Below are 140308 nucleotides of genomic sequence, written 5' to 3' on the forward strand. Positions count from 1 at the left end.
ATAAGCCCTTACGAGTCTAAGACGTTCAAAAACTCAACTTGACTGTTACACGTAAAGTGTGTAGTGCTAAAATAATGCCCAAAAAATCACTAATGGCAAGACCCTTTCTTGTCCATTATAAGTCATGGGTACTCAACTAAATAGAGTTGGTCGATCTAGAAAGCAATTACTGATGGATTACAAAGATGGCTCTTAGTCATTCTAGAATAGGTGGCAATAGATGGCTCTTAGCCCTTCCTATTACCGTATTGACATAGAAAGATTTAATTAAAATCGTGCCTAGATTCACCTTTCCCACAGAGAATTTGGAAAGAGAGAGAGAGAGAGAGAGAGAGAGAGAGAGAGAGAGAGAGAGAGAGAGAGAGAGAGAGAGAGATGGGTTGAGGAAGACCCCTTAATCTAATGTGATGTATGCCCCTTGCATATGCTCTTTGTGCGCAACGCTCTCGTAGAGAGAGATACCATAATGCACATTTGGACCCACCTATCGTATATGTGGTCATGACTATACCAGAGTGACATAGGTATGGCACTTTGCCCGTGAATACACATAAATAAAGATTGTTTTAAGATGTCAATTACTTAGCTCGTCCTTTTGACAAAGTAGCTAGTGTGATAGCGAAAGCGTATACTATGATGGGTGTTGTACGTCCATCGTACTAGTATGTCATCAAAAAAGGGAATGATAAGCCCTTGGCATCAATGCCAGTCTCAACCATTGTAATTCATTGGTATACGTGCCTTGCACAATTACATTGGCATGGATACATCACAGTGCAGCATTGCATAAACTGTGAGCTTATATCCATGTAGTGCTAAAGATGTGCGCCATTATCATTGATTGGAAGTCAATCGATAATACCTTGGCACATAAGAGAAGTTGTGCTGCACATGAAGATAGACAAAGCACTTTACTTTATACAGTGGCTTCTTATGGAGTCTTCCCAAGCATTTTGCTTTGCATAATAGAGAGAGCTTTTCAAAAATGAAAAGTAAAACATAGACAAAAACAAACATAATCTGAAATGTACTAACCGTGTCATCCACTTGTGACGAGGTTTTCGGTAATTTTCTCGCATCCGGAGCATAGCCATATGTACTCCTTAAGTGAGTTGGCGTATGTATCATATACACCCTCGTGTGGTGAAAAAATGTGCAGACATCTTCACAAGGTTCCCCAAGTTTGTATGCTAATAGCATATTCCAAACTATAGAAATTGCAATGTCAAATGCCAAAAGGGAAGCTTTGCTTCACTTAGAAACTCACGGGAATTCTGGTGCTCATAGCTAAAAAATACTCTTGCCAAATTGCAACAATGGCATAGCAAAATAAAGTCAACCGTGTCGAGAATTCATAGATAATCGACCATGTTGAATTGTATATTGTATTGAAAAACAGAAAAATACTTGCAAGAGATGTACCTCGTAGAGCTGCTGGGCATGATTACTATTATCCTGAAGAGTTGTAGAAAGAGACTTGCTCCCGTGATGTCTTAGCAATTGTCGCATCACGCTTGCCCACAATGGGTGGATTATGTCATTGTCGGATTGCATTAATGACAGAAAACCTACTTAGGAGTCACGCTCTAGCAGCTCCAAGCCTTGCGCCCCCCCTCTCCTTGAGAGTAGGGAAAGGATAAATCAAAGAGAGACTTGTTAATCAAAATCGATGACCAAGTAAGTGTATGGAGCCTTGCTCCTCTTGGGAACTTTGTGGTGCATCGACATTCATTGCCACCGCCACCTTGCACAAGAAGTAACTTGTGCAAATCTTTGAAAGATCCCTATAATGTAAAATTATCATAAAGCTAGAAAACCTGAAAAGCATGAAATATCAAACCTGTTGATCAGCCTCCATCATGGTGCTCTTCCTCAAACCATGATTATATCCCTTGGATTAAAGCTCCCTTGGAGAATCCCGATAACATGTTATTTGGTGATTTTCCCTTGTAAGCCGGTCTAACATTAGACCCTGTCAAAGCTACCCAATTTGCTAACCCTAGCCATTATAGAACTTTCCCTTCGACACGGCCATTGTATAGAGCCTTCAAAACTCTCCGATGATCCGTTGTGTTAGCCGAGTGCAGCGTCATTGCCATGGTCTAAATCTCGTAGTGCCCATCCTCTTGCATGTGTCGGCTCCTAGATTGCATGGTCCATATCGAGTTGAAATTCAACCTAAGGCCAGAATTTCCTGTATATTGTGCAGGTCTATGACACATGGTGCCATCATGTCCTTGTTTGCATCCTTGTTCCATCCCTGCAACCGATACGTGTCCTCTTGAGACTCATATTGGAGGCGAGAAGGGGCTGTTATGGTGACCCTTGGTCACTTTAGGGCGCCCAAAAGAGATCTCTCGTTTGAAAACCAGGGAGAGAAAAAATGGCGACAGCTTTTGTAGGGGCGAGAGAGAGAGAGAGAGAGAGAGAGAGAGAGAGAGAGAGAGAGGCAGCACCTCATGTGATGCTCAGTTGGCCCCGCTACTCAAACAAACCTTCGTTGTTCCCCCCTGCGCTCCAAACGGGCCTGACACGCCCGAATTTCACGGAGGTCACTACCTTCCTTCCTCCTCTAAGCAGCCTTGCCCGTGTTTCTTGTCGGCTTCCAAAAACTCCTCCTTAGGGCACCTACCCATGGTCTTCTCCGGTTTCATCTCCATGGCTTGCATGATCATGCAAGACCATGCACACCTTGCTCCTGAACACGAGGGAGAGATAGCAGACTCCCAGAGAGAGGGAGGTCATGCCTCATGCTGTGAGAGAGAGAGAGAGAGAGAGAGAGAGAGAGAGAGAGAGAGAGAGAGAGAGAGAGAGAGAGAGTCCTTCCCCCTCCTCCATAGCTCTCCCCTCCCCTAAGCTTTGATACAAGTGAAAGGCATAGGGAACTCGAACATGATAAATCTCCAGCTAGCCATGTTCTATATAGGCCCTTGGCCTGTTAAACATAGAGACCTCCTTGACTGCATGTCCGTCCTGGCCCTTGGCCCTGCCTATTCCTACCCTTGGCATGACAAGTGGGGAGTGATGGGAGGGTGAGCGTTGTGCAAGTGATAGGGAGAGAGATGGTGAGAGAAGTGGAGATGGGGTATGTAGGAGTGAGCAAAAATGTGATGCTCGAAGGGGGCAAGGTGCACTGCCAATCTAAAGGAGTTGATGGTGAGAATGGGACTCTGAGGGTGGATGGGTGAGTGATGACATAGCTAGGGAGGACAATGTCGGAGTCGAGTGCGGAATGGCCAAAGTGATCAAAGATGGTGGTGAAATATTTGGCTCCAAGATGGTCGTCAAAGCTAGCGCTGTGAAGGTAGCCAAGGCAAGTTCCGTCGTAGTATCCCTACAAAGTAAACTTCCATAGCGCTTGGCCAATCGATGAAGGTCCTTCTACAGTGAGTAATCTGAGCATCGTGTGCCAGGATAGTAGGAGCCTGGTGGTCCATGATGTGATGGAGGTCATGATTCTCTGCCCCAAGCCACTCTATCTCAAAAATTTGAGAGTAGTATATCTGTTGGAACTATGAGTGGAGGTCCATGATGCGATGGAGGTCATGATTCTCTACCCCAAGATGCTCTATCTCATAAATCTGAGAGTGGAACTATGAGTGGAGGTCCATGACGCGGTGCAGGTTGTGATTCTCTACCCCAAGCTGCTCTATCCCCAAAAATTTGAGAATCAGGAGTGTGCCTACTAAGCACGAAGCTGCATGGTAATCACATGCAATTCCAAGAGAACGTGGCCTTGGTCAAGCTGGACTATCAGGCTAGGGACAAAAGAAGGATTCCAAAGAGGATGAGGTGTTGAAAGTAATGGTGCATAAGCAATAAATACGTGGTGTTGGTGGCAGTGTGTCATGAGCAAGCTCTCGTGGTAAAGTCGGCTCTGCCCACCCCCTCGCCTTAGCCTACACTCTCAACCTCTACCCTCCCCCTCTTGCCCTCGCCTCTACCCTAACCCTTGCCCATGTATCGCCGACCCTCCCATCTCGCCCTCACGGCCGTCTTTGCCTACCCTCTCTCCCCCTCTTTCCTTCACCCTTCCCATACCCTCGTCTATATGTAACACGGGGTCCAACTCAAGGGATCAAAGGTGGGAGTGAAATCAACTGTTGATTTTTTTAAGGCCTACCAAATATTGGGTGTAGGCGAAAAGGGAAGGCTCTGCGCAGGTTAATTATTGACGCCGAAAAAGGCCTGTACTAGCGAAAGCGACGCGAGGCAGGGACTTACCTATGCAGGGAGAGAAAGTGGCACAGCTGCAAGAGACCTGTGTGTGCCAGAGCGCGCCTTGACTCCAACTGGCCCTTGGGCAGCACTAGCAAATTACACACAGTCTCGATAGGTGCTCGAGCTGTGTCAAGATTACTGCACAGAGACAGCACCTTCAGAGTCAATCACAAGGGGAGGCCACACAATTGCAATGGCGCCCAGGGGCTGGTTTTGCATGTTGAAGCAGGTTTAGGAAGTATGCTCAGCCTCCCATCAAGCTTTCAACATTGGCATGGTGAGCTTGTCTGCATTTTCCTGCTTCGATTACTTTTTGGCATGTCAGTTTTCAGCAAGGCATAGATCTTGCCTCAACTCACACACAGTCATGCAGGTTTAGGGTTTTTCTCTGGTTATCTGTGTCAAGATTACTGCACACGCGGGTTATTTGTGTTGAGATTACTGCGGAGACAGGTTATTTGTGTCGAGATTACTGCGCAGGCAAGTTATCTGTGCCGAGATTACTGCGCAAGGCAGGGCTTTTATAGCAGGTACAGAGCATCACGGGGAGGTGATCGAGCAGTTATTGATTCTCTGATGTGCTGAGTTTACTGCACAGACATGTCCGATTTCAACATTGCAGGGATGTTATAGCAGGTACAATGCGCAACATGCAGGTGTTTGAGCAGTTATGTGGTCTCTGATTTGCTGAGTTTACTACGCATATTGCCGAGATTACATTATTGACACAATCTCCAGTGAGCTGGTGTGTTAGGTCGAGAATGGGGTGCTCATCCTTTTGTGAGGGCATCGTGTGTGTTTTTGAGAGAGAATGGCATTGTGAAGGTTTCTGGACTGAATTGAGTTTTTGCGAAACAGAGAGAATCATTTTCAAGAAGGTGACAAGGTCCACGCCCAACTTGATGTGATGATTGCTTACAAACGAGCTCTCTGTACATGGGCTCAATGGGTCAATAGGCATGTATATCCACACGAAACACGTGTCTTTTTTCGGACATACTATCCGTAGCATTTCAGGTAAAGGACATGGATTGCTCTAGCTATTTTGCAGTGTGACTTCTAATAGGTTCAAAAACTTATCTTAATCATTTATATTTAAGATGGCTTATTCTTCTTCCTGCTTCCAGGGGAAAGAAGATTAAGGGGAGGCTTAATCTTCTTTTCTGCTTCCATCACCCTCCCCTTCCAGGGGAGGGCGATGGAATTCAGGCGGGCATTGTGAAGACAAGACAGAGCCAGCAAACGAGAAGTCTGATCTGCCCACATATCCAAATGAGATGCGAGCTCTAGAAGAAGTCATGGGAATGATAAAATTACATGTTCATGTGCTCGACTTTATGAAGCTCTCCGCATACAGAAAGGATGCACATCTGAGTGTCTATTGGTATCCTCAACAACTGAATGTGCGGTCGCAAGATTGCGGCCATTGGTGGTTATCGAGGGTTGCGGACATCTAGAATGAGCTCCTGTACTATTCAATCACCTCGGCTCCCTAGAATCTATATGTCACAGCACATGCCGTTTGCTAATCGCGCATTGTGCACCATTGCTTGGGAAGAAAAGGAAATAGCATCTCTATGATGCTACCCAAGCGATGTATGTATAGCATCCCTTCAGGAAGTGAGAAAAGTGGAAGCTTCATGACGCTATGGAATCAATATGTATAGCATTGCTTGAGCAACATGTCTCATGGAACGGCACCTCTTTCACGAAGCCAGGATAGCGCCGTAGGCTCTGGCTTTTGTGGTGGCCAGAGTTGGAGAAAATCAGCATTCCATACTGCAGCTGATATACAGAGGATTGCACCAAAGGCTGCATTCCTTAACCAAATTTTGGACAAGGCCTTGTTCTGAAAGCTGCAGAACTGGTCATCAATAAGGCTTATTTAGTAAACAAGTGATTTTCATCAGCATGCCATATGTGAGCAGTGGAAAGCACAAAATCAGATATGTATATATGTTTATCAACACCACACCTTGAACCATTGTTTGCTTTGTAACCCCTTTTTAATGCAATGGGTCTGAGGTGAGAGGTTTATCAACACCACACCTTGAACCATTTTTTGCTTTGTAACCCCTTTTTAATGCAATGGGTCTAAGGTGGGAGGTTGAACCCAACACCTTGCACAACACTTGTGCATTCCTTTTTGAGTAAGTTATGCCTCTACTATGCCGCCTTTGACGTTGTGTAGGTTGCATTGGAGTGCACTTAGATACCAAATACATCTCAAATCGCTCTCTAATTTGATTGAAGCAAACTCTTTGCCACGTACAGCGACTAAATAAATGAATCACATTAGTGGTGTTTGTATGGTTTCTTTCTAGGAATATACACATTATCATGCACATGATCAAGACTCCTATCTTGCAAATCTCTTTAACTTATGGCAATTATTGAATTAACAATCTCCCCACAATCAAAGAGATTTTGACCTTTCCACTTTAGTATTTATTAGCTAAGTATGGTGAAGTAAACCTTGGAGCAACGTGATGGACCACATTGCGACTAGATAAGAAGCAATGGCCTCCTTAAAAGGACATCTAACAAGAAAGGTACAATAACATTAGCCTTGCTAGCAAAAAGTCACTTGTATGCCTTTAAGGGACTTTGGTAAGATATTTTTTTCGTATTATTACGATGTCAAGAGCAAAAACCCTTTAAAGGAAACATGTCCACTCGACAACATAAGTACAACTAATAGCAACAAAAGAAATGAAGTATAAAATTGTTATTCCATGGCAATTACTTATCTAAATTCTTTCAAAGGTAGGCCAAATAATGCTTGAGCAGGCTCAACCTCCTTTGAAAACTCCTTATGTGAATATTTAACAGAGTTGCTAGACTTGTGCAATACCTACATAGGACTAATGACATTTGCAATTGCTTTAGTTGATTTATATTTGAGAGTATGAAGATAAAGGATGGTGCATTCAACAAAGGGGTATGTGCATTGATAAAGGCATTGTGTCGTGCTCATGATAATAAGTGACATCGTAAGGAAAATATCCTTGTAACTTTGTCGTAATTTCTCATGAAATAAGCACTCTCATCCATACTAGGGGAGCACAATAATACTAAGTTGGGAATAGAAACCTATTTAAGGTACCATCAAATCTTCTAACACTTTCAAGGGCTTAGGGTAAAAAGTGATTAAATATTAATATACAAGGATTTGCATGGTTTAGTCAGTGCATGATGTGAGTGTTCCTATCTTGATTACTGCATGCTTGACTCATTCTATCCATCTGTGCATCCTCGTGTATACATAAAACCAAGAAAGCGCTTGCCCCAAGCAATTATATCGGAGTCAATGACGTAGTTGGCTTGAAGATCCAAGGTAGATGAACAAATAAGCACGTGGGATGGATTGGTTCTCAACACTTGTAGGAGCAAAGCTACCATGAAGGCCAAAGGTGACAAGACACAACCGTATATGCTATGTAGAGATGCCAAGGATAGACATCGCACCATGAAAGCACAAATCAAGAAAGAAGACAGTCTAGTCAAGCTAGAAGAAAGCCACAACAATCAAAGTCCTATACCTCTAAAAAACAATCGAACATGAAGCAAAGATCGGTTTTGACATTTCAAAATTAATTTACTTATGAACGAGAATTATGCCATAGCTACCATTATTTGCGTGTTGCAAAGTTGAGATAGCCTTTCACCCTGAGAGTACTAAGTAGTTCACTACTTAGATTGATTTCAAGGGTTGCAAGGCTAGATTGACATCAAACCTACAAGAATATAACTATGGACAATGGTAGTGAAAGGGATGGTACAAGGTTGTAGCTGATGCGTTAAGTTGCATGCTAGAAATCCATGCTCTTTTTTATAGAGATTATGAGTCAATTTTGGCATATATTTGCGATACTTGTGAGCATGATTAGTCATATGATAAGGTGCATATTCGTGTAAGAATGTAAGATCTCTCTTACACTAGAGAGAGTGTTATAGATGACTCCACAGGTAGTTCCACTTTATTGAGTGATGAATTGCAGTTATGAGTTTTTTTCTATCAAAGATGGGTACTTGCTTCACAAGGGGAGAGTATGTGGACTCTCATATATAGACTAGGTGCTAGATTCTTTTTGAGTCACAATAGCCCAAGTGTAGGTCATTTGGTATTAGAAGACATGCACCAATAGAAGCCAATTCTATAGGCAAGTTTTTGCATTAGAATATGTGTTTTTGAAAGTGTCGAGCAACAAAGGCAAAGTTTCACAAGGTGGGTTAAACTCTTGCATTGCTTAGAGATCCCTAATATGGGAGAGCAATTCTATGGATTTTTATGGTTGGTCTACTTGCTTCAAATTGCAATCAAAATTCAAGGTAGACCACTTGACAAAGATGTGTCCTCTTAATCTTACTAAGATGATGCTCAAGGCTTCATAATTAGGAAGGTGTCAAAAGAAGGGTAGGACCAAGGGGGGCACCGTCCCTAGGCACGACTGGCTAAGGATGGCTTAGGAGTTCATAAAGATAGGTTAGGATGCTTATAAGAAGATACAAGGGGTGGAGAATATCATGCTTGGTCCCCTATCTTCTCAGTGGTATCAAAGCTATAAAGATTTTTGGAGAAAGGTGGTCGTGGAGAGACAACCACTTTTTACATGTGCATGGATTCTTTCTCTCTCTCTCTCTCTCTCTCTCTCTCTCTCTCTCTCTCTCTCTCTCTCTCTCTCCGTGATTGAGGGTGATTGGATGAAAAAGCACACTTCTTTGCGTCCGTGAGTGTGAATGTTACTGTGTGCATGTGCGCACGTGCGAGAGAGAGGGGTAGAGAGACAGAGAGAGAGTAGTTTTTTTTTCGTGTGTCGAGATTACACACAGTGTGCCGAGATTACATACAGTGTGGGTTTTTGCATTACTTTGATGTGGGTCGAAAGTTAGACTCTTTAAAGTAGGATGAGTGAATGCTGAGCATACTTGTAAGAGTCATAAATGAAAGAATATACTTTAAGCTTGACTTCAATGCACAAATAAAAGGCACCGTGCCATGCCGCCGAAAGTTATGACTGTGCCGAGATTACTTTTTGTGTCGAGATTACAATTGCACGGTGCCGAAAAAATCCGCGGTCCTCATTGAATCTTGATCCTACTTTTCACTCCCACCTTTGATCCCTTGAGTTGGACCCCGTGTTACATATAGACGAGGTTCCCCTACCTGCTTGCCCTCTCCCCTTTCCCTTCCATTACCTGACAAACCCCTCTAGCCCTCACCCACCCTATCTCGCCTTCTATCGAACCCGCCCCGCCCTAGCCTTCTCTCACCCTCGACTTGCCCCTCTACCCTCTCACCCTGCCCAAACACCTTATCGCCCTCTAACACCTCACCAAAACTTCCCCTCACCTTGATCCCTTCGTCCCAATTGAAACTTGCCTCTCTCTCTCTCGCGTTCTCACATCCTCTCAGCTCGCACTTTTGTCCTTCTTCTCACAAGATTTTGTGACATTCCTAGATGGAGTCAAAGTCAGATGTACACAGAGCGGATCCGTCTTTGGTTAATGTGTACTCTCCAGACAGCTCCCCTTTTGACAATTCCTTAAATGCGATTGAATATAGCAAGGATTTTGACCAGTTGACCATTGTATGTCTTCATAGCCCAAGGTTGGTAGATGATCCAAACACATTTCATGGTCTTCCTGAGCATGAAGACGGGGCAAAAATGACACCCACTAAGGAGCACATGCTAGAGCATACAACTAATGACACTGATGTGACGACCGCCCATTGGCGATGGCTTTGGAGTCCATTACGGACACACATTTCTCAGGGGGCACAACTCCAGACTCCATGGTCATCTTTGACATTACCTTACCATATCACCCCTTGGATACGGTCTTTAGTAGCACTAGTACGGCCGGCCGCCTTCGGCGGCCTCTCTCCCTCCCCCTCTCTCCCTCTTTATCGCGTGCAAAGGGGCTTGTTTTTATTTTGGACTTTAGCCTTCAGGTAGCAGATTGCGACACGTGTAAAGGGCTCCCCCTTCCGCCATATTATGTTATAGTAGATTGACCTCACCTTGTTGGGCCTCACTTCAAAGTCTTCTACAACATTTGGAGGTACTCACTAACCTCTCAAGAATTATACCAACTTTTTTACCTCTTTGGCTAGCATCACACTCACATTAGAAATTATTGGCACCATCATCGGCTTGCATTCTACATCTGCATCATTCTCTAATAATAATAGATCATATCATGGTCACAAGAAATATTCCTTAGTCGAGGATGTAGTGTCAACTACCAATGATTTTCTCTCTCCCTCCCATTCCACCTTTGCAAAATATGTCAAAATCTTCAATATTCTATACTATTTCTTATTTAGAGCACATCTAGAACAGGGTAGCATGCCCAAGCCTCAAGAGGCTCACACTATTTGTGACACGTATTGTTGCTTGATCACTCGCACTCCATTCCCATTCCACAAACTCATTTTAGGTCACTTGCGACAAAGAGCAAAATGTTATAGGCAGTAGAAGACAGATAACCAGCAGCGCTTCAGATGTCATACCACTCCACTACTGCTTTGATAAGTAGACAAGATTAGGTTTTCACATAGGGTTAGTGCAAGATGAGGGGCGAGGTGAGGGGGTGGGCACTGGAGAGGGTAGGGCAGTGGTGAGGGGTGGTCAGTGGAGAGGGTAGGGCGAGTGTGAGAGGGTGGGTGCTGGAGAGGGTAGGGCAGTGGTGAGGGGTGGCCAGTGGAGAGGGTCGGGCGAGTGTGAGAGGGTGGGCACTGGAGAGGGTAGGGTGAGAGTGAGGGTCGAGGAGGTTTTGTAGGGGGTAGGGCGAACAATGTGGCGAGTGAGGGGTAAGGCGAGAGAGTGTGAGGGGATAGGCCTTGGTAGTAGCTCTTACAATCAATAACCGGTGAGATAAAGAGCAAGAGCAATGGGAGAGGAAGAAACCCATGTGTGTGTAGGTCTTGAATGTTTCTTAGGAGAATCTGATAAGAAAGAAAGATTGCATCACATAGCATCACACTCACTCTTGCAAAGCAAAGATGACATCATTCTCACCGTCACAATGTGGGTTTGCAGATTGCAAGGCTCGTCTTAGAAACTTTAAAGGCCAAAAACCAAGTACTCTCCTCTGAAAAACACAGGGGTTCTTGATGACATGCCCTTTTAAAGATTATCACAATGCATGCCTTTACTTAAGATATACCAGAGTCACCCTCAAGGTGTTGATGCAAGAGCAGCAATGCGGCCTTGGCTGCTTCTTCATCATCTTCATTGAAGACACACCAACCAACACCTACACTGCAAGGCTAGGTGTTCACCGGGACAAAACTAGCATAGTCAGTACATGCATACCATTTACAGCTAGCACTACTACCAATGTGATTAAGGATGAGAGCAACTAATCAAGCTGCAACACATTTGCATGGGACTATTATAGTAGCCACAATGAGAGCAATGGTCCAATAGGAGGAGCTTGTACAAGTAGATGGTGATGGACTTGAGAGAAGATGATCAAAATGAGAAAGAAAAGAGAAAATTATAGAGCAAGAGGAAGCAATCTAGGCTGGGTGAATGAGAGAGAGAGAGAGAGAGAGAGAGAGAGAGAGAGAGAGAGAGAGAGAGAGAGAGGGAGATATAGATTCCATTATCATCCTTGGAGGTCAAATATGACCTATTCGACCAATAAAACGTGTACAATAGAGGCTCCTCTATCTAAGAGGGTACAATGGCTGCAATAACACATGTAGATGGGGGGGGCTAGGAGGGTGATACAACAAAATTGTTGCTTAAGAGGATAGGGGTGGCTAAGGGGGAGGAGGTGGATGTCGGGTGGGTTTCTGTGTGTGAAACTCCTTGATGATGGCTCTACCACCACGATAGACGACGTACTTACCTGTGGCCCGTTACCTGTGGCCCGTGCATCTTGTACCTTCTGTAGTTCTTGCTTCTTTATCTTGAGTTGGGCGGGGGTTAGAGCCTTGCTAATCCATATGGTTGTGCCCTTAAGAAGATGTGTTTGCTTCAAGAGTGCCATGCGGTCCTCTTTGGTCTTGAAAACAAGGCTCCCTTGGTTGGTGCGGGGATCTCGATAGAAGAATTCAATGGTGGGAATGTCAAATTTGATTGGTTGGATAGCATTGTTGAGCTTGGTTAAGGTAGTAGGAAAATCACAAATCTCCTCTCACCAATGGGAAAGTCACCAATGCGTAGGGTGGAGATAGAGATGGCGTAGAAGGAGATGGGGCATTAGGACAAGGTGTAGTGAAACCAACACAACAATTATGAGGAGAGAAGATACTTCAAATAAATAACCTACCCGGGAACCAAAACTTTTGTAGGGAGAGGTGGCCAAAGATTGAGCAATATAACAATAGAATTAAAACAATAGGTAGGAGGGATAGAAAAAGATAACCCATTGGAGACATTGATCTAGCACTAAACCAAAGATATTAACGAACAATTGACAACTCATACAATTGTGAGATGATAGAGAGTAACCCAACAAGGGTGAACAGTCCAAAAGGATAAAGGAATGCTAAGGATAACCAAAACCATCATGGAAGCTATGCAATTGTGAGGTAGTGACGGGAAACCACTAGAAGTATTTGAGGGGATGTAAAGCTAGGAATGAGAAGACGGTGCAATGGAGAGAGCATGTGTTGAGTGCGATATGATACTAACGGGAATCTATGGCCTATTAAAGGCAAGGCAAGCAGGTGATGCCTAGGGGCCAGTGAGATAGGGATTGAGGCAAGAACCATTAACTAATTACAGAGGCTCCCTTATTAAAGTATGCAATTGGACCGTCCCTTGGGGAAGAATGTTGGTCACCACAAACGGCTTTTGCTAGACTGGCATCAACTTCATTTCTTTCTGTAGATACTTTGCCTGATATAAAACAACCAGGGAGCACTTTTTTGAAACTTTCTTGTCTTCAGATGTCGATCCTGCCAAGATTTTCTTCTTTGTTGCTCAATCTCCAAGGCCTTTGCTACTAATAGCCGCTCGTGCTTTATTGATTTTGTACTTCAGAACGCTTGTGCTTGTAGTATTCGCGCGTTCAATCAGGTCTTCATTGAAGCGCTCATCCCAACTTGACACGAGAAACTCATCATGGAGCATGCTGATGACTCTGTCTTTTAATTCACTTGGCACTTCACTCTAGGTGTTTAGTGTGTAGTGTCTAAACACCCGAGAGCACACACCACGCATCCGCGAGATCACCTTCTTGCCTTCATCAAGTCGCCGCTAATGTTGACGGAGTACGGCAAGCCCTCTTGCCTGTGACGCGTGAACCTGGGTGTCTCAAAAGGGGTCTCTAGCAGTGTCTTGATGGGGGTACGGACGTCGAAGCAAGGAGTGTCGACTGGGGTGACTCTCGGAGGAGTAGGTAGTGGTGTGTAGCCAGGAACGGCCGATAGCCGTGCAAAACCTAGCGTAGATGGCGATGCCGTGGCTGGTGTGGGGGCGGGCAAATAAGAGGATAGTAAAGAGCCTCGTCGAACACGAGGTGGTGTCGAGGCATCAGTGGCGGCATCCCCACAACAACCACCGTCGCCACCACTAGAGCGTCGGTGCCTAGACGAGTGTGAAGATCGTCTCGTCGACACCAAACCTTCAGAGCGTGCTGAATGCTCCGAAACAGAGGGAGAAGCTGAAGGAGTAGAACGATGTGATGGTGCTCTAGAGCGATGAAGATCCTCGTACCACCTCCTCTACTGAGGTGACAAAGATGAAAGAAACTCATCGTCATCCATACCTGCATTAAACACATGAACATTTAATCTTAATATTGAATGGAGAAGAAAACATGGACAAGTAGAGAGAGAGAGAGAGAGAGAGAGAGAGAGAGAGAGAGAGAGAGAGAGAGAGAGAGAGAGAGGACTCATAAAGGGGGAGGAGTTCCTGTGTAGAGAGATTCCTGTGATGTTCTTGTGAATTTTGTTTCCCGTGTGCATTCTACGTATCTTGCATAAGCACTGCGTTCTGAGTGCGATGGAGACTGAGGCTGCAATCGCGAAGGAGGTGATCTGTCTCTGCTCATAGATGTTGCTCGCCCCTCCACTTGATCTAGTTGATCGGGTGAAAAGACGCTAAGAAGTAGTAGTAGTGCTTCTTAGCGTCTCTTTCATCCGATCAACTAAATCTAATGGAGGAGCGAGCAACATCTATGAGCAGAGACAAATCACCTCCTTCGCGTTTGCAGCCTCAGTCTCCATCGCACTCAGAGCACAATGCTCGTTGGTATATCATACTTTCATGACACACCGAGGAGTGTGGCTGCTTGTGAGAACATACCTGGAGCATACGCACTTGGAGTGGACGCAATGACGATTAAACACATTTTAAATTTCTCAAGTATAGCATATAGACAAGAATGGACAAAAAGCCACGTGAATACAAAATATATTATAAAACGGAGCAAAATTGTTCAAATACAATGATTATGGCTTTAAGAGGTCTCTCTCTCATCCTCACATAGCTCAACATAACTCCCTATATCTATAGAGCTCTCCATTTAGGCAGATGTACTCCGTTTGATTTTGTAGATCCTCTGCATGAACCCCATAGAGAGTAGCAGCTTGATGCTCGTCTAGCACCACCTCAGTGGCTTTTGAGTGAGCATGTTCTCCAATCTCCTCCATTGATGTCGCTGTGATTGGCACATGGTAGCCCTCATACATCCGTGCACTACGAGGGGCTACCTCTATGACGTACCACCAGTTTGATGCAGACTTTGTAGGATGAAATATCACTTGCCAAAGCCACATAACTTACATGAGAACTTCCAAGCACATAACTTCTAAAATGTTAACTATTTACATACTTACTTGTTCACAATGCTCGAGTAGTACAAAAGTATCTCTTAGGTCGGTCCATGTTTTAGTTGAATTCACCTCAAGGAAACCAGACTCTCCTCTGCGCACAATAGCATTGCAACCCTCCATGTTTATCTTAAACCATTGCATGTCGAACAAGTTGACAAAAAATCCTCTATAATTGATCCTCAAAATCTCTTGTAGCATGCCAAAGTAAGTGAGTTCAGCCACCACAGGATCTGCATCAGACGACCGTCGACGACTAGAGTGTTCAAATTTTTCCATGATTCCACAATCTTGAGTAAAGTGCTTTTTGTCAATCCGTTCCACCCTAAAATATTGACCTTTACACCATGCTGCTATGTATGACTTATACTACAACCAACAAAAATTTTTAGTGGCCGTTCAAACATCTAGAAATTCACTAGTCATACATTGCAAACTTATCTTGGTCGCGCAACCCCGAGAGTACTCCCACTCCTCTTCTATCACTTTTTCACCGCACTGTTGTGCGCTTTTCAATTTGTTGTGCAACCATCTTAAGATCATGAATGTTGGTAGGCTCTCCAGACCCGCCGGATAATGCATCGGTGGTCGTCTTCCCCATCTCCACTCGATCCGTGCCCTTTGTCGCTCTTGCTTTGCATCCTCGTATTGTGAAATCCACTTTTGCATCACTGGATTGTGAAGCATGCAAAAGCGATTTTGCACATGACAATCCTAGATATGCGCTCATCATCTATGGTTTTCCATAGCGTGTCCCAGGCTTTATCAAATCCGTCTAGCCACTCTCCAATGTAAACTAGGAACTCTGATACCAGCGAACCTTCTGCCATGCTACCCTCTGGACGTGCCTTCTGACGCACATATCCTTTGACTATTTTCATGAAACATTCTAAAAAGAACATCCATCTGGAATGTACTGTGCCAGCTATTTCCACCTCATCAACTATGTGAACAAGAAGATGCACCTGAATGGTTAGCATGGTAGTAGGAAAGTGTTTTTCAAACATGCACACAACCTCCACAACGTTTAGTTTGGTGAATGGTATGGAGTCTACATTGATCTCATTTTGTGAGATCCATTGCACCAACTTCGCAAGTCTGTAGATTGTGTTACGGACGTAAGGAGACAAACATCCCTCAATGGCCACTGGTAAAATAAACTGCAAAACATGTCTAGCAATGATATTAAAGTCCACACACAAATTTGTTACACAATTCCCACTATCATATATTCCACTTCAAACATACCTGACACATTTTATGCCAATCGTGTGACTTCAAACCGGTAAGCTTTCCTTCTTTAGTGAAACACGTTCAGAGCGAGTGCATTACAGTAGTGGGGGTCCGCACAGATCAAATGGTCTCTTTTACTTTGCATTATTGGGCTCCTGTCAAAATCCATGGCGCTTTAGGGAGTTTTATTGATCCATCAGATGCTGTCTACCGCCAATATTGCTCCATACGATCCACATTTCAAAGGTCAACCCTGGCTCCCAAAGTAACTTTCTTGCCGGTCAATTAATGGTCCCACAGCAGATTACCCACATTCTTGAATATGTGCATTGGATTGAGCAAATGATTGATCATGAGTCTGGGCCAATATGGTAACTCATACCATAAAGAGAGTCTCTTCATCCCTGGCAGCAAATCGTCATCACACATATCCTTTTGCTCTAACCATGCTTGTGCAGATATCCTTGGTGGCTCTCTTTTCAAAAAGACGGCATGTAACACATGATTCTCTGGAAGATACACTTGATGACCTTTGTAGATTTGCTTCTTCAATGAGGGCGCTCGACGTGCATTAAGTCTAGGTCCACATGTGACACATGCTCTGTATCCGCTTGTTTGAAGCCCTGCATGTATACACGTGACAATAGATAAGCTTGAAAAAAACCAAGATTTACAGTGTTTGAGTTTGAGTGTAAATCACCTGAGCATTCTGTTAGTCCGGGATAGTCATGCATGGTCCACATTAGAATGCCTCTAATCAAAGCATTCCGTCCACCTGTGTATCGGCTCATATCCACCACTTCTATGCCAATCCACAATTGTTGTAGCTCTTCCAATAGTGGACAAAGATACACATCGATTCTTTTCACTTTATACAACCCCGGCACAATCAAGCTTAGCCACAGGTGCTCCTTCTTGGTAGTCAACCATGGGGGAATGTTGTAGTTGACGATGGCAACGGGCCACACACTGTAAGATATTGATCTCTGACCAAATGGATTTACGCCATCCATAGCCAGGCCTAGGTGCAAATTTTGAGCTTCCCTGGAAAGATCCGGCCATGTTTCGTCTATATGTTTCCAGGCTGCACAATCTGCAAGAATCTGTAGCACACCATTCGAAGATTTATTCTCCTCATGCCATGATGCTAGGGCGGCCATGGACTTACATTCAAATAAATGCTTGATGCGAGGAAGCAGAGGAAAATGTCGCAAAACCTTTTGTGGAATTTTTTTCCCGTGGAGATCTACTCGATATCTCTCGGAATCACATTTCGAATACTTCTCCATGTCTATGTATTCCCCTCTGAAAGAATGCAGTCGTTAGGACAAGCGTGAATAAAATTGTAATCCATCCCCAAGTTTTGCAAGATATTTCTTGATTCCTCTCTGGAATCTGGCATCACATTATCAGCTGGCAGTATCTGCTCTTTGAGCAATCTACACAACGAAAAAAATGCGGTACACTTGTGTAAGTAATCTATCAAATCATTATACATCTAGAGTTTTTTATTAAAGTAAACACATTGTAACAGATCACCTGAAAAGCGCTGTGACACTAGTGTCACTCCATCCAAACTTTGCCTGCATGTTGAGAAGAATGAGGAGCACCTTCAATCTAGACACACATGCTCCATCATACAATGGCGTATCGGCTTCACTTTTCATATCATCATAGATAAGCCTTTCTAAATCCATGATCTTCTCGATCATTTCATCGATCTCGGGCTCAAACATTGCCTTGTTAGGAATGTGGTCTACATGATCATCCTCCGAGCTGTCAGAGGCTACATCTTGTGGCCTCACGTATGCTTCTTGACCAAAGCGCCTGCGAATCTATTGGGTTGCAAGATTGCTGCCTGTTGGCCAGCGTCAGAGCCCGATAAGTTATAATTGGCAACTACTTGATCTATAATCGATGGATCAAACTCACCAAATTTGCGAACGTGCTGCAAAGAAATGCGTCTTGTCCGTCGCACACCATGTTTGCATTGATTACAAGGAGATAAGATCCTTGTTGAGAGATAGGTGTTTCGGTTGGACGGCCCCACATCCTCAACACTACTCATAATGAATGTAAAAACTGATAACCTGGACATAAATTTAATCTTCTATTGGCATCCTCCGTCTTTTATCTCTCTCTCTCTCTCTCTCTCTCTCTCTCTCTCTCTCTCTCTCTCAAATCTTGCCTGTGCAAATTAGAAGAACAATTCAAGTCTATGGCTGACCTCACCACCGACAAGGTAAAGGAGGTTGAGGCAAAGGTTAGCCAAGTTCACTCAACAACCATTGCCCAAGTAAAGACGTGTGTAACAAAGGAAATCTCCGAACAAAAATCTCAAGAAGATAATGCCCTCAAGGTACGGATCGGTGGGCTCCACTTGCAGTGGTGCACTGTTGAGGACACCCTTGAAGAGGCAATCATCAAACTTAACAACATTATTGAGCCAATCAACATCAAGTCAGAGAATGTCACTTGGATCAATGATACACATCGTCATGTGCGTCCCGACCATTGTGTTCTTACCTTCAAGAACAAAGAGGAGCGGGTGAAGTTTCTACGTCAGTCCCGCCTTCTCAAAGAAACCAAGCTTTGGATTGCAGAAGAATTGACCATGAATCAACTCAAGAGTAAAGCGAGTGAGCTTAAGAAGGTGCATGAAGCGCGTAAGCAAGGAAAATGGGCAATCTATCGAGGTGGCAAAGCGATCATCCAGGAATTCCGAAATCCCAAACCAGCTCTCCCCCCAGCCGACCCTTAGGTTTTTGTTTGTTTTCTCCTTTTTTTTTCTACCCTACCCTCTTGATGGACCCTCAGTCCTTAACTGATATGTATCAGCACACACTGAGAATGAATCGTTGTAATGTTGTGTTCTTGGTCCCATAGGTCATATATGACCTCCGTGGATGATAATCCAATCTATCTCTCTCTCTCTCTCTCTCTCTCTCTCTCTCTCTCTCTCTCTCTCTCTCTCTCTCTCTCTCTCTCTCTCTCTCATTCTCTAGTCATGTCCAATCCCCGGACCCCTCGGTCTAGAGGTGCACAGAGATCATAACCACTGGGTTATAATCTAATTTTTATTGGTCAATGCCTATATTTGTGGGTACGAGAAATCTACACACCCATGTCTACATGATAGTGCATGTAGTGGACAAAACCCCTTTGCCTCTTCTCTAGCTGTAGCAATACACAACATCTTAACATCTGTTCACAGCATATCTTTGTTCAAGGGATTACTTAGCACATTACAGGTTGGCCTCCAATCTAAGTATCATGCTGTTGAAATCTTTCCAACTTAAGGTCGCATCCGTAGAGAGGAAGAGAGGGATCACCGTTCGACTAACTCTAATTTTTTTTCATAATCCAAAGGTAGACTTTAATATAAATACTAAATCCAAAATCTATTCTTAAATCTAACCAAATTGAACATATGGCGATTCACGGCTAATTGAATATGGTTAGTGTGTGAGTTAATAGGTGTCAGATTCTAATGGGAATATACATATTGTTGTGTAACTCGTGTTTGCTCTTTGGGCAAAGCTTTCATTGACATACACTAAAATCTAACCTAAATCTAATCTAATCTTGAATTGAACATAAATCTAGATCTAATTTAATCTTAAACTCAAAATAAATTTAATGTAGATCTAATCTAATTTTAAATCGAATCTGAACCTAAATTTAATCTAACTCAAATATAAATTTAATCTAGTTAATCTTAAATCTAAATCTAATCTAATATTAAACTCAACATAAAACTAAATCTAATCCAATCTTTAAACCTAAACCTAAATGTAATATAACTTAAATCTAACCTATCTAGCTAATCTTAAATCTTGACTAATCTTAATCGAGCGTAAATCTAAATCTAACCTAATCTTAAAACCAACATAAACATAAATCTAAATGTAATAATCTAATCATAAATCTAATTTAAACCTTAACCTAATCTTAAGTCTAAACTAATTTTAAATTTAGCATAAATTTTAAATATAATTTAAATGTAAATTAACCTAATTTTAATTAAATGTAATTTTAAATTTAACCTAACCCTAAATCTTAATATAACATTTCATTTCATATTTTCTCTACTTTTTTTAATCTCTCTCTCTCTCTCTCTCTCTCTCTCTCTCTCTCTCTCTCCCTCCCCTTTCTCTTTCTCTTTGTTTTCTCCTCCCCCCCCCTCTCTTTCTCTCTCTTTGCTTTATATATATCTCTCTCTCATTCTCTCTCTTTACTTTATCTCTCTCTCTCTCTCTCTCTCTCTCTCTCTCTCTCTCTCTCTTTTTCTCTCTTTTCCTCTCTCAATGTGTATGTGTGTATGCATTCTTTGTTTATGCACGTGTGTGTGCGTATGTGTTTGTTGTTTATGCATGTGTGTACTCTCTCTCTCTCTCTCTCTATCTTTCTTTCAAAGACACAATGTGTGTGTGTGTGTGTGTGTGTGTGTGAGAGAGAGAGAGAGAGAGAGAGAGAGAGAGAGAGAGAGAAAGAGGGGAAGGGAACATGAGAGAGAAGAGAGGGAAGGAGCATACCTGGCTCTTCTTCCTCTCCTTGTGTGTGTGTGTGTGTGTGTTGGGGGGGGGGGGGGGGGGGGGGAGAAAGACACAGAGATAGGGACAGCGCGGGTTACCTCTTTTGCTTGAGCGCCAAAAACTCGGATATGAGATCTGAGTTTCTGGCGCTCTTGATTTATTTTTACCCCTGTCGGTGTCGCTATAGGCATCACTATGCAACAATGAAAATACGCTAATGTGAAGTACCTCTTGTAGTTATCTAATAGCTCATTTACAAAGTGGGTTCCTTGATCAATGGTGATCTCTAAAGGGCATCTAGACCTACCAAAGATGTTCTCTTAAAAAGTTTTTAAACTATGATTGATGTGTAATCAAGGGTTGCCACCACCTCCACCCATTTAGTAGCACAGTCTGTGGCTACTAGAAGATACCTTATATTGCATAGTTGGCAAACAATTTGATTGGCCCAACAAAATCAATACCCCATCTTTTAAATGGAAGCCATGCCAAAAATATTTTCAAGGGATGGTTAACCTGGCAAGTTGGTTTGGGGGTGCACCATTGGTAGGAATCACAAGATTGAGCATATTGCACTGCATCTCAAAAAATGCATGGCCATGTTATGTGCCCTAGGTAGTGGCTACCTGTGATACTAGAGTGATAAGTTTTCAAAATGTCCCATGTTGCCAATCACATTGTAAGGCTTAATTTTGATAAGAAATCTTCTTTTTCTGAGCTTGATAATCTGGCGGGTAATAACCTGTGGACAAGAGAAGCAAAACATCTGGATACCAATATGTGATAGTGTCTGCCTTAAAAAGAAAGCTTCCAGGGAGGTCGTTCTCTACTCCTATTTGCTGACTCCCCTGACTAGATCCTAGAGAGATGGTCAACCATCTGGTGCTCCTTGCCAGGGCAAAGGACAATCTCAAAGTCAAATTCCTGAAACAGCAATAACCGCCTCCAAGCACGCCCTAACACACTTGTTGAGAAGATACTTGAGAGCGTTATGGTCAATTATGACTACAAATTCTACACCTAGAAGGTAATGCCTAAACTTTTGTTCAAGCCCTCTCTCTCAGTGGAGCTATAGTTTCTCTCAACCTTTGTGAGTAGCCATCCTGCATAGTAGCAGATAGGTAGGTCGCTTGTACTCCTTACTAGGTTGGGTAAGGACTGCGCATATAGGTGTGATGTTGGCATCACTGTGCACATGAAAAATGAATGACAATTTGGTGCGACTAAGATGGTTGTATGTGTGAGGCACTTCTTCAAATAATTGAAGGCTAGCTCTTCTATAGAGGACCATTAAAAAGATTGTTCTAGACTAGTTAGGCGAGACAGAGGCTTAGCAATATCATCATGCATTCTTATAAACTGCTAATGGTAGAAAGTGTGACCTACAAAGCTATGCACTCCTTTGGAATTGATTGTCCTAGACATGTGTAAGATGGCGATAACCTTTTTTGGGTTAGGGGCAAGTCCTTTAGCTAATACACTATAGCCCAACAGAGTGGCTTGGGTGACCATAAAATGACACTTATTGGGGATGAATTTCAAATTTATCTCACGACGACAGTGAGCAAAAATGAGGACCATTGGCTCCATGTGTTCTTAGAAACATTCCAATGGACTTGCAAAACCTTGGCCCAAGAAGCAAGAAAAGTCATCCAAAAAAATCCACATAAACTAATTGAGGAAGAGCTCAAGCACAAAGTAGGCCGTTCTATTCAAGGAAGGTGGTGCATTCTTCAAGACAAAGGGCATCTTCTTGAAGATGAAGACTCTCCATGGAGTAATAAAAGATTTCTTGATTCTATAATCTCCTAAAATGCCCACCTGATTGTAGCCGTTGAGGCAGTTCATAAAAGTAAGCAGAGCATGGCTGGCTACATCAGAAAATGGGGTCGGAAAGCCATCTTGGATATTGACCTTATTGAGAGATCTAAAGTCTACAAAAACCTTGATGTTGTTTGAACTCTTCTTTCGTGTGATAACCATCGAGGAGAGCCACCGTGTGTGTTCAATGGGCTCAATGGTACTGAGGCAGTCCGGGGCGGGCAACAAGAAGAGCGGCCTCTAAACACCCTTCAAGGCTCCCGTGCTGCTCAATTGGGGCTGGGGCAAGCACAATTAGAGACAACAACAACCCACAGCCAGAAACCAAACAAGCAAAGGGGCACCACCTAGTTGTAGATGCGAACTAGGACGCACGTGATATCTCCTTGTACTCAAACACACAAAGAGAGGGGAATGCAAGATAGCCACACACATCAAACACAAACATTCACCACGCCAAAGAGAGGTAAAGAGCACAAATCAACTTGAGCAACTCAGTCTTAGCCTTAAAGACTAGATGCACACAAAGCTTGATGAGAAATAGAGAGACAACACAAAACTTGACCTTGTTGCCAATACACAAATTGTCTTAGGGTCACGAGAGCCCTCTCACCGAGCACCCTCTTACAATTGACTTTTTAGGCAAACAATTCAACAAGCCTTCAAACCATCAAGCATGAAATAGCACAACAAACTTCAAGGACAATATACCTTCAACCACTTGATGAGCCAACTTATCAAGTCAATTTGGAGAGAAGAGACGTAGTTGCAGCATACAATTGCACCCAAAACTATGAATCTTATTTATGGACAAGAGTAGGCTACGAGTGTGATGCAGAGTATGGTATCACTCCACTCCTCTAGATGGCATAACTAACTTCAAGCTTCTCCATGCACCTATGTGTAGTGATGGAATAGAGCACTCACAATGCACACACTCTACACAACTAGTCTTGAAGAGTTGTGTGTTATGTGTTGAGAATGGTGTGGTGTAGTGTGATCATGTGTTATTTACAAGGGAGAGAAGGGCTCTGTTTATAGGTTTTAGATCCCCGATAAGGATTAGACCTAATCAAGTTTATTTGAAGAAATCAAAGATTATGCATATTTTATTTTTTTTAAATAAGGGTGGGTCTCTCCTATCCTTTGAGTCACATGGATGTGGGCTCAAGGGAAGAGAATTATTGAGGATGAAAGGAGAGAGGATTGAGTGAATAATTTGGGAGTGCCTACTCTAGTAGAGGGTGGATTTTACAATAAGGTTAGTGGTTAGTAGTTAGTAATTATCACTATAAAATATTTACAAAATATTTAGAGAAGGGATAAGCTTGTAAAGCAAGGTTGAAGCTTGGAGAAGTTGACATTCACCTCTTTACATCACCGATAGAAGAAGCGGTGAGCATGGCGAAGTAGCGCGTGTCGATGAAGCTATGTTATCTTCAAACCTTGGAAAATTCATGATAAAAGCCTTCATTTACAGAGGTTAACCTTGGATGTTTGTTGATTTTTTGAAGTTCTTTACAAAGTTGAAGAGAGTATGGTAATATGGACATATATGTAGAGAGAAAGGGGAGCAACTAGGGGTGTAGAAATGGAGGATGAAGGCTATGGAGGTGTGAGAGAAGTGGCAATGGTGAAGAGGGTGAATTAGGACATGGGAGTTGCAGGTTTGGGAGTGGGAAGGAAAGGGATGAGTGTGCATGTGGGTGGGAGTGTGAAAATGTGAGAGAAGAGTAAGAGGATCCTTGTGTGCATAGAGTGGGTAGACTGGGTCGCACAAAACAATTCACCAAAATTCATGCTTATCTCCAAAAATGCTGAAATATTTATGTAAAATACTCAGCTCACGAGATTTATTTTTTATGTTGACAACTTTTGCTGATTCGGATGATAGAAGGGTGCCAAAATTCGCCCAAAAAGCTGTGTATTGTGGGACTGCAAAGGTGCTTATGTGGGACCCTTTTTGGTTGAATTCTCCTTATACATCCAAAGGTGAGCCCCCCATGAGCCATGCCATGACCTAAGGAATCCAAGTGGCCCTTGCCACATACATGGATGATGAATTTTGAAGAATAAAAAAAATTTGCACATGATAGACCTAGTGCTTGGATTTTTCCTAGCCCTTGTCTTTATGAGCACATGGTGTATGGAAAAAATATGTGCAGGACCCATGAAGGAATATCATGATAGGAGTTTTTTTTTTTTTTTGGGTGAAAGATTAAAATATGCAAGTGAGAAAATATCTAGTGAAAGTGAGTGACAGTGTAGAAACAAATTTCGACTTCCACGAGGGTGCGGGATGAAATATATGGGTTCATTTTGTAAAAATAAATATTATGGGGTATGTACACACTAACATAGAAATATTTCATGCCATGAAAGGATGCAAAGAGATTTATAAAAATGCACACTTAGGTCTGATAACGCACACCTAAGAATATGTATTTATATAAATACAAATTTTTTGAAAAAAACCCTTTATACTTAGGTCCTTTATTTGATGAAAAATATTTACATGTAAAGAGGACCGTAATATTATAAATTTATTTTTTGGTCTCCTAGCCCGATGACTCGCTCAATGATTTGATATATAAAAAAATATGATAAAAACCTAAACGCACGCACACTATTTATAATGAAAAAGCAAGCCTAGTCATTGTGCTAGGGTGTTTTTGTGGGTTTATTTAGCCCTCCCCTAGATGATGGTACATTCATGTACAATCAAAAGGCATATCTTCCAATGAGAGTGTTTTTCGATCCTTCATGATATTTGGTGGCTTAGTTGAATCTTCATCTTGTAGTACCAAGATCAAAGACTTACATGGTATTGTAGTTGTTCCATGCTCTTGTAGATCATCTAGTAGAACTCGAATCAAGTAAGGCTTTAATCAATACCCATTCACGTTCTTGGGGTGCTCCTTGCCATCCAAATCCATGAGTTGATAGTAGCTAGAGTTGAAGGTTTTCTTGACAATGTATGGTCCCTGTCATGTTGTATTGAACTTCACATCAAAGCGATTGTCAAGGCGATTATCGTACCTTAGCACCAAATCTCCTTCCTTGATCCCTTTGTCTTTCAACTTTTTTTCGAGCTTGTCCTTTATTTGCGTAGCATTTCTTTTATAGCACTCAAAAGCCACCTCCCGTTTCCATTCTAGTTCTGCGAGGGTGAGAAGTCGATCTTCCCATGCTGCTTCTTCGCCTTGTGCCACCTTTCCATGAAGTCGCATTGTTGGAATGTTGAGCTCGATGGGTTGCAAAGTTTCTTGACCATAGACTAGGTGGAAGGGTGTGAACTCTGTCGCTTCCTTGTAGGTAGTTCGATAGGCCCACAATGCTCCATCCAAGAAGTCATCCCATAGCTTTGTCTTGTTCTTTACCATCTTCCGGATGATTCCTGCAATGATACCATTAGCCTTCTCTACCAAACCATTTGACTGAGGGTAGTAGGGTGTGCTATGTCGATGTATAATGTGAAGCTCATCACAAACTTCCGTGAGCAAGCCCTTCCTAAACCCTGGACCATTATCAGAAACAATCTCCAAAGGTGTGCCAAATCTGCAACAAATGTGAGTGTACACAAACTTGCTAGCTGTCCTCTCATTCACTCTTGCCACACTTTGAGCTTCTACCCACCTAGTCATGTAGTCCACAGCCACTAGAATGTAGAGTTTACCATTCTTTGTTCTAGGCAGAGGACCCATAGCATCAATGCCCCATTTTTCAAATGGACCATTTGCAAGGACTAACTAACGTGGACCATGTAAGACACTTGTTTCCATTAATCTGACAATTGTGGCACCTTTTACACCAATGTTGAACATCAATGTGCAAGCTTGGCCAAACATATCTGGCAAGTAAAATCTCTTTTGCAGTGAGTTCCTGTGCAAAATGACCACCACACGCTTCCTCATGCAAATCTTCAAGAATGGCTGGAATCTCCTTGGTTGTTGGTATTCTCCTACAAACTTGATCTTTTGTCCTTTGGTAAAGGGCACCTTCCAAAAGAAAATATGAACTCGTCTTCTTAATGAGCCTCCGCTTTTGAGCCTTTGTGAAGCCCTCTGGAAACTCGCCCTCTAAAATGTATCTCACAATGGGAGCCAATGACTCCATCCCTTGGTACCTTGGTTGCTTTATTACTATTGCTGCCATGATGACCTGCACTTCACTCTCAACACATGCAACTTCTTTTTGTGCAAGTAAATTTTCATCTTCATTTTGTTTCCTATGGATATGATATAGTTGCACTTCTTCAAATCAATTAAACAACCTACGAATGGCATGAACTTTTGTCCTTAGGTTTTCATTCTTGCATTCCCAAATGCCTAAAATCTACTTCACAATGAGAAGTGCATCTCCCTTTACCATGAGACGTCGTATACCTTGGCCAATGCACATTTTTAAACCATGAAGTAGTGTGTCATATTCTGCTTCATTGTTGCTAGTTGAACATGGTAGATTGACCTTCTCTTTCATGACCACCTCTCCACTTGGGTTGAGCAATACTAGCCCTCCCCCTGCTTTTCCTGTAACTCGTCGAAAAGCTCCATCAAAGAACAAGGTAAAATCATTAGGAATACTTTTAGGTGGTGGCAATGGTAAGGTCTTTACTTCAGGCACCTTAATCTCCTTCTCATGTACCCTATAAGTAAGGATCCCTACCAATTGTGCACGCACACTATCTTCTACTTTGAAAGAGTATTGAAACTCTTGCAAATCCACAATCCACTTTGAGATCCTGGTACTAAGATTCATTTGAGATGACACCCAAGGGAACAAATTTTCTGTAGTGAGAATTACAAAAGGTTTTGGTGGCAGGTAGGATCTAAACTTTCTCACCGCAAAAATGAGAGAAAGCATCATGAGTTCTGCTTCTGTGTAGCCTCTCTCCAAGGAATTCATGACCCTACTAGCAAAGTAGATGGGTCGCATTCTGGTACTGTGGGGATCTTGTTGTAGTAACACAGCACCAATTGTTTCCTTCCCAACACTAGAGATAACAAAGAATGTATACTCCCAACAAGGAGGCATGAGTGTTGGTAGCTCTGACAAAATGACTTTAATGTTACAAAAGTACTCTTCAAGCTCATCAGACCATGCAAATTCTACTTCTTGTGTCAACTTTTGCAAAGGATGAAGCAACTCCGAAGCTAAGTGAATAAAGCATGACATATACTTCACCTTTTGAATGAATGAGATGACCTCTTTGAGATTCTTGGGTGATGGGAGCTCAATAAGAGCCTTTGCCTTTGAAGGATCCACCTCGATGCCTTTATAGGAAACCTTGTGACCAAGCAAGATCACTTCATCCTCACCTATGTGACATTTGTCGGGGTTGAGTTGACCTCCCATGTCGTAGAGATTCTTTAAACCTTCTTCTACCCTTTGTAGATGCAATGATTTTGAGCTATAAATGCAGAAATCATCAATGAACACCCTAATTGACTTCCCAAAGAATGATTGAAACACCATGTTTATGAAACGTTGGAATGTTGCAGGAGCATTTGTCAGACCAAATGGCATGACTCTAAAAGCATAACAACCCCAAGGAGTGATAAAGGTTGTTTTCAATTGATCTTCCAATGCGATACCTATTTGAAAGTAACCTGAGTAGCCATCACACATAATGTAATTCTCATGACCAGCTACCTCATTTAGTATCTCATCTTGAAATGGGAGGGGAAAGTGATCTCTTTTTGTTGCCTCATTGAGTGGACGGTAATCCACACACACCCTCTACATGCCGTTTTTCTTAGGAGTGACAACAACGGGAGAGACCCACTCTGAATTCTCCACTGGATAAATGAAACCTGCTGCTAGAAGCTTTCTTACCTCCTTGAGTAAAGCTTGCTCCTTGATGACTCCTAGCCTTCGTAGCTTCTCAGCCTTAGGTGTGGCCTCTGGCTTCAACTCAATTTTGTGTTGAACAGCATCTACTCCACGCACATCGGTGTAGTCTTTAGAAAAAATCCTAGGAAATTTCCTTAGCACACATTTGAACTCCTCTCTTTCGTCCTTTGTAAGTGTTGTAGACAACATACCTTCTAACATTCCTTCATCTTGCACATTTTGGTTCTCTTGGGAACCTACCTCTTCCAAACCTGGGCAAGAGGTCTCTTGGTTGTTTGGCTTAAACCTTACCCCCATGACTTCGATGGAAGACTCCTCTTCAGTAATGCTGCCGCTACTTTCTCCTTCTGAAGTGCTATCAATCCAGCCTTCCTCCGTCTCACTTTGAGACGATTCTTCATGGAGCTCCTCTTGGCGTTGCTCCTTCATGTCAAAGACAACCTTCTTATGATTGCCATTCCTAAAAATTAATTTTCCACTCTCCCAATCCTGCAAAGCTCGCATTTTCATTAGCCATGGTCTTCCTAGGATAAATGGATAACCACTTCCCTTGGTCGACATAACATAAAAATCCACCGCCTTCTTAATGCCAAAGGCCTCTACAAAAACATTTTTACAAATGCCAACACACCTAGCTTTGCTATTGTTTGCCATCTTCACTTTGATTTCAGGTGTCTCATGGATGTGCATGCCTAGTCTTTGCATGAGTCCCTCTGTCATGATGCAAATTTGTGCACCCCCATCCACTAGACCTTTCCTAACCAATCTTCCTTTGATGTAAAAATCTAGCACATGTGTAATATCCTCATTCATTTCAGCATGTGCAATTTTTATAACAAGAACACTCTCTTTTATCTTTCTCCTAGTGCTAACTGCCTTTGTTAAATCCCTCCTAACTTGTGGGCATAATGCAAGAAACTGAGGCCATGAGATAGCAGGACCCTCACCTCTCATGTCTTCCAGTAGGTTGTATGGAGCCATACCATGTCCAAGAGGGAAGTCTTGGAGGTTGATACGACGTCGAGTCCTCTTAGCTTCCTTGGTCTCCTTTTCCTTCTTTTCTCGTCCATGGTCACTTTGTGATGTAACCCCTTATTTCTCCTTACCTTTTCCTCGGCCACGCTTAATGCCATTTTCTTCCATGTCAACCTCTCTTGAATTTGTCACCTCTACCACATGCACATTTGGGTCTGGCAAAGGTGGAACTCCTTCCACTCCTTGTGGAGCTGGTCTTGCTCCATTTGGCCTTTGTAGAAGTCGTGGTTGCTGACTAGTTCCTTCACCTGAATTCATCACTGGGTAATTCAAGTTAGGTCTCCCTGGCTCCCCACGGGGCCAAGGACAATTATACATCCCATGTCGAGACTCACCGCAATTCCAACATTGCAAGACTCTCCTAGGTCGTGGATCTCGCTCTTCAGGCTTCTTTGCTTGTCCCTTTGGACCTGCATCTTGTGCAAGGTGAATTGACAGGCTGCTTAAAGATTCATTTAACTTCTCAATCACTTCCGCCGTTACCTCAGGAAGCTCCTTAGATGTTGATGCTTGTAACTTACCTTTGGGTCTAAGACCTTCTATTGGAACCTCCCCCCTTAAGCACTTGAGTTTCCTATATTTCTCAGCAACCCTAGTTTCAGCTGCATCAAAGGTAGCAGGTGCACCCGCCTCAACCTTTACCTTATGGTCAGGAAAGAGTCCGGCTATGAACCTCTCCTTCTTTAGAAATTCTGCACCATCACCAGGGTTAGAAACATTTCGTATCCATAGAGCCCAAAGACGTAGAAACTCTTGCTTGTACAAGTAGTAGTCATCTAAGTCTTTTTGATTATGAGAAACAATGTCTTGCCATATTTTTGAGTGTTTTGGGGATCAAAGAAGTATTTCTTGAAACGATTCAAAACTTCCGTCTAATTCCCCTTAACTTCCTCAGGCAAAGAGTCAAACCAAGTACTAGCATCTTTCCTAAGGACTACCTCAAACATTTCTACAGGTTCTTGATTAGTTACTATCCTCTTGATACGGCAAGACATTTTAAAATTTGCTAAGAATAATTCTGCATCCTCCCCAGGCTCTCCAAAGAACACGGGGTAGCCACTCATTTGCCTAGTTGTATCCATGTTGCTGGTTTTACTCAAAAAATTCTTTTTCTTTTTTCTATTTTTTGTTTTGCAAAATCAAATTTCAAAGTAGAATGAAAATGTAAACGTCAAAGCTTAGATTGTAGCGAATCAATGGCAAAATGAACGGATTGACTAAGGCATTGATAGCCGCTACTTGCCTAGGTCCAAACATACGACGAAAAACACGTTGAAATTGTAACTTTGTGCCAACTATTACATGCACGTCTTGTCTAGCCAAAGGAATGAATGTACGATACAAGTCCTCTTGATTCATTAACTTAGCTAAAACAAGATAAACACATGTACATCAAAAGATACATTATAGTCTACAAGTGGGAGTATAATAGGATTTGGAGATTGTAGAATATCTCTTAACACTAGAATGGTAACCTAACAGGACATAAAAGTGTCCTTTCAAGGTTTTGGCCAAAAATTCCAAAACCATAGTAGATCCACTCATTTTGAAAAATCCTTTCATGAGCTTATAGTTCAATAACTACTACATATGGAAAAAATGAGAAACTTGTAATTTTTCTCATCCCTTGGTCACTACAAGCCTCCAAAGTTTATGGACCAGTGTATTTTGCCCAAAACAACAATTTCTTATGGTTGATTGCATATAAATAAGAGTGGAGATTTTTGTAGGACATGAGATAAAATGCCCCGTTAACTTCAATGGGTTGGTGACCAAAACATATGGTTGCTTTTACTTCACTAATTTTTTTTTGGGCAAAAAAAATAGGTACAAAAAAGTTGCATTTTTGCCATTCTGCGGACCTATCATCAAAGTTTCTATAGTCACGCTCAATACAGATACTATATACATGTTTTCTTAGTTCCCTTTGGGCCTCTGGATTCAAAAGGAGCCATGTAGCATGTCAAAAGGATAATGGATCTCTTACAATTGGAACCTTGGGGGAAATGATAAAGTGCTAAATACAGCAAACATGAAAAAACTGGGTTTAGCATTATGACCTCTAGAAACCCATAGAAACTACTCAATATCTAGCCAAGTTTGTAGTCTATGATTAGATATGCTCACTACCTACAAAATACACACGGCCTAAGAAACTAGCAATATTGAGAAAGTTATACTTGCTACTCTAAAATGTATCGTATTCTTTAGCAATCAAAAAACTCAACCATCATCATATACTATGCTCTATAGCATATTAGGTCCCCCAAAACTCAAGGAAGATTAGATTTATGTTATACATTACACTTACACAATCAAAATTGAATTTGGATATCAAGAAAGCCAACAAAAAAATCATAAAAGTGCTAATTTTGGCCAAAAAACAGGATTATGCAATTCTTGTAAATTGGTCATAACTTTCAATTTTAACACTTAGCTCTCCCTACAAGCATCAAAACATGTTGAGAACTATGAAGGCCTAACCTCTAGCCATCTCAACCTCACAAACATGAAGTTTAGAGTGGTATAGTTGCCAAAAATTGAAAAAAAAGCCAAAAACATGATCCGTTTTTTCACACAAATTAGGTTTAAAAATGTTGTGCAAGAGTAAGGTTAATGGTGAGATCGATACTGACAAAAAAATGCTAACTTTTTTTCAGCTCATAAGACAACTTTGTGGATATATAGAACCTAGAAATTCATTTTCATACTCTTCAAATAATTCAAGCAAAATGGTCACTTAACAGGACACAAAAGTGTCCAAGGACATAAAAGTGTCCTGTTACCATTCTAGTGTTAATGCTTCAGCACCAAAGAGGAGTACAATATGTTGTTGAAAAAAGATTTTTCTATCAATGCAAACATTTATCCTAATCCCTTGCACCCAATGAAACTGATGAAATTGAATTGCATGAGCAGGATTACGAGGTGGTGGATTGTTCATGTAAACACAACTAGTTTTCGAAGAATTACCTTGTGTATGCTAACACAACCGCTCGTTCCTCAGTGGGGGCACCAATTTTGAGGCGGTCCGGGGCGGGCAACAAGAAGAGCGGCCTCTAAACACCCTTCGAGGCTCCCGTGCTGCTCAATTGGGACTGGGGAAAGCACAATCAGAGACAACAACAACCCACAGCCAGAAACCAAACAAGAAAAGGGGCACCACCTAGTTGTAGATGCGAACTAGGACGCACGTGATATCTCCTTGTACTCAAACGCACAAAGAGAGGGGAATGCAAGATAGCCACACACACCAAACACAAACATTCACCACGCCAGAGAGCGGTAAAGAGCACAAATCAACTTGAGAAACTCAGTCTTAGCCTGAAAGACTAGATGCACACAAAGCTTGATGAGAAATAGAGAGACAACACAAAACTTGACCTTGTTGCCAATACACAAATTGTCTTAGGGTCACGAGAGACCTCTCACCGAGCACCCTCTTACAATTGACTTTTTAGGCAAACAATTCAACAAGCCTTCAAACCATCAAGCATGAAATAGCACAACAGACTTCAAGGACAATATACCTTCAACCACTTGATGAGCCAACTTATCAAGTCAATTTGGAGAGAAGAGACGTAGTTGCAGCATACAATTGCACCCAAAACTATGAATCTTATTTATGGACAAGAGTAGGCTACGAGTGTGATGCAGAGTATGGTATCACTCCACTCCTCTAGATGGCATAACTAACTTCAAGCTTCTCCATGCACCTATGTGTAGTGATGGAATAGAGCACTCACAATGCACACACTCTACACAACTAGTCTTGAAGAGTTGTGTGTTATGTGTTGAGAATGGTGTGGTGTAGTGTGATCATGTGTTATTTACAAGGGAGAGAAGGGCTCTGTTTATAGGTTTTAGATCCCCGATAAGGATTAGACCTAATCAAGTTTATTTGAAGAAATCAAAGATTATGCATATTTTATTTTTTTAAAATAAGGGTGGGTCTCTCCTATCCTTTGAGTCACATGGATGTGGGCTCAAGGGAAGAGAATTATTGAGGATGAAAGGAGAGAGGATTGAGTGAATAATTTGGGAGTGCCTACTCTAGTAGAGGGTGGATTTTACAATAAGGTTAGTGGTTAGTAGTTAGTAATTATCACTATAAAATATTTACAAAATATTTAGAGAAGGGATAAGCTTGTAAAGCAAGGTTGAAGCTTGGAGAAGTTGACATTCACCTCTTTACATCACCGATAGAAGAAGCGGTGAGCATGGCGAAGTAGCGCGTGTCGATGAAGCTATGTTATCTTCAAACCTTGGAAAATTCATGATAAAAGCCTTCATTTACAGAGGTTAACCTTGGATGTTTGTTGATTTTTTGAAGTTCTTTACAAAGTTGAAGAGAGTATGGTAATATGGACATATATGTAGAGAGAAAGGGGAGCAACTAGGGGTGTAGAAATGGAGGATGAAGGCTATGGAGGTGTGAGAGAAGTGGCAATGGTGAAGAGGGTGAATTAGGACATGGGAGTTGCAGGTTTGGGAGTGGGAAGGAAAGGGATGAGTGTGCATGTGGGTGGGAGTGTGAAAATGTGAGAGAAGAGTAAGAGGATCCTTGTGTGCATAGAGTGGGTAGACTGGGTCGCACAAAACAATTCACCAAAATTCGTGCTTATCTCCAAAAATGCTGAAATATTTATGTAAAATACTTCAGCTCACGAGATTTATTTTTTATGTTGACAAATTTTGCTGATTCGGATGATAGAAGGGTGCCAAAATTCGCCCAAAAAGCTGTGTATTGTGGGACTGCAAAGGTGCTTATGTGGGACCCTTTTTGTTTGAATTCTCCTTATACATCCAAAGGTGAGCCCCCCATGAGCCATGCCATGACCTAAGGAATCCAAGTGGCCCTTGCCACATGCATGGATGATGAATTTTGAAGAATAAAAAACAATTGCACATGATAGACCTAGTGCTTGGATTTTTCCTAGCCCATGTCTTTATGAGCACATGGTGTATGGAAAAAATATGTGCAGGACCCATGAAGGAATATCATGATAGGAGTATTTTATTTTGTTTTTGGGTGAAAGAGTAAAATATGCAAGTGAGAAAATATCTAGTGAAAGTGAGTGACAATGTAGAAACAAATTTCGACTTCCACGAGGGTGCGGGATGAAATATGGGTTTATTTTGTAAAAATAAATATTATGGGGTATGTACACACTAACATAGAAATATTTCATGCCATGAAAGGATGCAAAGAGATTTATAAAAATGCACACTTAGGTCTGATAACGCACACCTAAGAATATGTATTTATATAAATACAAATTTTTTGAAAAAAACCCTTTATACTTAGGTCCTTTATTTGATAAAAAATATTTACATGTAAAGAGGACCGTAATATTATAAATTTATTTTTTGGTCTCCTAGCCCAATGAATCGCTCAGTGATTTGATATAAAAAAATATGATAAAAACCTAAACGCACGCACACTATTTATAATGAAAAAGCAAGCCTAGTCATTGTGCTAGGGTGTTTTTGTGGGGTGAAGTGGCTTCTTAAAATTATTTTATGAGAGCCGAAAAACGGCTATCAATACCTATGGCCAACATTTTATCAATTTTCTTCTTGACCGCTATTGCATACTTTGGATTGAGACCAGACCATGCATAGGCTTGGCATTCTCCTAAGGGGGTATAAAATGACGCCTAGAGACGGGTCAAGTCTTGTGAGGTCCTTGTATGGCCACGCAAAAACTTCTTTCCAAAAAATCATCAAATCTAGTAATTGGGGGATGATCTAAGAGCCATGTTGCTAGAAAAACTGGGTTGGGCTCTTCCCTAGTACCCAGATTGATTTCTTTGATTGGATCTGGCTACTTTTTGAGGTTCCACTCTTCTATGGCACGCTAACTAGCTTTAGTCAATGCTTCCACATCATGAGCATGAGTTTGATCAATGTGAAAGTTTTGTCTCTACTCTCGTAACCATCCTTGAGGAAGTTCATCCACAACAAGCCATCTTTACCTTTCCTGAAGCTGGTTTTCTAACTCTCTGGTTGGGTGGATCGGACTTTGCCTTTCCCAACATTGACTTGGTAGAATCATCTGTGTCTACCTTATGATGTGAAACCTCTTCTTGTTGCACATGTAGACAAGAATTCTTACCCCGCTTGTGATGAGTGATGGGCTCACCTGGACTAACAAAACTGACTTCTTCAATTTCTTGTGTTGGCTTCTCTTTGTCGATTTGTGTGATGACAACAACACAATGAGGGTCAAGTGCTACTTGTAACCATTTGAGGAGCTCAGTTTCTACATCCAAGGCTATCCCTTTGGGCAAGACCACCTCCTCCTATGGGGCTTGATCAGCTTATTTAGCTTCTTCCTTTTGGTCATCATGTTGTGCAATGATTAGGGAAGACCTCCTATTGGATGTGTCAGCTCCACTCTCAAGTTGAATTTGTCTATGCCCTATGCTTGGTGTTGTAATCCACATGCTATCATTACCCGAATCGTGAAGCGCTTGGGTATGTCTTAGCCAAGGCCTACTAATAAGTAGAGGTAAGCTGCAGTTCAATTTTGATATATGAGCCACCACAAAATCAAGCCAAAAGGTGAAGTCTTCTATTGTCTTGGTTGGCACTAAACCAAGTTGTCTCATGGTGAAATCTGGTGACATGAGGTTAATACTTGGGCCACTATCCACAATCACAGTTGTAAACTGCTGGCCATAAATGGGCATTGTGATGTGAGGGCTTTTATAATCAGTTACTGGACCTGGTGGGTGGGAAATCATGTATAGCTCTTCAGAGGTAAGCGTGGGCAAGTGCCCACAGCTATTTGTGCCCAAGGGATAGAGAACTTGGATTGCCCTAAGGAGGTCTACCCTAAACATAGGATCTATCTAGAGAAGTGTGTACAGTGAGACTCTTTTATAGGTGGTCTTCAAAATCTCCTCAACAGGCAATGTTATTAACCTATCCATACTTCCTTGTGGCTGAGCTTGGGTTTCCATGTCTTGTAGGGCTTTTGTGTATGCTTCCTCCAATTTTGAATTCATAACTAAGTTCTTTGGCTCTGGTGTTGTTTCTTCTTCCAATATAGTCTCTAAGTGACTAGTTGACTCCTTTGGAGGTGTCGTAGGTAGAGTCTTCTATATAGGCAAATGTATGCCTTGGACTATTCTTTGAGCTCTTGTGAGTACTGCAGTAGTTCTTGAAATATTTTAGGCTAAGGTGGTAGGTGAAGGGTGAGGAGTAAGGACATGAGCGGATGCTGAGGGAAAAGTGGATACATTGGGCTCTTGTGAATTAAGCTGAGAGCTTACCTAGATTATGTTGAGAGAAGAAGATGGGTGTTGCTTTCCAGGCAATCTCTAGTGTAATGGTCTTTGGGATCTAGACAATGCCTGCATGGTGGAGTGCATTTTGGTACTCAACATCGGGTTTGGAAGTGACCATCTTCACCACACCTACAACACATCACTGTTTGGTTGGCTAGCTAAGGCCCTTTATGGGGCGTGGAGGGCAAGGTGCTTGTAGGACACAAACTTGGTATGAGCTAGGGGTGGTATAGAAGCTCCATATCAGAGGACCACTATATGCGGACACATTGGGGACGTTGGTGAATATAAAGATGGTTGGTGCTAGGAGTGTACACAAGCATGGACATGTATGATAACAGGTGCAACCAGAGTGCTAAAGCATGTGTAAGTCCAAGGCAGCAAGGGGTATCTGGAGATGTGTGTCTGTTGTGATTTTTAAAGCTAGAAATGCTCTATATGGAGCTAATTTGATTGAGTGGTTTATATGTCCAGGGTGTTGGGAGTATGTGGCAAGATATGGTGTTCAAGGTGCTTTCCAAGCCGGTCAAGATTGCTCCTCAATTAGAGCTATGGGTTGAAAGATATCTCAGTTTAAAAGTAGAGTGCTTTGCAAAACTCGTTGCAACTTGGTAGGTGCAAATAAATGGTCAGAGCTAGTGTAATTGGGGATAGATTCAAAGTGATCAAATTATGGTGCATGACCGTCTCTTCGTGTCATAAAAACTAATATCTAATTCTCCTAAACGATTTTCTCATGTTAAACTGATCATTTATTATGGGGAAGTGCCAGGGGAGAAAAAGCTAGAATATTGGTTAAGCTGGCAGACCGGCCACAGTAGGGACCCAAAGGAGGGGAAAAAGGGATCCAAAGGGGGGGCCATCTTCAAAAGAGAAATGTGCAACAATGGGCTTAAAAGACCCTAAGGTTCAGCCCATTAAGAATTCCAAACTGCTAAGCTTCCCAAAATTCAAAGGTTGTGTCCAAAGGTCAAACATAAGGGAAATTGGATGCTTTGTGTGTGTCCCGAAAGTCCTCATGCATCCCTACATAGGAGGGGGAGAGCCCTAGTTGTAGGAAATGAGAGAGAAACTCACACACACACACACACACAAGTTCCCATTAGACAAAGGGAATAAGGGACACATGTAAGCTCCCTAGCCTAGATGCCCACAAGGTGTACTCAAATCCTATTGGATGACCTTGGAGGTGGACCAATGATATTTAGGCTAGAGTAAATCTAGTTTAATCAATTGAAAAACACTTAATAAAAGAACCAATAAGAATTAAGCTCTCTAGAAGACTATTGGACAATCTCCCAAGGGGTCCAATGAGCATTCAACAGCCCAATGGCTTTGCCTGATTCCTATTGGCCAGGAGGCAAAGGGGTCCAATGAGCGTTTAGTTGCATTTATTAATTACCTAAAGCTCTCACAAAAGGGGAAAGGGGGACACATGTCAGAAGGCTATCACTTATGCGGCTTAATTTCCATTGGCTGAGGCTGGGGAGGTCCAATAGGATGTGAGCATGAGAAAATAGCAAAAGGGGTCGACCAAGAGATAGACTGGCCTGATTTTTCAAAGGCATTATTCACTTAGACACTCACACAATCAATGTGTGAAGCAAGAAGACTCTCTCTCTCTCCTTCTCAAGCTTTAATGGAAAGCTTACCACCTACTCCAAGCTTGTGAGAAGGGAGGCCTACACCAACAACTCTTGGATTTGTGATGCAAATCCAACCAAGAGACAAGCTTCAATGCCTGCTCATCTCCTCTACCATGCTAATTACTAAGCTAAGCTATGTTAATAAAAGTGATTATGTGAGGAGATGTATATCTTTCTCGTAAGAATACTCCTTCTTTCTCTCAATCTACTCTCATACCCCGCTAGCTCTCACCATCTTTGAAGGTGTGTGAGGTCTTGGGTATGAGACCGTGAGGGAATTGATGTTGTGTTTGATAAGTGTTTTGCTTAGTTCATGAAGTTTCCATCTTCATTGCACTAGCTAGTATTGAAGGAAGACAAAGAATTGTATTGTAAAATGTCTCTCTTGATGGGAGAAACCATAATACAAAGCCTTTTGGAGGGGGGACTGGCTCCATGCAAATCCGGTCCTCAACTGTTGTCAATTGCTTAATTTCTCTCTCTTTTGAAGTATTTTTCATGCTATCTAACTAAGTGTTATAGTTTTTTGTTGCTCTCTCCACCCAAGTACTCTTGTTATTCTCATTAGGAATCTATTCCAATGAAATGCTCACTATGTTCATGCTATTTTCCGCTACACACAAGTTACTAGGCCATTAAATGTTACATTGGTATCAGAGCCAAGGTTTCTCTTTTCTTGCTCAAGGAGGGAGGTCCTCAAGCTAGCTATAAATGGTTGGTATTGTTAATTGCATGTGAGTAAGTAGAATAGGGATTTTTCAGCCTTGCAGTGCGCCTGCCTTTGTGCAGTTAACGGGGCATCACCGTCGAGAGCTATGGTCTTAATAGTGGAGTCCTACGGGGATTGCCTACGGATTAACCACTATTGAGCTACTAGAAGCTTGACAGGAGCCTGTGTTGTTTTGGTGTTGAATGACCGTCTCTTCTATTCCTTGCAAATAATGGTATTTGAGCCACGGGTACAGTAGCTTGAGTGCTTTTTCTAAAGGGGTAAAGAGGAGTAGCAACTAGGGCTTGAAGTGCCAAAGTACACCTAGAAGTTGTTAGAATGGCTAAGAATAGTAAAGAGAGTGAAATTAATGTTGATAACTTTGAATTTGCTAATTAGCAGGCTACTAATGATGCCCCGATGCTTGTTAACTATCTTGTTTCTAGGATTCAACAAGCCATGGGCAATTCATCCCTCCAAAGTGAAGTGCAGTGGCAGCTTCGTGCTCATGGGATTCTCCAAGCTCCCCACCATGACGAGAGAGCACCTAGGAAGCCTCCTTGCGAGACTTCCAAGAGAGGCCTCTCTCCGATTCGGGAAGAAGAAGAGGATCCATATGAAGGGATCAAATATTTGCTCCTTGATGACGTATCTCCTTCTCAAAGGAGAATTCAAGAGCCCCCACGGAAGGAACAAGAAATAAGTGAGTCTACTGCAACCTCGACAAAGATGGCTCCACGAAGACGGCGGGCTAAACGCTCTCCATCACCTCCAAAATGGAGAAGGCCATCACATATCTCCACACCCTATTTCAAAGAGGGATGACAGGAAGAAAAGGAAGAAAAAGGCAAGAAAGACACCCTCTTCTCCATCTTCTTCATCCTCTTCGTCTTATGAAAGTGATGGTTAAGACAAAGAAGATCAAGGTAAGAAAAAGGCGAGAAAGAGGTCACCCTCTTCTCCATCTTCCTCAAGTTCTTCACCTTCTGAAGAAAGTGATGGTAAATTCTTTGAACCATCAAAAAGAAGAGGCCATAGGAAATCCTATGCTGTGTGGAAGAGGTCATCCAAGCTCAAGAAGTTCAAAGAGGGAAGGAAGAGCATCTCTTTCCTTACCTGCGATGGCACCTTTGGTGCTACGGACAAAGTCTTGGCCTTTATCCAACAATTCGATGTGGCGTTTCAAGATGAGGGCTTCACGGAGTCCTCTAAGCTACACCATGTAGCTATGCACTTTCAAAAGTGCACTCTGCAGACAATGGTGGTCTAGCCTATGGGCCAACGGTGAAGCTCCACGAACATGGAAATCTTTAAGAGCTTCCATTATGAAGCAGTTTTTGGCCACCAATGCCAAAGACAAAGTACTCACCAAATGGTGAAGCTTGAAGCTCTCTCCCTAAAAATTCCATTCACAGATATGTAGACAAGTTTTGGGACTTACAACTCAAAGCCACTATCTTCAAGAAGTTGGATTTTGAACAGCAAAAGCAACAATTTTGTGCGGGCTCAATTGAAGAAATGGTGGAGTATGTCAACTCCCAAAAGCCACGCACCATATCGACAGTTATACACCATACTATGGTGGCTTCTCGAATCAATTTCCAAATGGGAGCTAAAAGAAATTCTAAGCCCACGGAAAACAAGGGTTCCAATGAGCCTAAGGGGAAGGACAATGTCCAAAAGTCTCCTAAGGGAAATTCCGACAAAGCTAAAGAGAAGGGAGTTTATAAAGGAAAATATAAACTCTCTCCTGAAGAGCTTGAGCATTATCGCAAGGATAACTACTATTTCAAGTACGGCGAGGAAGGGCATGTGTATCACGCTTGTCCCCAAAAGAACACCCGCCATGAACCTCCTAGAGCTACCTTGGTCGAAATCCAAGAGGAGGATATTCACCACAAAGGATCTCCTCTATGCCATGCTTGGGGAAAGGTAAGAGAACATGATGCTTTTATTCTCTTTGACCCTGGTTCTACTCACAATTTCATATACACAGATTTGGCCACCAAGATAGGCATACAAGCCTATGAGACGAGAGATGTCCTACCCACAGACAATGCTTTCAAGGGGCAAGAAGCTTCAGTCACTCCTTAATCGGGAAATTGAGGCTCCATGTCCAAAGCTATGTGGACAAAGAGGACTTCTTTATCTCTCCTCTCAAGCATGAGGATGTAATCCTAGGGGCACCATGATTTGATCGCATGGCTGCCATAGTAAAATTCCTTGAAAGGAGAATCTCCTTTAATTTTAGGGAAAAAGATATGTACGTAGATGCCAAGCAAATGGGTAACACCATACCCATTGTACATACACAAGCTTTCAATAAGTCAATAAAGAGCTCTATTTCCGTGTACATGTTTTTTGTTAGAGACTCTCAAAATGAACCTAATGTTTTAGCAAAAGAAAGTATACACAACCAAAAGAAATTAGAGTTATCCAATTTTATCAAGGGATTTCAAGATGTCTTTATTGACGACATCCCTTGTGAGCTACCTCCTAAACGAGGTAATGATGACCATACAATTGAACTTCTTCCAAGAAGTTCACCGCCTAACAAACCTCCTTATAGAGTTTCTCAAGCTCAACAAGAGGAGATTATGCGGCAAGTTCATGAGTTATTTGAGAAGGGCATGGTTAGGCCTAGCTCATCTCCATATTTTTCTCCTGTGCTATTAGTGCAGAAGAAAGATGGCACATATCGCATGTGTGTCGACTATTGAGCACTAAATAGAATCACTATCAAGCATAGGTTTCCCATTCCACGGGTAGAAGACCTATTTGATGAGCTACAAGGGTCCACCTACTTCAATAGGATTGACCTAAATATCATCAAATAAGGATAGTTGATCAAGACATTGTAAAGACCACATTTCGCACTATGTTTGGTCTTTACAAATACATTGTCATGCCTTTTGGCTTGACCAATGCCCGAGCCACATTCAACCGCTTGGTGGAGAAGCTCTTCAGGCTTGCCCGAACCTTTACTGATTATTGAAGTGTTCTTTGATGATATCATCATCTACTCTAATTCATTAGACGAACACAAGCAACACCTCCAGGTAATATTTCAGTATTTAGGTCACATTATCTCAGTATTTAGGTCACATTATCTCTCAAGATGGCATCCAAATGGATCCATCAATTAGAGGTAATAAAAGGATGGCCTAAACCAAGGAATCTTCATGAACTAAGAAGCTTTATAGGTATGTGTGTATACTATAGACGCTTCATAGAAAATTTCTCACTAATAGCAGGACCATTACATGACCTAACAAAGAAAAATGTTAGGCATACATGGTTTGCTAAGGAGAAAAATGCTTTAAAAAGCTTAAAGAAAAGCTTATCTCTCAACCTGTGCTTACACTACCGGATCTCTCAAAGCCATTTGAGGTCCAATGTGATGCTTGTGGTGATTGCCTTGGAGCTATTTTTCTCCAAGAAGGGCACGCCATAGGCTATGAAAGTCGAAGGCTCGACCCTGTTGAACAAGCTCTAGGCATATATGAAAAGGAACTCCTCGTAGTTCTACATGCCTTAGACTCATGGAAGCACTATTTATTGGGGACTTCATTTTGCAAATGGATCACCAAAGTCTGAAGTACTTCATGACGTAGACCAAGCTCTCCGACAAACAAATGAGGTGAGAAAATTTCCTTTTGCAATTTCATTTTCATATTGCTCACATTGCAGGCAAGCATAATCAAGTAGCCAATGCACTCTCAAGACGTCCAAGAGTGAATGCGGTTTCCATAGCAACTCGCAATGATCTATCTTCTATGATAGATGAGTATGCTATTGATCCTGATTTTAGAGATGTGATTTCAGCCCTTGCACTAGGAAAGAAAGAGTAACCATTTACTTTACAAGATGGTTATCTTCACTATGGCAATAGAGTATGAGTTACTACCTCACTACGTGAGAAAGTAATGTATGAATCTCATGCTCCTCCTTATGCGGGACATAGAAGGATTCAGTCTACCCTAAAAGGGATTGAAACATATTTCTATTGGCCTACCATGAAAGCAAACATACAAGAGTATGCCAAAAGACAAAGTTTGATAGAGGGAAGCAACTTGGATTTCTTTTCAACCTTTGCCAATCCCTAGTTCACCATCGGAGAGCATATCCATGGATTTTATCTTTGGATTCCCTAAGTCTATTCATGGGAATATGGAAATATGGACGATATTAGTAGACAGGTTCATTAAAAAAGCTCATTTTATACCTGTCAAAAAGACTATCAAAGCCCATCAAATGGCAACCCTCTTCATTTCACAAATCTTCAAGTAGCATGGCTTGCCAATGTCCATAGTGTCGGATAGAGATCCTAGAATGACCAGTAATGTTTGGAAGGGTCTCTTTGAGAATTTAGGAACAAGGCTAAACTTCTCTTCAGCCTATCACCCACAAACAGATGGCCAAAGTGAAATAGCTATCCTAACAATTCTCAATCTACTAAAAGCCTATGTAACGGAAGTAGATAAAAGATCCAAATGGGAGAAATACTTACCCTTAGTGGAGTATGCCTACAATAACACTGTACATACTTCAACGGGAAAAGCACCTTTTCAGGTAATTGAGGGAAGATCAAAAAGTCCCCTGCTACTTAAGGTACACGGGAAGATGTTCGCTGCAGATGAGTATAGCCGAGACCTACAAGAATCTTTCCAAAGATTAAGGATGCTATCTCTATCTCACAGCAAAGGCAAAAGGCTGCTGACAAGCACAGAAGAGCCCAAGCCTTTAAAGAAAATAATTGGGTCTTATTAAAATTTCCCAAGGCTCGATTAAGGCACACAACAGGCAAGAATCCTACGGGACACCAAAAGTACTATGCTAAGCTAGCAAAAAGGTACTATGTGATGGCAGAAAAAAGAGCAGTGCAATCGGGTGGCCTCTGTACTCGTGCACACTCCACAAACCACGCCTCATGCAAACAAGCAAAGAACAAAACAAAGGGGGCACCACCCTAAATTAAGAGGTTTAGGGACCTCACACATAGTGCACATAGGCAAGTGAGACTTCTGGCATTATGATGGCATCAAAACATATGGCAAAACACATAGAAACGAAGCTTAGGGACCTTATGTAGCATATATATACACAAGACATCAGCTTAACAATACAACGGCATCTGATCATACATAACAAGGATATAGAGAAGCAAGCCAAGGATGGCATAATCCCTTGTCAAAAACAATCAACCCAGCAAGTAGGTATGATCCTACTAGCAACACATCAATACCTTAGAGAATGATGGCGAGGATGGTGGCCATGGAGCATGAGAGAAGACTCCTTATTTAGGTTTTAGGGCTAGTAATGTAGCATACTAGAGGGAGAGAGCGAGAGGGAGAGAGAGTAGAGCTCCCTCCATAGCTCCTCGTTGTGAGCAATGTCGTCATAGCTTCATTGCTTGGTGAAGTGGGTGAAGTGTTGGTTTTGAGTGAGAGAAGGCCTCCTTATATAGGTTTCTGAGAGGGTTTAGGATTAGGGATAAACATGCTTAAATCCGCTGATTGGGGTTACTTTTTGCTTAGGGTGGTCAACAGATTGAGGTCACCTGATATGTCACCATCAAGATATTCTCTAGAGTGATGTGAGAGGGGAGGGTAAATGCTGATTTTTCTGATTGTGACACATGGGGATAAGGCCTTGACCAGCATTTAAGAGCAGGTAAGGTGGCTATTGAAACTGGAGGTTCTGCACATGTCAGGGGGGGACCTGCTGGGTCCTCCTGAATATCAAATTCTCAAAAAATCCTCAACCATGGCTTCTTTTGACATGTGTTCTTTGAAAAAATCAGCATGTCTCTTTTCAACTCAAAAGTCTTTATCCCTGTTGACTCACCTTTACCATAAGATTTTCCCCTTTTCTCCTCCTGTAACTGCATTGTTGATGCCCAATCACTGCTTCTAGTAACAGTGAACTGTTACCTATCAAATACTTATGGTGCAGTAAAAAATATTTACCATGGGTAAAAAAAGTTACTGTAGGTAAAAAGTGATTTGTATTTACCATGTAGGTGAAAAATATTTACTGTAGGTAAAAAATATTTACTGTGGTAAAAAAATATTTACTGTCGGTAAAAAAGTGAAAACGGAGTATGCTGTGCTGTGAGTCCACGCGAACATCCTCGTGTAAATTTCACTAGAAATTCACACCTAGAATGGGCTATTCTGTAAGATATAGGTTGTAGGCATGCATAAGAGCTCGTTCCCACGTATCTTCTGTCCATGGCACTTTTTACTCTTTGGTGCTTGTGAAGTAGATTTTTCTTCTCTTTCGAGATCCCTTGGACTAGAGTATCCTCATCTCCCCAACAACTAATTGTGCCTTTATTGCATCTTCAGAAGGGGTCCTAAAAACCATGCATCATATAGCCCTCCCCCTTAAGCTAGAGGTATTTGATGCCTCTAGCTGTAGGTTCTCTTGAATACTTACCCACCTGGTACCAGTTGAATTTGCCATGTTACTGCTTTCTTGGCTGATGCACCCTGTTTAGTCCTTTCTGATGAATAATTGTATCTATCCATGACTAACAACTGGTCTCCTAGACCCTTGAAAGTTATACCCCATCCATTGTCAATATCCGCTTTCACTGGTAGCATTCTCTTTTTTTCTTTTTTTCTTCTCTTTTTTTTCCTTTTTTTTTTTTTTGAAATGACTATGTACATGATTGTTACCTTAGTTGGAGCTCGAATATGATGAGCTCTCCTCTGAACCATCCTTAGCATTGATTTCACCAACATATGGCTGTGAAAGACGACATTGGTGGGCCTTTAATCGCCAACCATTTACCGGGGTCTGATGTACCTTACCATCTAGGTCACCTAGTTGGTAACTACCATTTGAGAACCTCTGTATCACTACAAAAGGGCCTTCCCACTTAAGCAAGAACTTACCATCCTTCCTGCGATCAAAGCGATTGTCGTATCTGAGCACTAAAGAACCTTCCTTGATACCTTTCTTGACAAGGTTGCGATTGAACTTCTTTCGTTTCTTCTCTGCCTGGGCTGCATAGTACTTCACTGCTGACTCTCGATCTAGCCCTAACCTCTCCAAATCGATGATTCTTTCTTCCACTTGCTTCTCTTGACTATCCTCTTGATGTGCTTTTAGAACTCGGAGGCTCGCTAGCTCCACTTCTATAGGCAATAGTGCCTCTTGCCCGTAAACCAAGTGAAAAGGTGTATACCCCAAGGATGTTTTAAAGGATGTTCTGTAGGCCCAAAGTGCTGCATCTAGGTGTTTGTCCCATGCCTTAGGATGTAAATGCACTTGCTTAGTGATGATTTTACATATAAGACCATTTACCTTTTCCACAAGACCATTGCACTGAGGGTAGTATGGTGTAGAGTGCCTGCGCTTGATTTTTAACTTGCTCATCAATTGCCCGACTAAATCAGCTCGAAATCCCGGTCCCCTATCCGAGAGAATCTCCAAAGGTGTGCCAAAACGGCAACAAAGGCATTCAAAAATGAAATCACTCACGTCCTTGGCTGTGATGCGCTTTGTGGGACGAGCTTCTGCCCATCTGGTCATGTACTCCACCCCCATAATGATGTATTCCTTCCCTGATTGAGTGCAAGGTAGTGGCCCTATTGCATCTATCCCCCATCTTTCAAATGGCCCATAGGTTTTGATTGGATGCTGATTTTCATGGGTAAGACGCCTTGGTCCAGCTTTTTGGCAAACCTCACATGTGCGGCACCAATGTAGTACATCTCGATGGAGGCTTGGCCACGTGAACCCTGCTTGTAAAATCTTTCTGCTAGTAATCTCTTGTGCAAAGTGGCCACCACACACACCTTCATGACAACTAAACAAAATATCCTTTATCTCTTGGGATGCAGGAACTCTCCTTAAGACAGCATCTTTCCCTCTACAATACAAGTCCTCATTCACTAAGCTATAGCTGGTAGCCTTTTTTGCCAACCACCTACGTTCACTTTTACTCATACTAGAGGGTGCTTCACAATGATCAAGAAACTAAAGTAAGTCATGCAGCTCCTCCTTTCCCTGGTATAAAGGACTTTTCACAAGGATAGCACCTACTATGAGAGTTTGTAGTTCTTCACCTGCTAAGGCATCTACTTCTCGATTTTGATCTCTAGGTACAAAGTGCACTCGAACTTCTTTAAAACGGTTCAACAAGGCCTTTGCTTCCCTAATCTTAACAGACAATTTGTCATTTTTACAGGCCCATACACCAACCATTTGCTTAACAATCAACATGGAGTCACCAAAAACATTTAGCTTTGTGATGCTCTGAGAAAGACAACATTGCAACCCTAAAACAAGGGCATGGTTCTCTGCCTCATTGTTAGAATGAACCTCTTTTAGATGAAACCCTTTTGCAAAGATCTTCTACTTCTCTGGACCTAATATTACTATGCCTGCTGATGCCTTGTCTTTGGTCCTCTTGTAAGCCCCATCAAAATACAGACTGTGTGCTCCCAGTAGAACTTCAGGCTCCAGGATAGGCGGTACCTTACTAGGTGCCTCTTTCTTGGCCTTCTCATAACACCTTTGTGTGAGGACATCTGCCAAACAAGCACGGGTGGAATCCTCTACTTGTAGTGTGTAGTCGAACTCTTGAAGCTGCACCACCCACTTTGCTATTCTTTGAGACAATTCCATGTGTTGTAGGGCATATGGAAAAACCTCCTCAGTTGTGATCACCACAAATTGTCTCGGAAGTAAGTAAGCCCGAAACTTCTCCACTGCAAACTTAAGAGCTAGCACCAATTACTCAGTTGCGCTGAAACCCTTTTCAGCAGCTGTCATCACTCTACTAGAGAAGTAGACTGGTCTCATGAGAGATGTCTTTGGGTCTTTTTGCATCAAGACAGCTCCTAGAGCTTCTGGACCTACACTAGGATTTACATAGAATAATTCACCCCATGTGGGTTGTAGGACGACAGGCAATGAGCTCAAAATGGTTTTAACTTCTCTAAAGCACCTTTCACCCTCCTCACTCCATGTCAATGTAGTGTGTTTAGTGAGCTGCTGCAAAGGATAGATTGCCTGATAAAGGAGATGTATGAATCGTCCCATGTAGCGAACCTTTTGAATAAAGGAGACCAGTTGCTTCACGTTTGAAGGAGTAGGTAAAGCTAACAATGTCTTTACCTTTTCAGGGTCAGCCTGAATACCATCTTGAGACACAACATGGCCTAGTAGAGTGACCTTGCTTTCACCTATGTGGCACTTGTCTTTATTCAATTGCCCACCCAATTGGGCCAGACGGGTGAAACCTTCATCAACCTTGGACAGATGTACTTCCCTAGAGATGTAAATGCAAAAATCATCAATGAAGACTCGTATGGACTTACCAAAGTAAGGTTGAAACACCAAGTTCATAAACCTCTGGAAAGTAGCTGGGGCATTAGTTAAACCAAAAGGCATAACTCTATAAGCAAAACACCCCCAAGGTGTTATGAAGGTAGTCTTTCTTTGGTCTTCATCTGCAATTCTGATTTGGAAGTAGCCTGAGTACCCCATCACACACTGTGTACCTTTCATGACCAGCCACTTCATTTAGTATTTCATCTTGAAAAGGCAAAGGACAATGGTCCCTTTTTGTGGCTGCGTTTAGAGGCTTGTAATCCACACATACCCTCCACTTCCCATTTTTCTTTGGTGCTACCACAACTGGAGACACCCACTCAGAATCTTCCACTGGGTAGATAAATCCTTTCTTGAGTAATCTTTTTACTTCTTTTAAGAGTACATCTTGTTGCACTAGCCCTAATCTCCTTAGCCTTTGCACCACTGGTTTGGCACCTTCCTTTAATTGGATATGGTGTTGGGTTACCGTCACTCCTTTAATGTGCTCGTAATCAGTTATAAAGAGGCCAGCATGCTTCTTTAGTACCTGCAAATAGGGTTCTCTCTCTTCTTCTAGTAGGTCCTTAGCTAGCATCTCCTCTAAGCCTGTGGCTTCTTCCTTGTTTAGAGAGTCTTGACCACCTTCTCCTTCTGGGTTTCGCAGTATTATACCCATGACATCCAAAGAGCTAGCATCCTCCTCAGATGACTCATCCTCAGAAGATGCTAGATGGATGCAAGGAATACAATTAACACTAGAATGGTAACCTAACAGGACATAAAAGTGTCCTTTCAGGGTTTTGGGAAAAAATTCCAAAACCATAGTAGATCCACTCATTTTGAAAAATCCTTTCATGAGCTTATAGTTCAATAAGTACTACATATGGAAAAAATGAGAAACTTGTAATTTTTCTCATCCCTTGGTCACTACAAGCCTCAAAAGTTGATGGACCAGTGCATTTTGCCCAAAACAACAATTTCTTACGGTTGATTGCATATAAATAAGAGTGGGGATTTTTGTAGGACCTGAGATAAAAGGCCCCGTTAACTTCAATGGGTTGTTGACCAAAACATACGGTTGCTTTTACCTCACTAATTTTTTTTGGAAAAAAAAATAGGTACAAAAAAGTTGCATTTTTGCCATTCTACGGACCTATCATCAAAGTTTCTATAGTCACGCTCAATACAGATACTATATACATGTTTTCTTAGTTCCCTTTGGGCCTTTGGATTCAAAAGGAGCCATGGAGCATGTCAAAAGGATAATGGATCTCTTACAATTGGAACCTTGAGGGCAATGATAAAGTGCTAAATACAGCAAACATGAAAAAACTGTGTTTGGCATTATGACCTCTAGAAGCCGATAGAAACTACTCAATATCTAGCCAAGTTTGTAGTCTATGATTAGATATGGTTACTACCTACAAAATACACAGAATTGGCCTAAGAAACTAGCTACTCTAAAATGTATCGTATTCTTCAGCAATCAAAAAACTCAACCATCATCATATACTATGCTATATAGCATATTAGGTCCCTCAAAAGTCAAGGAAGATTAGCTTTATGTTATACATTACACTTACACAATAAAAATTGAATTTGGATATCAAGAAAGCCACCAAAAAAATCATAAAAGTGCTAATTTTGGCCAAAAAACAGGATTATGCAATTCTTGTAAATTGGTCATAACTTTCAATTTTAACAGTTAGCTCTCCCTACAAGCATCAAAACATGTTGAGAACTATGAAGGCCTAACCTCTAGCCATCTAAACCTCACAAACATGAAGTTTAGAGTTGTATAGTTGCCAAAAATTGAAAAAAAGCCAAAAACAGGACCCGTTTTTTCACACAGTTTAGGTTCAAAAATGTTGTGCAAGAGTAAGGTTAATGGTGAGATTGATACTCCAAAAAAAATGCTAAGTTTTTTTCAGCTCATAAGGCAACTTTGTGGATATATAGCACCTAAAAATTCATTTTCATACTCTTTAAATAATTCAAGCAAAATGGTCACTTAACAGGACATAAAAGTGTCCTGTTACCATTCTAGTGTTAAAGGATAACCTAAACCTTGTCAATGCTTACAATGTTTCCCTAGAGTAAGCAAATGTACAAATGTTTAAAATGAAAAACGTTTTTGTCTTATAAGACTCTCTTTTTCTTTATTGTGCACAAAAATGAAGTAGTATGCATGCTTAGATCAAGTTTGCGCAGATGACGTCTCCCAAACACCAAGTAGAGCTTGTCATTCTACTATGGAAGATTGATAGGACTAATGTGCAGACATGGTTGTGGCAGCTTAGGCTCTCAAGCGCCAAATGGACTAGTCATCCATTTTGGAACAATGTCGTAGGGTAACAAAGGGATCCTCTACCCGCTAGAAAAAAGACTATTGAATATGCTTTATCTTCTCTACCCCATAGTCGAAGACAACTATGATTTCAAGAGAGAGGTAATGTCATAAAAACTAATATCTAATTCTCCTAAATGATTTTCTCATGTTAAACTGATCATTTATATGGGGAAATGTCACGGGAGAAAAAGCTAGAATACTGGCTAAGCTGGCAGACCAGCCACAGTAGGGACCCAAAGGAGGGAAAATAGGGATCAAAAAGGGGGGCATCTGCAAAAGAGCAATGTGCAACAATGGGTGTAAAAGACCCTAAGGTTCAGCCCATTAAGACTTCCAAACTGCTAAGCTTCCCAAAATTCAAAGGTTGTGTCCAAAGGTCAAACATAAGGGAAATTGGATGCTTTGTGTGTGTCCCAAAAGTCTTCATGCATCACTACATAGGAGGGGGCGAGCCCTAGTTGTAGGAGATGAGAGATAAACTCACACACACACACACACAAGCTCCCTTTACACAAAGGGAATGAGGGACACATGTCAGCTCCCTAGCCTAGATGCCCACAAGGTGTACTCAAATCCTTTGGATGACCTTGGAGGTGGACCAATGAGAATTAGGCTAGAGTAAATCTAGTTTAATCAATTGAAAAACACTTAATAAAAGAACCAATAAGAATTAAGCTCTCTAGAAGACTATTGGACAATCTCTTAAGGGGTCCAATGAGCATTTAACAGCCCAATGGCTTGCCTGATTCCTATTGGCCAGGAGGCAAAGGGGTCCAATGAGAGTGTAGTTGCATTTATTAATTACCTAAAGCTCTCACAAAAGGCGAAAGGGGGACACATGTCAGAAGGCTATCACTTATGCTGCTTAATTTGTATGGTTGAGGCTAGGGAGGTCCAATAGGATGTGAGCATGAGAAAATAGCAAGAGGGGTTGACCAAGAGAGAGAGGGAGCTGATTTTTCAAAGGTATTATTCACTTACACACTCACACAATCAATGTGTGAAGCAAGAAGATTCTCTCTCTCCTTATCAAGATTTAATGGAAAGATTACCACCTACTCCAAGCTTGTGAGAAGGGAGGCCTACACCAGAAACTCTTGGCTTTGTGATGCAAATCCAACCAAGAGCCAATCTTCAATGCATGCTTATCTCCTCTACCATGCTAATTACTAAGCTAAGATATGCTAATGAGAGTGATTATGTGAGGGGATGTATATCTTTCTCGTAAGAATACTCCTTCTTCCTCTCAATCTACTCTCATACCCCACTAGCTCTCACCATCTTCGAAGGTGTGTGAGGTCTTGGGTCTGAGACCGCGAGGGAATTGATGTTGTGTTTGATAAGTGTTTTGCTTAGTGCATGAAGTTTCCATCTTCATTGCACTAGCTAATATTGAAGGAACACAAAGAATTGTATTGTAAAATGTCTCTCTTGATGGGAGAGACCATAATACAAAGCCTTTTGGAGGGGGGACCTGCTCCATGCAAATCCGTTCCTCAACTATTTTCAATTGCTTAATCTCTCTCTCTCTTTTGAAGTATTGTTCATGCTATCTAACTATGTGTTATACGTTTTCTTGCTCTCTCCACCCAAGCACTCTTGTTATTCTCATTAGGAATCTATTCTAATGAAATGCTCACTATGTTCATGCTATTTTCTGCTACACACAAGTTACTAGGCCATTAAATGTTACACTTTGGATCGCCAACTAGAGATCATATGGGCAAGTTATGGGCCAATTAAGTTTTGTTGGCACTAGGAATGCGCCAGCTTGATCTCCTCACTAGGCATTCCATAAAGAGTCTTCTTAGCTTTGTTAAGGCTCTCTAGAAAAGTATGCAACATATGGGGTCAATCTAAATTGATGAATCGTCAATCGAGATTGTGGGTACCAAGACACACCCAATCAAAGCTGGGAGAAACTATCAGGGAGGTGGTAGCAGATGATTTTTGAGTTGGAGCGTTCCTTTTGAGGCCACAGCAAGGTTGGAATGCGGAGCAAGTAGGTGGAGTCGGAGTTTGGGATGTGAACTTTTGGCAGGGATTCAAAGCTTGTTTATAGGGTCAAGGATTTGGGAGCTGGAAGCTCTTCAAGGAGAATCAAAAAGCAACTTTTTGGGGGTGTTGAGGAGTTTTTTTAACCCCATGAGGGTGCAGTGAATAGGAAACTACCACATGGTGCCATTTTGGTTTCATATGCATTGAGAGGATCCTAGAGGGAGTGGTATATATAATGCATATCAACACTCAATAGGAATGTATCAAGGGAGAAAGGGGAAAGCTCCATGCCTCCCCCCCCGTGGTGGGTGCTGCTTGTGGGCTTGCGGGGCGGCCTGTGGTGGTGCTCGATGGCATTGTTGGTGGTCATTTTTATGCACGAAACTGGCTGGTGGTTAGTGGTGGTTCTAGAATTCCCATTGGGGCTTGTTATCATGGTGGGGGCCTACGGGCCTTAAGTTGAGGTTTGGAGCTAGCTTTTCGAGTGAGCTTTTCTTAGATATTGCTCAATTGACCAAATCTAGAAAAAAAACTCACTTTGGAAGCTTGCTCCAAAAAGCTCATTTCACAAAAAGTTTTTAGAGCCAGCTTTCTCGAGCGAGCATTTTTTTCTCTACCTCTTTCTCTCTCCCTCTCCCCTCTCTCTGTCTCCTCTATTTTACTCCCCTTTTGTGTCTCACTACCTATCTCTATCTCTATTTCTCTCTATTTCCCACTCCTTCAATCTCTCTCTCTTGCTCTCTCCCTCCCCTCCCCTCCCCTTCCCTCTCCTCTCTCTCTCTCTCTCTCTCTCTCTCTCTCTCTCTCACACACACACACACACACACACACACACACACACACACATTACTAGGGATAGTGTGTTAATATCCTTGTGGTGTTTTTTAAAATGGGGACTATTTAACCTAAGGAGCCTTGGGTAAATTATTGGAGTAAAATCAGTAGGGATATTTTTAGAGGAGCCTTTAATAAAAACCTAACCATTAGTAGCTAATTAAAGCGCTATGAAGGAAGGCGGGCAGGGGCTTGCTCTATCATTTTTTTCCCTCTTCTAGACCTACTACAAGTCTGCAATACTGCATATTACCTTCCTCTTTCCCATTCTCTCTTGCCCCTCTCTTATCTCTCCATCTTCGCCGTCTCCCGTTCTCTTATGAGATGTGGTTGTTGCAGGAACTAGGCCCGCCTCACTAACTCAGAAGGAATGCGGCCACTTAATGATGTGGTGCTGCTATATCATTTTTACCTTGAAGCTGGCCTGCCACACTACTGTAAAGGGAAATGGCCATGGGCTCCTATCACTATAAAGGTGAGCGTTTTTTGCTCACTTAGCATTGGTACTGTGTGGCTTCTATGATTGTGTGAGTACTTGTGTGATTTGAGAGTGTGAGGTTTTCTTTCCACAAGGGTGTTAGGTTTAGTAATTGGCTATATGGCTAAAGGCAAGGATAAGCATACTATTGTAGAGTTGGCCGCGCCGATCTCCATCTCAGGTGAGTTATGGACTACTATCCGATTGATGTGGTATGATTCATTTGATGCTATGGGTACCATTCCTCATACTTGTACTGTAATGTGACTTCTACTGAGATTTTTTTTGGCTATGGTTGGTTGGTTTATTTTCCTCTAGGAAATGCTTTCCTTTTATTCGTAAATCTTGAAGAAGTGTAATAGTGTGTATCGACGGACTTGGTTTGTGATTGCCTGTCAAAATGTAGGGCTTGTTCTGTCGATACATATAAATGGTCTTGTCATTATCTTGGGTTGTTTCACATGGAAGGAAAGTAGCCTCCTACAATAATGGATGAATGATTTCTTAAAAAGCTTCAAACTTGGTAAAAGACACTATATGGTAATGCTGACCTACCTAGTGAGAATAATCATTGGCATGGCATGGGTACGAACCAGTCATAGGAATGGTCTTTTAATAAAAATCATTGAATAAACCTTTCCTCTTATAGTACTAGTTGATTGTTAACTTGAACCTTTGTCTTGATAAGATGATTGAAGTCCTACCTATTACTTGGTGATAGAACCTATAAAGTTAACCTACTGCATGACCTAGTAAATTTGGTTGATTTTTATTAATTTACCACAGCAGGTATGCTTCTATTCGGTGATTCAGGGTTGGATATTGAGCTTACTAGTCTTGCTTAAATCTGGTCTATACCGTTTGTGTAGAGGGTGATTCTAGGTTGGAAACTGAGCTTACCACGTGTGCTCAATTCTGGTCTCACTTAGCCATGATTTGGTGGTTGTGTACTGAGTTATGATTGATGGTGGCCACAATGGTTATTCTACTATACCTATATAGAGGGGTTGATTGGTGTATGACCGTAAATAGTGGGGTAACCCACTTGCGGGGTAATAGACATTGGCCTGTATGGTCTAGTAATTCTACCGTGGTGGTTATACTAAGGTAATGTGACTCTGCTTGGTTATTGAGGGTTCCACTCTTGTTCAATTAAGTTCCATGCTATTGCATTTATGGTTCTTGGGCATAACTGATTAAATTTGCCAAATGATTGGTTGGTTATAATGGATGGTGGCCGAATATAGCTATGGTTAGGATGGGTTGTGAATTATGGTAATTTTGGTTGTAAATTAAGCTGCTCATAAAGCCGTATATGGTCACGTATTACATAGAGGATATGGGCATTTGTGGCATACATCCTTGGCTTTTTTTGAACAAATAATGAATATCGGGTTTAACACTTACTACCTTACATATGGTCTCCGACTCCGACTAAATGGTGTTGGGAGTATTTACTAATTTCTTTTTATGTTACATGTGACTCCAAGGTATAGATTGACTGCATGTATATTTATCACTGGCCCTGAAAAATAGCGGCTATTAATGCCAAACTATGTAAAGGCAAGAAACAAGAATATGTGGCCCACTCTGAGGCTAAATTGCCTCACAAAACTCGTCTCCGACCTTATCTCATGAGAGCTTGTAAAGCACAAGAGGCTCCAGTTGGTTGTCCACCTTGTAATTGAAACCATCTCTAAATATATAACTAGATTTACCTTTCTTACTATATTTGTTTTTCTCTTTAAAAGAAGTTAAGTTGGGTGACATCTATAACATCTGCGATACCCATGCATCACCTGCATATGGGACCAATTCTACCTGAAAGTTGTGTTGTTTCCATGGATGCACGTGAGAGTTACCTTCTCAACTATGGTTTTCAAAGTTCCTTGGATTGAAGATGGTGGATACATATATCTTCAGGCTCTTAACTCTTCTTGTACTTATTTATAAAGTCCATTTTGTACTATGAGTGGGAATTATACCACCTTCACTGGCATAGTTTCTTTGTAATTTGAAAGAATTCTTTGGTGTTTATGTGATATTGTTACTGGAACACAAACACACACAATTCCTCCCTCTCTCTCTCTCTCTCTCTCTCTCTCTCTCTCTCTCTCTCTCTCTCTCTCTCTCTCTCTCTCTCGCGCGCGCGCACGCATAGAGCTCAAAATCCTACTGCATCGCGTACAGACATGGCTATGCAAAGAGAGGAGCAGACAAGAGAGAAGACAAGGTAGATGAGAACACGAGCGGATACGCAAAATGAAAAAGAGAGTTTATCATTGGATTTCTCTTAAGCCTTTATAGGCACTTACAACATGTTCACACATGAGTGTCCATTGAAGTTGGGTTGATCCCAACAATTGCCTCCTTTAGTCAAACTTAGCATAATCTTCATGATGATTCCCCCTAGAACTAGACTCACACTCTCATGACACACAAAGTTTTAGGTTTACTCTCAACCAGGCTTTGGTATACTCGTAAACCGTGATTTTCAGGTTTTCTCACCACCTAGTGCTACTACCGAGCTACCATCATGTGGGATTTTTGGTTTACACCCAAACCTTGGGTTTAGGTTTACTCGTAAACCTCATGAGAATTGGTTACAAAACAAGCTAGGGCTTTTCATAATCCACGAGGGAAGGTCCTACCACCGGTGTCATTGTACTCTTCAAGGTAGCGTCTAGTCCCATTTATATTTTCATCATTCTAAGAACTGGGTAGATGGATGTGAGGCTTCGGCCAATAAAAAGCCAAACATACTGACTTTGTGTGAACGACCACTTAGTCGATCGAAGTATTTTTAGATTATTATTTTTTGAATATATATATATATATATATATAACTTTGACTTGAAGAGCGTGATCTTTGACGTGCACTATAGAAAATTAAAGAAGCACTGTCGTTTTTTGCATGTTGTAGCTCCTCCGAGGTGATAGATAGCCATCATAAAATCAACATGAGGACATCCAAAAGTCCCGGCCTTCGTCCACTTATGGTGTTGTGTCCCAGTTCCACCTTTCTTGAGCTATGGGCAGCACCAATGAACACACACACACACACACACACACACACAAGCATGGACAACTAGGAGTCCTGCTTTATCGAGAGGCGCACACACATGCTGTAGACACAAAAGAGGGTAGTACCTAGGACAAAAAAATTCATGGGCTCGAAAGCAAAGCATTGCCTAGAACAATAGATCTATAGAATTGATGTGTTAGGAAGCAAAGGAAATGGCGTGTTGTGTGTGTAGCACAAAGGAGAGCGCCAAGAGAGGTAAGCCCTTTGGCTATGGAAAATGCTCTCTGCATATCCTGATTAAGTTGTTGTACCTGACTAGTTAGCTCCTATTAAATTAATAGAAGCTTTGGAGCATCTTCCTAGGCTCTTTGCAATTTATCTTCAGCATTTCTAAAGTTGTTGCATGTTCACCGATGTGTAGACAAGGCCCCCTTTGGGCGGTTGGTGGAGGAGGAGGAGGCGAAGGTGATAGGGCTGCAAGGCAAGATTACCGTGTAGAGGATACCACCTTGGGATGGGAGGAAGAGCTACGGTAGACGACCAACGATCATGGCTAGGGAGGACAAACTGCAGTCGATAGTGGCCGTTGTAGCACTACACGTGAACCAAGGCATTCTGCGGCCCAACTTGCCACTTCTCTCTCGCCACTTCTGAGACACTTGTGTCGTGCTCACAACAACAATGATCTCATGTGCATCCTATCCTTCAATGGATCCCCTCCCCGTTTATTGCAGGACCACATTTTGTTAATTTGTACTTTTGTCGTTTCTTAATACATAGAGGGTACACAATACATGTACATTTGATTTGTCTCATAGGCCCGAACTGTGGCCTTGACTAATAGAGGTGAAAGAAAATTTCTTTTTTTCTTTTTTTGTCTCTATGTGTGGGCTACTTTAACCATGCACCAAGCTTTAGGCAGTCCATAGGTCACAACCTAGAAGAACATTGTAAAAATTTATTAGGCGGGAGGTTGAGGCCTGCCCCCCCCCCCCGGTGTGTGTGTGTGTGTGTGTGTGTGTGTGTGTGTGTGTCTCTTGCACTAATTACCATGCCCTTCATACTTTTGGTCAATCAACAACTCACAACATGGAACAACCATGCAAAAGAAATTCTTTGGAGGGTGGTGATGGCAGCGTAGGGTCAATTAGCTTCAAGCTTTTGGGCCAAGAGGTGAAGCAATGGACTAGTTTTCACAAGCAAGGAGATTCCAAACGAGTGGATGGCATATCTTAAGTTGTACATGTTATTGCTCATATGCCTAACAAGGATAGCAAGATGCATACTTTTCCCAATCGTGATGCATGGTAAGACTAAGGTGTGGTTTTAAGCATTGGAAGGCAAGCGGGGGCATGCTTGGCCGGCTCTACGGGCACAATTTGTTGGAATTAGGGTTTGGAGAAGACGAAGGAAGCTCAAGGCACACAACGGAGAGAGTTTTACATGGTGTGCTATGAAAAGATAGATAGCCCTAGAGTGATGGGCATATATACAATGCACGGGGGAGAAAACCTCCTAAAGAGGGAAAAAATGCCCCAGCGGTCCTAGTGTGTTCACACACATCACTACCACATGTATATGGTAGCAAATCCCCCCTAAAGTGATGCGGTGAATGAGAGCTGGCACATGAGTAAAGGGAAGTGCCATGTCTTGAGGACATGATTAGTCCACAAAGGGGAGTAAGCCCAAAGATTTGTGGAAAGCTTTGAGCTTCTCACAAGACAATGCCTTTGTGAAAAGATCTACAAGGTTGTCCTGTGTTGGCACGTAAGCCAAGATAATCTCTCCTGCTGAGAGCCTCTACCTGGCGTAGTGGTAATGCACCTCAATGTGCTTTGTACGAGCATGAAAAACTGGGTTCCTCTCGCAACTTCCAATGCGCTCTGACTGTCAGTGTAGACAGTGTTGGTAGTGTCTTGTCCAACACCCAAATCATCCATAAGGCATCTGAGCCATACACACTCAACCGTAGCTGTGAAGATTTCCCTGTACTCAGCCTCACAATCAGAAGTGGTCATAGTAGGTTGCTTCTTGCTCAACCATGATATACATGAACTACCAAGCATGAAACAAAAACCACATGTGGACACGTGCATGTCAAAACAATCGCCCAATCTGAGTCCAAAAAAGCATATAAGTCTGGCGGTAATGATCCCCCTCTTGGGATAAAATAAGCCAAGATGTAAAGTGCCACTAAGGTAGGAGAAAATCCTCTTGATAGCCTGCCAATGCTTAGACCCTGGGCTGTGCTTAAATCTGTTGACCTATGAGACTGCAAACTGAATATCCGGCCTTGTGTTGCATACATAAATGAGTCATCCAATAGTAGTTTGGTAAAGAGTGACATTTGTAGAATCACCAGCATCATGAAGACTCAATTTCAAACTTGTTTCCATGGGAGTGGCAATAGGTTTGCAATCCTTAAGTCCAAACTTACATAGCAATGTCTCTATGTAACTTTTTTGACACAAGGCAATACCACCATCACACTGCTTAAACTGTATACCCAAGTAGTGATGCAAAAGTCCCAAATCTTTCATCTTGAAAGTAGCATTGAAATCAGCCTTAAATTCAGCAATATGTCTCTCATTTGGTCGAGTGATTAGAAAATCATCTACATAAATAACCACAATGAGAAGTACATTACCCTCACGCTTTACATACAATGTGCTTTCTGTTGGACTGTTACAAAAGCCTTGTTTGACCAAATGAGTGTCAGCTTTCTCATACCAAGCACAAGGAGATTGCTTCAACCCATACAAAGCCTTCTTACATCTGCACACTTTGTCCTCTTATCCTTTCTTGACAAAACCAAGAGGTTGCATTACATAAACTTTCTCAAATATGTCACCATTCAAGAAAGAAGTAACAATGTCTAATTGATGTACATCCCAACCAAAATGAGCTGCCAATGCACATAGAAAACACACAGTAGTCATACGACAAGTGGGAGCAAAAGTCTCTTCATAATCTATGCCTTTTTGCTATGCATAACCTTTTGCAACAAGTCGAGCCTTATGGCGATCGATTTCACCATCCGGCTTGCGTTTCAACTTGTACCAATGTCTTGTTTGCCAGGAGGCAAATCACATAAAGTCCATGTGTCATATTCTATAAGTGCATCATATTTTGATTGCATGGCAGTCATCCAATTTTTTGAATTTTGTGCTTCATCAAAAGATAGAGGTTCCTCAACATCATGTAAGCTAGACACAACCAAAGTATAATGATCTGATGCATAAGATGCATGGCGAGTGCCTGAATGAGTATGCCTAGACAAAGGTGCATGCCTAGACAAAGGTGAATGAGTATGCCTAGACAAAGGTGCATGCAATTTACTATCATGCAATGTATGCACCAGCCATTTTGGCATACCTCTAGCCTACTCATTTTCAGCCCTTTCCTCATCAAGTACATCATGTACATCTGCATCAGTAATAGGCTAATCTGTAACATTTTCAAAAACCCCCATAGGCTATACATTCGCCTCATTGGAATTTACATTCGAACTTCCACCACTAAAAAGGGGCAACAAAGTGTCATAAATGTCCTGTGAGTTTATATTACTGTCTCTAGTACATGACATCAAGGGATGAATAGAATCTTCCACAAACACTACATCTCGTGAAACCAAAATATGCTTTGTTTATGGATGATACAACCTGTAACCTTTTCTTTCAGCACTATAACCAACAAAAATACATTTGACAACCTTATCATCCAATTTTCTGTATTGTGTTTGGGACACCAAAGCATATGCCAAACAACCAAAAACACGCATGTGCTCAATAGAAGGTTTTCTGCCATGCCATGCTTCATATGGAGTAATAGACTGCAAAGATTTGTAGGACACCTATTCAGTACATAAGTGGCACACATGATGGCCTCAAGCCAAAAAGAATGCAGCAAACCTTGACTTTTGACCATACATAGTGCCATTTTCGTAAGTGACACCTGCTTTTCCTCTCAGCAACACCATTTTGCTGAGGTGTATAAGGCACTGTACATTGGTGTTTTATCCCACGACTAGCCAGAAATGCATTAAATTCATGAGACATATACTCCCCCCCTCGATCGGAACAGAGGGTGCCCATAGTACATCTCGAGAAATTTTCAGCCATAGCGAAAAATTGTTTGAAGCACATAAAAACTTTGGACTTCACTTCAAGCGGAAATACCCATGCATGCCTAGAGTAAACATTGAATGAAAGTCATGAAGTAAAGGTAATTTCCCAAGGACGAAGTTTGCTTGGCACCACAAACATCATTATGCACAAGCTGCAACCTGCATGTGGTCCTAACTGAACCATCCTCTGGAAACTTCAAATGATGCATCTTACCCAAAATACAACCTTCACAAACATGTTTGGCATGTGCTTCAAGAGGTGGCAAAGAAGCAACCATATCAAATTTTGCAAACGCAGCAAACTGACAAAATTCAGATGATCAAAACGTGCATGCCAAAGTTTTGCATCTGAAATAGCCCTTGAATCTGCAACTGCATTTGTAAAATTTTTTCCACACTTGTCATACAAAGTGAGATTATACAGGCCACAACACAAAAGGCCAGATGCAGCAATTTCATCACCAAAATCAAGATCATGAACTGTACATCTGTCATCCACAAATTTGACTACAAGTCCAAGTTTAGCAAGTGCAGATACAGACAAAAGATTCTTCTTGATCCTAGGTACATAAAGTGTATCAACGAGTGTGAAAGAACTTCCATTTATAGTAGTAACCACAATCTTTCCAACTCCATGAACCGGATAAGAGGCATCGTTGGCACAAGTGACTGAATTCCCATGAGGGGCAGACTCGAGAGAGGTGAACTGTAACATTTAATGGCCTAGTAACTTGTGTGTAGCGGAAAATAGCATGAACATAGTGAGCATTTCATAAGAATAGATTCCTAATGAGCATAACAAGAGTGCTTGGGTGGAGAGAGCAACAAAAAGCATAAAACCTAGTTAGATAGGCATGAACAATACTTCAAAAGAGAGAGATTAAACTATTGACAACATTTGAGGACCGGATTTATATGGAGCCGGTCCCCCCTCCAAAAGGCTTTGTATTATAGGTTTCCCCCATCAAGGGAGACATTTTACAATATAATTCTCTGTGTTCCTTCAATAACTAGCTAGTGTAAAGATGATGGAAGCTTCAAGCACTAGCAAACACTTTAAAGCACAACATCAATTCCCTCACGGTCTCAAACCCAAGACCTCACACACCTTCGAAGATGGTGAGAGCTAGCGGGGTATGAGAGTAGATTGAGAGGAAGAAGGAGTATTATTATGATAAAGATGTACATCTCCTCACATAATCACTCATATTAGCATAGCATAGCTTACTAATTAGCACGGTAGAGGAGATGAGCATGCATTGAAGCTTGGCTCTTGGTTGGATTTGCATCACAAAGCCAAGAGTTGTTGGTGTAGGCCACCCTTCTCACAAGCTTGGAGTAGGTGTTAAGCTTTCCATTAAATCTTGGGAAAGAAAGAGAGAGAGTCTTCTTCCTTCACCCATGAGCTAGTGTGAGTGTGTGTGGAATAATGCCTTGAGAAATTCAGCCCAAGCCAGTTGAATGCTCATTGGACCCCTTGAGAGACTGTCCAATAGTCTTTTAGAGACATTAATTCTTATTGGTTTTTCTATTAAGTGTTGTTAAATTAATTAAACTAGATTTACTCTAGCCTTATTTTCATTGGTCCACCTCCATGGCCGTCCAATAGGATTTGGGTGCACCTTGTGGGCATCTGGCCTAGGGAGCTGACATGTGTCCCTCTTTCCCTTTGTGTACAGGGAGTTTGTGAGTGTGTGTGTGTGTGTGTTTCTCTCTCATTCCCTACTTGCAAGGCTCGCCCCCTCCTGTGTAGACTCATGAAGACTTTTTGTACACACACAAAGCATCCAATATTCCTAAGCTTTGACCATTGGACACAACCTTTGATTTTTGAACCTTAGCATTTTGGAAGTCTTAATGGAATGAACCTTAGGGTCTTTAAAGCCCATTGTTGCACATTGCTCTTTTGTAGATGGCCCCCCCTTTGGATCCCTATTTTCCCTCTTGTGGATCCCTACTGTGGCCGGCGATCTACTAGCTTAACCAATATTCTAGCTTTTTCTCCCCTGGTATTTCCCCATATTAAATGATTAGTTTAACATGAGAAAATCATTTAGGAGAATTAGATATTAGTTAATATGACATTACCTCTCTCTTGAAATTATACTCGTCCTTGACTATGGGGTAGAGAAGATAAAGCCTATTCATTAGTCCTTTTTCTAGAGGGTATAGGATCCCTATCTTACCCGACGACATCATTCCAGAATGGATGACTAATCCATTTGGCACTTGAGAGCCTAAGCTGCCGCAAGTATGTCTTCACATTAGTCCTATCAATCTTCCATAGTAGAGTGACAAGCTCTATGTCGTGGTTGGGAGACGTCGTCTCCACAAACTTGATTCTAAGCATGCATACTACTTCATATTTGTGCACAATAAAGAAAAAGAGAGTCTTATAAGACAAAAACTTTGTTCATTTTAAACATTTGTACATTTGCTTACTCTAGGGAAGCATTGTAAGCATTGACAAGGTTTAGGTTATCCTTTAATTGTATGCCTTGCATCCATCTAGCATCTAATTCTTAAAATTAGTAAGATATCGTCGGATAGTCTTACCACCTCTCAATACCTTATCTTCATGTCGGAGAATGTACTCGGGCTGGAGCACCTCTTCTTGGTCCTCGATCTCCGGTGGGTCTTCAATAGTTGGTTCTTGAGGTGGCTCGTAGGATCACATGAAAATCATTGTGTCTGAGCCAATGGTTGGGCAACTTGAGTTGATAGGCCATCTCATTGATTGGCCTAAGAATCTAGAAGGGACCATAATACCTTTTTGCTAACTTAGCATAGTACTTTTGGTGTCCCATAGGATTCATGCCCATGGTGTGCCTTAATCGAGCTTTGGGAAATTTAATCACGAACCAATCATTTTCCTTAAAGGCTTGGGCTCTTATGTGAGCAGCTTTTCCCATGAAAGGATGTACAGTGTTATTGTAGGCATACTCCACTAAGGGTAAGTACTTCTCCCATTGGGACCTTTGATCTACTTCTCTTACATAGGCTTTTAGTAGATCAAGAATTGTTAGGTTAGCTATTTCACTTTGGTCATCCGTTTGCGGGTGATAGGCCGAAGAGAAGTTTAGCCATGTTCCTAAATTCTCAAAGAGACCCTTCCAAAAATTACTAGTCATTCTAGGATCTCTATCCAACACTATGGAATTGGCAAGCCATGGTACTTGAAGATTTGTGAGATGAAGAGGGTTTCCATTTGATGGGCTTTGATAGTCTTTTTGACAAGTATAAAATGAGCTTGTTTATTGAACCTGTCTATTATCGTCCATATTCCTGTATTCTTATGGATAGACTTAGGCAATCCAAAGATAAAATCCATGGACATGCTCTCCCATGGTGAATTAGGGATTGGCAATGGTTGAAGCAATCCAGGTTTCTTCCCTCTACCAAACTTTGTCTTTTGGCATACCACACATTTAGAAACATACTCTTGTATGTTTGCTTTCATGGTAGGCCAATAGAAATATGTTTCAATCCCTTTTAGGGTAGACTGAATCCTTCTATGTCCCGCATAAGGAGGAGCATGAGATTCATACATTACTTTCTCACGTAGTGAGGTAGTAACTCATACTCTATTGCCATAGTGAAGATAACCATCTTGTAAAGTAAATGGTTCCTCTTTCTTCCCTAGTGAAAGGTCTGAAATCACACCTCTAAAATCGGGATCAATAGCATACTCATCTATCATAGAAGATAGATCATTGTGAGTGCGAGTATGGAAACTGCATTCACTCTCGGCCATCTTGAGAGTGCATCGGATACTTGATTATGCTTGCCAGTAATGTGAGAAATACAAAAATGAAATTGCAAAAGGAAATTTTCCCACCTCATTTGCTTGTCGGAGAGCTTGGTCTATTTCATGAAGTACTTAAGACTTTGGTGATCCGTCCGCAGAATGAAAGGAGTCCCCAATAGATAGTGCTTCCATGAGTTTAAGGCATGTAGAACTGCGAGGATTTTCTTTTCGTATATTCCTAGAGCTTGCTCAAAAGGGTCGAGCTATGACTTTCATAGGCTATGGCGTACCCTTCTTGGAGCAAAACAGCTCCAAGGAAATCACCACAAGTGTCACATTGGATCTCAAATGGCTTTGAGAGATCTGGCGGTGTAAGCACAGGTTGAGAGATAAACTTTTCTTTAAGATTTTTGAAAGCATTGTTCTGCTTGGTAGACCATGTATACCTAACGTTTTTCTTTGCTAGGTCATGTAATGGTCCTGCTATTAATGAGAACTTTTCTATGAAGCGTCTATAGTATGCACACATACCTGTAAAGATTCTTAGTTCATGAAGTTTCCTTGATTTAGGCCATCCATTTATTACCTCTAACTTTGAGGGATCCATTTGGATACCATCTTGAGAGATAATGCGACCTAAATACTGAATATTTTGTAAGAAAAGAACAGTTTTCTTTCAATGAATATAAAGTTTATTCTCTCATAGAACTTGAAATATTACCTGAGGTGTTGCTACCCAACTCTTTAGTATCTATGTACATATCTTTTTCCCAGAACCTAAAGTAGATTTTACTCTCAGGAAATTTAACATTGGCAGCCATGCGATCAAACCATGGTGCCCCTAGGATTACATCCTCATGCTTGAGAGGAGAGATAAAGAAGTCCTCTTTGTCCACATAACTTTGGACATGGAGCATCAATTTCTCAATTAAGGGAGTGACTGAAGATTCTTACCCCTTGAAAGCACCGTCTGTGGGTAGGACATCTCCCATCTCGTAAGCTTGTATACCTAGCTTGGTGGCCAACTCTGTGGATATGAAATTGTGAGTAGAACCACGGTCAAAGAGAATAAAAGCATCATGTTCTCTTACCTTTCCCCAAGCATGGCATAGAGGAGATCCTTTGTGGTGAGCTTCCTCTTCTTGGATTTCCACCAAAGTAGCTCTAGGAGGCTCATGGTGAGTGTTCTTTTGGGGACAAGTGTGGTACACATGTTCTTGCTCGCCGCACTTGAAACAATGGTTATCCTTGCGATAACGCTCAAGCTCTTCAGGAGAGAGTTTATTTTTGCCTTTGTAAACTCCCTTCTCCTTAGCTTTGTTGTTATTGGAATTGACCTTAGGAGACTTTTGGACATTGTCCTTCCCCTTATGCTCATTGGAACCCTTGTTTTCTGTGGGCTTAGAATTTCTCTTAGGCCCTATTTGGAAATTGATTCAAGAAGCCACCATAGTACGGTGTATAACCGCAAATATGGTGCATGGACTTTGGGAGTGGACATACTCCACCATTTCTTTGGTTAAGCCCGCATAAAATTGTTGTTTTTGCTCTCCAAAATCCATCTTTTTGAAGACAATGGCTTTGCGATGTAAGTCCCAAAACTTGTCTACATATTTGTGAATGGATTCATAGGGAGAGAGCTTCAAGCTTTGCCATTCGGTGAGTACTTTGTCTTTGCCATCGGTGGCCAAAAACTGCTTCATAATGGAAGCTCTTAAAGCTTTCCATGTTTGTGGAGCTTCACCGTTTGCCCGTAGGCTAGACCACCATTGCCTGGCGGACTTTTGAAAGTGCATAGCTACATGGCATAGCTTAGAGGACTCCGTGAAGCCCTCATCTCCAAACGCCACATCAAATTGTTGGATGAAAGCCAAGACTTTGCCTGTAGCACCAAAGGTGCCATCGTAGGTAAGAAAAGAGATGCTCTTTCTTCCCTCTTTGAACTTCTTGAGCTTGTACGATCTCTTCCACATGGCATAGGATTTCCTATGGACTCTTCTTTTTGATGGTTCAAAAGTTGCACCATCTCTTTCTTTAGAAGATGAAGAATTTGAGGAAGATGGAGAAGAGGGTGACCTCTTTCTCACCTTTTTCTTGCCTTGGTTCTGTTTGTCCGCACCATCACTTTCTTCATAAGAGGAAGAGGATGAAGAAGATGGAGAAGAGGGTGACCTCTTTCTCGTCTTTTTCTTCTCTTGCTTTTTATCATCCCTCTTTGAATTATGGTGTGGAGAAGTGTGCGATGGTCTTCTCCGTTTCGGAGGTGATGGAGAGCGTTTTGCCCGCCGTCTTCGTGGAGCCATCTCAGCATAGGTGGCAGGAAACTCACTTCTTTCTCGTTCCTTTGGTGGGGGCTCTTGAATTCTCCTTTGAGAAGGAGATGCGTCATCAAGAAGCAAATTTTTGATCCCTTGTATGGATCCTCTTCTTCTTCCCGAATTGGAGAGAGGCCTCTTTTGGAATTCTGGCTCTTGGTTGGATTTGCATCACAAAGCCAAGAGTTGTTGGTGTAGGCCTCCCTTCTCACAAGCTTGGAGTAGGTGATAAGCTTTCCATTAAAGCTTGGGAAGGAGAGAGAAAGTCTTCTTGCTTCACCCATGAGCTAGTGTGAGTGTGTGTGGAATAATGCCTTGAGAAATTCAGCCCCCTCTCTCTCTTGGTCGACCCCTCATGCAATTTACTCATGCTGACACCCCATTGGACCTCTCCCAGCTTAGCCAGTGAGAATTAAGAAGCATAAGTGATAGCCTTCTGAAATGTGTCCCCCTTTCCCCTTTTGTGAGCGCTTTAGGTCATTAATTAATACAACTAAAATCTCATTGGACCCCTTTGTCTCCTGGCCAATAGAAATCAGGCAAGCCATTGAGCTGTTGAATTCTCATTGGACCCCTTTGGAGGCTGTCCAATAGTCTTCTAGAGAGCTTAATTCTTATTGATTCTTTAATTAAGTGTTTTTAAATTAATTAAACTAGATATACTCTAGCCTAATTCTCATTGGTCCACCTCCATGGACATCCAATAGGATTTGGGTGCACCTTGTGGGCATCTGGGCTAGGGAGCTGACTTGTGTCCCTTTTTCCCTTTGTATAAAGGAAGCTTGTGTGTGTGTGTGTGTGTGTGTGTGTGTGTGTGTGAGAGTTTCTCTCTCATCTCCTACTTGCAAGTCTTGCCTCCTCCTTTGTAGGACTCATCAATACTTTTTCTACACACACAAAACATCCAATATTCCTAAGCTTTGACCATTGGACACAACCTTTGATTTTTGGAACCTTAGCATTTTGGAAGTCTTAATGGGCTGAAACTTAGGGTCTTTAAATCCCATTATTGCACATTGCTCTTTTGCGGATGTCCCCCCCTTTGGATCTCTATTTTCCCTCTTGTGGGTCCCTATTGTGGCCGGCCTGCTAGATTAACCAATATTCTAGCTTTTTCTCCCCTGGTACTTCTCCATATTAAATGATCAGTTTAACATGAGAAAATCATTTAGGAGAATTAGATATTAGTTATTATGACATGAACAATTCATGATGTGTGGTAATGTGCTTTGTAGCACCCTGTAGGAATACCACACGTGTGAATCTGCAGCAACTGACATGCATGCATGATGGACAACAAGATTGTAAGTGTACTCTGCACTAAAAGGCCATTCTACATCAACATTAGCATCATAGTATCCTTTCGTAGAAGACTCAACAATGGCTGCATTTGTAGTGGAACCAGCATTTGCAGTGGAACAACCCTCTTTCTTCTTAGCCTCTTTGGCCTTCAACTTAGGACATTGCTTGATCAAGTGATCATTAGATTTACAATAATGGCAACGCACCTTCTTTTTGCCCTTGTCACCAAAATTTCCAAACAAATTGCTGCCAGCAGAAGCATTAGGAACAAGTGATTTTCCACTCGCAGAAGAACCATAAGAAGTGGTTGCATTGCTGCTATTACCACCCTTTCTTTGAGAAGCAATAAAAGCCTGTTCAACTGCATGCTTTCTAGTCCTATTTTTTCTAGAAAGTGACTCTTGCAAAAGAAATGTGCACAATGCATCAAACTTGACAACTTCAGGATTTCCTTGGGTCATAAGTCTCCAAGTACTAGCAAAAGTCTGATAAGAATATGGTAAGACATCAAGAATAGTCTGCATAAGGGAACTGTTTGAAATGACTCCACCTGCAAAAATAAGTTGCCTATTGATATCCTTGACACCAGCAAGGAAAGTGTCCATATCATCTTCCTCATGCATAATCTTCGACTCCAACTCTTTATGCAGCAATGCAATTTTTACCTCATTGTGGCTTGCATAAAGACCAGCCAGAATATCCCAAGCCTGTTTTGCAGATTTCGCTGAATGAATGTAAGGAGTAATGGTGCGCTTCACAGACAACGCAATCAATGCATGAGACTATCCATCCTTTACATCCCAACGAGCTTGTTCTGTCGTAGTGTCAGGACAAGGGTCCTGTACCCTAAGAACTAGGATAGTCATGGACTACGGCCAAGGATCGGGCTAGGCAGTGTGGACAGGGGATCCATCTAGGGCAAGGGGCTAGGAGCCCGCCTATATAAAGGGAGGTTGGGAGGAGGATCCTAGAGTCTAGTTCCTAGTTCTTACACTTGTATCAGAGCCTAGGAGTCTCTTCCACTCTCTCTCTACGCGTGGTCTCTTTAGGTCCCTAAAAGCAAGCTCTTTGGGTGAGAACCGTGGCTTTTTTGGGCCTTTTCCATTTTTAGCCGATTTCCTTGCCAATTCGGGCAGGCTTTTCTTTTTTAGAAACGGGTGTGTGGTGGGTGATTTGCAAGCTCTCTGGCTTGGAAGGGGCGCCATGGGAAGTTAGAACCTTGCGCCAGTATCTCTCGGCCACCTAGCCTCTCCTTCATCATCTTTGACCTCGCAGTTCTCATCACGCTGCCTGTGAGCTTTGGCTTAAAAAAAACACGCTATTTTCACATTCAGGAGGCCTTTGGCCATTGAACTTAAATCTTGGTCACTGCAAGTAGCCTTTCCCACAGGAAATTCAGCAAGTTGAACCGGTGAAGCAAGCCCGATAAATTCAAGCAAGAAAAACTCTCGGCTTCAAGTCGAATCTCGCGAGGTTGGACTACACTTAGTACCTACAGAAAATTACAGCACCTGTAGATTTTTTGAGCGACAACTTCAAGATTCATTCAAGCAATATAATCGTCGACGCTTCCAACAATTAAGCTTTGACTCAAAGGTCAAGCTTCAACCATACATGGTGGGCAGTTCAATTTCAATTAAGCTTCAACCCAAAGGTAAAGCTTCAACAATATACAAGGCAGAGTTCGATTAAGTGCTACGACGACTCACTGCTACGACGTGGAGTTCGCTATACTTTGCAGGAGCTACCAACATCAGGTATTTTTTCTGAGTACTTCTTACACTACACTGTGTAGCCATGGATTCGGATATCAACATGACATTCGATTTTGAGCAAAGTACTCCCGATCCTGCCAATGACGGCTCGCGGACGGATACTCTCAAAGAGAGTACCCGCGACGCTATGGCAGGAGAAGATACTTATGAATTGCTTGACATTCAGGAATTTCGTGCACTTTAGACACGCATGACAGTCATGGATGAAAATTTTAAGGCTTTAAATGAAAATGTTACTAAACTTTCCACTTTAGTCATTCAATTGATGCAACAGCAGACTAAGAGTCCGGCTGACACCCACATGCATGAGCACGTTGCAACACAAGGGCAAGGCCCAATTATTGAAACACTGCATACTCTCACTACCAAAGAGGTAGATGATTTGTTGAAGAATTTCAAACCACCAGTTTTCAAAGCCGAAGACCGGGATCGCAATAAGGATGCAGTGAACATCTTTCCCAATAAATGGGATGGAATTCACGCCTTACAACGAACTCCGGATGCAGTAGAGCTCTGCAAACGAGCTTAACTCTGGAAGGCAAGGCCTACAAATGGTGGATGTCTCTCAAGGAGAAGAACATCATACCACAGAGTTGGAAAGCCTTTGAATCAATGTTTAGCAAGGAATTTTTGCCTACAAACGAGGCCGATCGGAATTGGACCGCTTGGGACACGTGTTCCATGCGCCAATTTCCGTCACTCCTTGAATATATCTCTCACTATAGGGACGTCATTCTCAAGTTGGAAGGATTGGATACCTTTCAACAAGTACGAGGGTTCATATGAGGTCTGACTCCAGAACTTAAGAAGTATGTCAAATCCTAGGACCCTAAAACACTTGAGGAAGCCATAGTGAAAGCACATATTCATGATGACCATGATGATAAGAAAACACATAACAGTAACGTGCCTGCTAGTACACATAGTAACACACGCACTTAGAACGGGCACAATAAAAGAAAAATTATAGTTGCTAATTCAGATGCATCTAAAAAACCCAAGGGGTCCAGGGGTCCTCTCTCCCCTGAGGATTTTGATAAGGCCAAGAAAGAGAAGCTATGTTTTCAATGCTTAGGAAGAGGCCATGGCAAAAAGGATTGTCCCAAGGGGAAATCTGCTGCCCAGGGGAAGGAGAAAGTAGTGCACACGGTGCAACTACTGCCTCTGGAGTCTTCCTCCAAGTTCTCTACAGTGGAAGTAACACACACTGAGGTGGTGCATGAATGCTATCTCACAGCTTCCATGTGGCAACAGACCTTTGGACCACATGAGTTAGTACGTATGCACGGATATCTGCAAGGGCACAAGGTGCGCATCTTGGTAGATGACAGTGCTACGCACAATTTCATCAATTATGCATTGGTGAAAAAGCTCAAACTACCTCAAACTCCGAGTACCCACCACTACAAGGTAGCAATGATGAATGGACATGATAGTGAAGTATGGGATACTCAATGCCGAGCTGTTCCATTGGAAGTACAAGGGTACTCTACTTGTTTGGATTTTCAAGTTATGAACATGGAAAGGGATGATATGATTCTTGGTAGGGAGTGGTTGCATAGCCTAGGACCATCACTAAAGCGTAGCTATGAGCACAACAGTTTGATGTTCGATTCCCATGGCACACATGTGTTTTTGTTAGGAGAAAAGGATATATCATCATCACCACTGATTTGTACTGTCAAGCTTGTGCAACTCGTTTCTGATAATGAAATAGAGCAGGTTTTCTTGTGTTACTCACTGTCTCATTTTCTTTCTAACATTCAGTCTATTGAACATTCCTCAACGCCGCATGCTTCTCTCTCCTCTATTCCACCAATTTCTAATTCTACACAAGCAAACGTTTCTTATCAGTTATTACAAAAATTATTAAAGGAATTTCAAGATGTTTTTCCTGATGATTTGCCATCAGGTTTACCACCGACACGCTTAGTGCAACATGGCATTGACGTGGCTGGAGGTTGTAAACCTGTTAGTAAACCACCTTACCATATGAGTTACTTGGAGGCTGCTGTGGTGGAACGTCAGCTTGCTGACTACCTTAGTAGAGGGTTTATACAACCTAGTTCTTCACCATGGGCTTTGCCTATACTTTTGGTGAAGAAAAAGGACAGCACTATGCGCATGTGCGTAGACTACTAGGGTTTAAATGCGGTTACAGTTAAGAACAAATACCCATTGCCAAGGGTCGATGAGTTATTTGATAAGCTAACTCATAAACGAATTTTTCAAAAATTGACTTGAGGTCAGGATATCATCAAGTCCGTATTCGGCTTGCTGATACACCTAAGACTGCATTCCGAACACGGTTTGGACATTAAGAGTTTTTGGTGATGCCCTTTGGGTTAACCAATGCACCTGCGACATTCATGACACTTATGGATAGTGTCTTGAAACCATATTTGGGCAAATTTGTCATTGTGTTCCTCGATGACATTCTAGTTTATAGTTCTTCTGAAGAAGAGCACTTACAACATCTCAGGCAGGTGTTTGAGTTGTTACGTGCAAACAAGTTATATGCCAAGGAATCTAAATGTGATTTTCTCAAGGAAGAAATTCATTATTTAAGGCATGTCATTTCAACTAATGGCCTATACATGGATCAATCCAAAGTGGATACCATCTGGAAATGGCCACCTCCTAAAAATCTGGAAGAATTACAGATCTTTTTAGGCTTCACAGGTTTTCACCGAAGGTTCGTTAAAAACTATGCTCACCTTGCTGTACCTATGACGGACCAACTAAAAGGCAAAGGTAAGGCTTTTCAGTGGGGTTACGCTCAACAACAGAGTTTTGAAACACTCAAAGATTCATTAGCTACAACTCCTATACTGGCTATTGTAGATCCTTTGAAACCATTCGTTTCGAAAACGGATGCCAGTGACCGTGCTATTGGAGCAGTCCTGTTACAAGACGGACGGCCAATTGCATTTGAAAGTAAGAAGCTAGATGCAGCTCAGCAGAATTATTTTGCTTACGAACGTGAACACTATGCAATAGTGTCTGCCTTAAAGACATGGCGTCACTATTTGTATGGTGCTCAGTTCAAGATTGTGTTTGACCATGAAAGCATCAAATGGTTTACACAACAAACAGATTTAAAGGGTCGAAAAGCCAGGTGGGCCGAGATCCTTCAGAAATATGACGCCAGGTTACGGTATCGCAAAGGCCGATACAATATAGTGGCAGACGCTCTGAATCAATGCCAGAGATCAATTCGCTCTTGTTCACGAAACTTCGTAGTGAATTTTTAGCATCTCTCAAGGGAAAATATGAGCAAGATGAAACATATTCCAAAGTGTGGAGCCATGTTCAAAAGAGGGATCCTTCTCACTCCAATGCAAATAGTGTACAGTTAACCTCCACACCTAGTTCTCCTTTATCAAGTGATGAGCTACAGCGATGGAAGCATTTTACCATCGACAATGGGTACCTACTCCACAAGGGGAGAGTTTGTGTACCGACGAACACAGACATTCGGCGCCAAATTCTTTATGAATGTCATGATAGTCCAAGTGCAGGGCACCCAGGGATTAGAAAAACTTATTCTCTCGTAAGACGACAATTTTACTAGCCAGGCCTACATGGCTTTGTTCAACCTTATGTCTTGCATTGCCAAAAATGTCAATTTAACAAAGCAGAGCGCCTGAAATCAGGAGGACTCTTACATCCTTTGGAAATTCCCAATGGAAAATGGGGAAGTATCTCCATGGATTTTATAGTAGGATTACCAACCACTATACGAGGTCATGACTCAGTATGGGTGGTCGTAGGCAGGTGGACTAAACTCTTTAAGTTTATTCCGACCAAATCAACGGTTAAGACACCGGAACTAGCAAGATTATTTGTGGACAATCTATACAAATTGTATGGGTTGCCAAGTAATATTGTTAGTGACCGTGACCCAAAGTTTAACAGCCACTTTTGGAGAGCTGTATTTAAACGATTGGGTACACAACTCAACCTTAGTACAGCTGACCATCCAGAAATAGATGGTCAAACAGAACAGGTTAACCACGTGCTAGAGGATATGCTTAGAGCATACGTCAGCCAAAAACAGACAGACTGGGAAGAATACTTACCTATTCTAGAGTTTGCCTACAACAGTTCTAAGCATGTCACAACCGGCTTCAGTCCTTTCATGCTTATTTACAGCTTTCAAACTAGGTCACCAGTTACGGTGGGGTTGGTAGCCAAAAAACTCCAACAGGTTAAGGATTTTCTCCAAGACCACATGGATATGCTGAAACTTGATCGTCCGAATGTCCAACAAGCACAAGATCGGTATAAGAAATACGCTGATGGGAAACGTCGGCAAGTTACCTTCGAAGAAGGGGAGGAAGTATTTTAACGGGTGCCAGAACATTCAGAAAGTCTGAAAACTGGACCGACACCTAAATTATCTCCCCGATATTGTGGGTCTTTCAAAATACTCAAGCAAGTTGGTGAGCGTGCCTACAAACTACTACTTCCATCACACTCTCGCATTCATCCGCATGAACCGGAATGTGTTATGGATTACCATGAGTTGCGTACACGCCGTTATGTATGACAACAAGCCTTAACACTAGAATGGTAACCTAACAGGACATAAAAGTGTCCTTTCAGGGTTTTGGGAAAAAATTCCAAAACCATAGTAGATCCACTCATTTTGAAAAATCCTTTCATGAGCTTATAGTTCAATAACTACTACGTATGGAAAAAATGAGAAACTTGTAATTTTTCTCATCCCTTGGTCACTACAAGCCTCCAGAGTTGATGGACCAGTGCATTTTGCCCAAAACAACAATTTCTTATGGTTGATTGCATATAAATAAGAGTGGGGATTTTTGTAGGACATGAGACAAAATGCCCTATTAACTTCAATGGGTTGGTGACCAAAAAATATGGTTGCTTTTACCTCACTAATTTTTTTTTGGGCAAAAAAAAAGGGTACAAAAAAGTTGCAGTTTTGCCATTCTACGGACCTATCATCAAAGTTTCTATAATCACGCTCAATACAAATACTATATACACGTTTTCTTAGTTCCCTTTGGGCCTTTGGATTCAAAAGAATCCATGGAGCATGTCAAAAGGATAATGGATCTCTTACAATTGGAACCTTGGGGGCAATATTAAAGTGCTAAATACAGCAAACATGAAAAAACTGGGTTTAGCATTATGACCTCTAGAAACCCATACAAACTACTCAATATCTAGCCAAGTTTGTAGTCTATGATTAGATATGGTTACTACCTACAAAATACACACAATTGGCCTAAGAAACTAGCAATATTGAGAAATTTATACTTGCTACTCTAAAATGTATCGTATTCTTCAGCAATCAAAAAACTCAACCATCATCATATACTATGCTATATAGCATATTAGGTCCCCCAAAACTCAAGGAAGATTAGCTTTATGTTATACATTACACTTACACAATCAAAATTTAATTTGGATATCAAGAAATCCACCAAAAAAATACTAAAAGTGCTAATTTTGGCCAAAAAACAGGATTATGCAATTCTTGTAAATTGGTCATAACTTTCAATTTTAACACTTAGCTCTCCCTACAAGCATCAAAACATGTTGAGAACTATGAAGGACTAACCTCTAGCCATCTAAACCTCACAGACATGGCATAGTTTTCAAAATATTAAAAAAAGCCAAAAACAGGACGCGTTTTTTCACACAGTTTAGGTTCAAAAATGTTGTGCAAGAGTAAGGTTAATGGTGAGATCGATACTCCAAAAAAAATACTAAGTTTTAGCTCATAAGGCAACTTTGTGGATATATAGCACCTAGAAATTCATTTTCATACTCTTTAAATAATTCAAGCAAAATGGTCACTTAACAAGATACAAAAGTGTCCAAGGACATAAAAGTGTCCTGTTTACATCCTAGTGTTAATCAAGTGGAAAGACCGACCTGAAGAAGGTGCCACTTGGGAAAACATTAGTGTTCTTAAGAAGAAGTTTCCACTTGTTTTCGAGGACGAAAAGTCTTCTTTAAGGGGGGAGTAATGTCAGGACAAGGGTCCTGTACCCTAAGAACTAGGATAGTCATGGACTACGGCCAAGGGTCGGGCTAGGCAGTGTGGACGGGGGATCCGTCTAGGGCAAGGGGCTAGGAGCCCACCTATATAAAGGGAGGTTGGGAGGAGGATCCTAGAGTCTAGTTCCTAGTTCTTACACGTAGGGAAAACAACTCTAATAGAGCAATCCTTTCAGCAAGATCTGCCACATCCTCAACATCGCCTACATCCTCAAAACCAAGATGTACATCAATGCCCTGCACAATATTCTAGACGCCCTTTGACACAAGAACATGTTGCATCGTGTAAGCCCACATAGGGTAATTGTCCCCATCCAATCTATCCTCAGCATCAAACATCTTGAACACATCTTTGTTGTTGTCAGCCATGGAAAATGTTTGCACCTAATGTGAAAAATGCCCGATATGAGGAGAAACTGAGTGAGACCAGCACGTGCTATATAGCACAACCCGTAGTAGACTGTATGCAGATCTGGTTGTAGTGGAAATGGAGGCCAAAATGAGCCCATATCCAAAATTTGAGCTCACTGAAAACAGAGAAAATGAGTATGCGTCTGCTGGAGCTACTGGCAATTAAGCTCGAGAGGATGCAACCTGCTCTGATATCAATTGTTGGAACTAGGGTTGCAGAAAAACATGCACAGCTTGGAGAAGACGAAGGAAGCTCAAGGCACTCAACAGAGAGAGCTTTACTTACTGTGCAATGAATAGATAGATAGCCCTAGAGTGAAGGGCGTATATACAATGCATAGGGGAAAAAACCTCCTAAAGAGGGAAAAAATGCCGAGGCGGCCTTGCAAAGTTCACACACATCACTACCATTTATATGGTAACACAATTTTGCATGATTTTTGTAGGGAGGCGATTGCAATAGTGATGGATGCAAAGATGAAGGCTCTCAAGCAAGATGTAAGTGAAGATTTTAATATGTTTCTTGATTATTTTGAAGCATGTTGGGTAGAGTTAACAACATCCATGCAATTGGCTAGTGACGATTACTTCAAGCTAGATAAGTTCATAGCATGCTTGCATCCCAAGGTACAAGAAAAGGTGGATTTTGAAAGCCCAAGAATTACAATGGTGCAGTGGCAATTGCATGGTTGAATAACAAGAAAATTAAGAAGATCGAATAGGGCATGATGGGCTACAACATGGTGGTTCCTACTTAACCATAGATTCCTTGTTGCGATGTTGTTCAAGAGGAGAGTCATGGGAATGAAGGTATGGTAGTGTCGAAGATTAAGCTATTCTGGGAGTGGGACAGGCTGAGCACGGGGCTCCTTGTTAGGAGAGGGACAAGATTCATACTCAATAGACATACTTGGTACACACAATTTGACAAAACCATGTAGCTTGTTAATTTGATTACATAGAAATGATTTCCACTAAGGGACCTCTATAGGTGATGCACCCTAGTGAACCCCAATAGCCTCGCAACATTGTGTAGCTTACGACATGCGGATTACACCCGTGTGGAGGTGTTTAATCCGATTCCCTAGATCTACACAAGAGGATAATTCAAGATACAGGTGGAAAAACTATGCTCCTTGAGAAAGAGAGAGAAATAATATGGCTATGAGACTTAATAGAGAGAAAATCTGGTTATGACAATGGAGCTATGGTAGCTTGAGAAAGAGATAATCCCGGTAAGGACTTCATAGAGAGATGATCCAAGTTGGATCTTGAGAAAGACATAATCTAGCTAAGGGCTTGATAGAGAGATATCTGAGAGCTTGCGTATGTGAGTGAGATATGGAGTTTAATGGAAATTGAGTTATGGAGCTTAGGGTTAATGACAAGAGAGAGTTATTGCAGATATGATTAATTATGACTTAATAAAGTTTAGGCTCACAAGAGAGTAGTTTAACCTTTCAAGAGCTTTTTTCCTCCTTTTGACCTCAACAACCTTGCTAGCTTTCAGCAGTTCTTGGTTGTCTAGATAATAAATCCATGTCCAACATCATGTTATGTATATGTGATACACAAATCCAATTGGTGCATTGTTTGCCCACTACTAATGCAATCTAGGAGCGTTTAAAAATGCTATATACTCACACGGACATTGCTTCACAAGTCACCGCCCATCGCAAATTAATAAATTTCTAATTTGTTTGCGGGTCGCCGTGACGGACGTCCATAGCATAGCTCTCAAGCATCAACATATTTATCAATATAGGGGAAGCAACTCGGATGAGGCATGGGAACTCACTAGGGTGTCAATCCTAATGAAGTGAACTCGAAGAGATGCAACTACTAACTCTACAAGTAAATCAAACGCATTACCGCCAAGTAATCTGCCTATGTCCTCCTACACCGTTCTTCAGTCATCACGCCCGTTTACCATGCGAATCATATCGAAATTGCACGAAACTTAAAGGGAAGCTACAGGGGACTATCAGGAACATATCCTATCACTATCACAGCATTCTGGAGAGTTACAACGATCGCGATCGTTCGTCCCAAAGTCAACAAAAACAGCAAACAGGTGATCCTAATGGGTCGTTTTAGGGTCCCTAAAGCCCCTCCTAGGGTCAAAACAACATAAAACACGCATATAGACACTCAAAGCAGCAATTTAAGGCCTCAAACTCGTAGGTTAAATGTTGAGATGTCGAGCTCTACATCTTGAGCTGGCATCCACTACGAGTCTTGACCGCTTACGACATTTACTCACTGGCGCGTTAGGTGACCGACACGGAGGATCTCTGCCAGTGATTCTACAGCTGAACTACAATTATAGTGCCAGCCTAGTACGCTTCTAGCATGTTCACACTCAGTGACTGCATGTACATATGTGCTACTTTTCAGCTTTAGCACTTAGTCATTTTGTACTCTCTTTTCTGTGAGAAGAAGAAGAAGCTTTCCATCTCCGTGTGGTGTGTGCTTGTCTTGTGTAGCTCTCTTGCATCCTCTTTGTTTACATGGTATCAGAGCCTGGTGAAGGCAAGAGAGGCTAAGAGAGCAAGAGCATCACAATCCCTTCGTTCGCAATCCACGACCAGATGCTGAACAGTTTTTGAACAAGTTTCCGAACAGGTCTCGAAAGTGCAGTACACAGAGATTTACTATACAAGTACAGTGGTTGTATGTACGCTTGATTGTGGACACTCGTTGAGTGTAGAAAGCGTTACAGGTACCACGATAGCAGGTTCAGCAGATTTGCAGGTTTTTGCAGATTGCAGTTATTTTGTCTTAGTGCTTCAAGATGTCTAACGGTTTCAGTCAGATTGTTACTGAGAAGCTTGAGAAAAATAACTACCCTGCATGGAAGTTCAGAATAACAAATTTCCTAAAAGGAAAAGGTTATTGGGACTATGTAGAAGGAGACAATGAAAAGGAACCAGAGATTCCCGAGGCAAATGCTACAGCAGAACAAAGAAAATCTTTGAGGGGCTGGCAACAAGGCCAGAGCAAAGTGATGTATTGGCTTTCTATGAGCATCACAGATGGCATGATGGGCTATCTACAGGATGCTGAAACCCCCGCCATTGCATGGAAAAACTTAGGCAGAGTGTTCGAGGTGAACACCAAGGCCAGGAAGCTTCAACTAAAGTCGGAGCTAAATCAAGTTAAGAGGAACAACCTCTCCATCAATGATTATGCCTTGAAGATCAAGAGTATCATTGAGGCTCTTGGATCTATTAAAGTCTCAGTGGAAGACGATGACATTGTCCGTGCATGCTTGGATGGCCTAGGAGATGAGTATGTACATTTCAAGTCTTCCATGAATACAAGAGACGACATCCCCGTGTTCCAAGATTTGATTTCTATGCTTATTCTTAAGGAGAAGAACCTTGACACATCTTCTTCTCATGGCAGAAATAATTTTGAACAGGCCTTCTATTCTAACTCCAATAGAGGTAGAGGTAGAGGTCGTGGTCGAGGCCCAACTGGTTGCAGAGGCCAATTTCGAGAAGGTCAATCAAATCAAAACAATACAGGTGGTAGGGGAAACCAGTCTCAAGGCAGGGGGAGTCAAAGAGGTCATGGTGCAGGATCAAGCAGGTAGCAACATACTGCAGATAGCAGACAATGTTGGACTTGTGGTGAAAGAGGTCACATGTCACGTGACTATCTAAAGGGAAAAGCAAGTGAAAAGAGAGAATAGGGCAACTATGCATCTACTAGCAGAGATGCAGATGACAACAAAAACGAGCGCATGTTTGTTATGCAGCATGTAATGAATACAATGACTGCACAGAATTCCACCCAAGATGATGTTTGGTATGTGGATTCATGTGCCTCTAATCACATGACGTCTCGTGGAGAGTGGTTTAGAGATATGTGCAAACCAGATGTGTCAGGCTATGTACAGACAAGAGATGACACAACTCACCCCATTGCTCATGTAGGGGACATACCTCTAAATACGAAGAGTGGAAAATCAAAGTACTTAGCAGATGTACTTCATGTCCCAAACATTACAAAGAATCTTGTTTCTGTTGGACAAATGGTTGAGCAGGGTTTGCAGGTTTGCTTCAATCCAACGCGTCCGGAACGGCCCAAAACCCCAATCTACAATGTCAAAGTGCTCAAATCCGACCTCGGATGAGCAGTTTAGGGCCAAAACTGGCCCCAAAATGAGCAAAAACACACCTGCGGCTGTTCCTCCTCTCTGCTGCACGTTTTTTCTGGTCTTCTCTCAGTTTTTTCAGTTCCCACACTATCTTTATTAGTTGGGCACCCTTGGCCTTTAAGATGACCTCAAACGGACCCCGAATAGGCCAAAAACTGACCTCGCAGTGCATAGTTGTCACCTTTTTGCATCATCCGCACACCTGGCACTCATTTCTTTTCAATAATGCGTCCCGCAACCACGTGAAGTGGCCCCAAAAAGTGGTCCTAATGATGACCTTTCTGCATAACTCTCACAAGAAAACACCCACGTTGTGTCCGTCCTCATCCGCGTGCAAATATTAACCCCGTTCGCCCTCCTGAAGCCACTAGATGCCATCTGACGCACCTGCTTACCTCATGTCGTCGGCCCGCGGATAGCTTCCTCAAGAAGTTTTACGCGCTATAAACTCCTCATTATTGTAGAAAAAACATACTGGTACTGGTGATAGTGAAAATCGATGCACTATGTACATGTTGTCCTACCTGTACACATGTGGGTCCCATGTAACCACCTGGCTCCGAAAAATGGACAATTCTTCATTTGATGCACCATGCATGTATATGTACATATGCGCAATCCCTTTCTCCAAAAAACTCTTGACAACGCGTTCGACTCCGATCGGCGATCCATAAATTTCGGCTGACTCCCCATGTCGCATGCAACTTTTCGGAACCTTGGAGAGCTCAAAAGTATCCTTGTCAGCATACCTATCAACGTGGCCCGGTGATCACGTATCCGACCCCCTGCAAATATTCCTTAGCCCATAACTTGCTCTTTTGAACTCCAAATGGCAAACGGAAAAGACCGCCATGCTCCACAGCTTGAGCTTCACGTGCGTATCCAATGATCCCAGTTTTGGCCACATGTTTGTACGTGCCGTGTCCATCGGGACCTACGAAGCCTTCTAACTTCGGACTGGCATATCTTTCACACCGATGCCCCGTTTGACGATCTGTCTGGACGAGCTTCTAGAGCATCTTGAACACCACATTTTGGGTCACATTCCACGCATCTCGAACACTTTGACCTGCAGTGCCAATCAGCCCACTTTGAAGGCCCCTTGGCGTAAAAAAACACTTTAAGCATACACTTTTGTTGCCACTCTCCTGCCCAAGGCCTTCGTACCTGCTTTAGCCCTTTTCCATGCACATGATAGCACCCATAGCTCTGCACTGCACACTTCCTAGCACGGACCAACTTTGGTTGCACCCTCATTGCCCACCCCCTTGTTGAACATTCATGTTCAACCACAAACATTCTTATTGCACTAAAAAACTGCCACACCAAAACAAAATCTCTGCACATCACAAAACCATCTAACATATGTACAAAACCTGGCATCTAGTACCCGTTGCCTTTGTTCATGCGGGTTGCCCAACCCCTTGCTTTATGTGTCATCAACCCCCTGGGTCAAACACCATGTACTGGCCTCTTCCATCCACCTGTAACACCCTTGCATAATGCCATACCACGGCACATAGCCAACTGCATACCCAAACTGTCAGTAGCGTACTTCTGTTATTCCATGCACCCCATGGCATACTGTCCGCTTGCAACAAAGCACCTCCAAGAACACCAAATAGAGCACCATCATGCTCACCATCCAAAGACATACTTGCACCATCACTCGTACCAAACAGATCTAACATCTTTGACCCGCCCTCACGTCCATGTAAAGCTAGATCCTCGTCTAGTAGATCCTGTACCTGCTCAACAGCCCACTTCACAGCTGCATTTATGAGCATACCTTTCAACTACCATTCGCAAATCTCCTTGGAAAGCTTAGACACAATCTGGGAATCCGCATCACATGCCATAGAGTGCACCAAATGCATAGGAAGCACCTCTGACTTTGAATCCACTCTTCCCTTCTCACCTGCCATGCACTCAACTCCAACATCATCAAGATCTCCCTCATCAATCGGCCCTTCAAGGTCGATAAGCACCACTTGCTTGTAGGCTTCCATCCCCTGCTCTTCAAGTATCTTTTCTATTGCTGCATCATGCTCCATCAAGGAGGAGAGAAATTTGTTCTCTATCGCATTATCCTCATCTTCTCCCATACGCAAGGTTGCTCCATCCCTTTTGGCAAAGTTTTGCACCTGTTGTACCAACATGGCCATTAGCATGGCACCGCACATCACCTTCACCTGCATATCACCACCTGTAGTCTCAAGATCCTCCACTTGGTCTCCACCAAGCATAACGGTATGCCCTGCTCCTCGCACACATTCACTGTATCTCCACCCACTTGCAAGAGATCAAACTCATCATACCTTGACTGAGAGGACTCGGTCTCCCAACTCGTGTCAGCGTCCATAGAGCTACTTTCACTTGGCTCAACCTCGTCCTCGGTCTCAAGCTCGGGAAGCTCCCCTAGCTTCGCCGCTTCGATCTCATCTACAAACCGCACCCTTTGACCTTTACCACACTTCCATGGAGCTTCTACAACCACACTTGAACTTGGCAGCACATCCTTTGCCTGATTGAGAACCACCTGCATATCTTCCACAATCAAAGCCGCTCTAGCTGGGATCCTTGGCATAGGAACCATCCTATCTCTCTGCAACCACAGAACCCTCGGTTCCTCTTGCACATGCACTTCTCTTTGAACCATCCTTGGCTCGGCTACCACCGCATCAACCTGCTTTGGGATCACAACACCTGGCAAACCCTGCCTAGCTTCCTGTTTCTTCAATATCTTTTTGGTCCGCCCTCTCGCTCGAGCTACAGCCTCTTCGTATGACATCGGGCCATCTATCTCCACTTTGTCTCTTACTTCTTCATGCAGGCAATCCAGAAACTTGCTCAATTTTAAAAACCCAACATTCTCAACAGCAATTACCTTTATCAGCTTTCCCCAAAGGACTTCAAACTCCCATAGGAACGCTTGAAAATCCTCTTCCAAGCCTTGCTTCAAATTGCCCAACCTTCTCTTTACTTCATCCAACTGCACATCTGCTACATATTTGCTTCGAAAAGCCACTTCTAGTGCTTCATGATCCACCTTTTCCTCATTAGGCAGGCCATTGAACCATAGCCTCGCTTTACCACGAACCAAGAGAGGAAACACCTGTGTCGCACCTTCTTTCCTTGACAAACCGCTTTCCAGCATGAACAACCCATAGTCTTGGAGCCAGGTTCCTGCATCTTCGACCCCAGTGAAAATGGGAAATCCCGTCCAAGCCATTACTTCTCTAGCAGCACCTGCTCTTCAAACGCCGCACCTTTGGCATCACCAAAATCACCGCTTTGACTTCAAACAGGAGCATCAGTGTGCTCCTCAGTGGGGGCACCAGAAGATGGAGAGGGGGAATGGAAAACACACCCGACACACACGCAACTGCCCCTATATAGCTCAGGGTATTCACAGCACCCCTGTCCTCTCAAAAACACCTTCAAAATAGACGATTTACAATAATAGGGCCTCGCATGCACCTCGCCCAACGCAGAAACACTCTGTACAATCCTCAGACAACTACCACACCGATATTGCCTGCTTCTCGCACTTCCACAATTCAACACCTCTCTCTCTTTCTCTCTCACACACACAGGGGGCCCGGGGGGCACACACGCTCACACACACCGGCACCACACAACCTGGAGACGAGCAAAGGAGAAAGGGGGGAAGGAGGGAAAGACGACGCCAAAATCGACAATGAAAGCTTCTCCTTTAAACAGGAAACACATGTACATGATCCATGTAGCCTGCTCTTGGCTGCACCATGGCCATCACCACAAAATACATAGGGGTACACGCCTCCCTCCAAATTCGACTCTCATCGGTACCCACCTCGATGAGAAAATCTCACTCTTGCTTCGCTTCGACAACATCATTTTCTCTTGGCAACTCTCACTGGCTTTCTTTTCTACGAAGCTCTCGCCCTTCCAAGCCTCTTCGCAGACCATGCATGCCGAGCTCGATCGCCGAACACGAGCGCTCAAGAGAACCTCCGCCCCCCTTCCTTCTTCTTGCTTCCTCTTAAGCCCCAAGAAAAAGCCAAGGAGAGCCCAAAAATCGAAACCGCTGCCCTTCCTTTTTCTTCCTCCTCTCTTTTCAAAGCCAAGAAAAAAAGTTTTTTTTTTTTTTGGGCAGTAGCGCCTGGCGCCAGTGCCCTGTAGGCTTTCTTTTGTGACTTTTTTTTCTTTTGCTTTTGAGTAAACTCCACCAAAGCTAAGAGGGCCAACCTTTACCCTTTTTGAACTTATAGCCAAGAGGGTTTTCTAGGCGTGGTTTCCCCACACCGTCGGTGCTCAAGACCACACATCCTCATCAGGTTTCCGTTCAGCCCTGCCATATCGGATTTTCTCTTGCTAAATTTATATTCCAAGAGCCTCACCACATTCCAACCATCCCACATCCTCGAACATCAAGTCGCAAAAGCACGAAAAAAAACTGATTCGCCGTCGTTCTGATTGTCCGCCAACCTAAATTGGGTGTACCATGATGCGTTCGACTTCGATCAGCGAGCCATAAATTTTGGCTGACTCCCCATGTCGCATGAAACTTTTCGGAACCTTGGAGAGCTCAAAAGTATCCTTGTCAACATACCTATCAATGCGGCCCGGTGAGCACGTATCCGACCCCCTGCAAATATTCCTTAGCCCATAACTTGCCCTTATGAACTCCAAATGGCAAACCGAAAAGACCGCCATGCTCCACAGCTTGAGCTTCACGTGCGTATCCAATGATCCCAATTTTGGCCACATGTCTGTACCTGCCGTGTCCATCGGGACCTACGAAGCCTTCTAACTTTGGACTGGCATATCTTTCACACCGATGCCCCGTTTGACGAGCTGTCTGGACGAGCTTCTCGAGCATCTTGAACACCACATTTTGGGTCACATTCCAGGCATCTCGAACACTTTGACCTGCAGTCCCAATCAGCCCACTTTGAAGGCCCCCTGGCCTAAAAAAACACTTTAAGCATACACTTCCATTTCCACTCTCCTGTCCAAGGCCTTCGTACCTGCTTTAGCCCTTTGCCATGCACATGCTAGCACCCATAGCTCTGCACTGCACACTTCCTAGCATGGACCAACTTTGGTTGCACCAGCGTGTATTTTGGCAAGCATCTCTGTGGTGAGTGGTATGTTGTATTTCTTTAGTTTGCAACCACTAATCCAGTTAGGCATTTCCTCTCCCTCTAATGTCGCAAGTTTAATGGCACCGCTAGATGATATGTCATGAATCACATTGAGGATCCATTTCCTCGCTTTTTGAGTTTTCGGGAATGTTGTTTCAGGATATACATTAAGACGTAATCCCCAGTAGCAAATTCCTTGCTGATAACATGTTGATCAAAGAATGATTTCATGTTTCGTTTTTGCGTGTAGATTGATGCAACGGCTCTCAATCTAGTTTCATCCAATTTTTCTAGGACATCTACCTGATTGGATAATTCATGGCCCGTCCATTCTAATTGTTTAGCGACTCGAAGCGTGGGGATAAGGAATTCAAGTGGCAAAATCGCTTGAATTCCATAAACCATGTTGAACGGAGACATTCCGATCATTTTTTGTAAGCTACTCTATATGCCAATAAAGCTGAATGCAACTTTTGATCCCAGTCAGCTCTTGATTCGCCAACAATTTTGGTGAGAATTGTCACCAAAATCTTATTCGTACTTTCGGCTTGGCCGTTCTCTTGTGGGTGGTAGGGAGCGGATTTCCTGCGAATTACCATGAATTCATCCAATAGGAATTCGATCACTTCATTGATGAAGTGAGTTCCTTTATCGCTCACTAACTCAATTGGTAAACCATATCTGGTGAAAATGTTCTCATACAAAAAATGTGCTGTCGTTTTTGCATCATTTCTGGCTCGCTTTGGATTCCACCCATTTTGTTAGATAATTTGTTGCCACAATAATGTATTGAGCATGTGTTTTATATCCCGGAGGCGCTATCAGTCCTACAAAATCTATACCCCATTTCGCAAACGCTCTTGTCCCCATCATTGGCCTTAAGGGCATATCATCTCGTGCTCTAGGAGTTTTTGTTTTCTGGCAATCGTCACATCGTTTCACAAACTCTTCATCGTCCATGAATAGTGTAGGCCACCATATGCCTGCAACAATAAGAATTGCTTTGGCCGTTTTGTCAGCTGAGAAATGTCCACCATCTTGTCCACCGTGTGCTTGCTCTAATATAGGAATGTATTCTTCTTCAGTCGCGCACATTCGCAATTGATTGTCTTTTCCCCTCTTGTAAAGAGTGTCCTCAATCAGTACATAGTTTTCTGCCTCTTTCGTGATCGTTTTGATTCGTGATCTACTCATCCCTTCAGGCAATATCCTGACGGTGAGGTATTCCACAATGTAGTATTCCACTGTCGCGTGCTCTATTGGATTTTGAAGCGTGCATTTAGCACAAGATTTGACATGCGTATGAACACTATGTCGCATTTTCGGCCAATACATACCCATTCTCATCAATCTCTGATACATATGTGCATGCCCATTGTGAATCCCCATTGTTTGTACGTGAGCTTGGTTTAGGTACAATTCCCGTTCACTAGATTCAACACAAAGCCTAAGGATTTGATCCGATCCTTGTTTGTATAGCCTGCCCGCCAACATTACCAATGATCTGGATGCTGCAATGGTAGATGGTTGTCTTGTCACATTCAATGACCCGATAGTCATCAAAGAAATTACATCCTCACTCCATCTTGGAACCATTTCTATGTTGAAAAGATATGCATCTGGCAAATCATCATCAACTCCTACAGGGTTTTCTCCATGCATCATTCTAGATAAATGATCCGCTCTTTGGTGTGTAGTTCCTTTTTTGAATACTACCGTGAAGTCAAACTCAAGCAGTATGATGAACCATCGAACAATTCTCCCTGTACTGCCAAGTTTGTTTACTAAGTATAGTAGTGCTTGGTGATCAACGAAGAATACAAATTTATTGGAAAGTAAGTAGTGTCCAAACTTTTTTACCACATAGACCATACCCAATCCCTCCCTCTCCATTGTCGTGTAATTCTTCTCTGCATTGTTCAGTTGTCTACTGGAGTAACTTATTGGAAAATCATGTTGTTCTCTCCAGGTTGTACAAGTATGCATCCTATTGCATATGCTGATGCATCTACGTGGATGTGAAATATCTTCTCCCAATCCGGAGCCTTCAAAATTGGAGCGGAAATTAATCTGTGCTTCAATATTTAAAAAGATTTCTTGCATTCATCCGTCCACTCAAATTTAGTTATCAGCGCGTAAAGTGGTTTTGCAATTATAGCGTATGAGTAGATAAATCTGTGATAATATCCACAATGGCCCAAATATGCCTGTACCTCTTTCACCTTTACTGTTTGTGGTAGATCAACAATGACGCTAATCTTCTCCATGTCTATCGAAATACCGTTTTTGGAAACTATATGTCCCAATATTTTGCCATGTCTTACCATGAAGACACATTTCTCTGGATTCAGGCAAATCCGATACAGTTTGCATTTTTTGAACACCTTGGTCAAGTGCTCTATGTGCTCCAATCTTACAAGAGAGTGAACACACAGGTCATCCATGTAAATTTCTAAGAACTGTATTAGATATTCTTTAAAAGCATGACCCATCAGCCTTTGAAATGTGGCTGGTGCATTTGTTAAGCCAAAAGCCATTACCTGGAATGCAAAAATATCCCATTCAGTTGCGAAAGCCGTTTTGTGCTGATCCTCTGGCTTTATTGCGAGTTGGTTGTAACCTGAAATCCATCTAAGAAGCTATAAGCCTCTTTGCCTGCCACCCTTTCTATTACATGATCAAATGGGTAGGGGATAGTTGTCCCGAATTGTAGCCGCGTTTACTTTCTTGAGATTGATGCACACTCTTAACTTTCCGTTTTTCTTCGGGACCACCACAATCGGTGAAACCCAATCGATGTGCTCAATTTCGTAAATAAACTCTACCTCCTTAAGTTTATCTATCTCCTCCTTGATCTTTTTCGCAAACGTTTCATTGTAAGTATAGGGACGTTGTCTGCTGGGTTTGGCGTCATTCTTAAGGGGTATTGTGCGTTGACAAATACTTGGATCCACCCCCTTAAGATCTTTGTATGACCATGCAAACACATCTCTATGCTGTTTAAGAGTAGCTACCAAAAGCTTTTCCTCTTCTTCAGTAAGATCCGTGGCAATATATGCAGGTTTTGGATCTTCTCTTGGCCCCGCTAGATCTATTGGTTTGGCTTTTTCAAGACCGTCATATGATGTACCTGGTTCCTTCAATTCTCTCATTGGTTGTTGCACTATGATTTTCCTATCTTGTATGGTATATTTCTTATAATGGGACAATGCATCCATCTTGTCAGAATTCGTGTCCTTATTTGTTTCAAAGTCAATCATCCATATGTCTCTGAGGGTTCGCTTGAGCTTATTGTACTCTGTTTTCCTCTCTGTTTTGGTCATTCCAGACTTTGTTTTCCCCCCTTTCTGCGACTTAGTCGTTTACTTCGCGTGTCTGTTCTTCTTGTTGTTTTTCCGCGGTTTAGTTTTGATAAACCGGCTAGTGACCTCGTCTTTGACACAATCCTCAGCTTTGACAAGCTTTAGATATCCCATTTTGTCATTGACAAGAGGCATCGGATTATGCTTATTCGCCCTTGATTTTCTAGTTCTCTTGGATTTATACAGCTCCTGTCGACCAGGTTTTTGGTTATGAAACTCGTAAAACCTGTCCTATCTCGACCTGTATTTCCTATTCGTCTCTGATGCGCTTGATCTTTCATCATAAGCCTCTATCAGTTGGATTTCATCGTCCAGTGATGGAAGGTCACACATAGTGAATCCGTGAATTCCTCCTCTGTTCGATTCTTATCGTTCACTACAGATATCTCATCAATTATTCTTTTACACTCGGTCTCACGTGGAGGTTCTTCTTGTTCCTCTCTCTCCGATCCTGACTCAAGGATGACGCTAGCCATTTGCAACGTTACTAGGTCGTATCCTTCTTCGTCACAAAATTTCGTAGGTGTACATTCATTAACACATATGTCCAAGGTTGACAATATTTGAGTCCACCCGAATGGCTCAAATAAATGTTATAGGAAAGGTTCTGGGAAATAAGCTTCGTCTTCTACGGATCTTTCCAAAACGCATTCCTCCTTGATTATCTCTCCACAATCAGATGCTCCACAAATCCAGACATGCGCTTTCGTTTGCATCCATGCAGGTATTTCTTTTTCATTTACAATGGTTGAATTAAATTCTTGCACTGGTGTTTTTGCAACGTCTCTATAGTTGTGATCCTTCATGTTGATCTTCGTTATTAGCTCTTCATGCCTTAGGTAGATTTGGTCGTACCCCCAATCTTGTATCATTTTGAGTTGACGCATAAAAGGTCATCCCAAAATAATGTCGAAGTTGTTCGTTTTTCCAAAATCCACCACAGCAAAGGTGTGCTCATAGTTAGTTCCACATGAAGTTCCAACTATTTGGTCCAGGATTCCCAATGGTCTCTCTATATACCCATCTGCCAGTTGCAGTTTCATTCTCGTTTTCCTGAGAGCTGGACGGCCCCACTTCTCCCAAATTTTCTTGGTAGCAATCGCCACTCACGCTCCACTGTCTAGGATGGCTATCGTTTTTATATCCTGATATTCAACAGGTAGGGTTATATTCTCCTTCTCACCTTCACAATAATCTCCGACTTTGTTTATGGGCACTCGTTGGGCTTTGGGTTGACTTTCCCATTTGTTTTCTTCTCCCGTAGGGTTTTTCGGAAGAGGAATCTTTACTTCTTTGTGCTTTAAATGTTTCCCCATGTCTTCCCATAAGTGTGGTCTGACTCTCAAGAGTTCGAACAGCGTGATTGTGCATGTTATAGGTGTCGAGAGCATCTCTTGAAGACTTTTTGAGTCAACCATATGTGGAATAGTTCTCGTCTGGGATGGAACTAATCTTATCTCTGATTGTGCCTCATGATCACCTATAAATGAAGGCAGGGTTTTCAAGGATTGGGCTATGCTTTCCACCGAAACCTCCGTTCCCACATCCCCATACAACGATTGTATATCGGCTAGATAAAATCCGTTATCCAGGTTAATCTCAAGAATTGAAGCAGGTTGTAATGTCGCGCTTCTGTTCTTTCTGTTTCTAATGGTTTCTCATAAGTGTTGGGGCCATTGTTCTTCAACTTCTGGAATTGGAATTATCGTCATTGACTTAGAGAGTCATCAATCATGTTTGGCACCACTCGATGATGCAGTGACAATATTGTTTCAGTCCGGGGTTCGTTTACTTGTTTTGGTTCATTGATTTTTAGTTTTTCTCGCTCTTTGTGAATCAACACTTCTTGTTCTAGGGTTCTAACCATCTTAGGTTCCATCAACGCCTGGGCTGTTTGAATGAGGTGTTTACACATGTCCAAACGCTTCGTTTCCACTTCTGGTTGAGGATAAGTTAACCATCTTTGCTCTAAAGTTTGGTTTGTTTTTAGCCTTGCTTCGTATGCTTGTAATAGAGCATCTAACGGCTCTAGCACTTTGTCAACCAAGATTGATCCCCCTGAGGACGCTTTCCTCGGCTTGTTGTTATCATCAGCAGTTCTACTCTCTCTCTCTTGTTTGAGTTGCTCCTTCGTTTCCTGCAATTCGTTTTGCATGGCATTTTGACTATTCAATCTTCTTGTTTTCATCCTGTCTCGTTTCGCCCTCCAGAATTTTTGCTGGGTTCTCACGGATAAACTCTCGTGTTCTGTGGGTATCGACAACTCGACCTTTTCCTCCACGGACTCGTTTTTCCTTAAGTCCTTGGCTTGGGCTCTTGTTATCGCATTGATCTGGATCATGGGATCGGTTTTCGATCCGCTGCTTGCACTTGGTATTACCCCCACAATATTCATAGTCGCTTTTTCCTTCTTGTCCGGATTTTTTGGGCAATCTGGAAATATGTGATTCACACCACATCCGTCACAAAACCCAAAAATTTTTCCTCTTTCGCCTTTGAAAGGACAATTACGCTCCCAACGATCCGTACTTCCAGAGCTATAGCACTGTCCAATTGGAGTTTGATTTTGAGGAGGTGGTCCCATAGATTGTCCTACTCTATTAGGATATCCTCTTGGTTTGTAATTCTGGCTCGCAATGAACATTAACGTTCTTTCGTCTACCAAATATTGATCTCTCGAAGGTTGTGCTACATACGTTGGTGGTGCCATACCCTCGCTATTTTCCCACGGTTGATAGGCTCCGTCTGCGTATGTTTGTGATTCGGGTTCTGTTGCGTAAGGCTCATTCGGTTCCTCATAATAAGAAACTTGAAGTGTACTATTTGTTCCTGGTGATGCTTCACAAGGTTGAGCATACCTAATCATGGCCCTATTCTCCTGTGGTAATGGAGGTTGTTGATCCAACACAGGTTGAGGTCTTTCTACTCCTGCTACCAAATTCATATTTGGTCCAACTTGATATCTTGGAGGAGGTGGTTGGGATGGTCCTGCTGGAGGCCCATACGGTCTTTCCCTCACATAGTTTTTGTTATAAAAACACTCTTCCGTGCTATGATTTGTCCATTTTTATTCTATGGCGCACCATTTCAGTACTCGTCCATTCGCAACTGGTGCTTTAGGCTGTTGTGGGCACCATGGCGTCGAATGATCCCCCCCACATGTGTCACACTTCCTCATCTGAGACTATCTCAACACTGGATTTGATCTCATATGTTGTTGCATTCTCTTCGTTACTGATGCATGGTTTTTAGGACCCCTTCTGAAGATGCAATAAAGGCACAGTCAGTTGTTGGGGAGATGAGGATACTCTAGTCCAAGGGATCTCGAAAGAGAAGAAAAATCTACTTCACAAGCACCAAAGAGTAAAAAGTTCCATGGACAGAAGATACGTGGGAACGAGCTCTTATGCATGCCTACAACCTATATCTTACAAAATAGCCCATTCTAGGTGTGAATTTCTAGTGAAATTTACACGAGGATGTTCGCGTGGACTCACAGCACAGCATACTCCGTTTTCACTTTTTTACCGACAGTAAATACATTTTACCATAGTAAATATTTTTTACCTACAGTAAATATTTTTCACCTACATGGTAAATACAAATCACTTTTTACCTACAGTAACTTTTTTTACCCATGGTAAATATTTTTTTACTCCACCATAAGTATTTGATAGGTAACAGTTCACTGTTACTAGAAGCAGTGATTGGGCATCAACAATGCAGTTACAGGAGGAGAAAAGGGGAAAATCTTATGGTAAAGGTGAGTCAACAGGGATAAAGAATTTTGAGTTGAAAAGAGACATGCTGATTTTTTCAAAGAACACATGTCAAAAGAAGCCATGGTTGAGGATTTTTTGAGAATTTGATATTCAGGAGGACCCAGCAGGTCCCCCCCTGACATGTGCAGAACCTCCAGTTTCAACAGCCACCTAACCTGCTCTTAAATGCTGGTCAAGGCCTTATCCACATGTGTCACAATCAGAAAAATCAGAACTTATCCTCTCCTCTCACATCACTCTAGAGAATATCTTGATGGTGACATATCAGGTGACCTCAATCTGTTGACCACCCTAAGCAAAAAGTAACCCCAATCAGCAGATTTAAGCATGTTTATCCTAATCCTAAACCCTCTCAGAAACTTGTATAAGGAGGCCTTCTCTCACTCAAAAAAACACTTCACCCACTTCACCAAGCAATGAAGCTATGACGACATTGCTCACAACAAGGAGCTATGGAGGGAGCTCTACTCTCTCTCTCCCTCTCGCTCTCTCCCTCTAGTATGCTACATTACTAGCCCTAAAACCTAAATAAGGAGTCTTCTCTCATGCTCCATGGCCACCATCCTCGCCATCATTCTCTAAGGTATTGATGTGTTGCTAGTAGGATCATACCTACTTGCTGGGTTGATTGTTTTTGACAAGGGATTATGCCATCCTTGGCTTGCTTCTCTATATCCTTGTTATGTATGATCAGATGCCGTTGTATTGTTAAGCTGATGTCTTGTGTATATATATGCTACATAAGGTCCCTAAGCTCCGTTTCTATGTGTTTTGCCATATGTTTTGATGCCATCATAATGCCAGAAGTCTCACTTGTCTATATGCACTATGTGTGAGGTCCCTAAACCTCTTAATTTAGGGTGGTGCCCCCTTTGTTTTGTTCTTTGCTTGTTTGCATGAGGCGTGGTTTGTGGAGTGTGCACGAGTACAGAGGCCACCCGATCGCACTGCTCTTTTTCCCGCCATCATTTTGGTGCCCCCACGGAGGAGGGCTACACAGACCTTCAGTCCACAAGCAATGAAGATGTGCAAACTACAACATGGACGAATGCCGTGAGGAGTTTGCAAATTGGAGAACAGAAGAGGAGGAGGCTTTAGAGGCCTTAAAAGCTTTCATCGAGGTCTTGTTACTAGGTTGCAGTGTCATTGAAATTCAAGAAGTAAGTTCTTCTACATGCCTTGTTCGTGATCGTCGCCAACGAAGGAGAGTAAGAAGAAGAGCTTGATATACCTCTCCTCTCAACCTATGAGTGCTCCAGAAACCTCCAACGCACACGAGCTTGAAATATTCTACATCAACATACACGAAGGTACTGTGACACACATTAAGGGAAGAGAAAGCATCACCAGACCTCTCTTTCCTGAGGAGCCGACTAAGAGGAGGAAGATCACCTCTACACCTAAGTGGCCCAAGGCCGCAGCGTGTGCTCAAGCGTAAGGTAACATTTGGCTTAATCTCATTAATAAGGATTACATGACCACTACAGGCAAGAAAAAGGCTAGTGAGCAACCAACTTGCAACCACGACTCTCACCCGTAAATCCTCCTGAAGCAAAGAGGCGAAGGCTTGCCTACAAGATTGCCGCCCGTCTGCGAGTGCTCCCAGTGCACTTTGTGAATCCAGACACCACCAATCCCAAGCCAACCTCCTATCCGCATGAAGATCACTTTGGATATTGTCCAAAGTGCTTTGGAGACCGGGTGAAAAGCCTCCCTGCCCTACCTTTGCTGCTAATTTTCAAGAAGTTATCTCAATCTAAGGAAACTATCTTAGTTGATGATGTGCTGCACATTAATGGTGTCACTTTCATTCGTCATGCTGATTATGGTAATAGCATCCAATTGTTGCTTGCTAAAAGGCTCAGCATTGTACAAAGTGTTGCCATCACGCCTTACGTCTTCACAGATGCATCAGGAAGAGTCGAAGTGATCCGAGGTGCTGACCTTCTGTGGCTGATCAGGCTCATTGGTCCCAAGGTGGTGGAACTAAGCTAGGCTCTTGTGTGTAAGTATGGATGCCAATAATGAGAATGATGATCCCCTCATGTTTCCTTTCCATTTTGTGCATCATATCCGTGTGAATATTTGTATTGATAGAAAAATCTTTTATTAGCAAAGAATAGCCCTGTTGTTTGGAGCCGAGAGACTTGGGGAAATTTTGCGCTCTCCTCATCCTGTCATTCTACCCTTACTAGACTATTACCATTCCTTTGATGTGTCGATCTTCATCCTATTTTGAGCTAAGTTGTGCTAAACCTCCAAATTGTAATTACCATACTCTATTTTAAAATAAATTGGAACTGTTTGTGTAATTGTTTACTCTCTCACTTATGGCCTTCCCTAATTTTTATGGTAAGCCTGGGGAGGTTGCTCCAGACTTTTTGGATAATTTGGAAATGGCCTTTCTGGTATCGGGAAGGGATGACGAAGCTACTAAGTTAAGGGCCTTTCCTTTGGTCTTGAGGGAAGGTGCAAAATTATGGTATCAAACTTTGGCACCTGAAGAAAGAAGAGACTGGGAGTCCTTAAAGATGGCCTTCATCGAAAAATTTCGCCGCCATGAGCCTCCAGAGGAGATATGGAGACAACTCTTAGAGCTACGCCAAACATCACCCAATGACTATGGAAGCTATGAAGGAAAGTTTTCCAACCTGTGGGAGAAATGGTGTGCATCACTAGGTGAAGGAGAAAGGGCGCCAGAATGCCTAAAGAAGGACTGTTTCCTGGCAGGGCTTTACCCCATCCTTCGAGAAAAGGTAAAAGGTAAATTCCCAGATACCTTTGATAAAGCTATGACTTATGCAAGGGAAAAGGATAGGAAGTTAAAATTCCAAGCTCATCAACTACAAGGAGGAATGGAGCCTCCACCGCTAGCTCAACCTACGGCAAGGGTAGTAGCAGGGACAGGAGAAACAGACCAAGAGCCCTCTCAACAAGAATTACTTCAACAAATCACCAATCAACTAGAGAGCCTGTCCATCAATCTGGTTCAAGGTGTAAGGGCTCCCCAGCCAGGAAATGAACGAAATAGACAAGAAGGACAAAGGCAAGCACGTGAGTACATTTGCTAAAACTGTGGAGAGGTAGGTCACGGCATGTATTATTGCCCCCATCCACGACGTTATCAGGGAAATGGTAATCAAAGACGGCCTCCTCGCCAGCAAGTCACTCCTCCTCGAGCTAGGCCACTAAATGGACAAAATGCATACGTGGCTCCACCAATCCAAATATTGAGACCCCCTCCTCCACCACCACAAGCACCAGCAGAGATCCCTCCACTACCATCGGGGGGGGAGGACAGAGCTATCTCTGTCATAAGTCTTGACAATGGTAAGGATAAAGGGAAAGAAAAAATGGAGGAAGCTATTGCCATGCCAATAAAGAGAGTTAGGAGACAAAGAACTGATGAAATGGAAGCTTCAGAGCCGGATAAAGGGAATGAGGGTTCCTCCCAAGTGATAGGAGACAAGAAAAGGAAGAGTAGGTCAAGGAGGCACATAGGAGTAGAAGACTTTCCACTTGGGGTAGGATCCATACCTTATGACCTGGTAGCAGATGTGAGTAAGCAAGGACCAAAGATTTCATGGCAGCAACTCCTCCACCTTTCCCCAAAGATGCGTAGAACCTGGTCTAAGATGGTCAGCACCAGGAGGGCTAAGGCAAAGTCAATTGGGTCTATTAGTGCAAGAGGCATGAAGGATATCGTGCCAGTCATTGATGCAGAGATTAAGAGTCAGCGAGTCTCCAATGTGTACGTAGATGGTGGAGCCGAGATTTGTGTTATGACAGAGAAATTAATGCACAGGTTGGGTTTGGAAGTAAACGAGCAAACTTCCTTACAAGCTAAGATGGCAAATAATGTAAGGGTGGCTTGTGTGGGAAAGGTTAATGGAGTGAAGGTTTGAGCTTTTGGTGTGGCAATCTCAATTGATGCTTATGTGATCCCAACTAAGGGGGAGGGCTATCCGCTAATCCTTGGATGACCTTGGCTTATGGCTATGAAAGCTAGGCAAGATTAGGAGACAGGTTCCCTTGAGTTGCGACCAAATCATAAGGTAGGTGGCAAGCAACAAAAAATTGTGTATGACATGAAGCAGGGTAGACAACAAGACCTAGAGATGGAGACTTCTATGGATGAATGGAGCACAAGCATTTGCTCTTCATCTGAGGATGAGTCATTTGAGGAGGATGCTAGCTCTTTGGAAGTCATGGGTATAATACTGCGAAACCCAGAAGGAGAAGGTGGTCAAGACTCTCTAAACAAGGAAGAAGCCAAAGGCTTAGAGGAGATGCTAGCTAAGGACCTACTAGAAGAAGAAAGAGAAACCTATTTACAGGTACTAAAGAAGCATGCTGGCCTCTTTATAACTGATTACGAGCACATTAAAGGAGCGACGGTAACCCAACACCATATCCAATTAAAGGAAGGTGCCAAACCAGTGGTGCAAAGGCTAAGGAGATTAGGGCTAGTGCAACAAGATGCACTCTTAAAAGAAGTAAAAAGATTACTCAAGGCAGGATTTATCTACCCAGTGGAAGATTCTGAGTGGGTGTCTCCAATTGTGGTAGCACCAAAGAAAAATGGGAAGTGGAGGGTATGTGTGGATTACAAGCCTCTAAACGCAGCCACAAAAAGGGACCATTGTCCTTTGCCTTTTCAAGATGAAATACTAAATGAAGTGGCTGGTCATGAAAGGTACACAATGTGTGATGGGGTACTCAGGCTACTTCCAAATCAGAATTGCAGATGAAGACCAAAGAAAGACTACCTTCATAACACCTTGGGGGTGTTTTGCTTATAGAGTTATGCCTTTTGGTTTAACTAATGCCCCAGCTACTTTCCAGAGGTTTATGAACTTGGTGTTTCAACCTTACTTTGGTAAGTCCATACGAGTCTTCATTGATGATTTTTGCATTTACAGCTCTAGGGAAGTACATCTGTCCAAGGTTGATGAAGGTTTCACCCGTCTGGCCCAATTGGGTGGGCAATTGAATAAAGACAAGTGCCACATAGGTGAAAGAAAGGTCACTCTACTAGGCCATGTTGTGTCTCAAGATGGTATTGAGGCTGACCCTGAAAAGGTAAAGACATTGTTAGCTTTACCTACTCCTTCAAACGTGAAGCAACTAGTCTCCTTCATTCAAAAGGTTCGCTACATGGGACGATTCATACATCTCCTTTCTCAGGCAATCTATCCTTTGCAGCAACTCACTAAACACACTACATTGACATGGAGTGAGGAGGGAGAAAGGTGCTTTCAAGAAGTTAAAACCATCTTGAGCTCATTGCCTGTCGTCCTACAACCCACATGGGGTGAATTATTCTATGTAAATCCTAGTGTAGGTCCAGAAGCCCTAGGAGCTGTCTTGATGCAAAAAGACCCAAAGACATCTCTCATGAGACTAGTCTACTTCTTAAGTAGAGTGATGACAACTGCTGAAAAGGGTTTCAGCGCAACTGAGAAATTGGTGCTAGCTCTTAAGTTTGCAGCGGAAAAGTTTCGGGCTTACTTACTTCCGAGACAATTTGTGGTGATCACAACTGAGGAGGTTTTTCCATATGCCCTACAACACATGGAACTGTCTCAAAGAATAGCAAAGTGGGTGGTGCAGCTTCAAGAGTTTGACTACACACTACAAGTAGAGGATTCCACCCGTGCTTGTTTGGCAGATGTCCTCACACAAAGGTGTTATGAGAAGGCCAAGAAAGAGGCACCTAGTAAGGTACCGCCTATCCCGGAGCCTGAAGTTCTACTGGGAGCACACAGTCTGTATTTTGATGGGGCTTACAAGAGGACCAAAGACAAGGCATCAGCAGGCATAGTAATATTAGGTCCAGAGAAGGAGAAGATCTTTGCAAAAGGGTTTCTTCTAAAAGAGGTTCATTCTAACAATGAGGCAGAGTACCATGCCCTTGTTTTAGGGTTGCAATGTTGTCTTTCTCAGGGCATCACAAAGCTAAATGTTTTTGGTGACTCCATGTTGATTGTTAAGCAAATGGTTGGTGTATGGGCCTGTAAAAATGACAAATTGTCTGTTAAGATGAGGGAAGCAAAGGCCTTGTTGAAGGGTTTTAAAGAAGTTCAAGCTAAATGTTTTTGGTGACTCCATGTTGATTGTTAAGCAAATGGTTGGTGTATGGGCCTGTAAAAATGAAAAATTGTCTGTTAAGATGAGGGAAGCAAAGGCCTTGTTGAAGGGTTTTAAAGAAGTTCGAGTGCACTTTGTACCTAGAGATCAAAATCGAGAAGCAGATGCCTTAGCAGGTGAAGAACTAAAAACTCTCATAGTAGGTGCTATCCTTGTGAAAAGTCCTTTATACCAGGGAAAGGAGGAGCTGCATGATTTACTTTACTTTCTTGAGCATTGTGAAGCACCCTCTGGTATGAGTAAAAGTGAACGTAGGTGGTTGGCAAAAAAGGCTACCAGCTATAGCTTAGTGAATGAGGACTTGTATTGTAGAGGGAAAGATGCTGTCTTAAGGAGAGTTCCTGCATCCCAAGAGATAAAGGATATTTTTTTTAGTTGTCATGAAGGTGTGTGTGGTGGCCACTTTGCACAAGAGATTACTAGCAGAAAGATTTTACAAGCAGGGTTCACGTGGCCAAGCCTCCATCGAGATGTACAACATTGGTGCCGCACATGTGAGGTTTGCCAAAAAGTTGGACCAAGGTGTCTTACCCATGAAAATCAGCATCCAATCAAAACCTATGGGCCATTTGAAAGATGGGGGATAGATGCAATAGGGCCACTACCTTGCACTCAATCAGGGAAGGAATACATCATTATGGGGGTGGAGTACATGACCAGATGGGCAGAAGCTCGTCCCACAAAGCGCATCACAGCCAAGGACGTGAGTGATTTCATTTTTGAATGCCTTTGTTGCCGTTTTGGCACACCTTTGGAGATTCTCTCGGATAGGGGACCGGGATTTCAAGCTGATTTAGTCGGGCAATTGATGAGCAAGTTAAAAATCAAGCGCAGGCACTCTACACCATACTACCCTCAGTGCAATGGTCTTGTGGAAAAGGTAAATGGTCTTATATGTAAAATCATCACTAAGCAAGTGCATTTACATCCTAAGACATGGGACAAACACCTAGATGCAGCACTTTGGGCCTACAGAACATCCTTTAAAACATCCTTGGGGTATACACCTTTTCACTTGGTTTACGGGCAAGAGGCACTATTGCCTATAGAAGTGGAGCTAGCGAGCCTCCGAGTTCTAAAAGCACATCAAGAGGATAGTCAAGAGAAGCAGGTGGAAGGAAGAATCATCGATTTGGAGAGGTTAAGGCTAGATCGAGAGTCAGCAGTGAAGTACTATGCAGCCCAGATAGACAAGAAACGAAAGAAGTTCAATCGCAACCTTGTCAAGAAAGGTATCAAGGAAGGTTCTTTAGTGCTCAGATACGACAATCTCTTTGATGGCAGGAAGGATGGTAAGTTCTTGCTTAAGTGGGAAGGCCCTTTTGTAGTGATACAGAGGTTCTCAAATGGTAGTTACCAACTAGGTGACCTAGATGGTAAGGTACATCAGACCCCGGTAAATGGTTGGCGATTGAAGGCCTACCAATGTCGTCTTTCACAGCCATATGCTGGTGAAATCAATGCTAAGGATGGTTCAGTGGAGAGCTCATCATATTCGAGCTCCAACTAAGGTAACAATCATGTACATAGTCGTTTCAAAAAAAAAAAAAAGGGAAAAAAAGGAAAAAAAAGAGAAGAAAAAAAGAAAAAAAGAGAATGCTACCAGTGAAAGCGGATATTGACAATGAATGGGGTATGGCTTTCAAGGGTCTAGGAGACTAGTTGTTAGTCATCGATGGATACAATTATTCATCAGAAAGGACTAAACAGGGTGCATCAGCCAAGAAAGCAGTAACATGGCAAATTCAATTGGTACCATGTGGGTAAGTATTCAAGAGAACCCTATTGTAGCACAACCTACAGCTAGAGGCATCAAATACCTCTAGCTTAAGGGGGAGGGCTATATGATGCATGGTTTTTAGGACCCCTTCTGAAGATGCAATAAAGGCACAGTCAGTTGTTGGGGAGATGAGGATACTCTAGTCCAAGGGATCTCGAAAGAGAAGAAAAATCTACTTCACAAGCACCAAAGAGTAAAAAGTGCCATGGACAGAAGATACGTGGGAACGAGCTCTTATGCATGCCTACAACCTATATCTTACAGAATAGCCCATTCTAGGTGTGAATTTCTAGTGAAATTTACACGAGGATGTTCGTGTGGACTCACAGCACAGCATACTCCGTTTTCACTTTTTTACCGACAGTAAATATTTTTTACCATAGTAAATATTTTTTACCTACAGTAAATATTTTTCACCTACATGGTAAATACAAATCACTTTTTACCTACAGTAACTTTTTTTACCCATGGTAAATATTTTTTTACTGCACCATAAGTATTTGATAGGTAACAGTTCACTGATACTAGAAGCAGTGATTGGGCATCAACAATGCAGTTACAGGAGGAGAAAAGGGGAAAATCTTATGGTAAAGGTGAGTCAACAGGGATAAAGACTTTTGAGTTGAAAAGAGACATGCTGATTTTTTCAAAGAACACATGTCAAAAGAAGCCATGGTTGAGGATTTTTTGAGAATTTGATATTCAGGAGGACCCAGCAGGTCCCCCCCTGACATGTGCAGAACCTCCAGTTTCAACAGCCACCTAACTTGCTCTTAAATGCTGGTCAAGGCCTTATCCCCATGTGTCACAATCAGAAAAATCAGCATTTATCCTCTCCTCTCACATCACTCTAGAGAATATCTTGATGGTGACATATCAGGTGACCTCAATCTGTTGACCACCCTAAGCAAAAAGTAACCCCAATCACCGGATTTAAGCATGTTTATCCCTAATCCTAAACCCTCTCAGAAACCTGTATAAGGAGGCCTTCTCTCACTCAAAAAAACACTTCACCCACTTCACCAAGCAATGAAGCTATGATGACATTGCTCACAACAAGGAGCTATGGAGGGAGCTCTACTCTCTCTCTCCCTCTCGCTCTCTCCCTCTAGTATGCTACATTACTAGCCCTAAAACCTAAATAAGGAGTCTTCTCTCATGCTCCATGGCCACCATCCTCGCCATCATTCTCTAAGGTATTGATGTGTTGCTAGTAGGATCATACTTACTTGCTGGGTTGATTGTTTTTGACAAGGGATTATGCCATCCTTGGCTTGCTTCTCTATATCCTTGTTATGTATGATCAGATGCCGTTGTATTGTTAAGATGATGTCTTGTGTATATATATGCTACATAAGGTCCCTAAGCTCCGTTTCTATGTGTTTTGCCATATGTTTTGATGCCATCATAATGCCAGAAGTCTCACTTGCCTGTATGCACTATGTGTGAGGTCCCTAAACCTCTTAATTTAGGGTGGTGCCCCCTTTGTTTTGTTCTTTGCTTGTTTGCATGAGGCGTGGTTTGTGGAGTGTGCACAAGTACAGAGGCCACCCGATTGCACTGCTCTTTTTCCCGCCATCAGTTACCTCCTCTATCAATTGATCAGCTGTCGGCATCAAGGATGTCTGGGCATCTTTCTTGGTAGAGGGTTCGCTTTTAATCGATGAAGAGCCAGTGGTTACTGAATCAGTATCCTCTGACACTTCCCCATATGCTTTGCAGTTATCGACAAGATATAACGCTTCCCTTGTAACCTGTTGAAACGTGCTACAGGCTTTCAAGTGAAGGTCCTTTTTCAAGGTTTCATTCCTAAGTCCTTCAACGAAGAGCACAGACAATCTCTCATCCTGCGGTAATTCTCTCCTCGGGCACCTCTCAATGTATTGCTTGAATCTCAAGGTTGCTTCCTTCACTTTTTCATTCTCCCTTTGTTTAAAAGGGAGAATGAAAAAGCGTATATCTGCGATACAGTATTATGCTTTATACCCCGTTTTGAGAATTCTTCTGCGAACTCGCGCAATACATGTTCAATATGCGAACAAGTTTCAGGGTTTAAAGGTTGAAACCAGGTTAAGGCCGTCCCTTCCAAGTTCAGCCAGAATCCCTCGTATTGAGTGTGGAAATCAGTGATCTGTTCTGCTCTTAAGACTTGCTTGAAGAGCGATACATGGGCATATGGATCCCCCGATCCGCTATACTTCTTTGGCATGCACTTTGCTACTTGGGATGGCCTGATCCATCTATGGTCAGCGGTCAATCTCATTGCTCCCATGTCTCGACTTAATCGTTCTCGTGCATCATGGAGGTCGTTGGTTGCTCTCATTGGCTCCCCCGCCCCAAATCTACTACTAGGTGATAAATGTGATGGAGTGGCTGCAATTGTTGGACCTACAGCCGTATGTGTAGAGATAGGAACTGCACTACCTCGATTCGTAGCCATTGATTCTCTGGAATGTAACGTTCCCATGGGACTTGCATTGAATAATGAGGTCGATTGAAAGAATCAACTACATGAGTCCTCCCTCTGCCTGTGGTCAATGGTTCTGGCATGACAGTTGTAGGTGTTGGTCTTAGTGGGCTTGGAGTGACATAATACTGATGAAGTGGTCCCCCAAAGTACGTATATCCTTCCAATTCTTTTTTATCGATTGCTGCATGTCGTCTTCCATACTTATCGTATGCTGCAATTTTCGTTTCCGCTCCCTCTGTGTAGGTGGACATAAAGTCTTTTCCGCTCAGTCATCTCCCCGACGTAGGGTTCCTCGCATCTATAATAGAGATCTTGCTCTCCATTATTATACTTGTATAACCCCAAGTAGACATTATCCGTGTTGATTCTCAACGTTTCGTTTTCTCGCCTTAATCTCGCATTAGGTAAGCTCATTGTTGGTGCCTTTTCCTCATGTTCCTCGTCTATTTTGGCTTTTGTGCCCATCAATCCCCACTTTTCTACGATGTTAGGATTCAGGAATACCAAGTACATGATACCCTCGTCATCTAGGTACCTGTCTCCGCTATAGCTTACAGGCACCAAGTCCCTGAACTCACTTGGTCTATCTTCTATTTTCACATAGTAGCGGTCCATACCATCTTTGTATATCTTGGCACCTTGCTTGTTGTCATATTGATACTTGATGAACAATAGCTTTAGTGTGGCCAAGGGGTCTGATGGTCCAGCTGCCATGTTTTCTCTTCCGTTTAGTTTTATTTGTCCCAAGTGTTCCGTGAAATACTCAGAAGATCTCTCTGAAGAAGTGTCGGAGATGACTTCTTCAAGGATCGGCTCTAACGGTCGCACTATCCCATGGTTTACACTCTCGTCCTTTGATGCAACACTCGTTTGATCCGCTAAATTTAGGTGTCTGGTGTTGATTTGTTTTCCCGATCTCAAAAACATGAAGAAAGTGGGATTTACTAAGACTGAATCCAAACCTCTTACCTGGAGATGGAAAGATCTTCCAATTCCTGCAACAACTGCATGGGTTGTTACTTGATCGGTCTCTGCAAATGAATACACTGGATGGCTATGAGATCACTGTATCATTCCAACTGTCAGCAAATTCAAAATTTCAAAATGATCTCAACACAATTTTGCTTGCAGATTATTGACAGTATGTCCAATTTGAGTTTTGAAAACTCTTGGTATCTTGTATAAACTAGGTCTATGAGCAGGTCAAAAATGAGCTGGATCTGGGCCAGAGGTACATTAATCGCGATCGTAGTTCTGAGCCCAAATTAGATGAAACTTCACCAGCTTGTTCACTAGGCTATTTTAAGACTACCTACCCGACACTTTTGTATTTGGACTCAAAAAGGTCAAGTTTTTACCATTTCTTGGTTGAAAGTGCCTGTTTTCCCAAATTTATCAGTTTGACTAGATTTTGATGTTTGATTTTGGATTTGAGAGATACCTGGGGTTGTCCTGTGTACAGGCTATCCCCTTGTATGGTTCCTTCTCATTTTGATGTGTTTTGGTCTACTGAAACTCAATTTCTAAGCCAGCTTAGCAATTTTTGACTTGGATCTGTGTTCAGATGGTTTGACAGGTATTTTGAGGTTTCTGGCTCTAGGTCCTTTAGACTTTTATGTTTGTATACACCTGGGGATCCCACAAATGAAATCTGGTCCAAATCTGGCACTTAGGTACACCGATCGCGATCGTACTTCTGAGCCCAAATCAGACCAAATTTGGCATGCTTGTAGACACTGATGTTTTAAGGCTATCCCCAAAGTCGTTTTGCATTTGGATCACCAAAAGACAAGATTTCGCACTTTCTGGGTCTGTCAGGCTCGTTTTACCCAAGTGGCCTGATTTCCTTGATTTTTGATGTTTTTGAGTGTGGTTGCTTTAGACAAAGTTGTTTAGAATCTTATCAGGAAGGCACATGTCAAATCTTGTCCAAATCTGACACTGAGGTACACCGATTGCGATCGTAGTACCTGGGCCAAATCTGATGAAATTTTGTCTGCTCCCTCTGATAAGTGTTTCCTAGTGTTTTGTGCTACCACTTTGTGATTTGAATCAATATCAATCCTGTTTGGTCAGATTTTCAGAATTTCAGAGTCTTATGGCTTTTTTGGCCAAAGTTATGGTTTTCTGGTTTCTCGGCTCTGACTTTTGCCCCAAATCTGACTGGAATGTGATTTACTTATCCTACTCCTAAGTAAAAAAATGAAAAAACATAAGAAAATAAATCAAACAAAACAAACACGACGGATTTCGCGTGAGATTTCAGTACTCAATCGAATTAGAGAAATTGAAGAGCAAAAATGCTTCAACACACTCACTCACAGCTCCCTAAATCTCCTAAGAGAAGATCTAGACGGTCCACTGGATCTAGACTCCATTAAGCTCTAAACCCTTGTCTAGCAGCCTAACAGAGGTGTAAAATGGATTTGTGGATTGATCTTTTTAAGGAGTCTAACTGCGCACTCGGTCACTTATCACCTAAGGTACAATCCCCGGCAGCGGCGCCAATGTTTGCAGGTCGCCGCGATGGATGTCCATAGCATAGCTCTCAAGCATCAACATATTTATCAATACAGGGGAAGAGACTCGGATGAGGCATGGGAACTCACTAGGGTGTCAATCCTAATGAAGTGAACTCGAAGAGATGCAACTACTAATTCTACAAGTAAATCAAACGCATTGCCGCCAAGTAATCTGCCTATGTCCTCCTACACCGTTCTTCAGTCATCAAGCCCGTTTACCATGCAAATCATATCGAAATCGCACGAAACTTGAAGGGAAGCTACAGGAGACTATCAGGAACATATCCTATCACTACCACAGCATTCTGGAGAGTTACAACGATCGCGATCGTTCATCCCAAAGTCAACAAAAACAGCGAACAGGTGATCCTAATGGGTCGTTTTAGGGTCCCTAAAGCCCCTCCTAGGGTCAAAACAACATAAAACACGCATATAGACACTCAAAGCAGCGATTTAAGGCGTCAAACTCGTAGTTGAAAACCTACACCGAATCTTGAATGATTACACTTGAATGAAAGAGCAAGAGGAGAGGAACACAATGCAATAATCAAATCTGAATTTGGATTACCGTAGCCGCAATGGCGAAGATTACAAGTTTGAACAAGAAGGAGCTCTCAAATGTACGCTGTCTTCTCAGTTCTCCATTAAAAGATTATCTTCAAACTTACAAAAAATGACCTTTATAGATTAGGTCTTTACAAAATGGCTTGTCCGGCCATAAGCTCCCAAACCTCTAACTGGCCTTCTAATATACAATGGCTCCCATAAGAATAATCATACATCCTTTGATAATTTCTCAGCTTAGAGATGCTTCTTTACAAAAGAATTTTACAATGGTTTCTCAGAAAAATATGGTCCTTCTGGCAACGGCCGCTTGTTGCTTCATCCGCGCCAAACATTCTTGCTTCCTGAAGATGGTAGCGTTCCCACATTTTTGGATGAGTGGCAATGTCTACTTGATGAGGCTACTACTACAGGCCTTAGTTTTACTAATTCACAAAAAGTTACGATGTTCCTTACTACTCTACCATCCACTTGGACAACATTCGTAACTACTCAAAGTAGTATCGTTGGTCTCACATTACCGGTTCTTATTGGTCGGATCCTCCAAGAGGATACTATGCGAACAAATGCAACTTCACATGGCCCTAGTACGACTACACCACTAGTCATGTTCTCCAAAAGCATAAGATTTACTTCACCATACTTCCGCAAGAGAAATGTTACCTGCAAAGAACCCTCATCAGGCTCTTTTATAATTCCAAGTCCCTCTACCTCAGAAAGTTTAACACCTACTCCCCGCTCACGTGATATAACTTGCACATACTATTATAAACAAGGTCACCATCATGAAAACCATTGGAAACGTGCTTTCAATAAGCAAGAACCACAAGAGCATCAATCTAACCTTGCTGAAGTAGAAGGGGAGAAAAATAATAGTGACACTGATGAACTAACTTTCGATTTGGTCTTCTACAAAAACTAAGCTTCTATATTGCTTCTTGATTGGTACACAAGCTTGGATAAAAGGTGTGATTGAAAGGTGCGAGAGTCGCACAAAAGAATCACAAAGGATCCAAAACAACGGCGTACAAAAAGAAGAAGATAAAGTTACACGAGTTCTTTTAAAGTGAATTTTTTTTGTTTAGAACATTTTCCTTCAGAGGAGGGGAGGGATCTTGTCATTTAAATGTATTAAAACTAATGAGAACCAAAATGGTGCTGCCCAAATTCTATAAATGAAAGGCTTGCTCACACAATTGTGAGTGCGTGTGAATTGAACACCAACGTGTCGTATCTGGGTGAAAGCATGAATAGGTGGAAAGCTATATATGTGATATAATTAAATAGCATAGCATGACATTAGGGGTGTGGTCACTGGTGCCATATTTCAGACGTCCCAATTTATATTCTAAAAAATGTTATACTGAAAAATTCAGCCTTCACACACCCACTTTGTTTGATGAGTAGTTGGCAATTTCAAACAACGTGCCCCCCCCCCCCCCCCCCGACCCCCCGCCTCTCTCTCTCTCTCTCTCTCTCTCTCTCTCTCTCTCTCTCTCGCGCATGTGCTCAAGGTCTACTGTGCTTAGAGCTTCTACTGTGCAAGCTTGACTGCTTCAAGGACGATTGCAGTAACCGCCCTCTTCTCTTCGAGGTATGTCTCTCCCATTGAACATGTACACTCTCTACTGGTTGAGCACGCGCGCCCCACCTGGGATCATTTAGCTACATTAAGCTGCATTTGGAGCGGCATGAGTGCCACACCTTGCTCATTTGCAACAAGAGGCGAGCAAAACCTAATGCTGCTGCTGGCTGCATGAGAGGACATAAACTCCCGAGGTAATTTTCTAGTCCACAAGATGCATGCAATCTTGGGGCAAATCCCATAGCACATCACCTTGAATGCCCTGCTTACAAGAGCAGGCCCATGAAGTTCTTGTTTCTTTTTAGCAGGTGATAAGCGAGGGCACACCATGTCTCATGAGTTCATTGGATGATGTGCAGGTATATCACTTGAGACTGAATCATGGCACCTTCCTCAAAGCATCCGATTCAAGCAAGCAGCAGTCTAGTTAGGAACATCGAACCACCTCTGCATACGAATTTTTGTCGTCTTGCCGAGGAATTTCATATGGATCGTGGATTTCCATTGGAGGGAGTTGATCCACGTAGCTTGACAGGAAACAATGACATCACTGAGGAGGACTGGGAAGCTGTCTTTATATGCCCAAAGCTTGTTCCGGGTAGCCAGAAGAAAGTGAAGGCATACCAGTTTGTGTGGAGACACTGGGATGTCTACCAGGAGGGTCCCTTCATGTATGAAGTAGGGACTCAATTTGCAAAGGCCTTTGCATTGGAAAACTGCAGTGAATCTAGCAAACATCAAATTTCTTGGGCTATCTTTGTAGAGAGGGCAATGAGAGCCTCAGAAGAAAGACACAACTTGCAAAACAAGATCAAGAGGTGGGAAGAGCAGATGAGTGGTAGAGGGAGAGGTTCCAAAACCACTGCTGCCTCTACCACATCATCATTGAAAACAGAAGGTACGTGTGAACCATTGTCAAGCGTGCCTTTAGGAGGATACCTGGTACAATTGGCAGAGGAGGATAGTAGGGCACTTGCAGAAATGAAGAATATTGCAGAGGGCAGATTGCAAGACTATAAGTCAAGACTTGAGGGTGCAAAGAAGCAGGTAGAGGATCAAGTCAGAGAATTGCATAGGGCTGAGGGTGCTCAAAGCTCAAACACTTTGGCCATAAAGTTGCAAACGGAGATTGATTGCGTGCAAGACCCTGTAGCTCGACAATGCCTGATTGATTTGATTGGACAGTTCTCGAGTACTACTAGAGAGAACGTTGCTGAATTTGAAGCCAATGTGGCTAAATCAAAGGTGCATACCCTCCTACATGTGCTTCACTTTGTTTTGGAGTATGTGGTTCACTTCCATGTGGTTATGTGGTTAGAGTGTTATGGATTGTATGGTTATGTACTGTATGAGAATATTCTATTTTTGCTATGTGCTATATAGCACAAAATATGTGCTATATGGTCACAACATAGCCATCATCTTCATGGAGTGGGTGGTTATATGCTATGTGTGGTTATGTGCTATGTGCTTTATAGTTCAATCTAGGTGCAGCATGTTCACAATAGTACCCTCATCTATTTGGAATGTGTGTGATTCTATGCTATGTGCTCTGTGTGGTTATGTGCTATGTGATACATAGCACAATGGACATGTGTAATATGTGCTATATAGCATACCTGTATGCTATATGCTCATAGTATAGCCCTGAAGTGTGTGTTAAATATTGATATGTGCTACATAGCACAATCTTTTTATGTGCTATGTGCTAAATAGCACATTTTGTGTGTTATATGTTCACAATATAGCCCTGGAGTGTGTGGAATAGTGAATTGTGCTATATAGCACAATCTCTATTTTTGCTATGTGCTACATAGCACAATATTTGTGCTATATTCTATGTGCTATGTCTCATATAGCCCACTGCATATCTTATACCCAACAAGCTTGTGCTATATAGCATATAGAGAAAATTTTTGGGCTATATCTGGTATTTTAAAAAGTCTCTCTGCTATGATCTACAGTGCATACTCTATGTAGCACTTATAGCACATTATACTTGGACTGTGCTATGTGCTATATAGCACAGTGCATATCATATACCACATCAAGCTTGTGTTTATAGCATATAGAGTAAGTGCTTGTCTTATATGTGGTATTGCAAATAAGGGATAAGATTCACGCTGCATATTCTTTTCAGCAATCTGCTTTTGTTGGGTTATTGAGACTTAAATTAGATGTGTTGTCTTCTTTGTTTCACAGGCACTACTTGCAGAAGTAGAGACCAACATAGCACAGGAATCAGAGCACTTTAAATTTTGTGTTACCATGTAGAGGACTTCACATAACGTGGGAGCCAGTTTGATGAAGCCTTTTCCTCCTATGGATTTTAAGCAAAGCATTAGCAAGGTGGCACTTAATGGGTTCTACCATTGTGTAGGATGTGGATTCCCGTTCGATGCCAGAAGCTTGGATGTATTCTCCTTGCCTTGCACCCATGTGTACCATATGCTATGCTTCGCGCATGTATGTAGGGACTATGACTATTGTGTTGGACTTGATTGCAACATGTCTGTTCCCCCTAGAGCTAAGCATATGATTGGTCTGAAGATGAAGAGTGAGATGAAAGAATCAAGTGCAGGTGGTCACTGTGTCAATTATTTCATACTACTATTGTAGGCCCACTCTCCATTGGTAGTTTAAACTCTTGCATTTAATGAAATCATTTGCAGGTACAAACATCGCAGCAGAGACCTGTATACAAGAATCATTGAGGACAAAAACAGAGAGAGTCTCTATGCAGGCCACTGGTAGGTACCAAAATCAGTATTTATGTGTGTATTTTTGGATACTCCAAGTGAGACTTTGTAAATAGCTTGCTTTGTAGAACAATGATCTCATGCTTGCTCCAATCAGACGATGCATTCCACAAGGAAGAATGGCCTGATTACCCCAGGGATGCAGCCAGGCCTTGAAGCGGAGTCTACCCGAGGGATGCAGCCAGCCCTTGAAGCGGAGTCTGTAGTAGGGGATGCAGTACATGGAGTAGTTGAAGACATCTTGATGGCAAAGTCTTCTGCAGTCAAATCACCTAGGCAATAACTAACTCCAAGAAGGCTGTTGTGTTCTCCATTGAGTGCCAAAGCATCACCAAGTGTGGACACTAGAGATGAAGCATCAGATGAGGCAGTTGCAAATGCGGTGAAAGCAACACCCCCTCCAGCGGGGAAAAAGTGAACACCAAAGCACAAGAAATCGACCCCCAAGAACTTAGGTGGAAGTCCCACAATGGATATACCTCTTGATTCATTTAGGAAGAGAAAGAAACCAAATGCAAAGCAATGAGTGTGTTTTTGTTGTAACTTCATGCAATTAGAAGATGTCTTTAGAAGGCATGTGCAATCCATTGCACCCCTATTGTATCCATGCTCATTGATGAATCAAGTGTTGGAATTTGTTAGTGACATGTCTCTTAATTCTTTGCATCGAGTAGTTGCAAACTATTTGATTTATTTTATGTACATGTGTAGTAATATGTTTCTACTTTCTCTTGTCGTAGATCAAGAAGCTGAAAAAAGAGGAACTTGCATGAGATGCACTCGCTCTTCAGGGTTTCTAGATGAGGGGTCTGTAGGTTCACTGGCTCAATCTTATCCTGTGAAGAATCCGAGAAGGGGTGCTACAGCTTCCAGGGGGGTTACACGCAAAAAAAAAGTGTCTTTTGATACAGTTGAGGGGTCTGTAGGTTCACTGTCTCAGTCTTATCTTGTGAAGAATCCAAGAGGGGGTGCTACAGCTTCCAGGGGGGTTACAGGCAAAAAAAAAGAGTCTTTTGATACAGTTGATCCCTGCACACCTACTAGTATTGTTGAATTTGTTCCAAATGTGCCTAATGCAGTTGATGTGCAGGTTGTGCATGATGATGTGCACAGATGTTGACCGTGCTAAACTTGAAAAGGGTACATTACCCACCCCCACCACAGTTGAATCTGGCATAGATGCCATTGATGATGCTATGGTAGTTGATGCCTGCACAGATGCCATTGTTGATGCTACGCTAGTTGATGCCTGCACAAATGACATTGTGGATGCTCGCACAGATTCTGCTGCTGATGGAAATGTTAATGATGGTGGAACAGAAAGTATTGTTCATGCTGTCATAGATGCCCTTCTTGATGCAGTTGTGGCTATGGGTGCAGATGCCACTGTTGAATCTGGCATAGATGCCATTGATGATGCTACCACAGTTGATGCCTGCACAGATGCCATTGTTGATGCTACGGTAGTTGATGCTTGCAAAAATGACATTGTGGATGCTATGGAAGTTGATGCTAGCACATATGCTACTGCTGATGGAAATGTTAATGATGGTGGAACAGAAAGTATTGTTCATGCTGTCATAGATGCCCTTCTTGATGCAGTTGTGTCTATGGGTACAGATGCCACTGTTGAATCTGTCACAGATGCCATTGATGATGCTACCACAGTTGATGCCTGCACAGCTGCCATTTGTTGATGCTATAGTAGTTGATGCCTGCACAAATGACATTGGATGCTATGGAAGTTGATGCTAGCATAGATGCTGCTGTTTATGGCAATGTTAATGATGGTGGAATAGAAAGTATTGTTCATGATGTCATAGATGCCCTTCTTGATGCAGTTGTGCCTATGGGTACAGATTCCACTGTTGAGGATACTAGAGGCATGGGTGAGGAGGTCCTCATTGAGAGAGAAGCTAGAACACGTGAGGCACTGGGTGCAAGTGATGTCACATGCCAAGCCGAGGTGATCTGTCCAAGTGATGCAGCTAATGACATTGTTGATGCAGAGGAGGCAAAGGGTAAAAATGCCGCTGTTGAAGATAGGGGAGGCTTGGGTGAGGAGGACCTCACTAAGAGAGTACCTAGAATAGGCTCAGCAGTGGGTAACAGTGATGTCACGGCTTATGCCGACATAGCTGAGGCATACGACAGAGAAATTCAATCGGAAGAGGCAATGGGAGAAGTTCTCGTGGCTGCTACGGACATGAAAGGGGTGGATGCATGAATAGGTGGACCAAAAACCTTGTCCCGGACAGAGGTTTTATAACCGGTACATAAAACTATCTCTATTAGTTCAATTCGATATATTCTTTTCAACAGCTTTTTAATTAAATATAGAATTTCCACAGTTTTTTGTTAAATATAGAAGACGGCTATGTACCTCTTAACTATGCACGTCAGCCAGCTCTTTACACCATTACTATTTCCACGTCTCTTTTTCAAATATAGAAGACGGCTCTGTAGCTCTTAACTATGCACGTCAGCCAGCTCTTTGTCTTCCCGCTCTCTTGTTTTTCTATCTCTCTCTAACTCTCTGTGTAGGAGCACAGATTGTTGTTTTACTTTGTAGGCCTATCACACATCTATTGCTGTCATATAGTGCTCTTGCTCTCTGTAGGCCTATCACCTCGCTCAATCTCTCCCTCTCTAGCATGGAGCAAGAATCTCACACTGTATGTGACTGCTCTCAGGCTCACTGTGAACTGTGTGCTAGGTATGCTGTTGATGCGGTCAAGGAATATCATGCTAGGAGAAAGAGGGAGCAGTGTGCTAAGAACAAGCTTGAGCAGGTAGCACGTGAGGAAGATAATGATCAAAATGGTGTTGATGATGCAAAGCGTTGTTGCACGCATATTGAGAACCCCGTTTTCTGTAAATTTGTACATATGGACATGACGCCCGATGTCAAAAGGGCGTGGGGGCTTTCTTTTTGTGGGTTTTTTAGCTTGCTTTAGCAAGCACATGTACATGCACTGCAAGTCGCTAGTCTAGTGACAATTGTCGGGCTACTGTAAGTGCCCGTGAGTGAGTTTTTTGAAGCGAGCCTTGTATATAACTTAAACTCATGTAAAAACTAAAAAAAAAGTTCAGACGAACATCAGAAATTTGCAGGTTTTAGCTCATTCTGTCTCCTTGGTGCTCTTGGATGCAGTTTTTTTGCCCCGACTAGCCTTCTCTACGTGTAGTCGTGCTGGGACAGCTCTCTGTTCACGTCAATTTTGCTCATGGGGACGTATGGAATCAATTTTAGTCATCTTCAGATTTCTCACCAGTCATTTTTCAAGCTTTCTCTCAAGATTTAAAGTGCCCCAATTGGAGTTGTGCTCATCAGGTTACGAGTAGTTCTCTGCAGGGTTATGGCTATGGCAACCTAGTGGCAAATTGTGTGTAGACAGATTCGGAGGGCATGTATCTATGAATTGTGGAATTGATGTTGAAGTTGTGGGTTTGTGATGTTTGATTGTGAAAGGAGAGGCTCTTGTCTTCATATGCATTGGTCGGCGTGTGCTGTAAATCCATGCTTTGGCAGGGTTTTGCTCCTATGTGACATAGTCTCTTGGGTGGGCGACGACCAGTAAATTCCCAAGGGGACTACTCTTGTTGGACTAGTGGTGTTTCAAAGGAGTTTCCCAAAGCTTTTGGTGTTCTTTTTGTGCTCTTTCAACGCTCTTGGGTGACATCGCTATAGAGGTGTTTCAGTTTGCTTGTTTCCCAACAGTGTTTTGGTGCCCCCACGGAGGATCTTCTTCAAGTGACCCTCAATTGACAGCTTTGATGGCTATGGTGACAGAGTTTCCAAGGTTCTATGGTCATGTAGGTGAGGATGCTGATGCATTCATTGAGAAGATGGAGTTTTCTTGTTTGATGGCAAATAAGGAAGATCCAATGATTATGCTCAAGATTTTGTGATTTTGATTCTACATATGGTTTATGCTTTGATATTGGGAGTGGGAAAATTGATATGTCTAGTGTTTCTTCATGCATTTTTTGCTTATGTTGTATGGCCCTCTGATCCGGGTGGACAATATGCTTATGCTACTGCTGAGCATGAATGCTCTAGCAGACTGGGGGGTTGGCAAACTATGTTGCGCGCATTTTGAGAACCCCGTTTTTTGTAAATTTGTACATATGGACATGACGCCCGATGTCAAAAGGGTGTGGGGGCTTTCTTTTTGTGGGTTTTTTAGCTTGCTTTAGCAAGAACATGTACATGCACTGCAAGTCGCTAGTCTAGTGACAGCTATCGGGCTACTGTAAGTGCCCGCGTGAGTGAGGTTTTTGAAGCGATCCTTGTATACAACTTAAAATCATGTAAAAACTAAAAAAAAAGTTCAGCCAAACATAAAAAATTTGCAGGTTTTAGCTCTTTCTATCTCCTTGGTGCTCTTGGATGCAGTTTTTTTGCCCCGACTAGCCTTCTCTACGTGTAGTCGTGCTGGGACAGCTCTCTGTTCGCGTCAATTTTTCTCATGGGGGCGTATGGAATCAATTTTAGTCATATTCAGCTTTCTCGCCAATCATTTTTCAAGCTTTCTCTCAAGCTTTAAAGTGCCCCAATTGGAGTTGTGCTCATCAGGTTACGAGTAGTTCTCTGCAGGGTTATGGCTATGGCAGCCTAGTGGCAAATTGTGTGTAGACAGATTCGGAGGGCATGTATCTATGAATTGTGGAATTGATGTTGAATTTGTGGGTTTGTGATGTTTGATTGTGAAAGGAGAGGCCCTTGTCTTCATATGCATTGGTCGGCGTGTGCTGTAAATCCATGCTTTGGCAGGGTTTTGCTCCTATGTGACATAGTCTCTTGGGTGGGCGACGACCAGTAAATTCCCAAGGGGACTACTCTTGTTGGACTAGTGGTGTTTCAAAGGAGTTTCCCAAAGCTTTTGGTGTTCTTTTTGTGCTCTTTCAACGCTCTTGGGTGACATCGCTATAGAGGTGTTTCAGTTTGCTTGTTTCCCAACATCGTCAAAGACTTTGCAATGACCTTGTTATGCTCTTCAATCGGCGTACAAAGGCCCTCGATGTTGCATCACGCTCAAATATCTTGTGCAAGTTTGTCAATCATCCTTCTCTTGGAGACCTTGAAATGCCCAGGGCACAAACAACCTTCGTTGAAGCCATACGCAACAGAATAGATGCAATCAAATTACCCAAGAGCGGACAGGAGCTCTTTCTTAAAAGATTCATCACCACAATTCTTATGAATGTTGAGTGTACATCTACCTCAAAAGTGAATGTTTCAGCTGCATCGAAGTTGCTAAATTTTCACAAGAGGAACTTCATAGCTGCAAAGAATCGGTTGAGGGCAGCAAATGATGGCAATTTGCCAATCTCTTTGTGTGCTCTACAACCTATGGATCGTGGTTTCATAACACCTAATGAGAAAGAGTTGATCTTATCTTTTTAGATGTCTAACACTCATGTTTCACCCAATAAGAAGGATGTGTGCAAAAAGCGTATTGGAAGAAATTCATATGTCAAACATCCTGTGCATCTTCTTGAACAATTTCAGGTAATAACTTGCTTCACTATGTCCATTTTTGTTTTCTAATATTTGCATTCATGACCTATATTCAGTATAATTGGGTTGATAAGAGTAGATATGAAATCGGATATGAAGAAAGTTATAAATGGAAATAAGGAGAATCTGTATTTGGTCCTAGAATAAGAGTAGATAAATATTGGATGTGAAGGAGAATATAAATGGAAACATAGTTTTTATCATACGTGTATGTTTGTTGAAACATATGTTTGCAGACGCATACTTTCACACGCTATGATATGTATAAACTCGTTAGGTTAAAAACTGGTTTACATAACCAGTAAAAATCTTTTAACACTTATTTCTCACTGGTATACATCGTGGTTAAGTGTTCACATGTACTGTTTGTTATGTCAGATAGGTAAAAAACATATCTGTTTGAAAGGAAAATACTGGTTTACATATCCAGTAAATTTTTTTTAACACTTATTTCTCACTGGTATACATCGTGATTAAGTGCTCACATGTACTGGTTAGGTAAATAACATACCGGTTTTAAATAAAAAGACTGGTTTACATCAGCAGTCAGAACATTTGAACTGGTTGACACTTATATACCGCTGGTACGTACTAAGGACATGTGCTCATTTTTTTTAACACTTATTTCTCACTGGTATACATCGTGGTTAAGTGCTCACATGTACTGGTTAGGTAAATAATATAGCGGTTTTAAATGAAAAGACTGGTTTACATCAGCAGTAAGAACATTTGAACTGGTTGACACTTATATACCACTGGTACGTACCAAGGGCATGTGTTCATTTTTTTTAACACTTATTTCTCACTGGTATACATCGGGGTTAAGTGCTCACATGTACTGGTTTTAAATAACATACCGGTTTTAAATGAAAAGACTGGTTTACATCAACAGTCAGAACATTTGAACTAGTTGACACTTATATACCACTGGTACGTACCAAGGACATGCGTTCATTTTTTTAACCCTTATTTTTCACTGGTATACATCATGGTTAAGTGCTCACATGTATTGGTTAGGTAAATAAAATACCGGTTTTAAATGAAAAGACTTGTTTACATCAACAGTAAGAACATTTGAACTGGTTGACACTTATATACCACTGGTATGTACCAAGGGCATGTGTTCATTTTTTTTAACACTTATTTCTCACTGGTATACATCGTGGTTAAGTGCTCACATGTACTGGTTAGGTAAATAACATACCGGTTTTAAATGAAAAGACTAGTTTACATCAGCACATTTAAACTGGTTGACACTTATATACCACTGGTACGTACCAAGGACATGTGTTCATATATACTGGTTTGTTTAACCAATTAAGTGAAAAAACATAGTGGTTTGAAATAAAAATAATGGTTTATAGTAATGTAACAGTTTTCCTCAAAGATAATAAAAACCTGCAGTTTTCTTCAATGTTCTTTAACCATATATTTCTTTCATTGTAGGTGGAGCTCTTTCTCAACTTCAAAGAACAATACCATGAAATTGTAATAAGGCAGTGGGTGTTTGAGTACATGAAGCCATATTTTGTGTGGAAATTGAGAGACCGATATACTTGCTACTGCATTTCACATGTTCAAATGTCCTTCCTAAAGGATGCCATAAATCACATGCGAAGTTCTGTATTTGGTTTGCATGGAAAAGCTTGCCAATGTCAATGCAATATATTCAAAGACAATGGAATGGTAGATGCAAGGCACCAAAAAACCCTATCAAGAGTGTAACAGGCTTATTGGACTATATACTGTGTCCAAAATCAGATACGTCCACCTTCCATGCCCTTGCCTGCTTGAGTGGTCAATGTAAAAGGTGTGGCCCGGATAAGTTAGACTTTTGTGCTGCAGAGGCTGCATTTATTGCTAAAAAGATTGTGGTGAAGATTTTTGAGGACCTAGAAGTAGGAACTGCACGTGACGGTCTGAAGAAGAAAAGGAAAGTCTTGTCGCATAAGAAAATATTATGCCAAGATCTCTCAGTCATGTTCAAAGACCATCTTAAGAAATACATAATGCATAATTTTGTGTATAGATGGCAAGCAGAACAATATAAGGAATGTATACAAAGCTTTCCAGAAGATGTTGTTGTGTCAGTTGTTGACTTTGCTGAAAATTATAGTTTCAAAGAACAAAATGAGATTCAGTCCATGCAGTGGTATTCAAATCAAGTAACTATTTTTGTGCACATAACATATTTCCGAATTGCAGGTAACGACATCACCCTAAATCAGTATTATTTCTTTTGTATTAAGCCTTCAATAATTTCTGATTTTTTATATTATGCAGGTGACATCCATAAGACAATTCACTTCTTCATTTCAGATGACAAGCAACATGACACACATTTTGTTCAACACTGTTTTCTGAAACATGCGGAATGGCTAAAGCAATTTGGTCTAAACATAAGGCGTCATTGGGTATGGTCTGATGGAGCAGCTTCACAATTCAAAGCAATAAGACCATTCTATTTCCTTGCCAGGTATACCATGTTCTAACAAACATTATCTGAAGGTGGTTTTAATATAGAGACCTATAATATTGGCATTAAAGTTGTAATACAATGCTTGTCTAACATCATTAATATTATAATACGTGTTTTTTTTGGTAATTCAATCGTGCCAAGAGTATATTAATCTTCTTCTATCCATTGAATAAATTGCAGATACAGTGTTTTTACGGGATGGAAAATGTCTTGGAACTTTTTGGGATCCGCCATGGTAAGGGAGAACACGACGGTGCGGGAGTAGTGATAAAAAGGTCTTTAACTCAATACCAATTGCATCCAAACTGCCCAAAGATAGACTGTGTTGTAGATGTTGTGGCATTATTGAGACGGACCTTGTCAGATGGTGCTACAGCCACCTATGCATCCCAGGCCTGTTATGTAAGCAAGATTTTTTGGGTGATTGAATTGGGAGATGTAGAAAGGGGAAAAAATTGGGATGTGAAGGCTGTAAAAAATACCCGCTCAATGGACTCTATTTCTGTATATTCAGAGCATGATACAACTGCTTTGAGAACAGGTTCACTTTCTTGTTTCTGTAGTGCATGTAAACAAGAAAAGTGGAGGAGATGTGTGAGCAAGTCACACGTTCCTTTCTGGACATACCTTATTTTGGAGCCTACGGAAGAAGGGGAAGATGATGACGATGAAATAAATGAGGATGCAGCGTATGAAGGACACTATGACACCCTCAGTCAAGCTCTTATTGTTGGTGATAATTTTGTTGTTCCTGCACCAAATGACAATGAAGAAAAAGTGGATTTCTATATAGTGAAATGCACTGCAGCTATTCAGGAGTTTCATTCAGACGTTGAAGATGACTGGGGCAATATCATTGGGCGAGGATCCTATGCTATCAAAGGGTTTTACTATCGTATGATAAATGAGCAGACCTACGAGCTTTTGGACAAAAAGCCAGAGGTGTTCATATATTCACATCTTGTTCGAGCAATCAAAATCCCCATGATACCCCATCCCAGCAACTCACAACTATATACAATATCACTTGATGTCAGTGAGTCTATCTACAATAGTATGCCTTTTGAGCTGTAACCATCTTAAGAAATGCATAATGCATAATTTTGTGTATATCTGCCTTTAACTGTAATCTGAACTCTCTCTAACTCTCTCTCTCTCTCTCTCTCTCTCTCTCTCTCTCTCTCTCTCTCTCTCTCTCTCTCTCTCTCTCTGTCACTTCTCAGTATCATTTCGGTATCATACCAGTCACTTCTCAGTATCATACCGGTATCATACCAGTTAATTCACAGTATCATACCGGTATCATACCAGTATTTTCTCAATATCATACCAATATCATACATTCCCTCTGTGTGTGTGTGTGTCACTTCTCAGTATCATACCATTCACTTCTCAGTATCATACCATTCACTTCAAAGAATCATACCGGTATCATACAAGTCACTTCTCAGTATCCGACTCTCTCTTTCTCTCTCTCTCTCTCTCTCTCTCTCTCTCTCTCTCTCTCTCTCTCTCTCTCTCTCTCTCTCTTCTCAGTATCATACTAGTCACTGCCCAGTATCATACCAGTATCAGACTCTCTCTCTCTCTCTCTCTCTCTCTCTCTCTCTCCTTTTATTTGCAAGATACTTCAAATATAGAAAACAACGTATTTCCATGCAACTTGCTTGTAAATGTATTATACATGAATTTTGTTACATTGATTGACAAGAAGGCTGAGTAATTCTCCATTTACATCCATCGACAAAAAAATACATCGACAAAAGTAGCCCACTTCATAGACTTTATGAAGCTTTCTTTTTATTAATTTTTTTTTTCCCTTTCTTCTTGAAAAGTCAATCCGCCATTTCCAATAAAAACAACGCACATAGGTGTCGTCAGGTTGTCCGTCTGCACAAATTACAGTCCTCTTTGTATACTCAATTCTGTTCTTAGAGTACAACCAGTGTGCCAGCCAGTTTATGACAGTGGTTGACAGAAAATAGGCGCGCACTTAATTCTTTAGACTGCTTTTCTAGCTTGGGAAAAACAAGAAATGATCCCAATGGATTAAACATTAGCTTATATCCAGAATCATCAAAGATAAATGTTTCAGGTGGTAGGTCAGGAAAATTTTCGAGATTCTTGTGGAACACCGGTTTATCTGTCGCGCCCAATTTAAAAGGGTCCCTTGTGCACTGCGCCTGACTTACCACTCTATTGAATCTTTTGTGGTGGTCAAGGAACACTGTCGCTAGCGTGCGTTTGAGCTTCTCAAACTCGCAGCAGCTCCATATCCACACTTCGAACCATCTGAAACAAAAATTCAGAAACACTTCTGCATCGGACCTTACCCAAAACTGTGTATCCCCTTCAACAACATACCGCATTTCTAGCCAGTAGGGCAATTCTTCACCATATTTTCCATCAAATTTCTTGAGCAGTAATCCATTAAGGTCCAAATGAAAACCCTACGCTGGATGCTCAACGGAGGTGGTGGCCTTGGCCATATCAGTGGGATTCTTTTAATTAGTCTAAACCATAGAGGAAACACGAGCAGTGCAGGAGACAACACGCAATTCCATACTGCACGAATGTCAGCCCTACCATTCTGCTTGTCAGCCATGAACCTATCTGGAAGGCGCCATTCTTCAACTGAAAACATATCTGCAGATGCAAAATTACACAAGATTCAAATTTAAATATGCAATTAGGACATATCTATAGATAGAAATCATACAATAAAAATCACAATGCTCAAAAATTAGGCACAAGATGAAAGAGACGTCGAATGGAAAAGAAAGTTATATTAATTTCAGAAGTGGTTACATAAAAAGAAACATAGGGGGGGCAAACTATAATCTTTTGTAGGCTCTGGGTTTAGGGTCAGAACTTGTGCCGGTATTCTGCATCTCCTTAGTGTCTTCTATGTCCATCTCCTCTTCTGGCTGCCCCTGGGTCTCTTCCTCTTCCTTGCTTTTTTGCTCCATTTCAGGCTTCTCATCTCCAGTCTTCTCGATTTTTTTTCTTTTTGCCTTTCTTATATGCTAAGAAAGGGTCTCCTCGGGACTTCCCTCCAGCCTGACATCTACACGACCATCAGCTTTAGAAAGTTGTGCAGCAAAAGATCACTTATTAGAGCCAAATCAATGAAAAAACTTACTCTTGCCACGTTGGCCTCGTTTTCTCGGGGTCTTTGATCTTGTCACCCGCACGCCAGTGTCTAGCAACACATCGTCTTCCTCATTCTGGGTTTTCCCTTCAGCACCAGTTGTACTCTCCTCCTTTACCTCAAAGTTTTGTTCTTCTTCGGTTGTTTTTGAAACAGGTTTCTCAGCATTACTAGGGACATTTTCATCAAGCAATACCTCCACAGGTGTCTTGTATGCAGGCGTCACTGCATCGTTCCCTATGTCTTTACCGGCAATAGTTCTGAAGCAGCTTGATTCTGAAAAAACCTTAGAGAAGACAAAAATCAACCACCTGAAAAAACATCAAAGAAGACAAAAATCAACCACCTGATTACCCATTGAAACAATTTTCTCACCTGTTTTTGGGCATGGTTCAACTGGCTTCTTCTTTAGAAGGGATTGGTCTTCTGTAGAAATAACTCTAGGGCAATCCTTAAGCATGCACTTTCCTTTCTCAGCCAAGTGAGCATAGCAGAATGCATGGTATGCATGTGAGCAAGGCAATAGAACAACATGGCTTGAGCGATTGTGATCATGAATTTTTACACCACAAGCATTGCACACATCAATGAGAACAACACGGAGCTGAAACTCGTGCAAGCAAGACTATGGTTTCAAGTAGCATTGGTTGACTAATCATGTCTGTCACAAACGTGACATAGAGACCAAAGGTTTCCTCACGCTCCAAGAATTTGGATAATTCTTCTTGTAGGCAAGAGACCTCTGTTAACAGACAATGTCAAACAGGTAAAAAATTGGTATGAATGCTTGAAAATCGGTATAATGATGTTATCATACCGGTATGATTACATACTGCCGGTATGATGTTATCCCACCGGTATAATGTTATTATACTGGATAGTATAACATCATACCGGTAGGATAACATTATACCGGAAGCTTAACATCAAACCCGTTGGATTTTATCATACCGGTTGGATCTAACCATACCGGTCGGATGTAACCATACCGGTAGGATGTTATCATACCGGTAGGATTATATCCTAAATCCTACCGGTTGGATTTTATCATACCGGTTGGATCTAACCATACCGGTCGGATGTAACCATACCGCTAGGATGTTATCATACCGGTAGGAGTATATCCTAAATCCTACCGGTAAGATGTTATCATACCGGGAGGATATAATCATACCGGTAGGATGTAATCATACCGGTAGGGTATAATCCTACCGGTATGATAACATCCTACCGGTATTGTCATCTACCCTTACCGAATATGATATAATCCTACCGGTATGAAAAAACATACCTTATGGTACTTTGCAGGTGTTATACTACAATCAGATGGAGTTAAAATCATACCTGTGCCTGTTGTAGGGTGGCTTTTGCTTGGTCACATTTTTCTTGGAGGCTGTCAAGCAAGCCTGTTGGTACATTGGCATCGTCAGGGAAGTGCATTCAGATGATGTCAAGGGCACCCTCACAATGGTGCACATCAGCAACAGATTTGACCACTGAATCCTTAGCCTTCTAACACTCGGCTGATACATTGTCATAAGATTTTCTAACCTCAACAAGAAGTTCTTGCAAGGAAGTGGATACTTCAACACTAAACGCTGATTAAGTAGTCGCAAAAAGCCCACTTCCGACTGGTGTACTTCCGGATGGGGTATTTACTAAGAAGATCGCAGAACCACTTGGGGTTCCTGTGGATACTTGGGAAGTCTCTAACTTCCATTGTTCTCTTTTTCTATCTAAGTGACCTTCATTGGTCACATTCTTCAGCACCTCAGATGCAAACTCAACCCACTTTACCGAACTTGTGCATACGAAATAAACATATCCGCGTGCAAACTTGACTCCCAGCAGATAGTTTGGTGGTTTGGATTGGTACACCTGCTTGTAGAGCTGGTAGAGTGCCTTGTAGTGATCCGGCCTTGCTGTTTTTATCGGCGCTTTTTTCTCCTTCACTGTAAGACACGTGAAAACTTTCATGTAGTCAGATATGGGCACATCTGCATCTGTTAACTTCCTAACATCTTTCCCCTCAAGACTTAACCCATATTCCCTGTGAAAATCCTCCTTTGTCGTGCAGAATGCCTTTAATGGCACCTCCACATCCTTGGGGTGAACAAAGCGGCTGATTTTCGGAGGAGGCTGTAACTTCTGTCTCTAAAAGGAATAAATCCATATTCATTACTCAATGTATCCACACCTCAGTACTCTACTACACATACAGGCCCGTTGTACACAACACAGAGAGAGACAGAGAAAGGTGACATACCTTCGTGGGAGAATGTCAGGTCTTTGTGCGGGAGACCTGTCGGGCTGCATTCCTTGGGCTCTTTCTTAGGTTGCTATCCATAGCGAAGGATAAGCAGTGTGCACAGGGGGCTGTAGAGTGAGCTTAGAAAGATGCAGAAGGAGAAAGGCACAGAGATACAGAGAAGTCACAGTCATGAAAACATTCGATTGAACATTCGTTCTGACGTGGACTGCACACGTGTTTTTGAATCCTCCACATGATTTTTAAGATTTTGTATCCTCCACACGATTATTTAATTCAAACAATTCTTGCCCATAACACCAGTTTCATACCCCCTAAATTTTAAGCCTCCAAGAGCAACTTTCAACCGGTTAAAACCGGGCCACCTATTCATGCATCCACCCAAAGAGGCAAATACACATAATACAAATGAGGCATGTATAGAGAAAAACAATAAGTGAGGGAAAGGCACAGAGGTGCCCATTGACAGAGCAGCTCAATCGGGAGAGGCAATGGGAGAACATTGCATGGCTGCTGTGGACACGAAAGAGGTTGTTGCACATGATACAACTGAGTCTTGTACAGATCCCACTATTGGGAATACCAAAGGTAAAAGTCCAGAGGTCCCTATGGGTCGAGTGGCTGCTACAGATAAAAATGAGGCAGATACAAAGAATGTTGATAAAGAGGCCAAAAATGGACATGAATATGAGAGGCAAGAGAGGCCATGTCTTGTGGTAATGCCAGTATAGATTGTTGCACTGCCTCCTGCGTCTTTTGAGGAAAAGAAGAGAAGGGACAATTTATGCATCATACAAGATGTGAATGGGCTTCTCATAAGGAGGTATAAGGTCTCCTTCTACAAAGGAATAGCGAGAAGCAGTACTCCTGATTGGGCAAGATCAAGGTATCAGGTAGTCACTAGGCCAAATGCTATAGGAAAGATGCAATTTGAATATGTGGTCAGGCCCAATGCATCAATCTTTTTGCATGCACTGCTGCAAAGAGCACAAGTTGCACTATGGAGATGCATGACCAGGACAATCTATCACTTGTTTTGAGTGCATGATTTCCTAGGCTGAACAAACAACATTTTCTCGATATTATCGGTCAAGAGGGGTGTAGAGAGGCGAGCTTCAATCTAAATGAAGTTCCTGGGATCCCTCCACGTAGAGATAACTCAAAGCCCATATTTTTCAAGTGTTTGAAAGAATTTTGGAAGCACCATTCTAAGTTCAACTCTGATAATACACTGGTGGTGGATGACACACTCTACAAGTGTCTGCTCAACCCTCCCGGGACTTGGGTCTGTCCTACTGCATTTGAACCAGCAGATATTTGTCAGTCCCCAATTTACCTGGTTAGCACATTTTTCCCTTGGTTAGTCAAGTGGACAGTCTCACCCATCCCTAATGCTTATGCAAAGATGAACCAGTTTGAAAATCCTTCGGACATAGTGTCTGCTCTTGTCATCAGCCACTATAGAAGTCAACGAGAGGTATGTAGGGAAGGTTGATTGTGTTTATGGAATCATGTATACAGCATTTTGCGCACTGAATGTACTTGTGATTACTATGCAAAAAACTGACCTGTTCAAAGTTCTCTAAACTTAATGATTGAATGATGTACTTTTATTTTGGTGATATGATGTAATTTTATTTTGCTGATATGATGTTGTCATACTCTGATAGAGTCCTACTACATGGCACACATAATAGCATAGATAGGACCATCAGACTATTATTACACATAGTTATGCTATATAGCACTCATACTACAAGAAATACTATGACATGATAGCATAGATAGGGAGATTGGCCTCTTATTACACACACTTACGCTATATGGCACACATAGTGCTCTCAATATGTAATATAGCTCTTTCACATACCACACATTATATCATAGACAGGAACATTGTGCTATGTGATATACACACTTTTACTGTATAGCACACATGTTGCTATCTTACTACAATAGAGCCCTTTTATAGCATAGACAGGGACATTGGGCTATTATTACACACACTTGTACAATATAGCACACATAATAGCCTAGGTAGAGACAATGGACTATCTTGACACATTACTTGGCTACATATCACATATAGTAGCATGTACACAACTCCATAACACCCAATGGGTAGCTATTCATAAGAGTGAGATGATTGTAAGAATGAGACATGTTTACCTGAGATTCATCAAGAAAGTGAATGGGATGCTCTTGATAATGTTTTCTTCCCAATTGTTTTCGACAAATATCTTGGCTAACTTTTTTCAAGGTGCAACATGTTCACAATAGTAACCTCATTATCTGAAATGTGTGTGATTCTATGCTATGTGCTCTGTGTGGTTGTGTGTTATGTGATACATAGCACGATGGACATGTGTAAGGAGGTACTGAATGATGAAGGCTATATAGAACATAATATAAGCCTGTTAAATAGGTATCATGCTGCTTCATAGGGCATGGCATTGTAAATGGTTTCATGTAGTTCCGGAGATAAATAATATGTCTTTGAGGTAGCATCTACCAAAGGCATGTCAAACTTGATTGCCCGAACAAGGTGAGAGTACAGGTTAGTAACTCCCCTATCATCAAGTAGAGTGTAGTGATTTGGGTCCCCCTCTTGCTGTTGATAATAACACCTGCGACAACATAAGTGTTTTTATCACATTTGTTTTTCCACTTATCTCTTAAGATGCAATCTGTCATCCATTTTCTCTTTGTACATCTCAAAAGAAAGAACTCTACACCTTCTGCATTGCCAGCGTCTGCATTGACTGCAAAGTTATCACCTTCAATGAGATACTCACTCAGCATATCCTGGGATCCCTCAAACATTGCAGCTTCATCTTTTGGTACCTCAGTCTCTTCTGTTACCTCAGAGAGTGGTTTCAATGCCTTATGTGTCCACTTGCCTACATATGATTTGCTCGAACAAGTCCTCCAATGGCCCTTCATGACGACAAAAGCCTGAAATGCAATGGAGTGATCGAGATCCTGGTACTCTCTCACAACCCCATAGATTAGACATGTCCACTTCTGTCTCTTTTACTAGCCAAAATTTCATGTTTATAGTAGGACCTGCTTTAGTGGATTGTGCATAAGAGCTACATGTACCATTGGACATTGTTCTCGTCAAAAATGCAACCACGTCTGCAACTTGCCTAAGAAAAAATCCATTACTCTTGAGTTGTTCATGTGTAAGGGCTCTCTTTATCACAGCGCCAGCACCATCATGATCCCCCTTGCCATGGCCAGAGCCAAAAAAATTCCATGTCATCTCCGTACCTGTTAGTTGGTAATATCTAGCAACAAAGTAAAATGGCCTTGCAGCCTTGAATTGCGAGGCTGCACCATCTGACCACACCCAGTGCTTCTTGAAATTCAGCCCCTCATCTTTAAGCCACTGATCACAAAGAAGAAAACAATGCTGGACAAATAGCGTATCATGTTGCCTATCATCGGAGATGTAGAAATGCATATGTTTGATAATACTGTCATCTTTGTTGTCACGCATGTACGTTATGTGAACAAGGATGGTGCATTGATCTGTATGCCAATGCATGGATTGTACTTCATTTTTCTCTTTGAACGAGTAATTTTCAGCAAAGTTTACTACAGATATAATGGTATCTGAAGGAAACACCTTCAAACATTCTCTGTATTGATGTGCCTGTCATCTGTAAGTGAAACTGTGCTCGATGAAGATTCTGATGTCGTCTTTTATCCTCCCTGTCAGCTCACTTAAAGCCACCTGTTTGAGTGACAACATCTTTCTCTTACTTAGACCATGCTTAGTTCGAACTTTAATGTCCTCGAAGACTTGCAGTGGAACTGTCTTTGTCATCTCTACAAGTTCTCGTGGACAAAGACTGAGCTTTTTCACACCACAGTTTTTGCATTGGCCCATCAAGCAGGTGTGTTTATGGAACATATCCCCCTCAGCCTTTGTACATACACATGATTCCCACAACTTCGTGATCCCTGAAAACGAGTGCTCAACAGCAAGACATTCTGCATTCACCCCATCTGATTTGCAAACATTGCATTTACATGTACATGACCTCCCATGAAAAACAAAAGCAGATGAGCGCATAACATTAAAATCATCTTTGAGATACATCAGTTTGATATTGTAAGGTCTCTGACCCGACCAAAAAGAGCACCATTGTACCATGAAATGAATATAATGGAAAAAGATACTATTTTTAGCAGTTTTCCAAATTCTGTCAGTGCCCTGATGTTTAGAATGTTTTAAAGCTTCGAAATGTGAATTAAAATAATTTTTGTGAAAATTTTCCAAAAATAGTAACTTTTTGTTCACCCGACCCGTCCAATTTTGACCGTCTCGAAAAAACTACACCCGTACCCCGAATTTGAAAAAATGCATTTTCGGACCTCGGGGGCTGCCAAATATGGCAGGTACTCGGACCAGTACGCCTTAGTTAGAGCTTAGTATAGCAATTTTCGGCATCAAATTCCGACTCGAATGACCCGTTTTAGCCTAAAACCAATTTTTCCTAAAGTTGTGCGGGGAGGCACCAGGGCTCGGGTATTGTGCGGGAACTGACTCTAGGGCACTGCAAACCCAATCTGGAAGCTAGGGGGTGCCCTCTCTCACAAGTACAGCTCGTGGGGGCTTATCCATGCACGGGAGAGAGAGAGTGAGTGAGTTCTGGAGCAGGTTGGACACTTGTTAAGTGTATAACTGAAGCTGCCTTGCATGAAATGAGTGCTCTCCAAATGCATATAGCAACACAATTCGAATTTCAGCTTGGAAGAGCCTATTTAAAGGTGTGCTCACACACACACACACACACACACACACACACACACACACACACACACACACATGCTCACACCTACACACACACACCTTGGAGAGGTGCTGCCGGCACACACAGTTTTTGGAGGAGAAGCAAAGGAGGGAAGTGCTGCCGGATTCTCGTCTTGAGAACTCATTTGGATCAGAAAATCAAGAGGGTTTCAATCCCTAATCACGGTAATCATGATTTAATTTATGCTCTTCTGTAATTCTCTTCATCATTCTCTTAATTCCTCGTCTACTATGCTTAATCCTAGCTATAATTCTTAATAGCTGCTCTCTAATTCTCCTTAGCTATATTCCATTACATAATCATCATCCAATAGCTAATTATGCATCCATTCATCACTCTTAATCAATGATTAATACATGATTAGAAGAGATTTCTCTCTCTAGGCAGCATAGTAATTAATTGTCAAGCCGGTAATGATGTAGATTTGATGAAATTCATTCTTTTACCACACAATATTGGTGTAACTAAGGTAGATTCAATTTTCTCATACATTAAGATGTGATTAAGGCAAAAATTAATCCATCATTAAGCCACTAAGAAGAGGATTTTCTCTCACCTATGCATGCAAAAATTCTGCATCTTTCTAATTGCACTAGGAAAGTGATTGAGCTTGGTTATTTCATCTCTCTTGTAAATCAATTAGTAAAATTCTGAATTTCTTAATCATCTAAGCCAAGTGATTAACTTTAGAGATAGTTCCCATAGGGCAAGTAAAGAATTACCCATAAAATTGCTAGGTCTCGAAGGAAAAATCTAATCTCTTGCATAAGGAGGATTCATTAATGATTCTAATCTGCCAATTGGTTTGTTATGATGCTCCCAGACTTTAGCTCTTTTCTTCAAGTTTATCATTTAAAGTAGTGAGTATAAAATGGCCCCGGTTAAGAGAACTCGCTTCGGTGGTGCCTACGACCGCAAGGCAGGGACGAGCAATGTGAATGGAAAAGGAAAATCTCCCATGGACGAACAAGCACCGCCCATCTCATGGGCCATTGAAGAAGAAATGGAAGAGGTAGGTCACAATTTTATTCAAGTTGTTTAATTAAACATTGCACACGTTTAGCTAGGAAAGAACGTATCCCCAAACATGCTGGAGAAATCCGATGGAAACCTCGGCATTTGAAGTCAATTGTATATTAAAGTTAAGTAGGAAAGAATGGTTGATGGATATACTGTTTGCAATAGGAAAGAATGTCTGCTAGGGAAAATTTAGCGCGGCATGTTAATTATATTTCCAATGTTGAACTAGTCCTGATCCCCCTCCTGATCACAGGGGGCAGAGTCAGAGTTCTTGGTTAAGGGCTCTTGAATCCACTGCTGGTTAAGCGGTGGATACCTACGTCTGCTGGTTAAGCGGTGGGAACCCACGTCTGCTAGTTAAGCGGTGGGAATGTCCATGTCGTGCTTTCTATGCGGTGGACATACCTAGTTGTATGGGCAGCTAGGCGACAACGGGAGGAGTAAACTCTCGCTGGAGGGGGGATGTTGTACCTCCAGAACATTGGAATTTTAATGAATAAGTTTGAGTATAATTTTTAGTAGAATACTGTCTTCGTGCTGTTTGCAATACTGGTTGAAGGGATGTCTTAACGAACATTGTGATTCGGAATCTAATCAAGGAACGTTTATGTTGAACAATTATTGCGGTAGTAATTAGGACACACAAGGAAGTGTGAGTGTGGGGGTGGAAAGTGGGGGCTTGGCTCAGGTTGCCAATGCCTATGAGAAGGGTGGTCCCGATTGGTCGGGAAATCTCTGTCCCCATAGTGTTAAAATCGATACTAGTAATACTCATTGCCCCTAGAGGCCCCTAGAGCAGCGAAGTCTCAAGTGTACGTGCCTCTGAAATATGGGAAAAAAGGCACTCGGGATTCCTCTCCTCTTAGAAGGTGGGTCTTAGGATCACTAGATAGGTTAAGTACGCTTCCCCTGCGAGGTGGAGCCAGATCTCATTGCTCGTAGGCTCGATCTCGACTCACTTTGTGATGAGAGATCGTCCGCTAGTTGAACCCTGAACCACTTTGTTTGCTTCCGTTATAGATCTAGTGGCCACCAGGCTCACCATCAGATCCGCCATTTGATACGGCAGGGTAGGGACCTCACAGATATGATAAACACAACAGCAAGTATTTCGATCTTTCAACTTTCACACGAACCAAGGCTTCAGCTTCTCAAAGGACCTTTGCCCAATTGTCACATGTGGGTGGCTATATTTAAACTTCAAGAAATACTATGTCTGCTTGAAAAAAAATAGCATTAGAATTACATTTTGCTATATATCACACATAATAGCATAGCTACAGATGCATTGGTTTAAATACATATAGCTATGCTACATAGCACAGATAATAGCATAGATAGATAACTCAGCTTTCATTACATGCTCAATTTTGTTATATAATAGCATAGATAGGGATTTTTCACTGTTATTACACACACATCACACACGTCTGCTATATAGCACACATAGTGCTCTCATATTATAACACAGTTCTTCTACATAACACACAAAAGAGCATAGACAGGGATATTGTGCTATTATTACACATATCACACTCTGCATAGCACACATAATAGCATAGACATGGATACCGTGCTACTATTACACTAACATCTGCTATGTAGCACACATAGTGCTCTCATAATATTATAAAATCTGATAGCACACATAATACCATAGATAGGTATATTGTGCTATTATACACACATGTCTGCTATATAGCAGACATGATGTTGTCATACTCTGATAGAGTCCTGCTACATGGCACACATAATAGCATAGACATGACCATCGGGCTATTATTACACATAGTTATGCCAAATAGCACTCATACTACAAGAAATACTATGACATAATAGCATAGATAGGGACATTGGCCTCTTATTACACACACTAACACTATACGGCACACATAGTGCTCTCAATATGTAATATAGCTCTTTCACATACCACACATCATATCATAGACAAGAACATTGTGCTATTCTTACACACACTTTTACTGTATAGCACACATGTTGCTATCTTACTACAATAGAGTCCTTTTACATGGCACACTTATAGCATAGACAGGGACATTGGGCTACACTTGTGCAATATAGCACACATAATAGCGTAGGTAGAGACAATGGACTATCTTCACAAATTACTTGGCTACATATCACATATAGTAGGATGTACACAACTCCATAACACCCAATGGGTAGCTATTCATAAGAGTGAGATGTTTCACTTGAGAGTTATTCATTGTAAGAATGAGACATGTTTACCTGAGATTCATCAAGTAAGTGTATGGGATGCTCTTGATAATTTTTTCTGCCCAATCGTTTCCGACAAATATCTTTCTTGTTTGGAGACACCCTACTGTGCTCTATCCAAAATGTAATAATTGTCTGCTTCAATTCCTCCGATAAGGACCCAGCATTTCCAGACTTCCTTTTGCATAAGTCGAACCTCAGCGTACTTGACATAGGATCGCTGTCAAGTCTACCCAAAGCTGAATATAAATTCCTTGGATGAACATTTAATAGCTTTGCCACTTTATGTAGAGTAACGCCTCTACCTTGGCTCCCATTATCATGCAGTAATCCATTCACCAGCATGCTGAATGTGCTTCGTTTTAAAAACATCTCGTCAGCTGATTTTGGAATCTTTAATTCCTGTAAGGAGACCTTGAGTGCAGAAATAAGGCCATTTGCAGGAAGATACAAATCTTCACAAAATGGCAAGATTCTATCATCATTGAAAACACCTTGAAGAATTGCATTCTTATCTTCTTTCCCATAACTATGCAACTGTCTCACAATGTGCTGAACAATATTTTGTATAGTATGTTGCTTCTTGTCTTCCTTTGTGTGTACATCGACGTCCTCCCTATGACAATCTTCCGCTCCAATGTTGACGTTGGGCTGTACTTGCTTTCTTGCATGACATCGCTTTCTGTACTCACGTTTAGCCTGTGCTTCATACTTCCTCACTGCAATAATTTCATCCTCATTTAGACAAGCCTTTCTCTTGAAGTGCACTTGCGTATGAATGGTGTCTATTCCATGTGCCTCATCATAAAATCCGTGGTCCACCATCCTAGAACAGTCTACAGTAGTTTGAAATGAATGAAGTCGTACAAAACTTCCTGATTGTAAGAGTGAACTGAAATCCATTTGTGCTGCATTGTTGAGTTCAAGAAGCTCCATTGCTGCTTGTGAGGAGGTATGAGCTGGAACCAAAGCGAGAGGAAGGGAGTCTCCATCATCCATATTCTGAACAGGAGAGTAGGAGAGAGAGACAGAGAGAGAGAGAGATGGAGATGGGCATTGGAGGCCATCTGAGAGAGAGAGAGAGAGAGAGAGAGAGAGAGAGAGAGAGAGAGAGAGAGAGAGAGAAAGGGAGAGGTCCTCGCGTGCTAGCCGCTGCATGTCTTTCAATCCGAGTAGTGGAGTCGTGAAGTCAGTTATCTTACCTGTATTCTTTTAAAAATTATTGACTTAAAAGCCCAGCTATGGTGCCATCCATAGCATCATACTTGGTGTCCATGGACACCAAGTATTTAGACACCATTCTATGCTTTCACCCATCTCTCTCTCTGTTAGGAAATAAGACGTAGCTAAATAGATAATTGAGTAGATTACTTAATGGAGAGAGACAGATTTATATACACGAGATTATAGAGTAGAGAGAGAGAGAGAGAGAGAGAGAGAGTACACACGATATACGTGGTTCACCCAATGTGGGCTACGTCCATGGGAAAGCAGCCACTCAATGGCTTTAGTACTTCAAAACAAGAAGTAGTTTACAAAGGGATTATACCCTTAATGGAGCTCCCGCCTTGCTTCACTCTCACCACCTCACACTCACCTTGTTGCATCAACTTCACACACTATGAAATGTGTGTAGAAATGGCCTCCTTTTATAGGCCAAAAGGACTGCCCTCTCTTATGAGAGACAGCCATGTGTAGCCGCCCTTGTGCGAATAAGTCCAAATCGGACCCTCCAATCCGCCCATGTGTGGCCGCCCTTGAGAAGACAAGTCCGCTTTTGAATTCGGCCACCGGCCACCGGCCATTGACTTCCGACCACCGGCCACCGGCCATTGACTACCGGCCACTAGCCAACCGACCGGTTGTTTTCCGACCACTTTCCGGCCGCCGTCCGGCCATTGAATTCCGGCCGCCGTCCGGCCATAATATTCCGGCCTTTAAAGTTGCCCCTGATTTTTGTCCGTGAAAATTTTGGTTTCCGGTGAGTGATTTTCCTTCACACACGATGGCTTCTCCTCATAATGGGGGCCTTACAAATGTGCGCTTTTACCACAGAAAATTACAAGGGTAAATCAGGCTCCATACCTAACAATCTCCCACTTGGAGACTGATCTCCAAACCAAAGCTGTGACTGCTTTCCATTCTGACTTCTTATCCTTGAATGCCGATTGAAGATGAGCAAAAGCTCAACTTCTCCTTGTTCACCACCTTTGTAAACATGTCTGCAGGATTTTCACTTGTATGCACCTTTCCTAGCTTTAGTTGTCCCTCTTTCAAAAGAGTGCGTATGAAGTGATATCTCACCTCAATGTGCTTTGTCCTTGAATGAAAGGCTAAGTTCTTCGCAAGATGGATAGCGCTTTGGCTATCACTGTACAAGACACAATTGTCTTGTTTGAATCCAAGCTCTTCTAAGAATCTGTGAAGCCACAGAATTTCTTTGCTTGCCTCCGTCATTGCTACATACTCTGCTTCCGTGGTAGAAAGTGAAACCACTTTCTGCAGCTTTGAAGCCCAGCTTACTGTTGTGCCTCCAACCGTGAACACATAGCCAGTAGTGCTCCTTCGAGTATCTTTGTCACCTGCCATATCTGCATCAACATACCCTTCTAGAAAAATATCAGTTCCTCCAAAATACAAAGCATTTGTTGTTGTCCCTTTTAGATACCTAAGTATCCACTTCACAGCTTGCCAATGCTCTTTACCTGGGTTGTCCATGAACCTACTCACAACTCCCACTGCATGTGCAATGTCTGGCCTTGTCCAGACCATAGCATACATTAGAGAACCTACCGCTGCAGCATATGGAACTTTAGACATATAGGCTATCTCCTCTTGTGTCTTTGGACACATATCCTTCGTTAGTTTAAAATGACCAGCCAAAGGTGTAGAAATTGGTTTTGCATTTTGCATTGCAAACCTTTCTAGTACCTTCTTGATGTAATCTTCTTGAGATAGCTTTATTGTCTTCTTCGTCCTGTCCCTTGATATTTTCATACCAAGTATCCTCTTTGCAGCACCTAAATCTTTCATTGAAAAAGATTTGGACAGCTCCTCTTTTAGGTCTTTGATGTCCTGCATGTTAGCACTTGCAATCAACATGTCATCAACATACAACATTAGGATGATGAATTTCCCATCTCCCAAATTCTCCGTGTAGACGTAGTGATCCGAGTTGCATCTTTTGAATCCATGATCCAACATCCATCGATCAAACTTCAAGTACCATTGTCTTGATGCTTGCTTTAAACCATACAAGCTCTTCTTTAATCTGCAAACCATTTTCTCCTTACCTTTTACTTCATACCCCTTTGGTTGAATCATGTAGATTTCCTCCTCTAAGTCACCGTGAGGGAATGCCGTATTTACATCCATTTGCTCGAGATTTAGATCATGAGCAGCCACAAGGCTTAAGACAAGCCTAATTGAGTTCATTTTTACAACAGGAGAAAATATTTCATTGAAGTCAATACCTTTCTTTTGAGAAAAACCTTTTACCACAAGCCTAGACTTGTACCTTTTCTTCCCACCTTCTTCTTCCTTTAGCTTGTACACCCATTTGTTTTGAAGTGCCCGCTTACCTTTAGGCAACTCAACCAACTCCCATGTTTGGTTGCGATGTAGTGAGTCCATCTCCACTTGCATGCTCTTTGTCCATTCTTCTTTGGATTCATGTTGCATAGCTTCTTCATATGATTCCGGCTCTCCAGAATCTGAGATCAAGAGATGGTTGAAGGAAGGAAAAAACCTTTCTGGAGGTCTACTTGCTCTTGTAGATCTTCGGGGAATAGGTTGAGGCTCCTCATTTGGTTGACGTTGTTGCACATTGTCACCGTTTGCAGTCCTTGAGTTTTCACCGTCCTCAAGCTCCATGTACTCATCACCTGTTTCTTTTGTTTGTTTTCTTTCCAAGTAATCTTTGTACATATTTTGTTCGTTAAAAATTACATCCCTACTCCTTAAGATTTTACCATCTTCAGGATTCCATAGGCGATACCCAAAGTCTCCTTCTCCATAGCCAATGAAGAAACACTTTTTGGACTTTGCATCTAACTTTGATCTTAGGCTTCTATCTATGTGCATGAAAGCCTCACACCCAGACACTTTGAGAAATGCATAATTCACCGGTTTACCTGTCCATGCCTCTTCTGGAACTCCCCCATCCAATGCCGTTGAGGGTGACCGATTGATTAAGTACACAGACGTACTTACAGCTTCCGCCCAAAGCTCAAGCGGTAGGCCTGCATGTAGCCACATGCTTCGTGCTCGTTCCATGATTGTCCTGCTCATCCTTTCCAAAATCCCATTTTGTTGAGGTGTCCTTGGGGTTGTCCTTTGCCTCCGAATGCCATTGCTAGCACAAAAGCTTTCAAAAGCTTGGCTGCAATATTCGCCTCCATTGTCAGATCTGAGGCATTTAACCTTGGTACCTGTTTCATTCTCCACAAAGGCTTTCCACCTTTGAAATATGGAAAATACATCGGATTTATTCTTCATGACATAAACCCATGTTTTTCTAGTCGCATCGTCTATGAATGTTACATAGTACAATGAGCCACCAAGTGATGGTGTACTTGCAGGACCCCAAACATCAGAATGAACCAACTCAAGTTTTTTATTTTTTCTTTCATTTCCTGATTTTTGAAATTTTACCCTCTTTTGTTTACCATAAACACAATCTTCACAGAACTCTAAGTCCACTTCTTTCAAACCTGGTAGAAGCTTCTTTGTTTGAAGGATTTGCATTCCTTTGGCACTCATATGCCCAAGTTGGTAGTGCCACACCGCACTGTCAACTTCTGTAGTTGCTGCACAAGCTGAAGTTTGTGTGCTAACAGTACACAAGTAAAGTGTACCGACTTTTTCACCCTTGGAAACCACCAAAGATCCCTTTGAGATCTTCCACCGTTTGTTTCCGAATGCAATGTTGTGACCTTCATCGTCCAATTGTCCTGTAGAGATCAAATTTTTGCGAAGAGAAGGAACATGCCTAACATCTTTAAGCTTCCATTCATTTCCGTTAGCAATTTTGACAAAAATTGTACCTTTTCCGACAATCTCACAAGCTTCATCATCTCCCAAGTATACATACCCAAAATTACCTTTGGTGTAGTCTTGGAAATGTTGCTTGTGTGGTGTCGCATGGAATGAAGCCCCGGAATCTACTATCCAGGAATTAGTCTAATGAGAGAATTAGAGCATCTTGCTCTACTTTACCTGCCACATTGGCCTCCGATGTTTTCTTCTTGTCTTGAGACTCTGTCTCCTTCTAGCAATCCTTCTTGACGTGGCCCTTCTTGCCGCAGTTCCAACATTCAAGAACTGACTTTGTGCGTGACTTGCTCCGCCTTGAGCGATCACGACCCTTTTGGTTTTTGAACCTCTCCTTAAGCCTTCCTCTTGTTTCCACTGATAGTGCAGCACTTGATGATTCTCCTGTGCTTCTCCTTCGCATTTCCTCGCTTAGGAGAACACCCACAACATCATCAAACTTAAGAGTATTTGTGCCAGAGATAGAATTACTTACAGCCATCACAAGGCTGTCCCAACTATTCGGTAGAGATGATAGTATAAGAAGAGCTCGCACTTCGTCATCGAAATTGATTTTCACTGATCGAAGTTGACTTATGTTTGTGTTAAAGTCATTTAGGTGTTCTGCAACTGAACCATTCTCTGCCATCTTTAGATTGAACAAGCGCTTCATAAGAAATACCTTATTGGATGCCGATGGTTTCTCGTAGAAGTCGTCAAGTGACTTCATCAAGTCCTCCGTGGTCTTCATCTCCGAAACATTGAAGGCCACCATTGACGCCAAGCTTAACCGGATTGTTCCTAGTGCCTTTCGATCAAGGACAATCCATGCTTCATCTGCCATTTTTGCGGGCTTCTTCGCAAGACCGCCTAGTGGCAAATAGAGGTCCTTCTGGTAGAGATAGTCTTCAATATGCATCTTCCAATGTTGGTAGTTTTTGCCGTTGAACTTCTCAATCTTGAGCTTCCCTTCCTCCGCCATAACTCCCACTCAATTCAAGGAATCCTTTCCTTGAGATAATTTAGCTACGAGCAAACCTTGCTCTGATACCAGCTGTTAGGAAATAAGACGTAGCTAAATAGATAATTGAGTAGATTACTTCATGGAGAGAGACAGATTTATATACACGAGATTATAGAGTAGAGAGAGAGAGAGTACACACGATATACGTGGTTCACCCAATGTGGGCTACGTCCACGGGAAAGCAGCCACTCAATGGCTTTAGTACTTCAAAACAAGAAGTAGTTTACAAAGGGATTATACCCTTAATGGAGCTCCCGCCTTGCTTCACTCTCACCACCTCACACTCACCTTGTTGCATCAACTTCACACACTATGAAATGTGTGTAGAAATGGCCTCCTTTTATAGGCCAAAAGGGTTGCCCTCTCTTATGAGAGACAACCATGTGTAGCCGCCCTTGTGCGAATAAGCCCAAATCGGACCCTCCAATCCGCCCATGTGTGGCCGCCCTTGAGAAGACAAGTCCGCTTTTGAATTCGGCCACCCGCCATTGAATTCGGCCACCGGCCACCGGCCATTGACTACCGGCCACTAGCCAACCGACCGGTTGTTTTCCGACCACTTTCCGGCCGCCGTCCGGCCATAATATTCCGGCGAAAAAAAAAGTCTCGGGGGCCTTCGCCCCCAAGGCCTTTAAAGTTGCCCCTGATTTTTGTCCGTGAAAATTTTGGTTTCCGGTGAGTGATTTTCCTTCACACACGATGGCTTCTCCTCATAATGGGGGCCTTACAAATGTGCGCTTTTACCACAGAAAATTACAAGGGTAAATCAGGCTCCATACTTAACACTCTCTCTCTCTCTCTCTCTCTCTCTCTCTCTCTCTCTCTCTCTGTGTGCTTCAATACATTTAAATTAAAGTTATCTCCCTACTCTAAATTACAACACACACGTCCCTTCCTTTGGTCACATCGTCTATAGCTTGCAGCAATTATATTAACACACCCCAAGAAACACCCTGTTCTCCTAGATATGCAACTCCTTGTAATAATAAAAGGCCTCCTCCTTCGATCTTGGCGGCCTCCTGTCCCTCTTCTATACTCTTTATAATGCAGCTTAAATTTTTCAAGGAAGGAGAGACCCTCCATGTGTCACTCACTGCTTCACTTAAGAGAAAACTCTCTAAAATACAAAAGAGAGAGTAAGATTCTAAGAAACAACATGCAACTTTTCAGCTTTTGTCACAATGTAAAACCAAAAGAACATCTTTTCTTTAGCAGTAGAAAGTGCTTTAGTCATAGAAAGTCAAAAGACTTTCTCCTCCACATAGAATAAATGTATTGGTTTAAATGCACATAACAAAAAAAAAAAAAATTTAGTGGAGATTTTATTATTTAATGAGAATTTAATTTTTGAAGATATATTTGGTTTTTTCTTTTCAAGAGGTTGTTTTCAAGTCCAATATTGATATATATTTTTTTAAAAGTTTTTATTTCTTTAAAGAGATTGAAAAAAATACAACTCGTGTGGTGTCGACTTCAGGTAGTTTCACTTTGAGAAAATACATGCAAATGAAGGAGTAGTTATCCATATTATTGACACACACACACACACACACACACACACACACACACAGAGAGAGAGAGAGAGAGAGAGAGAGAGAGATTTTTCTTTC

General features: G+C 42.0%; 1 protein-coding gene across 1 annotated transcript; it reads left to right on the forward strand.

Annotated features, from left to right (window-relative positions):
• The first annotated feature begins 54001 nt into the window (after positions 1–54001).
• Positions 54002–119458, forward strand: LOC147429547 (uncharacterized). The gene is made up of 4 exons (XM_086495398.1): positions 54002–54130; positions 118110–118868; positions 118947–119139; positions 119323–119458. Exons 2-4 carry the CDS (start codon positions 118316–118318, stop codon positions 119405–119407), a joined length of 831 nt encoding a protein of 276 aa, XP_086351524.1. The 5' UTR covers positions 54002–54130; positions 118110–118315; the 3' UTR covers positions 119408–119458.
• The last annotated feature ends 20850 nt before the right edge of the window (positions 119459–140308 follow it).

This window comes from Adiantum capillus-veneris, chromosome 22 (genome assembly GCF_014529385.1).
Source record: "Adiantum capillus-veneris isolate H3 chromosome 22, ASM1452938v2, whole genome shotgun sequence".
Classification (NCBI taxonomy): domain Eukaryota; kingdom Viridiplantae; phylum Streptophyta; class Polypodiopsida; order Polypodiales; family Pteridaceae; genus Adiantum; species Adiantum capillus-veneris.

Bases quoted from the DNA above. Each gene is read 5' to 3' on its own strand.
- LOC147429547 (XM_086495398.1), top strand. From the start codon at position 118,316: ATGTCAATGCAATATATTCAAAGACAATGGAATGGTAGATGCAAGGCA. The intron at 118,869-118,946 runs GTAACGACATCA...TATATTATGCAG, and splicing joins AACATATTTCCGAATTGCAG to GTGACATCCATAAGACAATT. The intron at 119,140-119,322 runs GTATACCATGTT...AATAAATTGCAG, and splicing joins CCATTCTATTTCCTTGCCAG to ATACAGTGTTTTTACGGGAT.